The sequence below is a fragment of the Chelmon rostratus genome, chromosome 1 (genome assembly GCF_017976325.1).
Source record: "Chelmon rostratus isolate fCheRos1 chromosome 1, fCheRos1.pri, whole genome shotgun sequence".
Lineage (NCBI taxonomy): Eukaryota > Metazoa > Chordata > Actinopteri > Chaetodontiformes > Chaetodontidae > Chelmon > Chelmon rostratus.
The window spans coordinates 29,753,138-29,896,710 of record NC_055658.1 but is presented as its reverse complement, the minus strand read 5'-3'; the positions used below and the strand labels follow the sequence as shown (position 1 = coordinate 29,896,710).

General features: G+C 44.5%; 6 protein-coding genes across 11 annotated transcripts in view; 2 read left to right on the top strand and 4 right to left on the bottom strand.

Annotated features, from left to right (window-relative positions):
• Window positions 1-3,225, top strand: part of lysmd2 (LysM, putative peptidoglycan-binding, domain containing 2) — a 6,240-nt gene extending 3,015 nt beyond the window's left edge. Inside the window, exon 3 of the mRNA XM_041938999.1 lies at window positions 2,500-3,225. Coding sequence (XP_041794933.1) covers window positions 2,500-2,551 — 52 coding nt within the window. The 3' untranslated portion in view covers window positions 2,552-3,225. The remainder of the gene's footprint in view (window positions 1-2,499) is intronic.
• A 261-nt stretch (window positions 3,226-3,486) lies between these two features.
• On the bottom strand, window positions 3,487-16,185 carry scg3 (secretogranin III). 2 transcript variants are annotated; one of them, XM_041938778.1, is made up of 12 exons: window positions 15,784-16,185; window positions 14,941-14,993; window positions 14,728-14,770; window positions 14,342-14,569; window positions 13,069-13,211; window positions 12,632-12,790; window positions 12,311-12,545; window positions 11,829-11,945; window positions 9,209-9,292; window positions 8,385-8,495; window positions 6,639-6,728; window positions 3,487-4,325 (listed from the first exon to the last, which is right to left on the bottom strand). In XM_041938778.1, the coding sequence occupies exons 1-12, from the start codon at window positions 15,884-15,886 to the stop codon at window positions 4,207-4,209; spliced, it is 1,485 nt and encodes a 494-aa protein (XP_041794712.1). In that variant the 5' UTR covers window positions 15,887-16,185; the 3' UTR covers window positions 3,487-4,206. The 2 variants fall into 2 exon arrangements, with proteins under 2 accessions (XP_041794712.1, XP_041794721.1); XM_041938787.1 differs by having other exon boundaries at window positions 14,354-14,569.
• A 7,285-nt stretch (window positions 16,186-23,470) lies between these two features.
• On the bottom strand, window positions 23,471-41,404 carry tnfaip8l3 (tumor necrosis factor, alpha-induced protein 8-like 3). Its single transcript, XM_041938908.1, has 2 exons — window positions 41,047-41,404; window positions 23,471-24,588 (listed from the first exon to the last, which is right to left on the bottom strand). Exons 1-2 carry the CDS (start codon window positions 41,090-41,092, stop codon window positions 24,026-24,028), a joined length of 609 nt encoding a protein of 202 aa, XP_041794842.1. The 5' UTR covers window positions 41,093-41,404; the 3' UTR covers window positions 23,471-24,025.
• An 8,883-nt stretch (window positions 41,405-50,287) lies between these two features.
• LOC121608869 (aromatase) lies at window positions 50,288-53,544 on the bottom strand. The gene is made up of 10 exons (XM_041940280.1): window positions 53,492-53,544; window positions 53,096-53,292; window positions 52,856-53,006; window positions 52,605-52,759; window positions 52,342-52,506; window positions 52,110-52,224; window positions 51,908-52,019; window positions 51,553-51,715; window positions 51,046-51,287; window positions 50,288-50,545 (listed from the first exon to the last, which is right to left on the bottom strand). Exons 1-10 carry the CDS (start codon window positions 53,542-53,544, stop codon window positions 50,288-50,290), a joined length of 1,611 nt encoding a protein of 536 aa, XP_041796214.1.
• A 3,831-nt stretch (window positions 53,545-57,375) lies between these two features.
• On the top strand, window positions 57,376-61,259 carry gldn (gliomedin). Its single transcript, XM_041943544.1, has 10 exons — window positions 57,376-57,909; window positions 58,491-58,542; window positions 58,631-58,648; window positions 58,787-58,885; window positions 59,427-59,525; window positions 59,666-59,776; window positions 60,146-60,229; window positions 60,319-60,444; window positions 60,564-60,714; window positions 60,794-61,259. The coding sequence occupies exons 1-10, from the start codon at window positions 57,376-57,378 to the stop codon at window positions 61,257-61,259; spliced, it is 1,740 nt and encodes a 579-aa protein (XP_041799478.1).
• Window positions 61,260-61,843: 584 nt separating this feature from the next.
• On the bottom strand, window positions 61,844-103,035 carry dmxl2 (Dmx-like 2). Of its 5 annotated transcripts, XM_041943530.1 has the most exons (56): window positions 102,654-103,035; window positions 95,192-95,317; window positions 94,852-94,923; window positions 94,652-94,730; window positions 94,304-94,448; window positions 93,333-93,399; window positions 93,055-93,227; window positions 91,915-92,095; window positions 91,606-91,786; window positions 91,199-91,417; window positions 90,825-91,096; window positions 88,675-88,944; window positions 88,318-88,547; window positions 87,923-88,125; window positions 87,167-87,288; window positions 86,552-86,641; window positions 86,311-86,419; window positions 86,093-86,212; window positions 85,716-85,943; window positions 85,138-85,424; window positions 84,392-84,564; window positions 83,636-84,287; window positions 83,214-83,543; window positions 83,007-83,126; window positions 82,312-82,447; window positions 81,261-81,371; window positions 80,933-81,102; window positions 80,196-80,293; window positions 79,918-80,083; window positions 79,156-79,420; window positions 78,823-79,025; window positions 78,275-78,667; window positions 77,947-78,129; window positions 77,561-77,857; window positions 77,281-77,472; window positions 77,097-77,173; window positions 76,103-76,233; window positions 75,348-75,593; window positions 74,872-75,054; window positions 74,480-74,563; window positions 73,080-73,270; window positions 72,829-72,962; window positions 72,649-72,734; window positions 72,247-72,448; window positions 71,224-71,341; window positions 70,032-70,097; window positions 69,050-69,136; window positions 68,685-68,806; window positions 67,141-67,279; window positions 66,015-66,075; window positions 65,742-65,869; window positions 65,557-65,634; window positions 65,341-65,432; window positions 65,192-65,244; window positions 64,874-65,091; window positions 61,844-63,778 (listed from the first exon to the last, which is right to left on the bottom strand). In XM_041943530.1, the coding sequence occupies exons 1-56, from the start codon at window positions 102,738-102,740 to the stop codon at window positions 63,569-63,571; spliced, it is 9,456 nt and encodes a 3,151-aa protein (XP_041799464.1). In that variant the 5' UTR covers window positions 102,741-103,035; the 3' UTR covers window positions 61,844-63,568. The 5 variants fall into 5 exon arrangements, with proteins under 5 accessions (XP_041799464.1, XP_041799432.1, XP_041799440.1 ...); XM_041943498.1 differs by lacking the exon at window positions 74,872-75,054 and having other exon boundaries at window positions 87,923-88,128; window positions 102,654-103,034; XM_041943506.1 differs by lacking the exon at window positions 74,872-75,054 and having other exon boundaries at window positions 102,654-103,034.
• Window positions 103,036-143,573: the final 40,538 nt, after the last annotated feature.

Below are 143,573 nucleotides of genomic sequence, written 5' to 3'. Positions count from 1 at the left end.
GGTGGTCTGAAGCCACGCTGTAGAACTGTAGAACTCAGGATTTCCTGGAAGAAAAAGGAGGATTATCTACGTAGTAGTTCATAGCACATCATATCTCTATAATTCACTCCCAGAATAATAAAATGTAAGATGCTCAGCATTTTTCTACATCCCATAAATTTCATTTTTATTTGTTGTTGTATCTTTTTATATGAGAGCGATAAGAAATCCTCAAGGCGATTATCTTTATTAACGTCATGTGATCCACCCCTCATTAACTGGCCCATGTTTGAAATACTACATAAATACATTACAGGTGCTGTCTGTCAGTGCATCCAGACACTACTGTAGGAAGCGTTTCATTATTATAAAACCACTGATCTGCTATTAATTTTGTCATTGCCTGCCAGCGACTCCAGACCCCTGTTTTGTTTTCCAAAGGCACGAGGCTTGAGCAAATGTGCGAGACAAAGTTTTAAATGTCTCTTTAAAGGTTTATCTAGCAGCCGAGGCAAAGCCACATCAGAGGCCGGCCTGTGGAGCTGCAGTGTGTTTAGACAAACAGAGGCTTTCCACACGGTCCCGGAGCAAACACAGGCCGCACGCCTGTTTGAAATGAAACACACCGCAAACCCGCTAAAGATAAACCGAAGGGAAGAGCCGCCTGATTGATACGTTTTCTTTAGAAGACGCTGTCTCGTCATATATCTCATAGTTTGACGTCGGCATTAAGTAACTATGATGTCACTATATTGATTTACGTAATGAGGTTTTAGCAAGAAAATGTTCTGGCACATTATTCCTCAGTGTGCAGTCCTGTCAGCTGCATTCAAGTGTAAACACATCCTTCTTGTCACTTACATTTATTGGAATTGTTTATTTGCATAATACTTTTTTTTAAAGGTGAAATGTAGCATTTTCACATAAAAAAGTCTAGAAACAACCAGATCTACATTATATATTTTGTTTTTTAATATTTACGTTATCCCAAATATTTTCAACAATGTTCAAACACAGAGAGCTGTAATTTTATTCAAGGTAATGCTGTGTTTCTTTTGGTCGCCTGTCGATGGCGTCACATCCCCTTTACCCCCTCGAGTTGTTGTAACTTCCAAGGAAGCACAGGAAACACCAGATTTTTTTGTTTGTTTTGATGGAGAGCCCGCTAGCAGCAGAAATGACAGACTGTGTGTTCAAAACAGGAGTTGAAAAATGGTTAAAGAGGATAATTAAAAGAAAGAATGATTCAGATATTAGGTTTAAAAAAGAAAACCCAAAGGCTCCTGACATCTACTAACTGTTGTTAGGCCAAATTAGATGCAGGAAACAAGTTCATAGTAAAATAGAAGAAGTTTGACTTGCGGGTTTTTCCAAAAACGGCTAGCTGTCAGTTCAAGCTGCCATGCACATAATTTTGCACAACTTTAAGCCTTAATATAATTCAAGTGAGCAGTATAATAAAATTCAACCCCGTACACTCATGAACAGGGAAATTAGCTCTAGAGACTGGAACCTTTTTTTTTTTCTACCAGGCTGTAAACATGTTTATTTGTGGTGTTAAGTTGGTCATATATGGTGGTCTACGGGGATTGACTCACTTTTGGATCCAGCCTCGTGTGGCCATTTTAAGAACTGCAGTTTTTGGCACCTTTTCAGCCCTGGAGGTCGCTGCATCTCTGTCTCATTCAACGTCAGACTTCACAGATCCGAAATCGCCACCGAAATTCAGCTGGTTTGCTTAAAACTGGTTGTCAACGGCAGATGTGGGAAGTTTAGCGTCCGCCAGATCCCTGCAAGAAATAAGCGCGGAGTCCGTCGGAGCGATTCCCCCTTTCCTCTAGAAGGCCTCTAGAAGACCAAACAGCACGGAGCAGTCATTAGCCACTTCTTCATAGTTTGAGGGATTGATCCTGTCAGGCCTCAGGATGTTCTCCAGTCAAGAAGTGCCTGCATGAAAATCAATAGCTCTATGGCAGCATTCTTTTGGCATCCTACCTTTACTGTTCTCTCTCCTCTCCTCATTTTTTCTTGCAAAGTCATGGTGTAAAACTTCCCTTTCCGTCCACCATTGATTTTGATCCTTCCATATTTCTTCACCTAATGAATCGTAACCCTCGGCTACACTGTTTTCTCCACCGTGTGAAAAGTTTGGACATGTACAGCAGTTCTTCAGCAGTTACTTCTAAAGAGAGTGGCCAATTAACAGGACAGGTTGAACTTTAGGATAAAGATGAAGACGTTGGTGTGTTGTACTGAGGCCGTTCTCTGGCCGGACGAGCCCTCAGCTGTGACAGAGAACAATACGGCTGTTTGGTTAGCCTCATCCATTATTTACACGCCTAGACGCTGCGGTGACCAGTTAAGCAGATGGAGAAAGAGATGGAAGGACTTAAAGAAAGTATCTTTGTGTGTGTGTGTGTGTGTGTGTGTGTGTGTGTGTGTGTGTGTGTGTGTGTGTACGCGCACAATAATATTAAAATGTGTCTCCAAAATTAAAGGTGTTCTTTTTCTTACTCGCAGGAGCAGCGAGGAGGACTACACGGCCCCCACGACGTCATATCAGGAGATATAAAGAACCAGTCTGTTTACCTGAAGCACTCTCAGATGCACACACACACACACACACACACACAAACTACCACAACCTCGTTGCTTTTTTTCCTCGTTACCTTTTTTGCTTTTACCAAACCGCGTTGAACAAGTGTCATGTTTGCCTTTTATTTATTGATATGCAATTATGATGATGTATATGATTGTTACCGTTTTGTACAGTTTTACTGGGAGACTTTACGGCACAGGGGAGCATCTGATATAAATAGCATCCAAGCAACACACACACACACACACGCCATCCACTCGTCATATGCTTCTGACGCTGCTGTATAGAGCCCACCTGCTGCATATGTCCACACACACGCACACACACACACACACACAGCGCTACGCAGAAGGATTAGCCTGTTGGACTCGCTAACCGCTTCTGATGTACTAAATCCCCTCTTAGAATAGTATCATCGGGAAGTATATTCAGGCCTTCCTCATCAGTGTTTACCCCATATGAGCACACCACAAACAGAAGCAGTGGATGGACTCAGGCCTTTGAACACGTTCTATTTGCCTCATAGAAGCTTTTTTCTTTCGGAACAGAAGGGACTGCTCTATTTTTGAGGCGTGAATGCATTATTTATGTGTGTGCAGAACTGTCTTATTACAGCTGTTTTATTGTGATTTAAAATTATCTTTTTTGTCGGGGAGAGGTGGGGGGGGGCGATATGAGAATAAATATGTATTTAAACCAAACGCGAAGACCTCAAAGCGCTTTCATGACGATGCAGTTTCTTGTGTGCGTGGATGTCAGTTATTGCTGTTTTTTTTTTTTTTTTTTCAGTGCTGCTGCATCATCACAGTTAAAAGTACACAGATAAAGAAAAGGCAATGTTTTAATTGCTTTTAAACTTTAGGAAAAAATCACAAATATTTACATTTAAAAATACTTATCTTCTGTCTCTACAGAGATGGAAATGTTGAACTCACAGAGACATGCAGAGAGAATCCATAATACAGACACCGCCCCCTAGTGGGCCCCAGAAGAATTACAGCAGAATGGAACAGAGGAGTACAGAGGGCACTGACATGATACACAACAAATATATTTTTTGGTAGAATAAAAAGCAAGAATACATTACATATTACATATACACCGGAAAAAAAGAAATATAATAGGCTAAGACATGTTACACAGAATGAGTACAATTTGATATATGTGTATGTTGCAAAAAAATGTATTGGGGACAGTTGATGATGAAGCTACAGCATCATACTCTCATAACATTCATTTCCCACAGGAGTCAGGTAGGAGTAAATGCTAGCATTTAGTTGGACGTGAGTTGGTTACATAAAATACTTTATTTCTTTATGTCTCTCTCAACAACATTCTAGTGGTTATTACTCTGCGGCCTTGACGTGCAAATATAATTAGGTAGCTGTAAAGAGTAGTTTGACTGTTTTATCGATGTATTTTGTGTTATTAAGCCCCTTTTCTACATTTTGGGAATTTCTGAGAGGGTGAAAAAGTTCCCCTAAGCAGGTAGTTTTGAATACACAGTATATATTTTACCATGCCATGGGAAATAACTGTAAGCTGTCAGGGTTTTGTTGGAGATCTTAGTGTCAGATTCAGTCCTGCGTTTTAGGCCAGAGGTCGGTTGGAGGATGGGCGATGGCGCTTTACAGGCTGCTGTAGATCCTCTTGATGGTGTCGCCTTCGTCCTTGGCGATGATGCCCTTCTCAATGTAAGAGTCAACCTGCTGGTCCATGAAGTCCTTCAGCTTGGAGAGGTCATAATCTGGAGCGACACAAACAGAGGGAGATCATGAGGCTGTGGCCGTTGGCAGCATAGATCAGACATTAAACTCCTGAAGCACCGTCTTCTTAAGACGGCACACCCAAACAAGCCATAATCTGGTAGTTCATTATCGAGCAGGATTAAGGTCAAAGTTAGCATGTCTGGTTTTAAGAAGATGCATGAAATAAGAAGGCCGAAAGATCACAGAGTGAAACAGAACTGCAAAGTTCCAATTCTTAGAATGAAATGATTCCTAGTATTAAGTCAAATTTCAGTGTAATCAATTTCAGCAAACAAACCAGGTTTCCTCAAACACTAAAAGAGCTTGAAACACCTTAAAATATCTTTTTTTTAAGCACCACATGTGATCACCTTGCTCCAGACAGGTTGTCATCATTTAAGGCTGCACCATAAGGCCGCAGCAGGATGTGGCTATATTTAGAGATGAACACTAACTCTGTATTATCCATCATGGTAACAAATGAGTTTCGGGGAGCGAGCAAACAGCTGCCGCGCCATCTCTCCCCGCTCCAAGTGACTCTGAATAAAGGGGGGACAGGAGGATAGAGGACAGCCAAGAAGTCTCACAACAACTCCTGCGCCTTCCTAACGACATTTCTAACATAAGCAATTCATCGCACCGCTTTGAGATACAGTCGCTGTGCCGATGACAGACATGACGTGCGTGAGGGATTAACAGGATGTGATTAGAGACAGCGCCGCTCCCGCAATCTTGGCTGTGAGGAGCCAAGAGGAAGAACCAGGATGTTGCCTCTACGTCCATCTGCTCCTCTGGCTAATCACACACACGGCGTCCGCTGAGATTGTCCTAATGGGTGCTTCTGGCAGAGTAAACACAATAAATGGCCCGTCGCGCTCTCTGTTTCTATGACACTGCTTTTTGGTTGAAAAGGCTTTTGTTCTCCTGCAGCTGTACTTTCTCTGAGCAGAGAGGAAACATGTAGTGAGAATAAGGATGAGAGCATTTTAATGGGGCCGAATAAGGTGCGCTAGAAAACCGGGCCCTGATGGTGTCTCATTTTACCTGCTGAGAGGCCCACTGTTGGGAAAATTGGGTGATTTTTGGGGGCGCATTATGACTCTCAGTGTGCTCAGACTGGGCTCGAGCTTGAGATCTGTCTGTCTCCTCTGCCCAGATCACTGACCGGCAGGCGGAGAGGCCCCTGTTGTCCCTGACAACCGCCGCACACACTAGAATGCTAATGAAGTGTCCCATATAGAGCCAGGTCGGAGATGAGCACTGAACAAAACCTCCCTGCTGCTTCGGCCCCTCTGCTCCGGACTCTGCAGCGCTATAAGCTCAGCATCAGCCTTTTTTTTTTTTACTTTCTTTCTTCTGTGGTTAAGATGCGCTCGAGAATCTAGGTCAAACTTTGTTTTTATCTGTAACGTCTCTGTCTTTGAGCTGCTTTTCTGGCTCACCAGTGGCTGAATCACCTATTGATTGGCTCAGATTGGATCAGGCCATAAAAATAAATCTCACCGAGCTGGAACTTTTGTTTTTTTTCGCCTGAGATGTCCCGCTGAGATGATCTCCAGTGGACGGATGGCCGGAATAGCGAGAACTCATTAACATTTCATTCTCTGCTGTTTAATTAAGCACCACTGGGCATTGATTTTACACTGCGGAGAGCCCAACAGCAGGCTTCCCCTGTTAGACGAGTGCACTGTTGTGTGTGTGAGGCTACAACAGGTTTCACAGCTCTGCAGACTGGTGCATTTTCTGGGTCACATGCTGCGTCTTTATGATTGCTGACAGCCACAGTGTGGGTAAGGCAGCAAACAGAAATACACACTCACAAATGCTATAAATCTCAAGACGGGGGCAGACATCGATGACAAAGACGCGATGGTCTTTTTATGGCTTTTTTGTGTTGTTGTGATCGAAGTGCTAATTATGCACGAGGGCATTCGCGCGCGCGCGCGCGCACACACACACACACATCACAACTGTTGAGGGGCAGGTAGGAGGGAATAAATGAAAAGACCTTTGTCTCTGAACAAGGAAGCTGCATCACGAGTAATTAGGACAGACTCATCAAGAATTATGCATATTCATGAGATCTGGAGTGAAGCATCCATCCCGTGTATCCCACACTCATTTTAATTGCAAATCGAGGCTAACAAAAGAGGCTTCAAATTTTGTGTGCGTGGCCTCGGACCTGTCTGTGACCCACTACAGCGGAGTGAGTGGACGAGGCTCTCAAAACTCAGCAAAGATCAGTTCAGGGACACAGTGGGACACAGGAAATTTAGGTTTCTCTCAGCATTCTTCTAGTAAGAGAGTCTCACCGTCTTTGCCTTCGTCTTTGCCGTGTTTCTTCAGCCACTCAATGTTCTTCCTGATGGCCTCCAGATAAGTCTCCGACTTGCCGGGATGATCTGATAAGAGATGGAGGAAATGAAGAAAAGGAGGCATGAAAGTCTTCCTCTTTAATCTAATAGAAAGTACAAAATAATTGAATTTCCCCTCACTGATTCTGTAGTACATTAGCACTCAGAGGAGACTAGTTTCCACCGAAGAGTAAGTCAGCGCTATCTTCGACTCATCAATAATTCACACTCCATAATTTCCCTCAAGCCAGATTTCTGTTATATCTTTTAAATTTCAGTAGCAATGGGAACACGTTGGCAGCTAGGACTGTACTTTCATATTAAACTAGTGGCACAATGAGACACATTTGTTTCTGGTGGAGAAATGGTTGATACAGTATGTGCAATCTGTCTCCAAACAGGTTGGGATGCTGCGTAAAACGTACAGAAAAAACATAATATGATCATCTGCTGATCCTTTTTGACATGTACTCAACTGAAAACAGCACAAAGACAATACATTTAATGTCTGACCTCGTCATCTTCATGGGTTTTTGTAAGCATATGCTTATTCTGAATCTGATGAAGTTGGAACAGGAGCAACTAAAGACTGGGAAAGATGTGGAACGCTCCAAAAACACCTGTTTGGATCATTCCACAGGTAAACAGGTTGATTGGTAACAGGTGATAGTATCATGATTGGGTGTGAAAGAAGCATCCTGGAAAGGCTCAGCCGCTCACAAGCGAGGATGGAGCGAGGTTCAACAAGGATGTTACTACATGGGCTCAGGAAGATTTTGTTAAACTGTTGTCTGTAATTTCGTTTGACTGCGTTCTGTTTTTATTTCTGTTCTTCACAGCGTCCCAGCTGTTTTGGAATCGGGGACGTATATGATATCTACAGTTTTAGATTTTAATCGATTATTAACCACTAATCTGTATCAGACTGTTGCTGAACCACAGATTAAATTTGGATTGTGACACACGCCCCCATAATTTCTCCATAAATATTTCCTTATGCAACTCAGCGCAGCCTGTTAACATACAGATGCTAAAGAGTTCAGTTAATGTTACTCAGGATTTACTTCATCTCCTGATGAAACAAATGTCCTGGTTCTAATCCTGCTCTACATTTCATTTTGCTTTTCGTTTTTTATGCGTCTCTCTCTCTCTGTGTGCATGTGTGTGTGTGTGTGTGTGTGTGTGTGTGTGTGTGTGTGTGTGGATTAGGTCGACACAGTGCAGTGTACAGGGACGGAGAATACCGGCAGCTGTGACAAGCTTCTCTGTGAGTGTTATTGGACTGGCCTAGATCAGGGACAAGCAGGGACTTAGCTATGATTGGCCTGGACTGCACAGTGTTGCTCACTTCCTGTCAGTTCTGCCGAGGGGGGAAACAAAAGGTCTGAAAATATCTCGGCTGTTGCTCTCAAACTAGTTTTTCGCTGAGGTAGGGCGAGGAAGATGTTTTTACTTCATTGAACTGATGTGGTTGAAATTTTATTAGAGACACTGGACAGAAAACAAAACAAGAAAACCATAATGGAAAATGAATGAAATGAAAGAAAACAAACTAAATAATGGTTAGAAAAAATGAGCCGTGCAATTTACAAGGCACATTTTGAGGGTCAAATCAAATGAAACGACTTTAAAAAAGTATCGCTATCGCTAAACAAGCAGCTATTCATATGTCCTCTGGTCATCGGGACTGCGTAGTGGACTGACTGGTCTCAGTTGGTGGCTGCTCCTCCTTGGTCGAGTCTTTCAGGTTCTCGTACTCCTTCTGCATCTTGGCGGCCTCGGCTTTGGTGTTGTCGTCCTCGTCCAAGATTTTTCCTGCAGCAAAGAGCATTACAAACGATCGCTCAGCTGCTGGTCGGAAAACTGAAGATAGTAGTTTACACACTTACTCGCTTTCTGGTGGAGACTAATTAACACATTATATATGTTTTCTTTTATCTGTGCTGAAATCTGGTCTGGAGGGTTGCGGGCCAGGCTATTTCTTGGCCAGGAGTTTTTGTATGGTTTTAACAATCGTGAGTTATGTGTTTATTGCTGAGCTTTAGATGTGCTGGTATGTGGATCTTCTGACAAAGCCAGACTAGCTGTCTTCCTCCTGTTATTACGCTAAAATAAAGCTAACTGGCTGCTGTCTGAAGCAGATTGGAAAGTGGTACTGACCTGCTCATCAAACACTCTGCCAGAAAGCACATAAGCATATATCCCAAAATGCCAAACTGGTCCCTTAAATGTAAATTTAGCCTCTCAGAACCTATATTTACTTGCAATTTATTTATTTTTTGGTTTAGGTTTTGTCCAACATCTCTCTAGGTCATGACTTAAAAAGGTGTTTAACTTAGAAAATGTAAAAATATGAGTTTTTTGGTTAATTAAACGATTCCTAGAGGGACAAACATGACCAAACCATATATAATCTCCAAAATGAGCCTATTGCCTGAAATACTAATTGCATTTGACCTTGTGTAATTCAAGTATGTGAATTTATTGATGTTTGACATGTTTGGTGGGCAACTTGTGAGGCTCTTTACCATTGGGTCCGGTGAAGTCAGGAGGTCCGAGAGACTTGCCCAGCTTGTTCTTGGTCTGCATGGCTATCATAGCGTCCAGGTTCTCTGCAGTGGGTGAAACAGGACAAACATTTACTTTGGTTTGATCAGCATTGTGTCCTCAGTTCCCTCCACACACGATGAGTGGAAACCTCTTAGCCATTTGAAAATCCCACGCTGTTCCTGTGTGACTCAGATTGTGATTAGCATTAGAAAGGGGTTTAATCTAATTAATGAAAAGGAGGTTCGAGAGTATGACGATAGCGAAAAACAAAGTCTTGTTTTTTTCACGATCATTTTAAAGAAGTTATTAATGCTGTAGTCTCGCTATAGGAAAAAAATGATAAGTTACCCACACTTAAAAACAAACAGCCATGTATTTTGGCTGTTCATTAATCTGTCCTCAGGGTGTTTTACCACAAGTATTACAGTGGGCGACGCTTTCACAACAAGATTAGAGAATTTAAAAGATCCCAAATCAGCCTGGATTGACACAAACAGATCATATGGTTCACAGAGACTGAAGTTAAGTGACAACTGATCCTCTCTGGATTAACGAACGGGTAAACATTCTGTTCAAAAAATAGAGGAAGCAGATGTTCTGGAGACACGCACACACACCCCGGAGATCAGCTGAAATTTCATCCTCTGTATCACTTTACTTCTGCCGTTTAGCAAGAAGAAGCACATTTTAAATGTTTAATACGTGGTTTTTTAGCACACTATAGTGTACTTGTGCATAGCTGTAAGGACAGATGTGTACTATTCTACACCTGTTTGGCAGCAGTTTCTCAGATAACAACATATTTTATATCAAAACAAGTGTGTTTTACTTTATACATTGTGAGTGCCTCACAGGAGGAGTTACAGCTGTTTGTTTACAGAGGATACTGCTTGTTAATGCTAAATAAGGGGACTTAAAATACAGTTTTACCCAAGTTCCAAGTTACCAAGCTAATACATGTAATTAACACACACACACACATACATATATTGTGTTTTGGTCATTAGTGTTATGCATTGAACGCACCACTGTGCAAAGTGCCAAACTGTGATAAAATATGTGAAAACTGTGAAAATATGCGATATGCTAGAACATAAGTCCAGAACATAAGGGAGTGTTGCACGGTGACAGAATATCAAGATATGTGGATATGAGGGGGGCATTAACATGTTGCTAGGTGATGGTGGAATTCCTTCCTCTTATCTCCTGACAACCTATACTACATAAAGCCGAAGTGGTTTCCAAGGAAACTCACATCCTTTGTAACAGTATATGTCTGTTTTGTTCTGGTGCGTAACATCAGCAGCGGTCATCTGCTGCACTGTAAGAGACAACGATGGCCAGCTGCTGCTAGGGGTCGTCTGAAGGAGTATTGATTAATCCTTCTACAGCCCACAAAAGCCAGCCTTAGTTATAACACTTGATTGTAAACCTCTAATTAGCTCCAGATGATATTTCTAATATGCATTAAGATTGAAACAATTAGCTAATAAACTGTGGTCAGTGGACAGACAATTAACATGTAATTTATCAGCAAAAAACGCCAAACATTCTGCTGTGGCCATTTTTCACAATTCCAATGTTAAATGTCTGGAAAGTTAATGAGGAACATTGATTAACTGACACATTAATTGATAACGCAGGCCTAGATGAGACCTGATTTTAAAGCGCAGCTAAATGTGTGAAATCCCTTCTGTGGTTTGTGTCTGGTCCTGAGTGTCGCCTGAACCGGGAGTGAAGTGTTGGGATTGGGCTGGGGTTTCCTGAGGCTCTCACTCAGAGAGATGACAGCTGTCCCTTACAGGTGCCTGACCTTTCCGCTGAATACTGATGTGATGGCGAGCCTTAACAAACAGGGCTGGTTATATAGGGAGCCCCTGACACTAATCTGTCTGTGCAGGCTTCACACTCCACTGCACACACTGATAGGGAACGTTAGCTCGACTGAACACGCACAGAACGCCAGGAAAAGCACATATAACATGCAAAGACATAGAAACGAGTGTATGCTAGTCGACTAATGCAACAGACGGATTGAAATTGAAAAGCTTTCATCCTGTTGTTGCTGTTCAACATGGTCAAAATCAGCATTGCAGTATTATATATGTGTTTTATGATGCAATGTGGCAAATGTCTAGAAAATGACAGAAAATAAGACTGGTCTTGAAAGCCATCAGCTGTTTTCCACTGTATAATGCAGTGCATCAGCAAAACTCTGCACAAACAAATACCTCAACGAGCCTTTTTGTTCAAATTAATCGTAACAGTACATCTGAGCATGACACCACAGGAAGTAGATATACAATCATTTGCTAAATGCCAACGATCAGCATGCCACAAATGAAGCGAGGCCTTCAAGGACTGTGGCACCTCTTACATGATTCTACGCCCCACGTTCTGGCACTGAACGCACCAGACTGCAGACAAATAGTGCTTATCTTTATTTTACTTATTTGCTTATTTGCATGGTAAAATAAAAGCATTAAAAACACAAATGCCAAAGAAAGGGAGCAAATTGTGCAGGTGATATTTAGAAAACCCCAATACGCACTGTAAGCAAACAAGATGTCATACAACCCCCGATGGGTTATGTCTTACCCAGATATGACACCCCCTCCTCCGGCGTGATGGTGCCGTACTTCACCATCATCTTCACGAAGTCAATCAGCGTCTTCATGATGGTGATCAGGGTCTCTCTCTCCTGAGTGTCTTGTTCTGCAGCAGCAAACCAGAGGACAGATTCAAAACCAGCGTCTGGCATCCATGTTTCGTTAATGCTAATTGGTTGCCATGGCGTTAATGCTACCACATGGCGTTTGACTGTGGGGGTCATGATGATGGGATTATAAACAATTAGTTGTGTTTGCGTGTGTGTGTTTCATGCACACTTCCTGGATGGAGGATGTGTGGCGGAAAGAAAGGTGAACAAAATAAACGCAGGCTCATCCTTGTGAACAACATCGCCATGACAGGAACGGCTCTCTGCTCCTGTTCTGGATCTAAAGAACTTGTATCTTTGGATGCGGTGAGGTGGCGATCTAAAACGTCACCGCGACCCCGGCGTGCGTTTGAGTTTTTACCTGAGTCGAGGCTCCTGAGAAGGCGGTAGAAGTTCGGGAAGTACTGCAGGTCCTGGAGCCCGTCTTCTGGGCTCACCTCGTTGCCCTCCTCGGCATCTTTGTCCCAGGTGTTGTCAGCCGCGTCGCCCCCCTCTTCTTCCGCATCCCGGTCCACCTCGTCCTCAATCTCATCCTCATCTCCTCCCTCTTCCTCCTCGTCGTCATTGTAGCGCCGTCTGGGTGGCTCCCACGCGTCCTGGAAACACCAGTTTTTTGTCGTTATGGTTGCCATCCTTATCGCTACCGCTGCTCTCATTGCTATCACTTCTTTGCAGGTTTTACCGTGTTTGCATCTGAACCCTGGTCGTCCTGCTCGCCCCTGGTTTCTTGGTCGTTGCTCTCAACGTCCTCAATCTCATTGTTCTTGGCGTTTTTAGTGATGAGATCCTGGAGGGCTTCGGCCACCTGGTACTCCAGAGTATCTGCCTGACTGTCTGTGATCTGCGGAGAGACAAAGAGACAGACGGAGAACGATTGCGCGTGACAACAGGAACAGAACAACATGTGGCGACGATAAACCTCCCTGTATCACATGCACTGATCACTGTCACTGAGACACCCATCTCCGGGAGCAAACTGGACAGTACAACTACTTATTGAGCGTCAAAAACGCAATTCACACATCTCTGTGGCCCCTGGTGAGGAAGCAGGAACCGCCGAGAGAGAGGTCCTGTTGCGAGAATGTCATGCTACATGCTGGGTCCACGCTCACAACCTACCAGCCCCAGTTTGAGCAGTTTGGAGATGATCCTGTCGAACACGCCTCTGTCGTCCTCCTCGTAGATCTTGTTGGCGATCTTCTGGACGATGTCCTCGGCTGTCAGCGGAGTGCCGTCGACCTGGCGGAAGCTCTCCGGGTCATCTGAGAGGAGACGACACACACATGTTGTCATTTTTCAAAGCTTTCTGAACGTGCTTATTAGCTGCGTGCAGGTACGACACATGAAGCGGTGTTTCTGCTTTAATTCTTGATCCCTCCAGCTTCTGCAGAAGGTTTCAAGCTCTCTGTCTCTGTATTGCAGCATAAATAAAGCCTCTCTGTCATCAGGTGGGAAGAGAGTTGCCAGCAATATATCCTCTTCTCATGTTCAACACATCTATATCTGCAGTATTGAGTAAGAAAAGTGCAATTGTTCCAGCTTGACTCTTACATAACGGCCCCTGCTGCTTCCAAAGGTCCACGCACAATGAAAACAAGCAGCGCCAGAACACTTTTGCCTTTATTGGTGGGCTGAATCACCGGTGATGTGCTTTCACTCCCAAGCTCGGGGCTTATTTCTGTCTCACTCTAGGAAACAAGAAATGAAATCCAGCGCGCGCTTGCCAAATTTAGACGCAGCGTAACCCGACGAGCTGCTCGTCATTGCCGGGACGACCCTGGCGATCGATGAGGCGTAGCACTCGGCGCTTTGTGTCTGAGTCACCTCACCTCAGAGCCACTGCTTTATGCTGATAATTGGATATCAGGTTACATGCGTATGCAGTGAAATGTGTGCTGATGTGATGAAAACGATGGAGGCTAGAAATCTATGCCGATATCAGCAAATGACCGGGGAGACGTGTCTTTGAGCATGATTTCTTGAGCCGGATCAGTCAGAAATGTTTGATATTTCTCTTTATTATTATATGAGATGGCGATGAGGTGGTGACGGTTTGTGTTCATGAGAAAAATCCAGCCTCCTGTGAGCCTCCTGGCTTTCACAGCTGCAGTGTCTGACAGGACGAGGATAATCTTTCTCACTGGCGAGCACGTGTCTCTGACTCTTTCTATCTGTCTCTGCTTATCCCCATCACACGCACGTGTTTCCCCTGCCTCCTCTTCCTCAAAATGTCCGCCTGCTGGCCTGCCAGTGACGGACAGAAGCAGGCGGCGCGAGGCCTGCCTTTGGCGAAGGGGTCAAAGGTCACGCAAGAGGAAGGACTGCAGCACTGCACCCTGACAGACAGGAAAGGGATTGTGGGAGCAAGGTGCACGGTTGCAGGCGTGCGTACCCTGGTACTTGCCGTAGTCCATCCCGTTCTTGGTGGAGTCGTAGTCCTCGGCCAGACGCCGGCTCTTGGTCGAGTCTGATTCATCCGGAACGTACTGGTCCTCGCTCTTATGCGGCACCTCGGTGGCCTCCTTTGGTTTGTGGCCGTCGGCCAGGGACTTCAGCACGGTTAAGTCATCCAGGTCCTGCTGTGACTCGGTGTCCTTGGAGGCAGCGGGACGCCTGCTCTCTGAAAGACAGAACGAGCAAACCGGAGACACACTTGTGAGGGCGAGCTCCTCTCGCATTACTGCGTTTCCCAGTACGGATGAAGCCTGTTTTACTGGAAACGCTGCACCACGAACTCACTCAGAACGGAAATGAAACCTTTAATTGATTGGCTCTTACCAGCCGACTGCACCGCGGCCTTCACGCTGTCCGCCTCAGCAATCTGTGGAAATGATGAACAACAAACAAATAATTTCCACTCAGGACAAGAACTCTGATTAATAGCGTTTAGTGGGCTACTACTTATGCTGTTTGACAAGTGACCATAAAGGCTGTTTGGCCGGATATTGGATGGGAAAATGAGCTATGGAGCATGAAGAAAGAGGGGCGTACCTGCTCTTGTAGTGGTCTCTCTTCTGTCAGCTGTCTATTGTACACAGTTTTATCTGCAACAGAAGAAAATGCATTGAATTTCTGCTCTTCAAAGCCATCAGACCCAGATTTTGTTGGTTACACATGCACATTGCACACAGATAAACAGGCTTTTTTTTTAAAAAAAAAACAGAGTCTAACTTTGGTTTATGGAGGGATTGTTCTGCTTCCAGACTTACGGGCTCGCTTCTGCTCTCCCAGCTCACCACGGCAGAGGCAGGGCTTAATCGGATTATCAAACAAAAGATTAAACTGCGGCGAAAATAGACCACAAGCGGCCCTAACATGCGAGCAGGCGCCGTTAAAAACCCCACCAGGCAGCCGAGGAGCTGGAGCTCAACTTTAAAGTCACTGTTCTTTTGCAATATTTAGTTAGTCAGCAGGTCGACATCTGAATTCAAATCAGAGCTCCTGAAAGAGAATGAAAAGCACTTAAAAACCTACAGAAAGATGATAAATGGATAGATAATATTCCTTAAACGTGGATTGTAGGAGGTGAACAACGTGGGGGCCAAATTTAGTTTAAATCCCTGCAGATATTCTGACATTTTTAAATGTTTTTCAGGATGATCAATGATGAGTTAATCATAACCTTGTAGTATTTTCTATTTTTTAAATCCCACCTCAGCTGCCATGTGTGCTGATAGAGTTTTATGACCCTATTGCACTTTGTGGTGTGTTTTTTTTTTATTATTATTATTTTTCATCTCAGAAACAGTTTCCTCTCACGTTTCTACATTATTCCTGCACATATGCTTTACCACGACAGTAAATGTTGGAGGTTGGAGGCGACGCCGAACTCACCATCCGCCGAGGCTGGAGGTGTGGGGAAGGCAGAGATCTGGCTCACTACATTCAGGGCTAGGAGCTGGAAAAGGACGAAAAGGCCGACGGATTTTGACGCCATGCTGGAATACGGATCGCCCGGGAGGAAGGTGGATCCTGGCTGCCTCGTCCTCCCCCGGAAGAAGAGCGCTGAACGGGTGGACAGCTCCGCTCCTGCTCCGGCCGGTCGCTGGTGCTGAAACTGCCGCGGAGGATGCGCCCCGGACGCCCGCTCTGTCACACGCACGGGGCGGGGAGGGGCCGGCCAAATCTCCGCTGTGCGCCGGAGCTGTTGACGAGCCGCGGTGCTGAAACCAGGTCACCTCTCCGTAATTATAACCAGATAAGCTGGGAGGCTCTTCAAGCCCCGTGTGAGTTACAGCATCATCTGCCCAGGCACTAATAGAGCCCACTACAACAAGACCTGCCCTCTTTTTACAGAGGAGGAGGAGGAGGAGGAGAGGGGGGAGGAAGAGGAGGAGAACACTGCAAGAAGTGTCCATCTTGCCAAGACTTTTCAGCTGGTGTTTCAGCTGCTGCTAACATGCCAACTTTCCCACTGATGATCAGGGGAAAAAATAAGGCAACTATGTGCTTTCACACACTTTAAATGAAGCAAAAATGTTTCTCAGGAGAAGCTGATTTGCAGGCTGCAGGTGAAGAAAGCCACGTTTGTGTCACACCGTCGGCTTAATTCTTAACCCACGACGCTGCAAAGCGCCCAGGAGGCGCAGCAAAACGCTCTTTGCGCAGCGTTTGAGCAGAAAATCCGCCCATTCCGTGCGTCACACACCACCTGCGTCATGGTTGTAGATCTTCCAGCGGCCGGTCAATAGCAACCGTTATTAAAACGGCAAACAATCAGACACATCAACAAAGGGGGAGATATATTAGGCCGGTTTTATGGCCACTTTGCTTTCATAAGCTCGGAGCATTGATAATTAGACGCAGGCTCACGTCTCTTATGGATGATTCAGGGCTTGTTAGGCTCACTGTCCAGTGCTCCTAAGGTGGTTTCATTTCCCATGCTCTTTTATAAGACTTGCGCAAAAGGAGAGAGTGAAGAAGAATTACTTGCTTTTCCGGAAATGCTGCAGCTATGACAGTATGTCTTCAAACGTGTCACACATGAGGTGAAAATCATGACGAGAAACTCTGTGATCTACATTAAAAACACATTTCATGGCGTTTGTAGCTCCAGGCCACATGATTTGGATGATGCAGCGTGTTGCAGTTACTCCTCTGCCTTCTAAAAGCCTAATGTGTGAGAGATTAAAATGCACCCTGGTCAGCGGTTTGACATTTCCTCCCTCAGAGGAGTCATTTCACTTCACACCACACTTCTGTTTGTCATTACGAGAAGAGGTGAGGTGAGATGAAATCGCTCCTGTTCCTTCTGGCATCAGAGAAAAATGACTTTTACTGCTGTTTGCTGTCAGCTGGTCCCCACACGGCATGTAGGAGTGAACTTTTGTTTGCTTTCACCCTGTTTAGATTTGGTACCAGTGTTTGCTGGCTGTGAGCCATTAGTGATCTCAGTGTGTGTGTGTGTGTGTGTGTGTGTGTGTGTGTGCGCCCTCACAGTGCAGCTTGCTGTCATGGAACATTCAATATAAAGCAGTATGATGATACCATGTGATATGGTGCAGCCCTACAAGGGAAAGCACAGGTGTTAGCGGTTACCAGGAAACTGAAGCCATCAGTCATTTTATTATTTGCTCATATTGTTTCTCCTGTCCCATTTTTCTGACCATAAAAAAAAGGCTCATCACGCCTGCACAGGGTTCCAAACAGCTATGTGTAGGTTCGGACTGGGATGATAAGACCAGGTCTAAGCCAGTCTCCCCATGTTCACAACAGAGCACGGACACTGCAGCTGATGTGTGAAATATTTTTCTTTTTTATTGTCTGTAATGTGTCATTTTAGCTTTATAATGGGACGCCTGCTAATGCTCTGGTCGCTCTCTCACACACACACATTTTGCATTTTTATAAAATTTTTGCTAACATCCACTACATCTGTGCAAATATCCAGTGCAATATATATATATATATATATACATATACACACACACATATTTGCTGTATTCTTATTGTTATTTCTACTGGGTTATATATTCTCTACTGCACAATAGTACAAAACTCTGTATTTTTAGTATCCTCATCCTACCACGTGAAATTCCAAATTCTCCACTGAGAAGCTGAGCTGTCCCTCTAAAGACAACTTCATTTTTATACACTTTTTTGTATATAATGTACATTCACAGTATACAGGGTTGATTTTTATTCTTTTCTACATCTCCTCCTTTGTTCTTTATTCTTGGTATTACTGCTGTCTGTAGCAACATAATTTCCCTGGCGTGGGATCAATAAAGTCATATCTTATCTAACACACACACACACACACACACACATCTCCTGCTTTCCTCCATGTGTTGATGCCCTTTATTTGTTTTGAAGGATAGAATCAACTGAGAAAGGGTAGTTGTGGTATAACACTGTGCTCCTCGAACGCTCATGCTCGTGGTGCCTTGCTCCTGAACGCATCTGTACATCCTGTACAGCATTCGGCTGCTCGTTCCTTCAGGGCTTCTCTCCCTTTAACGCACTCGCTCTCAGTTCCAGCTCTCTTCTTTCTCCCGCTCTGTCCTGGGGAGGGTTTCAGCGAGTGAAGACCAGGAAACACAGCAAACAACATGCACAACACTTATCCAGCAGTGCGCACTACATCACCTCGGGTCTATTAATAACAGGATGCACAGCTTTGCCAGCTTAACAGCACTGGCAGGGTAGCTTTCAGTCTCATGAGGTGCTTTTGGGTGGACAAAATAACAGGGACACTTAAAGTTAATCATATAGGCCTGTACAACAACATGATGTGACCTCAAAAATGATTTTAGAGATAATCCACCTCATGCTCTGTGTCAACACCACAGGATTAAAGCTGTGTTTTTGTTTTGCACGGATGTTGAGCTGGATTGTGTAAACAGTGTAATACATTCGTTCTGCTGAAAGCAGTTATGCAATTATGCTCATCATGTGGACTACACTGTTTGGTTAAGGACATCTGTTTTCATCAAGCCATTTGTTCCACATATAGAGAAAACCCCTATTCTGACACTTCATGATAATAATGATATAGTCTCACATCATCACCTTCATCATCTTCTTAAAATATCATCCATACTTAAAAAAATGTACCATTTTACCATCACAGTGAAGCAGCTTCGGGATGGTGGAATTGATTCTGCCCCATCACTCTGCCCTGTTCAGTGCAGGATGGGATGTTCGCCACCTTCTGTGGGATGATTGTACTTCCTGTCCAATGCCTGCCTCAGCAGTCTAAGAGCAGGAGCGCTGCCAAGTTCAGGCCTATCCGACACTCAATCTAGTAAGAACACCAAAGGACACATCCGAGGAATGTCATTATCAAAGGTAGAGATGATTACCAAACAGATCAGTGGAGGGGGGACTCGGAGGGTGTGCAGCAGTGCTTCAAATGGATTGATTCAACTATATTTGCCACAAATCCCTCATATTTGATTTTTCTTGCTGATCTTTCGTGTGTCTGACTTGGCTCAGGCTGTCGCTGTGTGTTAGACACCACACTGCTGACATCTTGTGTTCAGGAGCTGTAATTACACTCTCACTCTTCTGCTGGTCGTTCCCTTGACAAAATGCCAACATGCAAAGCAAAAAACCCACTACTCTCTCCATGGAGACAAGACTTCATCCATCAGCTTCAACCCTTGGGAGAAATTGTATTCACAAGGACTTCCTGACCTCTAATGATAATAAAAAAAACGACGTGTAAACAACTTGTTTGGCTCTAATCGTACCCTTGCTTATTTGCAAACGCTGCAGCAGCTCACTGTCTTTTACACAAGTATTTGGGGTAACTGGACAGCCTCTGTCCCTGTATACTTCTATTATACATCTACACATCTATAATTTATTTTGTCACACACGGTTTCTTTCACTGGCCTTCCCACCAGAGCTGAAGAATCAAATTGTAAACTAAATGAAGATTTACTTCTGCATCAGCCTGAAATCAGACCATATCATCCTAGATATTGAATAACAATATTAATGGGAGACGTAACTGCTAAATTCTAGCAAATATTCAATCTTTTATCTTTGCTAAAATAAAAATGAGTAACTTCTGTCATGTCCGTCTGCAGGAGATTATTCCTAGATCAAGCCTGTAGTGCATATAGTGAATATACTGCCATCATGTGTTTACTGAATATACCACAGTTTGTGTTGAAATGAAGCTTTTTTTTCTCACCTTTCAATAAAACTACATACATACATACATATTTGATGTCTCGGTGATTACAAACTAGATCAGAATGATATAGTTCAAAATATCAATAGATTAGTGAATATCACTGCTCAGTGGATATTATAGTTATAAAGTTATAAACTTAACTGAACAGCATTTGGGAACCAGTAAGTAAAAACCATGTATAATAAATACAAACACTGGAATAAAGATTGACTTGCTGAATACTCCTTTGATAATACAGACCAAACAGGTGAAGAGTTAAGACAGGTAGTTAGCCGAAAGCTCACAGCTTCCACGGCCTCAGCTGTAAATCGCCGTGTCCACACTCTTTTTGTGCCGTTGCAGTAGCCGGAGTCGTTTTTCATGGCTTTGCGGTGGGTGAGCCACACCCTTCAGCTCTCAGTCATGAGCAGGATCTTTATGCCGTGATCGGTTTGCAGCCGTGTGCTTCCAATGTCGTGCCAACCGTTTGGGGAGGGAGGCCCTTTCTTGCTGGATGGGGTCAAATCTGTGCAAAGCTTGTGGTGTTGGAGATGTTGAACAATCATACGGTTAATGTCCACCATATTGTGCAGCTCTTTCTGGGGAAATGCACGAATGTCACAAACACAACCAGAGATATCTTCTTCTTTATTCCTCTTCCGTGTCAAGGCCTGGCGTCTACATTACCCACAATGCACTGCGGCCTGGAGCTGAGATGCGAGGGAGGTAAGCTCACTTTCCAGTTTTTTTTTCAAACTTCAGCCTTGACCGAGGCTGACTCAAGTGACATCGCTTGAGGCAATTTATCACAGCGTCGAGACGCACATATGCGATGTGTCAGATCATTGGGGTTTGTTCACCGATGAAAGCGTTGCATGTCTGGGAGGTTCATCATTAAAGTTTCTCAGCGTCTGTGACATGCACCTGACCTGACCTTGCCATCGTCTGTGCGTGTTTGTGGGGAGAGGTGGTGGGCCGCACTGTCGACGTGGTATTTATTTGTCCTTTCTGCTGTTTGTAAATGCCCTCTGACTCTCTTCTGGGAAAAAACAGAGGCTGTCTCTGGAGAACAAGGCCGAGATGGAAGGACATGAATTTTCCCTTTACATCGGACCCAAGGGCAAACTGTTTGTAGGGCTTCAAAGACCGGAGCGCTGACTCGAGGATTCATACCAGAGGAAATTGAGGGAGGGGGCTTTTGATATTTCATCTATTTACAGCCTTTTCAAACACTATGCAGAGGACACTTTATTTATTCAGTGTTTACCAAGAAACCCTGTGGTTGTTTGGGACAAACAGGCCTTTGTGTGGACACATTGATCCATTCTTTTATTCAGATGGCTATCTGTGGTCACCAGGCCTATGTAAATAGGTCCCATTTGAAGTGGTTTCTTTGTTCCATCTGAACAGCTGTTCTGACCGAGAAAGAAAACAGCCGTAACACAACGACATCCCTTTGATGAACCTTGATGTGAGCCACTTATTTCCAATTAGTTACACAGTTTTTTGTGACTGCAGCCTGTCAGCCGCACAGCCTCGGCCTCGGTGACGTATTTTATCTGTGTGAGGAGTCGCTTCACCACTAGAGGTCTGTGCTTTCCCCTTAAACACACAGCGAGGCTGGAGAAGCTGCGTGGAATCAGACCACAAATAGGGGAAACAGGCTCAAAAATGTGTAAGCAAGCAGAAATCCTAACCACCCTCTTGTTTGTTTGCATGCTAATTGGTTTAATGAAACTTAATTGTGGGGTGAAATGCCTGCTGCCTCATCCTGGTTTATAATTTCCTATTATCTGTTGTTTTTTTTTTCAGTTTGGCTAGCTGTGCTATTTTTAAATCTTACCACCTTCGGGCAGCTCCGATGAACGAGTCACTTACTCTGTGTTCCTCAAGGACATTTTCTAAAGGTCAAGTATCCTGCAGCGGGGATCAAACATGTGACCTCCCAGCAGAGTTATCAACAGTTGAGCTTCTCTCTCACCAGCTGCCACTAAGTGATGGTGCAGCTGACTCCTTCCTCATCCTCAGCTCTGGGAATTCATTAAGTCACAGGCTGTTTCAGTCCGCCAGATACGTGCATTTTTCCTTTTGTTTGTGTGTTGTGTGTGTGGTCTTGTTTGACAGCACGTCTGAAAACACTCGTATAAAGTCTGTGGCTCTGGAGGAACTTTGTCAAGTCTGAGAAAATGACCCCTAATGATGTCTTCAGGGCTATTTTTTGCATGGAGTGTGAAAGATGTGGGTTCGCAGCAGGCAGTTTGAGCTTAAAGAAAAGAGGCTAATGCTGGTTGCATTATGGGAACTGTAATATTCAAGAGCGAAACCCACACTTGGGAGGAAAAGTCAGCATATCTCGCCCCATGCTGCTTCAATTTTCACCATCCTTCGTTTACTCTATCTAGTCTATAGTCCTTAACTTTAGTGCATTGATAATGTGATGAACCACCGCTTTAAGATTAAGATAAGGTTTAAGTAAGTAAATTAGGGTTAAAGGAAAAGTTCAGCATTATTCACTGTCTTGCTGAGAGTTAGATGAGAAGCTTGATACCACATTGAAGGTACAGCCGGGAGCTCACAACAAGCCAGATACAGCGTGTTAATTAGAGAGCTTTAGAAGTGCTGGTAGTGGGATTTCCTGACCTTTGGATAAAGACCAGGCTAGCTGTTCACAGGTGTTTGAGTCTTTATGCTAAGCTACGCCTGCTGGCCGGTGGCTCTAGCTTTGAAGATACTATCCTGATCTAATATGATGATAGAAATGACTCCCTCACCAACGCTAATTCACTTGTGTTTGTAAATGTGTACGTGTTGTACCTCTCAATGTCTAATAACATTTAAATAGACTCAGAACTAGCTCAATGCATGTGCGTCTGCCTGACAGCAAGTACACGAATGCAAAAGGTCTGACGGGTGGGTGGTCGGAAACAGAGGCATAAAACTGGTCTTCTTCTCCGCCGGCTGCCAAAATAATTCAGCTGGAGTCACACCAAGCCGACAGTTTTCCTGGACCGGAGAACAGCGTAGACCAAAGGGCACCTAATGAACCAGAAATGACAAATCACCGACTTTCCTGCTCATTTCAAAATGTGCGTCGGCAAATTTATGCCTGGCGCGCATGTGGGTCAAATGGACGGGAAAGACCCGGCTCGACGCACCATTTGTGGCTTATTTTCCAGATCCGATCCATCCGTGCATTTTCTAACATGGCGGCTGCTTCCCCTTTAGTCTTTAGTCATTTTAATTTCAGTAAACGTTATCCTGAAAGTTGCTCGTTAGCAGGCATGCAAATCATCGCTTTCCTTCACGTGTTGCCTAAGAAGCGAGTCATGAGAGGAAATTATGATAATGAACAAATCCTCACACAGAGGCGTCGTCAGAAGAACTGCGAAATAATGTTTACAAGAAATCTTTAATAAAAGACAAGTGTTACACCCTTGTAGAGAAGATTGACACAGATACACAATGCACACACCATGTCATAGTTGGTCTTATATACAAACACATTATTCAAGCGAGTCCCATACAAACACATGTGCACACACCCGCACACACACACACACACACACAAACAGAGAGAGACACTGATTACGACCACTGATTATCTTCCATATCCAAATATACCTAATGTATGTTTTTTGGCCATTGGTACAGTACACTTTTGCACACAAAGGGGGTGACTTGGAACGCTATAATGCATACAACATGATACAGGCTGTCCCGGCGTGCGGCGATGATCCACTGAGCGGAAAGACAGTCTAAAAAATTCCCTCATTGAATCACGGCAGCAGGATGTTACAACTAGCTTCGTGGAAAAGGACGAGGAAGAAACAGGAAGACGAGAGCAGAAAGAGGGCGGAGCATGTGAGCGGTCAGGGGCGAGCGAGTGACGGGGAAATAGAAGGAGGCAGGAGAGAGAGAGGGGCGGAGGTGAAAGAGGTCAGGCGTGAGAGGTTAAAGCGTTCCTTCGTCCAGCAGTTTGTTGATGCCGTTGCAGATCTTCCTCAGGGAGAGTCTGTACTCCTCTGCGTCCCCGTACAGCTCGGCCAGGAACTCCCCGTGGGCGAAATGGTTGAAAACGTGATCGATGCGGGCGTGCGAGCGCGCGGTCAGGTGCTGCTCGACCAGGGTGTGAAGCAGGTCCCTGCACTCCAGCAGGAGCTCTGACAGGATATTCCTGTCGAAGGTGTACTCCACCTCGTAGAACGACACCGCCGTCATGGCCGCCTGGTTCATCTTCTTCTTGAAGCGCTCCACCGTGTCCAGCTCGTCGGGGCTGAACTGGTGGTTGCGGTACAAGATGCCGATCTTCAGGGCGATCTTGATGACGTCCTTGATGATCTTGTGGGCCTCCTTCTTGCTCTTGGTGAACTCCCGGCTCGTCTTGTAGAGCTCGTCCAGGATCTCGCTGCTGGTGTCGTCTGTCAGCATGTTGGCCACCACCATGGTCGCCATCTTGCTCAGGATCTTCTTCTGGGCCTGCAGGGCCAGGGAGCGAGAGTTAAAGCTCTCCTGTCCTGAGGAAACAAGAAACAAAGAGAAAGACTGCTGTTAGTCCGAGTCAGAAATATTCACTTTTAAATAACCTTTTTAATGAAGCAGTGGATGGAACAAAGAAAACAGTAGCATAATTATCCTGTCGATACCTTAAAGCAGTATTAATTGATTATTTTGGCCACTTGGGGGCAGTAAAACAAGCTGAAACCACAACACTGACATATTATCTTAGTATAAAGCTGAAAGCTGTCTATTCACACATCTGGCAGACATGGAACAACATTAGCTTTCATTTGAACTCATGTTTGTGTTCACCTGATGAATCCAAGTCCAACATTCATTCTCCTTTTAGCTCTGCTTTGGGTTTTTTTGGCTGTTTACCTGCCAAATGCTCGATTATGTTCACCAGCTAGTCGCTAGCTTTGTTAATGCTTGGCTGTTGGGCGCGTAGTGCAGAGTGTCCTATTGCACCCCAACAGATTTTGTCCATTTGTACAAGTGAATCCAAAACAAAACTGAATCCTGTTTTTACAAATTTGACTGAAAGCAATTGTGTAATTTTGGGACTTTTCAAAGGACATGAAGTAAATGAAGAGATCAGCAGACAGCGTGCTGCCTCTCCGAGAGAGACTGAGTGGATAAACTTAGCTATATTTCATTGAATACTGAAAATGGGACAAAGATGCAGCACTTTTACAGTACATCTGCGCGGATTATGATGATCTTTAACCACCACCCTTAAATTCCAGCACAGTATGTTTACATGTAACAGCTGACTTTCATCTCGACAGAGCGTTTGCAGCTCTGTTGACCCGCTGTATTAAAAACAGGGGTCCTTCCTTTCTCCAGCTGTCACTGACAGTGCTTTATCTTTCCATAAAGAAAAAAAAAAGTCTGATCTTAACTGTAGTTTTCTTACACAACAACAACAGTAAGATGTTACACAACCTACTGTTGTGTAACAAACCAATTGGTAGCAGTATTTAATGTGATCTTAGCAGATATGAAGGCACAGCACTGATCAGACCACTCTTGGATGATTCAGGGCTTTTTTTGGCACGGACAAAGGCTAAACGAACTTGCACAAACTAAAAGTTTAGTTGACAGAAAGCTGCACTTAGTTTAGATTTTTTTTCTAAAAGTTGCACAAGGAGCTCATACAGAGCGCGATCCGAACAAGTGGAAGCTGAGGAGCAGATAAAACGCGGCGCAGCCACATTCAAAGCAGGGCGGTGTCCTTCCTGCAGCACCAGCGGTGTGGTTGGCCGACTATGGGAGGAATGACTATCTGCCCTGGATAACATCAAACAGCTGTGCGCCGATAAGAGCCTCTCTGCACACTGTCTCTCCACGAGTCCAGCCTCCTCACAGTTCAACATCGTGTCGCAATTTTATCATAGAGGAGAACATCAAAGGCTGCCTGCGTCCTCGTACAGCAGCTTAACATGTGTCTGAGTGAATGTGAGGAGTGGGAGGATGGAAGGGGGTTTTATTTAGGTGCCACCCAGCTACAAATTACACACTAGATAACTCCAATTATGATAAAAGCTCAGGAAAGACGGCTCCGAAGCCTGGGCACACTGTCAGCCTCTTCCTCCGCCATGTCCAGAGAGAGAGAGAGAGAGAGAGGATGGGGGTGTTTATGCCCAGTCAGTCCAGCACAGAGCAGCAGATGAGCCCAGATTGAAAGAGGAAAACCTGCTCTCTCTTCATTTTAACTCGATTAAAACAGACAGCAGAATTCACACCATCGTTGCATCATCTGCCTACGCGTGTCTATATGTGTGTGTGTGTGTGTGTGTGTGTGTGTGTGTGTGTGTGTGTGTGTGTGTGTGGAGGATGACAATTTGGGAGAAAGTCCCATTCGTGGCATCTCATGCGAATGTGCTGAAGTGACATTTCATATGTGGGGCTGAAGCTAAATGACATTTCGTGGACGTATAATTAGCCCGCTATGACATTTTCCACCAATAAGGCAAATGTCTTTGTCTGCACATGAGACGGGATGAAGCGCTCCGCGGCTTCGTGAGAGCGGGAGCGAGACCTATGTTAGACAAAAGTGGAGTGGGTGGGTACAAAGACGTCAAGCCTGCAGAATGTATGTGCAGTCCATGTGAATACAACCCCAATTCCAAAAGAGTTTGGACGTTGTACAAAATATAAATAAAACTAAATGTGATAACAGGTGATAGTATCATGATTGGGTATGGAAGGGGCATCCTCTGGGACAAAAGAGCGAGAGTGTCATGCCTGCAGGCTGCTGTTTAGAGACTGCATTTAAAGATCCTGCATGCAAATATGTGGTCTGAGGTGATGAACGGATAACACGCATATAAGCTCTACAACATGCGGTAGTTTCCGTGATATTCCAATAGCGACACCAGGACACATAACTGCGGTTTTCATTAGGCAGATCTGTGCCTCTCATCAACAGGCTCTCTTTGTCACTGTTATTTCCTGTTTCTCTGAAGCAGCTCTTTGTTCCAGTGAGCCTCTGATATTCAGAAACCCAACTGGATAGATTTCTGAAACCCTGGCACACTGGTAAAGGTGACAGCTCGCTCCATAAAGACGGCCTTGTCAGACCAGTGGTCGTGCCGTCTATCTGGATTCGGATCCTGCCAGCGTGTGCGGCCGGTCGCTTCCTAAATGAATCCTCTCCTTTGCAATTAGATAACCCACATCTGCAACTGTCACCACAAAGATCAGTTAAACTCAGAACTGAAAGGAGTGCTGCGCAAAAGCAACTGATTTGATCTTCTCTTCTTTAGCGCAGAGCTAAAAGTAGACTAATTATTCTTCTGCCACCCCCCCAACACACAGCCTGGGGCCTGTTTCTGAGGACCAGCAGGTGGCTATCGACTCTCTCAAGTCTGTTTGCACATCCCTGAGTGACGAGGAATGTAAGCAAAAATGAAGGAGTGTGTGTGTGTGTGGGGGGGGGGGCGATTCTGTGAAGAATGGACATGAGGCTTCTAGAGGTGTGAGTCAGAGTGCTGGGGAAGGAGGTGGGTGATTCAGAGTCTGGCTGGAGATTTTTGCGCATACAGTAAGTGAGGGTAGAGGATTAGAAGGGTGCACATGGAGGCTCTGAGAAGTCCGAGCTCTCTCTTCCCTCTCTCTCTCTCTCTCTCTCTCTCTCACACACACACACACACACACACACACACACAGCCTGTCACCCAGAGGCTGAGATGAGTGACATGCATGAGCCAGAGTGTCAGGATGAGTTAGAGACGAGTCCAAGCTGCCAGAGGAGAGACGGCTAGAAAAACTGCCTTTCCCCTTTCTTATCTCTCTCCTGCTTTCACACTTCCTCTCCTGCCTGCTCGTTATCCCCCCCCCCCCGTCACCGTCGTGTGTGGAGCTTTCACAAAAGAAAGCGGGTTTTCTGCGCAGCGTGTGGGAATAAGTCACTGAGAGCAGACCACTTGGATGCAGGGCCAGTGTGAGCCGTCGGCCCATCAAAGCGGTTACATAAGAGTGTTTTGGGAGTTGGTGAAGTTTACTTTTAACATCAGGATTAGCAAGGTGCTCGCTGCTCTCCGGCCGCGGCTGTTGACCAGACAGTCCCTCTTTGTTCCGGCTGATGTTTTTAGAGCGCTGAGTCAACAGCTTCTGCTGCGCTGCATCAGAACATACATCCAGCGCGGAACAGGGAGAGCAGCCAAACCTGCCCTGCTAAAGGTGGCGCTCTGCAAAAAAAATGCCAAACTGGACGGATTTGTTTTCAGTTCAGCCAGAAACATTTATATCAGCGATGTGACCATTTAGAGCACATTTTTACCATCAGAAGTTTTGAGCAGAAACAAGGATTATGCCAGAAAACTAGTGTGACATTTGGCTTTGACAGTTTTTCAGAGTCAGAATCAGGTTTATCTTTAAGGAATTTGACTCTGGTATTAAGTTGATCTCAGTGCACACACGGTTTCATGAGCAATTTACAAACAAAGGAGAACGAAGCTGAAAAAGAAGCGTGCACCTTCCCATTATTACTTGGTGGTGTGTTGTGAGCGGTCTGCAGAGTGGGGATGAAAGATAAACCTGTTGCATGGTGCAATATCCACATGCAGATGCAGCTTCTTGTTTTTTTTTTTTTAAGTCTCTGAAATGTATTAATCCAGTGCTAGCAACACCATGTACTTGCAGGTGTGCCGTTGCAGCACCTTTGGGTGTTCCACAGTGGTAAATACTTTGCCAGGCAATGCAGAAGCGCAACGCGAGTCGGTTGTTTTTCCACTGTAATCTGAGGTCGCCTTCAGATGAGAAGATAAAGATAAAGAGAAGATAAAAATGCAGCAAGCAACGGGTTAGTATATCTTAGCACAAAGACAGGAAGCAGGAGGAAAAAACCTAGCCTAGGTCCGTCCAAAGATAACACAATCCGCCCACCAGCACCTCTAATTAACACGTTGTCATGACTGCTGCCTCAGTTGTTTTAATTTTCCATCTGGGCCTCCGTCCCTGCCTTCAGCCACTTCTCACTTCCCCCAGCATCTCCGAGGAACTTCCCACACCTGCCATTCTCCACCTGTCCACCAGATGCCCTCGGACTCTCCCACCAATCCTGGTCATCTGACTCCCACATGCACCCACTCACCTGGTCACATTTCTACATCAGTACTTCAGCAGACAAAGCAGGCAAATCACTCCAGCATCATCTAGAAGATTAATCTTAAAAATACAAACAGGCTTTCTGTGGAAGTTAAATGAGCTCTCACACCTTAGAGGATCTGTTATTTATGTACAGCACTAAGACTCCACACTATGTGACATGACTTGCTAATGTGGACATTTCCGCAGCGCGCTGAGCAGCTGGGCTGTGAGACGGCGTCCTGAGGCTTGTGTTGGTCTCGTTCCAGAGTAACCAGTGGAATGAGCCATTAGCGGGACCGGCAGCTAACGCCGACAAGGGCCGACTGGCCTTTGCCGAGTCAACGCTGGAGGCGCTTGTGGGCTTGTCAGCCGAAGCGCTGCAGGAAAAAAAACACATATTTGACTGAGGCGACTGTGTGTGTGTGTGTGTGTGTGTGAATCCACGTGGGTGTGTGTCTGTGTGCCGTTCAGTGGCTGCTGGGCTTCATGTCTCCACAGCAGAATAAACAACTCCAAGATAAATAGACTGCAGTCATCATCACAAAGTAGGAGAAAGACAGCCTGTTTACAGTGATGATCAAAGATGTTCATCTGTATTTAGCCACTAACCGGCCAAGGTAATTATTAAAAGTGGGAAGACAAGAAAGATAAGAAATATCATGTGGCTATTGGATTATATATTTTTTGTGCTCTTATTTATTTCTATGTTATTATCTGAAAATAAAGTTAACGAACTGAGTTTAATAAATAAAAGGATGCCAAAAAAATATCTAAAGCTACAAAATTTATATATTGTAGGCCTGTGAGTCGTTTCTGTCTGCAGCCACTAATTATGTGATGTTTTTGCTCTGAACCATTCAGAGCTTCTGCAGGGCTCAATACATTGACAGTATCAGGTATCTGAAGCACACACACACACACACACACACACACACACACACACACACACACACAGAGGAAACACAATGCTTGTCCGTGCTTCCCTGTTTGGGGTTGCTAATGACAACATGTTCATGTTTAGTACGGGACAAAACCAGGTCACACTCTCTGCACAGGTGCATGGGATGTTTTTTTTTTTGTTTTGGCCGGATAGGCACAGAAAAATAGGTTCACTGCACCTGCCCGGATGTGCCCACAAAACAGACACAGGTGTTCACGCACAATCATTCTCTTAGGGTTGCATAGGATGAAAGTGCGACCGCCAGAAAGCGACAAGAAGAAGAAAGAAAAGGAAAAAGAAAGGCATCTATTTACCATATTCTCGACTGCGTGGCACCTGTCGCTGTAACGTTATTAGTTCAAACAAAGAGACAGTAAAGGTTTCTGACAGGTAAATCTAGCTTAGAGATGCAGAAAAGGCAGGAGAGGTTAGGAGTGTTTGTGGTGACTGACAAACAAAAATTGAGTACTGCAAAGCTTCCTGACAGCCAAGTTATTGCCATCGCCAAACTTCCCTGCTGTACATTTACTTTCCATGCGCAACCTATTTTCCATTCACAGGCAGTAATGTGTTGTATAACTGAGTAGCCAGTGCAGGCCTCTCTGAAATGAGCGGTTGCCAGGCCATTCTTTGCACCCTGTAAATGCTAAAACGGCAATCATTTTCCAGACATTTTCCTTTTCAGATACTTTCTTTTATAAGGGAAACAGCAGCGCAGTGCTAATCCCTTTTTGCCTCACGTGTGCAGAAAAGATGGACCTCTGCAGTAGTTGCATTCACTGCCTCGCTGAGTATCAATACTAAAATGGGAAAATGCTCTTTGTGGAGCAGAAGTAAACAGCGGTGACAGCTTGACTTCCACTTCTTTTGCCTTGGCCTCTTCATCTGCTTTTGGTTTCCGCTGAGGAGTCGCTGCAGACTCTCTCTGGCTGCATTAACAGGGCTTGAGGAAAAACAATGGAGTGGGTCATTCAGCAACAGCAAAGGGGTTTTTAATAGCCTGCAGGGTTAGTGTCAAGCAAGCCTGAGAGGCCGGTGGACTGGAGTGGGGAGCAGAGGATGGTGAGTTGTGCCAGCTGGTACCAGAGGTCGAGTAGCGGAGCTGGAGGAGAGAAATATTAACGTCCTGCAAGGCTGCGAGGTCCGTGTTTGTCCGGTCACCGCTGCGATTTCACTTCCACACACACGCTAACAGACAAAGAGCTGCAGAATGATGGGGGCGCTGGGATAAACTGAGGCTCATTTGCCATGTCGTGTCTCTCCTCCACTTTGAACCTACGAAGGCTCCAAACCGCCATGTCTCTGACTCCCACTGCTCTAATCAGAAGATGACTCAAACACACCACCCCTGCTCACTCTCTGTCTTCTGTAGTGCATGTGTGTGTTTACATCTAGATGAAAGTAAGTGGGGATGATAAAGATTCAGAACGATATGGTTTCTACTGCGAGAAAGAGAGTGAGACGCAGCACGGCGTAGTGCATTAATGTGCATTATTCATGACTTGTAAAATCTGACTCTGAGCCTGTTTCCAAAGGGCACTCTGGTCAGTCACTGTGCCATTAACAGCTGCTCAGGATGTAGAGGGGCATCCAGACCTTTAGGGTTAATAAATAACTCCTTTTTAATACCTTAATGACTCTCATTTGCGTGAAGTGGGGTCACAGAGTTTAAAGTTCCTTCCCTTTTATAGATCTGGATCACGCAGTGTCTGGCTGAAACTGGAATGTGCAGGTTACAGCTTACTCATGCTTTACTGGAAGAACGTGTCGTAATAGCAGGAAATACAGAATTATCCTCCTCACTGATCCTTGAGGCTTATAAAAGGCACACTGCTGTGTAACCTTTATGGACAAGACAAATTATTTTTGTTGTTACTGTGGTAATGGTTTGTGCAGGTGGTACTCGTCTCTGCTTTAACCCAGATTTTATTTGCCCCAGATGGGAAAGGTGGATTGTGTGAGGCACTAATGAAACTGCATCCTCACAGAACAAACCCCATGAAGATAATGGAAATAAATAGTGCAAAACAGCTTGGAAAGAAGACAAATGGCCGTTAGCAAAATCACGTGCCTCATAAGTTTTGGCGTTAAAAATGCAATAAATGGTCAGATTGAGTCACTTATATCTGATCTTTTTGCTGGAGGACTGTGCGAATTTTACCCTGATAAGAGGATGACAAATGGCGAACGGCTGCAGCGGTTTTCCTCAAAACCTCGCCACAAGTGCAGTAATTCAACAGATTTATGCTTGACTTGATAAAACTGTGCAGATATGTTAGTATCAGCATGTATTTTAGCCGATAAGTGGGAAAGTATAGTACAGAAATGCCCAAGTTCATCTGTAAAGGGCCCCGCTCACATTGTTGAAAATCTTTAACAGGTTGGACGACATAGGTGTGGACATTAAAAAGAATTTGAGTACTAAGGAAGACAAAATGGAGTCTGTAATTGCCCTTTTGGGATAACTTTGCTCTGGATTATATGTAACCGCTCTGATTTTGAACCCTCGAACATTTTCATGCCTGCTGGACTTGTGAGTATATTGGTTTAAGTCAAAAAACGGTGGATTTGATTGGGTGGAAAAGTCCAAACTACTGCTAACAAGCTGTGGAAATGAACATAGAATGTGGGATATTTTCTGCATATTGCTCTGAATTCATGTTAATGGGCATAATGGATGAAAATCGTTTGCCAATAACAGCCTACTGATTTATGTTAATGCAGCCAGTGTATAATATAGCTGTACTGAAGAGGTCTGATATGCCAGACAGTGTTTGAACCTGAAGTGTGTTTATCCTGGTCCTGGTCTAAGTGCCTCTACTGTGACTTACAGTCCAGGGAAAAGCACTTAGGAGCCTCTCTGAGTCAGGAGGGACACAAGAAAAGCACAACCTTATTTAATGCTCCATCCTTCATCTATTTCTTTGTCTCCCTCTGTCTCTTGGTTTTAATGTCCACGTCCCTGTAGAGCTGAACCAGAGAGATGAGGCGGAATGAGGCGGTGGCGGGAGATGTCTGATTGATTAATGTGCCGCTGGCTTGACGGCCCGTCACAAGGAGCGAGGGGGGGGGGGGGGGGGGGGGGGGGAAGGGGACGGAGAGAGAGAGATATCAGCGACTTGACCTCCACCTTTAGCCCCGCCCTTGTCTTTCATTGCCGTCACTTCTCGTTATGAAGACCAGATAGGGTGAGAATGGGTATCCAGGATATGGAACTGGACTGCAGGGTCCTGTGAGATCCCTGCCCTTTGACCTCTCCTCTGCTGTAAAGCTCTAAAACGTCTTCGCCAGCTGTGGTCTGCCGTTGTTTAGCTCGTAAAGAGCCGGGCCACAGTTGGTTGGTCAGGCGGGCATGGGAACTGGCCGGAGGCTGTCTCCCTTCCTTGCCTCCCTCCTCTGGGAGCTTCTCTGGAAACCTACTCTGTCACGATTGTCCGACAAATCCTGTCAGGTTCGTGCCGGCTGAGGGCATCCGAATGAAAGGCAGATGTGCTTCTGTCCACCGATCATTCCTACAACACAACAAGAATTCAAACTATGGCCAGACTTTGCATTCGTAGCTCCAACGTTAGGAACCCTGTGAACCTGTATCTGCTCACAGGACGTGATGCATTTCACATTTTTGTCAACAATAAGCTCGGTTTGTTTGGAATACACGGAAGAGAAACTGGGTGGATAACCACCGTGACTGGACAAACAAAGACAAGAGCGCCAACAGTCAACCACCACCGAGCAAAAATGCAGGGAAATGTGAGCGAGCACGGGAAATTTGATCAATATGATCAGCGGGAAACAAATCCTGTAGATAAACCACCTCCATATATTAATTTGACTCATGAAACAGTGGCACTCTATTTATAGAAAGCTGGGTACAAATGTGTGTGTGTGTGTGGACTATAATGACAGACTGTGAGACTGAGGCCTAATAAAACACAGAGGAGGATGAAATATTGGGGCTTTCCTGACTTTATCTGGCCTGGAACTCGGACAGAAAGTTCCCTGAACTTTTTCCGTCTGAAATAAAGAAACTAAGCTGTTTACCAAGAGAGAAAGAGGGCAGGAGAAAGAGGGAGGGGGGTGTGGGCAGAGCTGGCAATATGTACATTTTCATTTCACACCACTCACTCATGATTAGAATAGAAGTGAGCGGGAGAAAGTAAGAAAAAATAAGAGGAAAGAGAATAATTTCGCTTCAAAAATGCTCTGAATTAGCAGGGACGAAAGAGTAAATATACAGTCACGGCCTTTCTGAATGTCTGCGGATGTGTCAGTCCGTTTCAAAGGAGCGTGGAGGAGTGATGGGAGGAAGGACGGAGGAGGTGGTGGCATTAAAGAAAGAGACGTGAAATCATGTGTCCATATTTTGATTGTCAGACGCAGGACCCACACGGCTCCGAACACCCTCGTTCCCGTTCACATCGTCCGCAGCTGCGTGCAGAACTGGCGTCTTCTTCTCTGACGCTCTTGTCTCTTTTTGTCCGGCTCTTCCCCTCCGCCCGTTTCTCGCCACATCTACGACGCCGAGCTGAGCACGAGGGGCTGAGGAAGTAAGCGCTTTCCGGCCCCCGCGGGAGCCGCTCCTCTCATAGACCTCGGCCAAGTCCCAGCATGCCGTGGCATCGTTCACAAAGAGGAACACACGTGCGCGCAAACACACACACACACACACACAAATACATGCATGCACAATCGTCAGGGCCTTGCCAGTTTTCCCCCATAACTTTGGCCCCCTGGTTTGTTTACTAGTTCACCCACTCTAACCGAGTTTACGTAAAAGTGAGGCACTGGGAAGCTTCGAATCACTAGATGCTTCGACTGCCATTGCCCTTATATAGAGCTGAAGCACGGCCCCCTGCCCCAGCTACCCCCTGGACCACAGGCATCCATAACTCAGTGGGCTTTCTCATAGAGGGTTGCTGTCGTGTAAAACTGAAACATGTTCCAGGTCCATAACGTGGGTATTTATGTACCGGACAATAAAATTTGAAGACATGCATGCTAATGGCTACTGGGATGCACAGTGACCTTTCTAATAACTTGCAGTGGAAGAAGCATTTAGATCTTTTACATAAGTAAAAGTAGAAATATAATACTGCAAAAAAAACAAACAAAAACAAAACAAACTTTGTTGCAAGTAAAAGTCCTGCATTCAACATTTTGCTCCACGGCAGAGTGTGCGGGATTTGTTCCATTGGGTTTGTGAACACAACATTCAAAGATGGCCGCTCCTCTTCAGCGCATGTGTGGTTTGTTAGTTAGTCCTGCTCATTCTGCCTTTAAAGTCTCACCAACAAAAAGTACTTCAAAAGTACTCATAATGCAGCAGAAAGACCTCTGTTATTATTATGATAACAAGTTGTCGAACTAATCTTAACCACCACACTTTATATTATATTAAACTAAAGCTGTCAGATAAATGTTGTGGGGTTAAAAAGTATTGTATTTCTCTCAGAAATGTATTGAAGTATAACAGCTTAAAAAAGGAAATGCTTCAGCAAAATGAGTACAGTTCTTCAGAAAAATGTACCTCATTACTTTACATCAGTATGCCATGCAGTTAAATCATTGTTAAGTGAATAAATTACAACTTAAATAACTTGTGGAACATTAGCTCTCCAGGCAGTGACTTCAGGACGTATAGCGTTTAGCATTTAGCATTAAACAGCCACAGCACTCCGGTGGCTAACGTCACAAGCTGTTGTTTTATTTTCAAATGGCGAGATGGACAGACTCTGCAGTGCAGTAGCAGATGAAGATGGAAGACAGATGAAATAAACCCTCAGTGAGGGAACACAGGCGGAGTTCCTTGTGCTCAGGGAGCAAAGGTCAGGGGGCGTGGTTTCAGCGCAGCGCTGCCTCGATTAAAAGGCTGCTCCAGCTTTGATTGGTGTGATAAAATTGGATAGACTTCGAGCTTTGGCCTTGAAGGCCCTCACTATGCATGACACGCTTTAGTGTGAAGCCAGAGTGCTGCTTCTCTCTTGGCTGCCAACCCACCACTAACTAATGACCAGGAAATAACTGTGGTTCACACACACACACACACACACACACACACACACACACACAGATACAACTTAACCCTCTCCGCTACCAACCCGAACCTAATCCTTCCGTGACTTGATTCAAACCCTTGCCTTTAAGGAAAACACAGCGTGGAAGTTTAGTTTCTCTCTGTTTCCATTATTGCCCATGAAATGTCTTAACCCACAAATGTAGCTGCCACATTTGCTACGTCTGTCTCCACCTCCCAGAGGCAGATAGTTTAAATAGCGTGCTAAAAGCAGCCTAATGTGACAGCTGTTGTGATATACTATGCCGAGCATATATCCCACATGCTCTGCTTTCTCCTAAAACAAAGCAATAATGCAATAATCGGCACAGTTAGTCAAACTGAGCCAGAGTTCAGTGTGAAAAGCTTTGTGTGCGACTGCCTCCCACTCTACCTCGTCTTCAAATGCCCTTTTGTTGCCGTAATAGGCAAGCGGGAGAGGAAAAGTCTCCATTAACTCGATACAATCTGCAAGCTGAAGTTATATTAGGAGAAGGTAGGCAAAACAAAGCCAGACTGCAGAGGCTTCCGGGAGCACGTCAGACTTCTCACTGGCACTAATGGTGAAAACGGTTGTGAAGTCAGATGTGAAACTGGACCTGAAAAGCCAAACGACCGTCCTCAAATGAAAGCTCCTGGATCCAGCTCCTGTGTGCAGGATTCACAGATCTAGATACCTGCACAGGCTCAATGCACCACTGACGCCAATCCAGCCTGCCGCCCTCCCTCAAACAGCTCGCTTCTCACTCCAGGCGCCACTGGTGACTGTTTGCTTTGCCTCGACTGGCCCTCCAGCGAAACCGCAGCCTTCTCCTCCTCCTGAGTGTGTGTCTATGAGGCCTTGTCAGAATGCCTCCGCGGTCTGAGTCCATGTTTCGCTAACGGCTCAGCCGCGGGGAAACGATTCTCCCCCCCAAATGTCCCGCAAACGCTATGAAATGCCACAGTATTATTGTGTCAGAGCGTGCATGTGCCTGCGAGGGGAAAAATGCACCCGCACACGCCGGCCAGAGACCTGGGAGCTTTAGGATTTGTCTTTCGCTGCCGCAAGAGGAAAAAACACTTTCTCCTGAGTCGTCTTTTCCACTTACAGTTTTTTTTTTACTCAGTTCATGTTACAGTTTTCCAGGACTGGCTCCTGGTGTGTGTGCGCAGAGGGCCGGGGTGCAGTGAGCGCTCTCCATCTGCGGGCCAGATTAAAGGAAGGAGGGGAAGAAGAAGAAGAAAAAAAAAATCAGGGATGCATGTGTTGCGAGACCAGGGGAATGAGCGAGGAGAGTGCGTGCGTTTCAGCGCATGCAGGGCTGGCCCACTCTGCCTGCCTCTCATGTGCAAAGCATGTGGCCAGCCTGCCAACATGGCAATCATGAGGCAGGAGCCGCTGGCCCGGCCCCATGCAGCGGCGATTTATTTTCCGCGATCTTTCAAGTGTTTGTGGAAGTGTGGATCGGTGGCGATTAGCTGGGGCAATAGAGCTGAAGAGCACTCGAGTGAATCACCTGGCCGCGGGTTAAAATTTTTTTCAGTTGTGTCATCAAACAGCATCTGCAGTTTTTTTGTTTGCAATGGAACCACAGCAGCGACCCCCATGCCCTTAATGAAGCTCACAGCTGTTATTACAACAGCTGAACAGCTCCTCTTTTCGACAAGTCCGCTTTGCATAGAAAGTCTGAAGTAAACACTGAAGCGGCTGGAAATAGCTCCGCAGATGGCACATTGGGCTATGGCGTTATAGTGAGTCGCATCGCCACGATGAATCAGCCGAAAGCGGCCCGTGGGCTGATTATTCAGACTAACATAACAAAAGAATTCAAAGCAGAGAGCAGGAGTATCTGGAATCAAACTCCCCGAAGAATCACAGCTTGGTGAGATGTCTGCTCTTGGTTGTGCACTCATCGTTGCGCGATGTGGACTCCAGCAGTCCTGCAGCAGCAGCACGACAGGTGTGTCTCGCCTTGACTCACAGTCAGGTGTGGTCGTCTCCACTAAACCGCGGGATGGAAGGACGGGGCTGCCGGATGAATCAGCCTGTGGGTTTTGGTATGGTCGGTGGCGTGCTCGTTGCATGACTGGGTGATTATGGGGAAAAAAATGCGAGCCTTTGTGCGAATGCGCGTGTGTGTTTTGTGTAAGGTCTACAGGGTGTTTCTTTCAGAGCGGTCACAGCTGAGCTCTGCGCATTACGGCTGGTCTTTGGGCTTTAACGCAACAAAAGGTACAAGGAACAGTGGCCCAGAGACAGAAAAGCATCATTGCTCTCTCTCTAGTGATTCTCTGACTCGCTCCACAGCCCACATCCCGACTGTCACATGACAACCTGTCATAGGAAACGTTAACTACACCTCACAGATCTCTCCCTGAAACAGCTCTTTGGGGTGAGATAACAAACAAACACAGGTTATGCGGTGTCACGCTGGATAATATCCCTCGCAGGTAAAAAGTGCACAGCAGAGAAGCCTTCACTGACACAGCAACACCCCCCCACACACACACATAATCAAGACTTCTTTCTAAACTGCACTTTCTGCTACAATCTAATCAGGGAGCAGAATAACTTCTCCGCTTCTCTTTTTTCCAAACGCACCTGGTGTTATTGCTTTTTCTGACTCAGATTAATGCCGTATGCACGACTTTTTAGGCTGAAATTTTATGATAATGAGTTTTAATGCATGCTGATGTTTTTAAATCACTCTTGCTGTCTACCCCCTTCTTGCTCCGAGAATGACATTAAAATGCAAAGCACACTAACTGACTGAACCAGAGCAGCTTTCCCTCGGGGTATTGATAAAGTTATCCATCTATCTATCTGTACTGTCTCTCTGTGGTCATTTAGCAACAACGTTCTCATGACTTAAACCACTCGAACCTCACAGGTTTCACTTGAATGCAGCGTAACCTGCGGCTGAATGGACCATGGTCAGGCACGTTCTCTGGCATTTGTCAGAAGTTGTTGTGGGAGATTAATATGAAATATGAGTGAAAAAAATAGGTAGAGGGAAATTTTTTGCAACTGTCATATCCAGGAATGTCCCAAACATTGCTAATTGCTGCTAAAAACGGTGCCCGAGGGTGACTTTAAAGCAGGGTAGAACTCTATAAGATGTCAGTCTCGCTCTCTAACGACAGCCACTAACAGCCCAAGGGCAAAGGAGGAGGCTGGAGGGTCAAAGCCACCTGAAACCAAACACCCCGATATTTACGCTGCTGGAGTTTTGTGCTGGAGTACGTATTAAAACACAGATCAATCACACGTCCCTCATCCACATACCCAGCAACAAGGGTCATGTTTGTGTGTGGCACCACTTCCAAAATACGCCTGTTTTCAAAATACTTAAACTCGGGTTGCTTTGGGACACTTGACCTTACAAAGCGAGTCATACCAGTTTTTTTTTTTTTCACTGACATTAGACTGAAGAGTAGAGACTGCATGAGTTTGAGGCTTGTGCTTTCTCTTGCCGGGGAAATGTCATTCTGCTTTTGCCCTCACACCACCCTGACTTTTCAACCTGTGTAGGGCCAGGTCAAAAAAAGACAAGCGTTCGCTCCTCTCCCACCGTACGACGCCGGAAGCTTCAGCAGATCAAACGCTTCTGTGATCTACCTCCGGCCCGGCCTCTGGAAAACATCTTCAGTCTTCACGTGAAAGTGAGATGGATCTACATGCTGACAGTCCTGGTTGATGTTTTAACCTTGAACTGTCTGCCTGAAATCAGCGGATGATGCAGACACGTCATCACCTGCTGGTAGAATTTCTCCTGTTTTTCATATTAAAGTTCCCCTCCCGTTGCAAATGGACCAAACAGACAGACAGACAATGGGCCAGATGGACAGACAGATGGTTAGAGTTCAGCACAGCATTACTAACATACAAAGCTCTACGCTGTCAAAAAAAACAGCCGCTCCATCATCAACATTATCACATCGTCACTAGCTGCAGCAACAACATGCCCTGATCAATTAATTATAAATGAATTATTTTACATGTTTAGCAAGTCTGCTGATAGTACCCAGGGTCAGTCCATGCACGTGCCTGATGGAAAATCATGTTGGTGTTTTGTAAGCATGAGTCTGAATCTTTATATATAAAAGCACATTCAGATGTTTCAGCTCTACAGGACATGTACTGCAGGTATTTGACTCTTCCGGTATGTTGCGCCGTGTCATAAAAACCTCCTGGATCTTTGAACTCAAACTTATCTCCAGAAGGCCGTTTCTTCTCCTGGCTTGTATTTTCCGCAGGATCACAGTTCAGTAAATCGCCCACATGCGTGGAATGTTGGAAAACAACCAGTAAGAGACACTAAACTTTCAGGAGTGTTTGCGCGAGCATCTGCGTGTTTAATGTTCCAGTCCAACTCTCGTCGGCGCGATAAATCTTTGCAATCCTGTGCTTTGACGCCACAAGGCCGAATTTATTTAGGAAACGGCCACAAGCAGCTTCCAGCAAACGTCCAGGATCTAAACGTTTCCGGGCTGCCTGAGTGTGAGATGCAGCACAGAGAGGAGGAGGACTTCGGGGAGGCCGTGCTCCCCCGTAGCTGGTTGATGTGTTGATGAACAAACTGGCTGCACGTGTCGGAGCTTGCCTGCTCCTGGTGGCGACTGAGCCGGCTTTTCATTCGCACAGCAAACAAGGCTCTGCCAGTCGCCAGCATCAGAGAGTGCATCCATCAGAGCTGACGGCAGCCCGCCTTTGATGAGAAATGAGCCACAGATGCCGGATAAAGTGGCGTTCAAAGTACCTGATAAGACTCTGGAAGATGGTGCTGAGCTCACTGACCCTCTGCATAAACGAGTCCACTATAATTTAGAATGCGTTTGCTTAAAGTCTAGTTAGGACGACATGTCAGAAGGCGATGCTGCACTTGCGGTGACGGTCTTGGTGCTTACCTGGGGAGAGGTCTCCGTCACTCTGCTCTCCGGAGTCTGAATCCATCTTCCCCTGCAGGACACTCGGAGGCTGCAGAAGCTCTCTGATTCCTCTTTCTTCTTGTTCCCGTTCCTCTCCAGGGAGTCTTCTGGTTTCTTCACCCAGAGGAAAAAAAAAAAAAATACAGTTTCTTGTGTTTTTTTTTTTCTCCTGGTGAGCTGAACTTCCTCTCCCAGCCTGGATCACTGTAGCTGTGAGAGGAATGCTACAGGGCTGATTTGCTGAGCTGTCCTCCTTCTCTCTCTCTCTCTTTTTTTATAGCTCTCTTTTCCTTTTGCTCCCTTCTCTTCTCCCGACTCCCTCAGTTTCCCTCTTCTCCCTCTCATCTACTTTCCCTGTTTCTGATGCTCCCTCCCCTCGCTCACTCTTGGTCCGTCCCCCTCTCTGTCTCTCCCTCCCTTGTCCCTGCCACCCGGTCCCTCCTCCTCCTCCACCTCCTCCTCCTCCTCCTCCTCTTCTCATTTGGTGCTGTCACACTCAGCCTCTTCACGCTCTCTCCACTCAAACTCTTTCTCTGCCTCTTTCTGTATGCTGTGAGTGGCGTCTCTTCCTCTCTCTCTCTCTTCCTCTCTCCCTCCCGCTCTCTGTTTCTGGGTAAGAGTGCTGCCTGTGTTTCAGCAGAGCGCTGGGAGAGACTCATTCATGGCAACTTGAAATTCATCTCCAGCAGTAAAAATCCCATGACCCCTTGTTACTGCTGTTATAAAATCACTCGCTTACTATCTGAGGTGGTCACATGAAGTCAGGCCAGGTTACTGATTTACAGCAATCACGGAATATATCTGAAATGCTCTGGCTCATTCAAATCAGAGAGAAGAAGAGTTTTTGAGTTCTGTTTTGAGTCCAAACCCTTGTACAGATTTGATTCTTTCTTGCAGAATTGGATTTGTTGCAGAGAATTGCTACCTGCTTTTGGTGATGATTTGATGTTCAAGGATGCTCCAGCTCGAGATATTTCAAAGCTGGTGGACAAACAGCAGCCTTTTCGAATGTGAAGAATCACGAAAGCCACAGCATCGCTTTCGCAGTCTCCTTTATATGTCTGGGTTTGATTTTCTTATCGCTCGGCTTATGAAAGCCAACTCTGAAATTCAGAATGTCAGCATGTCCTTGAGCGTCAGAACACCGCCTGCTTTAAAATGCATTACCATTCAATAAATATATAACTTGATGAATCATATGAGACTGTAAAGGAGAATTTGTCTGCATCTGGGCAGATTTAGGCTAATACAGAAAGGTCGGAGGCAAGTCCGGACATTTTATGTTATGTGTCATCTTTCCATTGTGAAGCATTCACAATAAACATGCAAAACTGGAATGTTCTTCAACGCTGTGAAGCTCACAGAGACTCTGCAGAGCGTTTTAGCATCTTTCCGCTCACTGTTTTGGCTTTACTGTTTTTGGTCTACTCTCATAGCTCTCATCAACTGGGTTTCCAGCAGCACGGAGGCAGCTGCTTTGAAAGAGAAAGCTCGGATAAAGCTAACGTGTGCTAACGGCATGCACTAACTGGCAGACAGACAAAGTTAATGAGTAGGTGAGGAACAAAGTAGAACATCCAGCAACAAAACAAGGCCAGATGTTTCCCTCTGGAGCTGGTGCGTGTCCGCAAGATGTACAAATAGCACAACTGTTTGCTAACACGTTTGCCACGGCAGCTGTATAAGGTGATTGTATGTCAGTATTGTGTTTATAGCTTGTTCCGCTGCCCCCAAGCAGCCAAAAAAAAAACAAAACTGCTTTGAAGACGGTGTAAAAAAGGCTTTTTGCAGTATTGGGTTAAATCGCTCCCTTGGATAACTGGAAAAGTACAGGGAATGTCTCAAGGTATTTCCAGCACAGCTGCATTAGATTTCTAGCAATCAGTGTCGGGTTTTGGCTCCAGAATCAAACAACAACAACAGATTCTTTGTTGACTCACCATTTTACACATTCAGCAATCATGCAGAGAGGAGTTTGTTGTTTTTTTGTGGAAGATATAACAGTTTCTCCACCCACTTAAAGCTGCAAGACGCTGTGCTTTGAGTAAAGGCTGTGACTTTCAGAAAGTGGCACTCTGGCTACAAAAAAAAAAGTCCTACTCTCTTTCCCACAGCTGAAAACAAGAAACACAAGGAATTCTGGGAAATACTGCAAGAAAGCAGTCACCAAATGAATAACACTTCATCACGAAATAGCTCCGAGACGTTGAACATCACGGGCCGGTGACATGTAAGATGTGGAAAACCTCTTGTGGTGGGTTTCTCTTCTACTCAGTCGCTTTTCGTCCGAACAGAAATCTCAGATTGAGAAGCGTGGGGGCAGGTGGGCGTGCAGTTGGTGGTCCGACGACAGTTGCAGGCGACACCATCTCCCAGGTGTGGAGCTGACTGTTGCTCAGCATGAACACTGGGCACCAGATGGCATCAGCCTGTCTGCCCACTGCCCAAGGCTGACTTATCTTTGACACTGTGTGCATTTGCGTGTGCGTGCGTGTGTCCTATCTTATGCAATGCTGTAGTGATGAAAAAAAAATATGCCTGTTATCACAAAAAGCTGAGCTACTGTGATCCGAGCACTTAAGCTGTGTATGTCTTTAACATCGTGTGTATATAATGCAGTGTATGTGTGTTTGTACAGACTGCACCAAACAGTGCTATTGCCGTGAGACCGAGGAGCATATAAGTGAGTCTGGTGTGCCTGGAAGAGTACTTGGACATTTTATTTTAATCAAAAGTTGTGAGAACACAAACACGAAATGGAAGCAGAATATTATTCTCCAGCACAGTTCAGTCCCTCTGGCCTCCGCGTAAGAGCTCTTGAGTTTTTGGCTAAGCCTCAGTAATTTTCTTTCTGACAGTAATCACCATCACCAGCATCTCCGTAAATGTGCCCTCTGGACTGCTGGGCCATTTAGTTTGTAAGTTCTTTTGCTTGTATAGCTACAAGCTACTGTCAAATCTACTGTGTCTCTGCGTGATACAGGACAAACCAGCCTACACTAATCCCAGATAATGACCACCGGTGAAAGAAGGATTCACATCCCTACCACAACGTGAAAATGCTGCGTTATGAGTGAAAGTCCTGCATTCAGAAGCAAACTTAAGTAAATAAGTATAGGAACATAAGTCTCATCAGCAAAATACTTCATTATCAAAAGTAGAAGTAGGCATTATGCACAGTCTTATGACATAGTCTATATTACAGTATTACCTTTACCGATTAATTCCTCGGTAAGCAGCATTTTCATGCTGAAGCAAGCCAAGGTGAGGCACATTTTAAGCACATTATATACTGTTGGGTAGCTGAATCCATCCATTCATTATATGTCCTTTGCAGCGTCACAAGGGGCAGGAGCCTGAGGGCGCTGGTGGTGGTGGTGGTGGTGGTGGTGCTGGGATCACCTGTCTGATACACACAAACAACAATTCAAACGTACAGCCACACCTACAGGCCATGAAGAGGGACCAGTTTACCAACCAGCAAGTCTTTGCACAGTGGGAGGTAGTGGTGGAAAGTAACTGAGTACACATACTCGAAGCTTGGAGGAACTGAGTATTTCCATGTAACGCTACTTCATACTTCTACTCCACTACATTTTGGAGGCTAATATTGTACTTGTTACTCCACTACATTGATGTGATACCTTCAGTTGTTAGTTACTTTGCAGATTAAAACTATTGATACAAAATAAAAAATAACTAATAAATGATGATATATCATTAAAGGTGAAGCTACGACCTTTACCAGCTGCAACATTAAAGTGCACAACAATGCATCACTAATTATAATCCAATATTATAATATTATAATCCTGAGCCATTCTGAATAATAATAATAATAATAATAATAATAATAATAATAAGCATAATAATCCTGGATTTGAGATGTCTGGAGCTGTAAATTACCCACTGAAGTTGCATATCGGCACCTTTAGAAATTCATTGCCGATTTGAAGCGTCAGTCATCTGCAAAGTCGGCTGCGATTGGCTCAAGAAGAGAAGGAGGCCCCTCTGTCCAACTCAGACTCTTATTGGCTTCTCTGGTTGCCAGGCCTCATATGGCAGATCGTGATTGGTCAACTGAAGTGTGTCTGTACATGTTTCAGGAAGTTGTAACGAAAAAATGACAGAAGGCAAGCGGAAGACGGGTACATCGCCTGCTAATTTGACAGGAGAAAATATCTTTCAGAAGATAATTATCATGTTTTTGACGAAATATTTTTACTGCAGTGGATCGTCTGGCCGAATGTTGCGTGAATTTTAAAAACGGTTGTTTCTCTTCTGTTGCCGTTGGCTCCTGTTGTTATTGTATCTTGAAGTGGTTTGCATCAGTCAATTCACGAGAATATTAACTTTCTAACGGTGTATGAGTATAAACGTGAACGACCCGTTTGTGCCAATAAACGGGAAGAAAAATAAACAATAATAAATTCTCTGACCGCCCGTTGTTGGGCTAGCTAGCTAGCTACTGACATTAGTCTAGTTGTGTCATCATCTCACTGCTCCAGCTGCAGATTCACAAACCATCTGATGGTTGATGGCTGATGATCATGACCCACTTCCTGTGGCTGCCGGCTGAGGTTGACTCCCCATGAAAAATGTCCTTACAGCCATAAACTGGCTAGGTAGCTGGCTAGCAACCTCGCTCACTGACTGGGACACGACTGAAAGACAACAACCCTGTGTGGGCTGGGTACTTGTCTGTGCAACACTACTACTGTAAGTAGTAATAGATGAGTAAGTAAGTAAACTCTGAACAGTGTCTTTGAAGCACAGTACTTACTGTCAGGTGAATGCTTTTCTAGTGGACATTTTGGAAATATTTTAAATTCCGTAACTTTCCAACTCAAACCCAAACAAAAAGAAAAAGCAGAATCGACGTGTACTATGTGGACTAGCTGCTGTACCTCAAACTGAAACCTCCACACTGGCAAGTTTTGAAAGTGGGCAGAAAAGGAATACTGAAAGAAGAAGAACAAGAAGAAAAAGAAGAAGAGCTTCCTGTAATGATGAGCGCCACCACCCTCCTCTGATGTTCAATGAGAAACAAATGAGCTGACTTTGCAAAGCGGGCCACATGAAAAGGCCACGAAGTGAGAGTTTCCCTGTGATCCAGTGCCTTTACTGGCAGAGAGCCTTCCAGTCTGGGCCTCTTCAGACAGACTGGCCTGATGAAAGAGACTCGCTCGTCTTTCAAGGCGAGTCTTTTTTTATTTATTTATTTTGCTGTTTTCTTGTGATCCCGAAAAGCTCCGAAACACGCAGTTCACATGAGCGCATGCTGCCGGCGAGGCTGGGAAACATTCAGATAAGCAAAAGGAGAACAGCGTCACTGCCAACTGTAGGAGGTAGACAATCACAATGTAGAGAGATGAGTGCATTTCCAGTTGACCCTTTATGGTAGATGTTTCCATGGCGACCAAGGCTCTCTTTTAATGAAGCAGTAATCCAGCAGGGGACTGAAACAGATAGACAACATGGCCACAGGCATTTGAGAATTTCAGCGCACCGCCGCGTGTGTGCGCGTGGTGTGTCTGTTTGCGAGCGGCGAGCAGCGTGCGATCAGTCGGATTGTCAATCAGGGCGAGAGGCAGGACAGTCTAAACTTTTTGCTGCGAGGCTCTTACGTCTGAGTTATTTTAAAAGCTGTCTGGCATCCTGCCTCTGTAAATCTGTCATGCAGCAATAGAAATAAATGGAACGAGACGGAAAATATACATCATGTGACTCGCAAAAACCACAAATGAAGAACCATGAGCTTTCCTAAGAGAAGGAGCAGACTGAATATTTCAAAGAAGTGCATCAGAGTCTGCAAGGCAAGCTGTTGTAATGCCTTACAGTAATGCCCCTCGCGGTCCACGTAAAAAGCAGATCTGCGTTGTGGATTTACAGCATGCATATCTTATTTGAGGTGCCCTTAAAATGGTAAAAAGTGTTTCAAAGCCTCAAAAGCTCTCCCTTTAGTAGACGCTGGCATAATAAAATTGCAATCACCGTGACAGACAGACGGGCGACCTTTCTGCCAAAAGCAGGCAAGGCTGACACAGTTTGAAACCACAAGTATTATTCAATTCCCCTTTGAGGATATTTCCTAAACTCACACACACACACACACACACACACACACCAGTAGTACACTTGAAGTGAAAGTTACCACAGATCTATTTAGCAGATGCCTGATCTCCCACAGCTTGGAGCCAGAGGAGTCACATTAGCTCAGTATGTCCTCTTTATACAGGAGCTCTGCACATTTTCTGCTCTAGACCGCTGAAAGCAACCGAGCTTTGACGGGCAAAAAATTCATTCCTCTGCAAAGACACACGAGAAGCTGTTAAGAAAGTATCGAATATTTCCCATGTTAGCGGCACGGCTCCGGGGATGTTGGTCTGCTGGTTAATCGGTCCATCACCACAAATGTAATTTGGGACAGACGTGGGTAAATTATAATAACTTTGGCAGTCTTTTCATCTGGAGCCATCATCAAGAAAAACTTTGAATTTTGTCCAGTACTTTTATGCCCAGATAGGCTTCCTGCACACCTAATGACATCATCAGTCTCCACTTTGCAATTAGTGTTAATTAGCAAATGTGAGCATGCTAACATGCTAAGCTAAGATAGTGAAGATGAATTCCTGCTGAAGATCAGCATGTTGGTACTGACATTTTGAGCATGTTAGCATTCTGACATTAGCATTTGTCTCAAAGTACTACTGTGCCTAAGTAAAGCCCGACGGAGCTGCTAGCGTAGCTGTACAGTGGTGGAAGCAATCACCGTTTGTTGAGTGTCAGGGTGAGATGGGGGGTGTCTAGCAGTTTGTGAACAGTATAGAAAATGCACAACAATGCAATTAAATCAAGGATGAACTTCTACACTAATTAATCATTGATGCATCTCTGTGTTGTCTGCTTTATGGTGCTGTTACAGTGACAGGCTCATGCTATTTAACTGAACTCTTGAAAGGCTGCGCTGAGGACGGCAGTTGTATATTCATAACTGACGATCAGCTGTATGCACAGGCTGCCAGTGTCCGCCTGTAGAAAAAGCATTACACTAATAGAAAATAGGATTTATTGGTGGTTTGGGTGTAAAGGCTTGGTGGTGCAGCGCACACTGCAGGGAAAGGCATGCCGTTGTTCCACTGGTGCATAAGCTGACGTGTAGATGTATTTTATTTTGTAGCCTGAAGGTGTTCTTTAATTTATTAGTTCTATCACATAACATTTATCACCATCAGGATCTCCATCTTCTACCCCACCCCACACAGTAGCGTTTACGCTTACTCTTACTCACTTTTTCACTTTTGTCTGAGTAGAAAGTAATTTTACTTTTACTTGAGTAAAATATTTCCATCCCTGGACAGATGGACTGACAGTTGGATGGATACCGATGGTGATTGGAAGAGACAGTATTAGGACCTTATGTGAGGAAGTGATAATTAAGGCATCTTTTCACCCTGAAGCTACCGCGCACTGTAAGCGCTAACAAATGTGACACATGTTGTCGTGTCATTTCAAAACTTAAACTGAAAACTGATACAGATAATAAGCTAAAACTTCTGTCGATCCCTGTGTGGCCTCATCACTGGCTGTTCAGCCTTTAGCCATCCTCTAGAGAGTAGTGATTCAATTTAACTTTATTAGCCAAAATAGACTGACAAACAAAGTGCCGCCTTAAGGATTTCTCAACAGGAGAGCAACAAGCAGCAAATGAGAGGAGCTTAGCAGCAACAGATTTGTTGGATATGCAGCTCGATATTTCCCAGTAGTCTTCTGTTTACATCCATTTTTGACGGCTTAATTCTCTCAGCACTGGCTTCAGGCTTCACAGAGAGGATGGAGATGATTGTGAGGATGATTATATCACAGGTTAATTTACAAGATTTACATCTAACAAAAGCGCAGTCAGAGCTTCGACAGTGTACGTGAGACGGTCTTCATGCTGATGGAGGGCAGGGATGAGACTGAGGTTAATGAGAATGTAGTGATTCCCACGACACCTACGAGCAACGGCCTGCGACACACACAAAAACACGCACACAATGCTATTTACATGCACGTATATGCAAATAACACGTAAAAACAACATTTTATTGAGGAATAAACATGAATATGACCGAGCTTGAGTCTCAAGCCAGACTCCCAGAACACACACACACACACACACACACTTACAGATCACACATACATACAGTAAGTAAGCTTGTTGCTGAGGTGGTGAAACGCTCTGTTTTGCGTGTTTTCCTGACAGACTCTCCTTGTCACTATAGTCTCCCAGGTGGTCGTGCGTCACTGAGATTGAAACTCTCATTTTAGATGTTTCCCTCTCTTGCATCGCTGACAGCTGACACCTCTGGAGGAACTGCGCCGCTACAGCTGAAAACCTCACCTACACGCATATTTTCCCTTTCCTCATTCACCCCATCTCATCTTCTTCTTTCAAACACACACTCAAACAAACATGTATGCACGTAGAGCTCCTGCGGCCTCTCAGATTCATCCTCTGTGTTTAGAGAGTGGAGCTAACACAAACTGGAACATCTGTCAGTGAGCAGTGTTGCCACGTTTGCCCAGAGGCAGAGCAATTGAACTCAATGAACAATGTGTTTGGCTGTACTGAAGCTCACATCATTGTGTTCTGTGCTGCACTGCCCTCTGCTGACCAATATATGCAAATACAAAACGATAAGAAAAGGAGAGCGATATATTTATTCCACTCTCACAGTCTAATATGCATAAATCTGCGGCTTTTCTAAGTTGGAATTGCACAGTTGTAGAGTTTTCCAGTAATTAAAATACTTTTTATTCATATTAGCACCACAAAACACAGCTAAAACTGCAGCACATGTTTGTTTTAAAATCAGGATGGGAGTAAAATAATTCATTTATAAAACGAAATTGAAGGATTTTAACACTAAGGGTCAGTTCCTATGTTGGGAAATACTGCAAATATTTACTAGTCTGAATAATTGTGATTCGATTCGGGAAAAAAAAGACAATGATGCACAATGTGAGCACAATAATTTACATTTACTTCAGCGTTAGCACGTCTAAACTTACATTTCACACAATTCATAACAGTCAAAGTACAAATAGATTTTAATACAGTTTAAACAGTTTGCTTTGTACACTTAAAATATTATAAATGAAGTACTGGGAGTCATATAGTATTTGTATATGTTCTGTATAGGTGTATAGGTAGAAATGAAGAAACCAGAGGGTCTCAGAGTGTTTGCCAGCTACCTCTCTGTCTGGGTAAGAATCTCATGCTGAGATATTCGGCCTCCTGCTGATGCTCTACGGGCTGCTGGGAGAGGTTGTTGGTCTGTGGGAGGCAGTCCAGGGTCAAGCCCTTATGGGGGCAAACAGAGTACTGTGAGAGCAACGTTACCAGGATGGATTTCATCATCACCATGGCGATGTGCTTCCCAACGCAGGCGCGAGGCCCTGAACCGAACGGCTGGAAGTAACGGCGAGGAGCCTGAGGGAGGACAGAGGGGAGGGGCAGAGGACAGATGGGAGAGGTGGTTAACGCCCCTGAAAATGCTTATCTACGACGTGAATATTCATGACTTAAAGAAAAAAAAGCTTTATATTTTATTTATTATGAATTTGTCACTCAAAACCCAAATTATCGGCTTCATGAGGGCTGTGCTGCCGTGGTTCGACCACATTTGATTGACAGTGGCATTGTAAGCAAACACACCAACTCATCAGATTCTCAGATTAAAATGTTGCTAAATCCCGATTGGTGGACAGAAAAACATGACATCACCGGTCTCAGCTGAGCCCCGCCCACTACAAACCAGTGAGACAGGCATGGAAAAGAAATGCTGAGCTGTCTCATGTTAGATATCCAAAGTTGTTCTGAATTTGGCAGAAAATTGTGCGTTCGTGTATTCAGCTTCTCACAGTAAGAAGCTGCATAAGAAAACAGGCTTTCAGGTGCTTTAAGTCGACCTCAGAGCTGCAAATACTTGCATTTTTTTCGAAGTTTTCCAGGCTGAACTCATTGGGTTTGAGGAAAAACTCTGTCCGGTGCATGTGGCCGGTGTTCAGGATGATGTTTGTGCCCTTCGGTACCCTGTAGCCATCTATGACGTCATCAGACAGGGCTCTACGCATGGTGAAGTCCACCACAGGGTGGAAGCGCAGGCATTCGTTGATGAAGCTCTCCAGCACCTGCAGCTTCTGAAGGTCCCCGTTCTGAAGCTGTCTCTCACCTACGGCGAGACAGAGCAAAAAACTGAGCACTATAACTGCTGTGAGGGCTGGATTTAATGCAGGACTGTTACATTAGACTGCATTAGTTTTAGCTTGGTGTGCTGTACCTGACAAACACGCCTTACATGCACAGTATTTTGCCTTTTATATCTTAGTACACGAGGTGAAACAGACGAGCAATATGACAGCTTCCACAATGTTCACATCGAGCTTCTAATCTGTATTTAATCAGGCTCGGTGTCTTAAAGTCTTCCAGCTACTTGCCTACAACCGTGTCTATCTCCTGCAGCAGCTGCAGCTCCACATCTGGATTCTGCTTGAGGAGCAGCAGCATGAAGAAGAGGCTGATGGACAGAGTGTCTGGTGCTGCGATCACCATCTCCAGCACACACTGCCTCACGTTCTCTGCAGTCAGCTCGCCGTGGTTCTGCACACACACACACACACACACACACACACACACACACACACACACACACACACACACACACACACACACACACCTTTACAGGAATTCTGACATTTGGGTCGGAGGAAGTGCTGAAAGGGCTTGAAGGATGGAAACAAGGACAAAAGACTTTGAAGGACTCTGCGTTAGCGATTCATTTCTTAGACCAACCTGTGCGAATATGAGCTCTGCAGTGAAGTTGATGCTGTCCAGTTTGTCTGCCTGCTCCATATCTCTCCTCTTCTGTTCCACAAGGGCCTCTATGGCATCCTGCAACTCCTGGCTGTGAGATGACAGATATATAACGCTCCACGGTAATGTTTGACGACGCCCGGTTACATGAACGATAACATAAGATGACATAGTGACTCACGCTGCTGCCTTGTGCCTCTGGTAAATCCAGCCAAACTTGAAGTAAATGTCTGGTTTGATCAGCACAGTCTGCCATGTGTCAAAATACCTCTGAATCTTCAGCAGCAGCTCTTTCTCTGGACACAGGGTGCATTAAGAAGACAGCATGGCAGTAAGATAAATTCACTGCATCTTAACTCACCCAGGCTACATGTGTTTGATCCGCTTCTCCAAATTTAAGCATGCCTACTTACCATTCACAGGCACACCCAGGAAGAGCCTGTTGGAGATGTCGACCACGGTGCAGCGCAGCACGCTGAGCACGTCCACCTGACCCAAACTGTCCAGATTGTCTAGGTGAGTCTGTGTGGAGGAGCGGCAGACCTCCACTGTCTGCTGCAAGCCCGGACCGGTCAGGGCTGAAAATCGATTGAGCTTAGTCAAATATTCTGCACCTGAGATCACCGAATAACCGGATAAGTCAGCAAGTCTGCTCGCTAAAAGGCGAAGATGTTACCTCTGGTGAAATAGGTGCGTATCTTTTTCCACAGAGCTACATTGTTGTTGAATATGATGCCTCTTTCATTCATGCCGATGCAGCTGAGCCCCTGCCTGCTCCCAAAACGGGACGTGTAATGTCCGTTCTTCAGTACATGGTGCACCGCTGATGCCCTAATGGGAAACCCCCCCCCCCCTACAGATTATCATTTCACACTTGGATTGACTGTTTGGTAGCTTTATTCATCAGCATTAACAGAGATGATCAACCTGCTGAGTATGAGGGTCTCCTCTCCATTGATCCAGACTCTGACAATGTCTCCATACTTCTTGTTGTAGTAGTTGCTGGCTGTGCCGATACCAGTCCAGATGAACCTCAGATATGACAGAAGTGGCCCCAAACCCAGACAGAAAGAAGGACCTGTTGTGGTGAATGACAGTAAATGTATTTCAGTGCAAGTTCGCAAGGCTGAAATAGTAACAGAAAAGAAAAACCTGAGCTGAACCTACCTGGTACAGCTGTCTTGTCCGTGTGGCTCCAGGCGACCAGCAGCACGCAGACCAGCAGGATTAGAGCTCTGGTGGCCACAGAGATGTCCAGTGACCCCCCCGCGGTGGCATTCTGAGACACGGAGACCAGGTCAGCCACTACGGCGTCCAAGCCCACAGGAGTCATCGCCCGTTCACAAGCAGAGATGAGATCCACAAGAAGGCAGATTTAAAACGACCCTCACGCGCTGAAAGCTGCCTCCGCTATCAGCTTTCCCTTTATATGTGAGCCGAGCTGGTCGGGAGCCAGGTCAGGGTAACACAAAAGCCACAACAGAGGAGGGAAATGATTAACAATACACTTCTAACCTTGAGGGTTTGGATTTGCTGCTGTGCCCTTGAGCGTACAGGACTCACTTGAGCCGGTACAGGTTGCAGTGCAATCCAGTGCTGGAGCGCCCTTCTAGCATGGCTTGTATTTGACACTTTGGTGGTGAGGAGCCAAGTTTCGCTCCTCCTTTGAACATCAAAAGCACCTGATTAGAAATCCGACAGAAGGGCACTCGGCCTGTGAGAATAAGGGGAAATCTGCGTTATTGTTGTTGTTATTATTCCAGCTTTATCTGTCGGACAGACAAGGAAATGTTGGCACAGAAGGAGAGAGGCCTGCACGCTGTCAGGCTCCAGATAAATAACCGATTTCTCCTCTCGAGACAGGCAACGAGACGATCTGTGAGAATCTGAATAACTTTTTATTATTATTATGTTCCATATTTGAAAATGTTAACATTTTTTCCTCTCCATGCATACAGAGGATGAATATAGAGGTATTATTAAAGCTGTGTATGATGGGCACTGGGGTGATGGAGAGGTGGATTATTCTTAATAAATATTAAGTTTATTGATTAAGTATTGAAAAAAGCATTTTTTAAAAAAGCATACTGTGTTTCAGACATGTAATATTTGATTATGTTGTTAATATATTTCATTTTATTCTTATTCTTGTTCTGTTTTCTTACATATATATATATGTGAGTGTGTCTATATTTATATTTATTTATGACATGTTGAAACTAAATCTTTTCTATTCTATTAAAATTCACTTGCGTTTGAAGCATATTTGAGCAGATTATTTGGAATTTACAGTATTTGCGGTGTAGATTCAGTAACCGCAAGTTAGTGAACTATATACGCTGAATATTACGGGATGGCTATGATCATGAAACAAACCCTGCAGCAGCTCACTCACTCGCTCTGTAGCTAACTGCTCGAGCCAGGAAGTCATGTCATCTGAATTTTTGGGGGGTGAGTTGGAGGACGTTTGTCATAATGGGGGTTTTTTAAGGCGGATGCCACATTTTATTTGTATGCACGACCTTTAAATTTGACTATTCTCAGGCCAAGTAGAGTGAAGAAATACATTTTTGCATAAAAACAATATGGACTGTGCTCTGACGCTCGATTTTCCTCATCAGAACTGAACGTGGACTGAAACTGAAGCAGTTTTACTGGATAGAACAGATGAATGAAATATTAAGATTAATAAGAATAGAGCACTTTTTTCAGGTCCCTGCCAAGACTGGAGCACTTTGAAAGTCCTGTTGATGACACCAACATGCATTTATCATTTTTTGGTTGTTATTGGCTTCATCAGACCTGATTGTTATTGTACAGACTTGCCTTTGTCAACACAGTGGTATGTAAAAAGACATTTAACAATAGATTTTGTTTTTATCTTATGTATATATGTATATATAGGATTCTGCACACTCACATACAGCCTCATATTTACTCTTTGTTAAATGTTGTTGCCAGCCCTTTATTACATGTTGCTCTTTATGAACTATGAGCTGTGTGAACTATGTTTTTCTTAACTTTTTCTTAGTTTGAATTTAAAGTGGATTTATTTTATTCTATTTTTTAAAATCTTTTTTTAATGTAGTAATTTGTGACAAGGCCAGTGCTGTTTGGCTTTATCTCTGCCATCGTCCCATTTGCTCAGTCTGTATAAAGGATTCTGTGAATTCACTCGCCGCCCACGTGCGAGTTGAAGAATGTGAATCGCTCAAACGGCCGACTGTGCGCTGAGGCCCTGCCTTGATAGCGATGCCCCGTGTGATGGCTTGCACCCAGATTGGACTGCATGATTAAGCAGAGACAGCCCCCCTCCTCCCGTAAACAGAAGTTAATGTAACCTCGTCTCTGGGCTCCGTTGTTGTGGTCAACTACATCTTTGTCTCCGCCGCATGTGTGAGGAGCTGCTGATGGAAGGCCGAGGAAAAGAAGCTAAATGTCAGAACATGCATGATGTCTGAACGCAGTTCATTAACTTTTCATTTTTTACGTTACCATGCTTCAAGGGGGAGGTTTCACATGTATTCTGACAGCAAAACAGTTAACATATCATAGAGATGAGAGTTGGCAGAGATGTGATAACAGCTAGAACGTGAACTCAGTCCCCAACAAACGCTCTCACAAGATGCTTACGCAATAAATGTCTCTTGTTTAATATTCATAATAAAATCAGACTTTACTAACATGCTTCTCATTGCATTTAAATTGAGGCTGTTCAAATTATCTATTGACTTCCTTTGATTTCATTTAGTGTGCTGCTTTGCTGTTTTTTTTTAGCCAGTTCTGTTATTCTTGATGACTTTGCTGAATTGTGCCATTCAGATAATAACACACATTTTAAGCTTGTGAAACTTAGATAACAGCGTGAAGAAGACTCCAAGTCTCTTGGAAGCAGAAGAGAGGAGGCGCTGGGAGGACAGAGTTTTTTTTGGAAGACGAGTCAGGTCGTCTGGCTGTCCTTGGCCTGGAGCGGCGTGATGGACATGGAGCTTGCAGCTCTGTGGTAAGAAGATACAAGCCTCAGAGATAAGGCTGCTTTCCCAGCAGCTGCACCTCAGGAGGGAGGAAACAGAACCGGGGAGTCCAGGGGTGAAGGAGATTTTGTGGGCATGTGGACATATTTACGCCACATGGCTCACGTTAATGGAGCCAGAGCAGAGGGACGGAGAGACAACAAAGGAACGACCTCAGCGCTCTTTGGATTGTATGAACGTGCGCACGTGCACATCTGCTGCAAATCAAGCTGTCCAGCGACCAGCTGTCAGTGACCTACAGCCTCAGGCGGGAGTCCACACAACAGAGCTCAGGACCTGAATCCAACTGTAATGTTGCATGTTTACTTCCTCTCTCTCTACCTCTTCCTGTGTGTGTGTGTGTGTGTGTATGTATATGTATATACACACACAGTAGCTATATGGGGCGTGACATGGCTGTAGAGCAGGTACAGTAGGTCAGTTACATGAATCACCAGAGAAGCCAATTAAGTGACAAACATGCTGTATTGTTTTTAAACTACCAAGTGGGCCAGCTACACCTACACCTAAGTGGAAAGATGTGAGCGCCACACGCGCCTGGAGCTGCTGAACTGTCTTTTTTCTGGTGAAATGTCACTTTTCTGGTCCAAATCAAAGCAACGGAAATGGGTCGTCGTCGCAGTCGGTGGGTGGAAGCTGTGAGGGCGAGAGGGAGGACCAGCGCCCCGGGGGGGACAAACGAAGGGAGGATGCAGGAGTTGGGTAAGAGAGGCCGCGAACCAGTGGAAGTGATGCTAATGCGTTCTGACGTCATGTATTTTCTTTAAATTCAAGACCGGCTCTGATGTGACGATAATAATAATGTGAACACGTATGTAAACATCAGCGACCAGTCAGTCAGTTTGTCAGTTTGTCTGGTGTAATGCATGCGTTCATTTAGTGTGTTTATGAATGCTTTCATGCATCATGTTTTCGTGTGTGTGTGTGTGTGTGAGTGATGTCAGTCTGCCCACGGCGCTGCAGTAGAATGGGTTGTGCTGAATATAAATCAGGTGACTGAACAGGCAGGGGGTTTCTTCCCAGACAAGCCCAGAAGATTGTGTAATGCCCACTCCTACATTACTGGTTTGCACACACACACACACACACACACACACACACACATACATTAACACAGCCCCTTCTCCGCTGGTATTTACCAGTCTGCCTTCAGATAGACCACCCGGGTGGAGCACAGGCGCTGCAGTTGACTGGACTCTGTTTGGTGCTTTCAAATAATCTGAACAGGACCTTGACTTTCAGCTGAGGACTTCCTTCCTGTTGGATTAGTTCGGTTTTAGCTGGTTTGATTTGATCTTTGGTGGCAGCATCTTGGGCGACAAGGTCGTAAAACTTTAACCTTCTCTTTGATCCGTCTGTCTGACTTTTGTCCTTTTATATTCACTGGTGTGCTGGAATTGTACTCCACTGTGAATGCTGAGGTTGGCGGGTGACCCTCAGAAAACAGGAGGTGAAGTGGTAACCATGTGGATCCCGACCCCCAGCATGACTCTCCCTCAGCGGATGGTGCTGTATGGGACGTGCGCCGTGGCGTTGATGAACTCCGTGGGCCTCCTGGTGCTCTTGGTCCAGCAGAATCAGCAACGTTCCTGGCTGGAGCAGACAGAGGCAAGGCTGACGGAGGTGGAGCAGAGCTCGGTGGTGGAGTTTCTCCAGGAGGTGCCGAGAGGGGCGGCGGGGATGCAGGCGGAACTTCCTCAGTACCAGTACCAATACCAGTACTCCAGGAATAAGAGAAGCGAGGAGCTGGAGAAGGAGCTGCAGAGGGAGCTTCACCAGGAGGAGGGACAGGTGGTCCATCAGCAGGAGGTGAGCCAGGAGGTGGGAGAGGAGGCGGAGAAGAAGACGCAGCACGAGCCGAAGCACAAGCACCGGCACAGCCAGAGTTACCACAAGGCCCACGTGCAGGATGACATGATGATGATGATGACCTACTCCATGGTCCCGGTGAGATGAGATCCCCGCTGCTGGATTATATATGACAGAGAAGTAATTCTGCACTCAGTCTGTAGCATCTTGTATTATTTTCCCGTTGCTGACGGACTATAAGGGGGTCGTGAGGGGAATTGACTCGTTCCAAATTTGTTCGGTGAAGCTGTATGCACCAGCAGCACAACACAAACTGAAACAACAGGGGCTTTAGGGTAACAGCTAATCTCGAGGCCCTGTAGTACATTTTTAGAAACCTGCACTGTGCTTTAAATATCCAGTCTGTGCTACTTTATACTTTCATTTCAGAGCAAAACATTGTTTCTTCATATTTTACTTCACAACATTTGTCTGTGAGCCTGCTTCTTTCTTTGCAGAACAAAATTCTGCATCCAAAACTCGATCAGTTTGTGAAATATGATGCAGCGTTAGAGCTTAAACTGCCTTAAAAGTAGCATTTAAAGCGGGCAAATCAGCTTGACTACAAGACTACAAGAATAAAATGCTTCTTAAGTGTTCATTTTAATCTGCCCCTGTTGCCAAAATGCAAAGCTTCACAGTGTTTTAATCACATTTTGATATTTTCTCTTTCCCTTCAGATCAAATTATTGATCGACATCTGCAGCAGCACCAAGGGAGTCTGCATCGCCGGTATGTCTCACTCATATCCTGTGAACCAGCCGCTCAAGTCCAAATCATGTCTTTCTGTTCTCTAACATCCTCAAACCTTCTGTTGCAGGACCCCCGGGACCGCCTGGTAAGTGAACTCTTAATCCTGGATCCAAATTTTAAAACGTAGCCACACTGTATGTCTCCTTTGTGGCTTAGTGACCCGTATCCTCGCTAAATGTGTTTTCCACTCTGCCCGCGGTGAAGATTTTTTGTGTCGCTGTAGGTTTGCCTGGTGCGGACGGTGCGCCCGGCCACAATGGGACTGATGGCACCGCGGGGCTGAATGGACTGCCCGGGGCTGATGGGAAAAGAGGAAAGAAAGGTAAGGAAATAGTGAGGCTCTATTCTGTTTTTTTTACTCCCCATCCATCTTTGTGAACACCTCAGGCAATGCTGGCCATTTCGCTGTAGAATACTGGCACAGTGTGACCGTCAAAGTGTAACCTGGGGTTGAAAATACCAAAATACGAAGCACACGCAGTCACTTAAAGTCATGCACCCACACAAAGACACAAAGACACAAAGTCAAAACATCCCAGCGCAGTGTCCTGATCCATCCATGTATCATAATGGCCGCAGTGGATTCTGCTTGGAATTCATACATGGCTGAAGAGGTTGAAACAGCGGCCTTTCTCTCACATTGTCACATAATATTATTCATCGCTGCGGTTTTGGGCTTCAGCTAAATTGACCGGAAATATTCTCCCACTTCACTCCGCTCTCCTCCACAGTGGATGGCTGGATGATTCAGCCGAGCCGGTCAATGGAATAATTCATGGTTTTTAACAATGGGGCGAAGTGTGTTGAGTTCATGAATAAAGTCTCGGAGCTACTTTGCACGATGTCGCCCACAGGGCCGCCAGGTGACAAAGGAGACGCGGGTGAAAAAGGAGAGCGAGGAGAGCCCGGTCCGCCGGGAGAGAAGGGGCAACCATCCAATGATGTCATCATCGAGGGCAAGCAGAGCTTTACACTCTTCACATTAAAATGACGTCAAGAATGCCCACATACAGGACATCATATCTGATTAGAACAAATATATTTTATGTTAGTTTTTTTTTTTTAATTCAGAGTTTTTAGATGTGGTCCTCTCTTCTTTGTTCAGGTCCTCCTGGTCCTCCTGGTCCTCCAGGACCTCCTGGGCCTCCTGGGCCTCAGGGGCCTCCCAGAACAAGGCACCACAGAGCCAACCTTCAGGCTGCACAGACCCTGGGTAAGAGGCCTTTTTTTTTGCCCTACATCAAACTCTGCATTTGATCTTGAAAGTTCATGCTCTCAACTACAAGATCTATATTGGAGCTGTTCTGGAGCTTTTGATAATATGACATGATCTTCCTCAGCAGGTGGAGTTTGGCCCATTGTTAACGAACTGTAGATGTTCAAAGTTTCATTTTTCTGAGCACATGAACAACTTCTCATGCAAGACCCTGTCCAGAAAGCTACGTTATAAAAATACCGAAACTTGAACATCTGCTGAGGGAAGTTGTGTTATGTGATCGAAAGCTCCAGAACAGCTGCTTAGTGGACCTTGTGGTGAGACTGTTTTGTCGAGTGAATAACTTAAGATGAAACTGTTTAACAGGGCTGTTGCACGCGATTCCAAACGATGAGACCTCATCAGCAAAGGAGGCGGCGAAGCTCCACGAGAAGCCTGCTAAGAAGAACGGTGTGTTTTCAGAGTGTCTGCATGCACAGGATGTGCTGTGTGGGTGAGATCGAAGCATCTGAGCTTGTTGTTGTCTTGTTTCCCCTCAGAGTGCATCATTAAGTCTCTGATCAACCCCAGGAATGTGACAAAGATGGAGTCCACGTTTGGCACGTGGATGAAAGACACCGCTCGGCTGAACGACGAGCGAATATGGGTGGCAGAACACTTTTCCGGTAGGTTGTTGCAGAGGACGCTCAGCACAGGCACTGAGAGATCCTCACAAGGATCTCTAAGAAGCTCTGCGATATTTTTCCAGCAGCTGGCGGTGAACGTTTTGCTCTTTCTCCTCCAGGTCGGGTGGTGAAGGAGTACAAAAGCATCGCCTCCTTCCAGAACAGCAGCAGCAACGTTGTGGACGTCAGAAAGTTCTACCAAGGCTGCGGCCACGCTGTTCACAACGGTTCCTTCTATTACCACATCGCCGGCACCTCCAGCATCGCCAGGTGAGCAGACGAGACAGTGAGATGCGGGGTCGGACGCTTTGCTCCGCCGGTTAACAGCTTGCTGCTCGTTTGTTCGCAGGTTCGACTTTCAAACCGAGAAGCTTCGCACTCTCACCGTGGACAACGCTCTGCACCACAATCTCGCCTACCTGCTCCACAACTCCAAGACCTACTTCAAACTGGCGGCAGACGAGAACGGCTTGTGGCTGATCTTTGCCTCCAGCGTGGATGAGAGCATCACGGTGGCCCAGCTGGACCAGAAGACCTTCTCCGTCACGTCCTACATAAACACCACCTATCCCCGCACCAAGGCCGGCAACGCCTTCATCGCCTGCGGCGTCCTGTACGTCACCGACACCAAGGACACCAGAGTCACCTTCGCTTTCGACCTGCTGAAGGGAAAGCCGGTCAACGTGACCTTTGACCTGAGGTCTCCGGGCGGAGTGCTGGCAATGCTCGCCTACAGCCCGAAGGACAGACACCTGTATGTGTGGGACCAGGGCTACGTCAGGCTCTACGTGGTCCACTTCATCTCTGACGAGTGAGAAACACACCGTCTGATCATGACAGACAACATGCGGACATGACTGTTCCACAGTGAGAGCAAAACGCCTGCTGATTACCAAATATTCACCCCATCTTTGGTCACATTCAGGTTTTTAAGAGAGATGTACGGACGGTTTCAGCGCTCCTGTCAGATGAAGGTGTAATCAGTCAGAAAATCACTGTTTCACTGAAGGAAATCAGGTTTTGGTCAATAATTATTGTGATATTCTCAAGAATAAACTGCTGTTTTCATATCATATTCTCAATATACAGAACATGTGAGATTTTACTAACAGTGTGAAAACTTTTTAGCATTTTGTATCCGATAATTTATACAAATTGAACTTATAACTCAACTTTTGTGGCTGTTCATGTTGTAAGTTGTTACATTATTTAGTGTATTTGCATGACAGTTATCTTTTATGTGTTTTGACATAGATGTACATGTTATCCCCCCCGATATTCTGTACATATAGACAGTCCACCTGCCTTTGCAATGAATAATAATAATAATGTCCCAGCTCACTTATTCCTTTTTACCGAAAGACAAACCAAAACAAATAACAGCGCCAATTCCACCTGATGAAATAAAAAGAATTTATTCACTTTACAAAGGTAAAACTCTGACCATGACCTGTTCTCTCACACACCTCCAGGCTCAAGTGCCCTAGTAAGCGTCTACCCATGATATTGGCTTCTTTTTGCATTATTACATGCACACGCACATACACACCAGACACCAGTAGGACCATCGGTAAAACACTTAAGATACATACAGTACACATAGTGGGCAGAAAGAGGGAGAGAAACACAAATCTCTTTAATAAATACCATACATACACTTAACAAAAGTTACAACTAATCCAGCTGGTATGATACAAACCAAAAATAAAGAAATGTTTTCATGTTTGTACAAGCTGTAGTGGTATTTCATATATATATATATATATTTATATCATTTATATATTAAAACTATTTCAAACGTTTTACTACTAGGCCAAATAAAGCCAGACATTCATTTGTATATAACAGTTTCTTCCTCAATAACCTATTTATTTTAAATAAACTTTTAGTGTCTCCAGAATTTGAGTGCAAATATCTATTCCTTATGGATGAAACGGTAAAAACAACTAGCGAGGAAACACACACTTACATACAGTAGACTGTGCTGCACATCTCCCAGTCAGATACAGTAAAACCCCTTACATTCCTAAAATAAAAGGCAATAAGTTAAATAGTTTGACAAAGGAATGGTCAACCAAACAAACACAAACATATAAATAATTTAAATAATAAAATTAAAAAATAGAGACAAATTTAAGAATATTTTGTGCAAAACCAGAAGTGGACCTTTGTGTTTCTTCTCTGGGTGGGTGGGCGTTCAGGTTGGGACCAGACAGATGGAAACATTGAAATCACAGTCACAGGAATAAAACACATCATCTTCCAAACAGGAATGTTCTAGCAGTGATTCTGCCGCACAAACAGGCATTTGAGGGCAGGCGGGCGGGCGGGCAGGCGTACAGATGGCAGACACAGCAGAGTAAACGCCCACTCCAGGACCAAACCGGGCCGGGTCGAGCCCAAACCGGGAGAGGCCGGAGTGAGTGACGGGCAGCCAGTGACGTGGGGAGTGGGGGAGGGGGTGTGTGGGAGGGGGGGTGTCACTATAAGAGCAATGCACCATCAACTCTTCCGTAAGGGCTGAGAAAAGCCGGGCAAAAAGGCAGAGGGGGCAAAACCATTGAAACAAAATGCAGATTCCAACAACTCGATTCACACTGGAAACCACTGACTTAATAACAAACCACAGTGCTGGTTACAGTAGATGCTAAGAGATTTCAGCTGTGGGCACAAAATGACGACAGTTACACACTTTTAAAATTTTTGCTTGAGCACTTTTACAGAGCACTATCAATAGACCTGTGATTGCACCGCGTAACGAGAACAGGACATGCATAGCTTCCCTATGGACACACTCTAAGAGTAGAGATTCTTCAATAAAAGGACAATAAATCTAGCTTTAAAATCAAGTATGATACCTTTTTCTTGTAACTTTGCTTTCAGCCTTTGGGAAAAAACAAAAAGGAAATATTTGCAGCTCCGTTTCTCATTCTGGATACGACTTACACCGAGTGTAAACCCATGAACACTGCACACGCTGAAAGAGGCCAAAAGCACGGCGGTCTTTCGGCGAACTCTTCCCCATCAATTACACTATTAATGCCTAGCGAGTGTTACATAAGCCTTTTGCGTTTTTTTCTTTCTGTCGCTTTCCTCTTTGGACCCTCGGAAGTGGAAGTAGGCGTTACAGGACGTCGACCAAGCTGCTGGGGATGTTGTAGCGGTCAGGGAGGACCCTCATCTTCAGGGTGCCGTCTGCTCCGCAGGTGAAGATCCGGTTGCCGGGCCGCGTCTCCACCTGCATGACGCCGGCGCCGATGTTGCGGAAGATGGACTGCTTGGCGTGCTCGGTGCTGAAGGAGTGCATGAGCCCGTGGCCGGCTAACTTCCACACCTGGAGACAGAGAGAGCAGAGGGAGAGGGGGCGGGACAGGAGTTCAGTTCCTTTTCTTCCTTTTCCACGCCAACTCACTGCTCTTTATTAAATCTATTACGCACAGCCTGCTGCTGCCATTGTCAAGTGCCAAATTCAGACACTTCCTCGAAGTGGTGTAAAAATGATTTTGTGCAAAACTAGTCTGTTTCTGTCCTTTATCGAACAGCATGACATTTCTAATAACCGGTAATCAATCGCCATAACCAGCATGTAATCATGAGCAGAACTCTAAGGTGCCACAGGGAAGGCTAAACCTCACAAACCTGTCTTGGTGTTTCAGTGGAAAATGTGTCTCGGATGTCAGAACGACGTTTGTTTCTGGTGCAGAGTCACAACGCTGCCACTTCACTGATTTTATAGAGCAAACTAAATACTTGCAGCGAATGCACAGAGATCAATGGAATAAAACTTAAAATGTAAAGAAGCCATTTAAATTAAACACTCTCCAACCAATAACTGCATTGAAATCTGAATCAGAAATAACATTCAAAAATGACATTTTTAATCAGTCTGCAGTGATTTATAAAGTCGTCCAGTATCTGTTGGCAGCAGCTTTTGGATGCTATATGCTATATGCAGCTATATGGATATGAAAGCCTCCTCCTGCAGGTCGTTAAATCTCTGCAGACATCTGAAGGCAGCGGGACGGATGTGCTGATAAATCTGCGGCCTTTGATTTAGGCATGGCGGTCCACTGTGCTTTACCTTCATTAAATCACGTGCGACACCGGGCTGCAAAATAACCTTATATACCTCTGCACACATCATACAGGTCAGCTGTAACAGTATAGTATTCTGCTGTTTATGCAGGAGATGCAACGTGCATCATGGCCTTCTTTCCAACTTTCCTTTCAAAGTTCAACTCTATCCAGACAATTTGCATGTACCGTTTTTGTCTGCATCAAACATCATCAGCAATAAATGTCAGAACTGGATATTTGACTTGATTTTATGAAGTACGTCTCCATTAATCCTCTGTGCACAATCCAAGTGTGACGGTAAGAGTGAATGTGCTTTGGCAGGTCGGTGAGCGGCTGACGGGGCATGCGTCACCTTCATGTTGCCCTCTGCGGAGCCAGTGACGAAGAAGTCCTCGAAGGCATCCAGCGCGAGAGCCTTGATGGCTGAGTCGTGAGCCTGGAAAGTGTGCAGCAGCTGCCTCTGGCGGATGTCGAACACGCACACGAAGCCCTTTCTGCCTCCAGTGATCAGCAGCTGCTGTTTAGGAGCATACTGCAGCACAGTGGCCCCGTTCTCATGGCAGGGGAACGCTGAAGGGGTGGGCGGGAAGAAATGCGGAATTGGATCACAAAACATCTTGATATACGGGGGAAAACATTAAAGTTGGCTGGTTGGGAGGCAGCTTCTTACCGTGGACCATGGTATTGCTAGGTGAAATCAGAGTATCCCACAGGCAGACATTTCTGTGGGGAAAACAGGCCGAGGATAATATTAGTCGATACCGAAAGAGAAGGGTTGGTTACGGTTTAATGGTGGCGTTCCTCAGTGCAGATGCCGACCTGTTATCGTTGGACTGTCCGGCCGTGGCGATGAGGCTGGAGGACGTGATGAAGGCAAAATCACCGCAGGTCTTGGTGTGGCACTGCCAACTCTGTCAGCCGGAAAACAAGCAGGACACATTCATTTTAACGTCATGTGATTTGTTTCTTTTTTTTTGGACTGAAGGTGTGTATGTGTGCGATTAAAGAGGTGAGGCAGGTGGGTGGTGACCTCACCAGGTAGGGTTTGGGGTTGGAGGATGTCTGGTTGACCTGCCAGAGACTGAGGAAGCCCTCTCCGTCAGCAACTCCACACTACAGGAAGAGTAGAGGCGAATGAGAACAATCACACCAAAGAGACCAAACACAGACGCTGCAGAGTGTGTGTGTGTGTGTGTGTGTGTGTGTGTGTGTGTGTGTACCTTATTGCCCTGGGAGTTAAAATAGAGGCGGGTGACTCTAGCGTTGCCTGCTTGCCTGAAGCAGATGAGCTGCTGAGGTCTGTTCCATTCAAACATTCTCACACTACCGTCCTGAGCCCCCGTCATGTCTGACGCACGCACACACGTACACACACACGCACGCACACACACACACCCAGGAACAGAGGAACAGGGGAAAGGAGATGAGGAGAAATTAACCAAAAGACGATTAAATTTAAAATGCTACGAGCAGGCTTCAGTGTGTTCACGTACAATACTGATAGATGGGATGTGACGTCATTCTCTTCACGTTATTTAGATTCCTCTTCATGATCTGAAAAAAATCAATAAAAACATCGATTTATCAATACAAAGCGTGACGTCCAGAAGACTAAAGTTAATTATAGCTTTTAGGTTAAAAAAAAAACTTGTGTGGGAAACAATGGGGCTTACCACACATGACTGATAAATGCAAACTGATGACGCTGTTAAATTGACAAGCAATTAGTCAATTTAACAGTTTGTCTTGTTTTAGCATATTTCAGTGTGAGCAAGCTAACTTGAATTTTCTTCTTTTGCTTTTTCTATCTCATTAATATTTCTGTCATGATTTATCAATCTTAGTCTCTAATTTGTTGTTGCACTTTCACTCATTTCTCAGGAGTGTTGGACAATGTCTCGTTCTGGTGGTTCTTTACTGCTGAATAATACATGTTATAGCCTCAAAGACCAGTAATAAACCTCTGAAATGTCCTGTTTGCTGTGTATACTGTCGGCGTTTTATGCTCCACGTCAGCAGATGAGTATCATTCCAGGCATTAAATGGCTGGATGTGAACTAACCAGACCCCGGTGCACACTTGAGAAAGCCCCTCCTGCGTGACTCCCTCTGTCCTGTCTTTTTATCAACACGGCTGGGACACGTCGAACCCTGCCTGCGTGTTTAAGCGTGACGCAAATCTGCATCTGGAGTCGCCGGCTGTGAGAGCTGCTGCTATCTGTGTTTATATGCGTCCATCTCTGCGTCGCGAACACACCCCCTCTTTGTATCAGCCTCCATAGACTCAACTGTTTAGTCGGCGCGGCTCAGTTTGGCTCGACGCTGATAAGAATAAAAATACAAACTTCTCCTGAAAGTGTGCAGGGGCCACAGACTGCAGAGTTAAATCCAGGTAGTCATTCGCCTTCACTAACTTCACTAAAGATTACTGCAGCATCTATTGTGGAGCACAGACTGTTATGAAATAAGACTGCAGAGAGATATCACATATTCTTTGTCTATAGGCTCCAAAACAGAGCTTAGTTTCCCCCTACTGACTATAACTGAGAAGTGCACACCCATCACTGCCTGGTTTGACTGCACGTGTGCTCAGCTGTGTTTGTAATGTGTAGCCTCGTACCACACTGGCCCCCATGCTGGTTTGCCCGCTGCCGAGCCAGGGCATGGATGCGGAGACCGGCATCTGTGGTGGCGCAAAGGGGACGGAGCTAGCCTGGGCAATGTTGGTATGAGAAGAACGATGGTCTATGTCATCAGAGCTGTGAAACAGAACACAACCATTAACCCGTCAGTGAGATGTTTAAAACACGGATGATGAAGAAAGACTCAGTCGAATATTCACATACAAAATGTTTAAGTCAGCTGGTTTCTTACAGGGTTTCTGCAGGGTTCACAAAGTTCAATTTAAGAGCTTTACAGATAACACCACATAGAATGCAGCTTAATACCATCGTATCTGCCAAAGTATGATGGAAGACCAGTAGGGCCGATATGGCCTAGAATTAATTATTATCATATCACATCTTTCATTACTTCCCAGCAGTATATAATAATAATTGATATAATTATTTAAAATAATGCGACCTGGATGCAGAAAAGCAACAGAAAATGCACAGATGGATTAACCAATTAACAATAAATCCATTCACGTTTCTGCTAAATGACACGATGAGCTCCCGAGCTACAGCACAGTTGTGAGAGTGCTAACTAAGTCTGACGGTGCAGACTGAAACTCCACAGAAAGACTGAACAGCCTCCTGCACGCACAACCCACTGCTGCAACAATCTCACTTTTATAGGTGCGTAATGTCTCTTGACAGCCCGCAAATGGATATAAAAACCTTTTATAACTAACACTGGTGCCTCTGGCAGGCCTGCAGCGAGCCCTGTACTGAGAGAAGCCTGGAAGATGAGGAAAACAAGCCCTTTATCAGGATAAAGCATTGGCACCATTTCTTCAGTGCACAATTCATTTGATTTTTCTTGCATAAACATATTACATGAAATTATAAAGAGGTGTATATGTTTGGGATATACCTATATGATGAGCATGGATGTCCTGTTTAAGTTTTATGGCCCCAAACCCAATCAGAGTCTTTTAATATTGGTTATCTGCCGATACTGATTCTGACCCGACAGTAATATTTACCTAAAGGTTGATCAAATGTGTATCTGACACACTGAAATAACATATGAAGGTCAGTGCTGGCTAAAAACAAAAAGCAGCTGGCCAAATGTTTTGTCCACTAACAGCTCTGTTACCATCGGAGTTCAGCAAATGCATGTATTTCATCAGGTGTCAGAACAGAGTGAATCACCAGTGCGACCAAATAATTTCACACCCTCACACACACATTTTTACTCTCAAAAAGAGCACAATGCTCACACTGTACAGCCCAGCTGTCATGAAGCAGAGCAATCCTGCGACACTAGCAGGCTGCGGTGTAGTGCAGTGAAGACAGTATCAGATCCTGATTGGCTTCACTGTTGTAGATACTGATCCATTCAAATATGCCTTGATTGGCCCAAGACATCCCCAGTTATGACTGGTGTTTTCCTTTTGGTTTTGTCTGTGTGAAACAGGAACACGGTATATTCTTGATGATGGTGTGTGTGCAGCAGCAGAGAGGATGTGAGAAGCGTACGATCTGCCCTGAAGCTCACCTGCGGGACTCCTTATCAAAGTCGTCCCCTATCCAGGTGTAGGGCTGGACAGCCACCAGGCTCGACACGTCCACCTCCTGGACGTCATGAGTGGAGGCCAACACTATCTCATTGGAGTTAGCCTGGACATGGAGGGGAGCGCGGGGGAGTGGGACGAAGAGGGAAGAAAAGACAACATTAAAGGAGGACTTGGCAACAGTTTGCGCTAATTTCCTGGAGAGGAACTGATACGTATTTGTAAATTCAGAGGAGGATTCTTGGAAAGGATTATGTAATTACACTTTACTTTGAACCAAGCTCTTTCCAAGAAACGTCCTTGAAATGATTATGAATGATGGACTCAGGCACACACGTGCGTAGCTTACCTTATTGATGGCAAACGCCATGATTATATCAGACTCCTTATGAATGATTTTAGCTTTTCCTCCTGGGTAGCCAAGATCTGCCTCCACCTGGAAAAGCAAAGAAAACACGATACATCAAGGCTCAATATTGTAATAACATTACAGCTAAAGTAGGGGGGCTCCGGGGCCACTGACTGAAAATTTGAAAAATGTATGTTTAGAAGCCTATTTTTCATAGATTCTGTTTATGTTAAGTTAATTTCCTGCTATGACGAGTAGGACGGAAAAATATACACTTCCGAAACACTTGCTTTGAGCCATGAAGTGGCTCCAAAAAATACTCCCACTGCACGTGAATGTAGCACGAAGTAGGCCACATTCAAAGAGGGAGAGGAGTAATCGTAGCAGAATGTCACATGAAGAAGGACACAACTAAATACTGGACGGTTGATTTGGGATTCCCCGGTGACCACACCCTGCACGATTAGCAAGCTTCACACAGCCCTGACAGTGAGCATGCAAGTTAGTAGGTCTACTGTATGTGCCAACTCTCTTAAGGGGAGCTTTTTCTTTTTGCTTTTGGGTCCAGCAAAATCAGTCCAGCTAGAGAGGAGAGAGGAGTGAGAAACACAGGGAGACGTGTTACTGGAAGGGTTCGGATGTGAGGTTATGTGAGTGGATGTCACAGGTGTCCCGGTGAGAGGGAAAGATTAGACGTTAGATCTAAGCCTTAGAGCCTTGAGTAAATTTTGTGACAGAAAAACTGCCAGAGCAGTCACTGTGAGGCCAAGCTGGTGCGGAGACATCAGGAGCTTCACCCAGTTCGGTGCAACTGTTAAACATAACATGCAAACCTAAACCATGTGCAACCGGCGCACGATAATTATCTTAAAAGTTTGACGCACTTGCTCCTTCAAGCTTGGCTTTGCAGGGACTCTCGCAGGCAGACAGACAGACGGACAGACAGAGCCACGGCCTGGGCTGGTACAGTAAATGATACTACCTTATAGGGACTGCTAGCTCCTGCTATGCAGTTTGGGCTTATACGGTCCATATGGTTCTCTACAGACTACACAACACACACAGAGGCAATATAGACACAGAACACACCAACACGGCACAACACAAAACACATGCACAAACACAGAAAAATAAATTATGGAATGAAAAGAAAATGTAAAAGGTTGACAGGAACTTCGATGTACACTTGGTGATAAAATGCAAATGACTCCGCAGTTCACCTCATTGGCACAGAGCTGCAGTCATGTAGCAGAATGAATGGAGGCAGAACTATGGACTCAGGGACTTTAGTCTAATTTTGCACTGGCAGCTACAGAAGCAGCCTGTCATGAACGTGATAACGATGAGTTCTAGAAATCACAGAAGGCAGTGAACTGTCCTGTACTTTGATTAAAGACTAAGGAGTCAAAGCAATGATAATGACAATAACAAATAAGTATGAACAAAAGAGATAAATGCTTAATGAGCACTTCTGTGTGTATTAGAAGGAAGTGACCCCCAACAGGCTTGTAAATTTAGATGAAAACAGTCATTCATTCAGGGCAAGTGATCAAAGTTTAACGACCTCCGATAAAAACCTCAATAAATCATCCGAGCTTCGGCAACGACTGCATGGATAACGTGGAGATTCTATTTTACATTTTTAGGGGTAACCTAATGCAGACATGCTGTACAAAAAGAACTGAAGTTAACTTGAATGAAGTACTGAACTGGCCCATATACAAACATAATTGACAAAAATAAGAATAACACAAAAGATTTTCTCTGACTGCATGACATTGTTTCACGAGTACTGCGTATCTCATCAATCGCCGTCATTATGGCCGTCATGTAAAGTAGCTATTATGACAAACTTTGAGCCCCTTTTTACAACAGAGTCAAATCCTCTCTTCACCTGCTGATCCTTACAAAGTTTCATGACAGAAGCTTTTGTTTTATACGTGACTTTTAAACCTCTAGCTGTGACAAACACAATTTTGAAAATGTAATTTCCAAGAGAATACACTCTTATATTTGGGCCAATGCAGTAAATGAGTGAGGGGAAGTGAACAAACAATAAAATGTAAAGGAATTAACACGACTTAAATTAAACAATGATGGGTTTAATCATCAAAGCTAATGAACACTGAAGAGAAAACAAGCAGATTTTTTTTTTTTTAATGTGGACCACTGACCTCACTCTGCTTCCTTTTCTTAGTAAAGATGTAACGGATCAAAGTCTCCTGAAGAACTTCCTGTTTGACCAGGAAATGCCAAAGGCGTCGGGCTGGAAAGGACTGGTGGTTCTTTGTCCTGAAAGGACAAACATGGAGACAAATAAGTGGGTGCAACCACTAAAGGGGTCTTCTGTCATGGATTGTTTTCAGAATAATGGAATTCGATATGATCGGATGCTGCACGCACGACTGAAATTTGCAACACATTTGTTCTGTGTTGTTTGTAAAGTATATGAGCATCATTAATATAGAATGATATCAATAGTGTAGTTTTCATTCTTCCGTGTTATCCCAACTACTTAAACCACTTAGTGTCCTTAAATAACTCGTGATAACATGTCAGCAAACGTGGGGAGTGAAACCACTTGTGCTGGAGTGAGCAGAGCTTGCAGTCTAATATACAGGATGTAAATAAAGTGTCAGTACAATTACACCTGACCAGTGTCTGCTGGCTGTTTATTTTTTGTTCTGACTGGTGTATTGAGTATTGAGTATTTATAAAATTTGTTATTAAATTAACTCAACTAATTTTACTTTATGGCAGAGCTTATATATGCAATTCATTTGCCACTGACGTGACGGGTGACATATCTTAAGGGGAGTGCTCTTTATGAGTTGATGCCTGCATGTTTTCTGTGATCTGTGGACGTATCCAACATCATTTTTGAGGTATTATTTCATATGTAGTGTATTTTATTGGTCTTGCTCTTGGGTGCATCATTTATGATTGATCTTTTTAAAAGTTGTCAACTGCATCTAGGCGGCTCCTGAGCAACAGCAATGTCCTTTTGGAAGATGAGCTAGTTGCACTTTTTATCCATCCAGAAACAAAATTCACTCCTTGCTGAAACTGCAGTCATTAAGTATTACTCTATTACAAATTTAGAAAGTAAACTAAATTGCAGATGTTGTATGAACGCTTTGAAATATCCAGCCTTAGTGTGAGAGCATGGATCCCTTTTTCTATGATTTAATACTCACTTGAAGGGTGTGTTGTCTGGCTCCAGCATGGCCTTGTGTCGGAGGATGGCGGGGCCCCCTCCCGCGCTGAGGTCAGTGGGGTAAGTGTTGATGTAGTTGGGAGGCGGGCCGTCAAACTTGTTCATTCGCTCCAGCAGAAGCTGCTCCCAGTTCTCTAAAGTCTTTAACACAGCGTTGCTGAGAGGGGAGGTAACTGGTAGATCTGTGACACAAACACATTAACATGTAGGTGTAGAGTATACGTACACTGTACACAGGCAGCAGCAACACTGATGAGTAGCTTATGTATATTTATGTAAATTTTCAAATTACCGTATAATATTTCAGTGTATCTTCATAGAGAATAAATCTTACTGTACAGAGATTTGAGGAGCTGCTCAGGATTGATGATAGGGTGTGTACCTGTGAAGTCCAGGCCGGTGAGAGGGAGGAAGTTCTTGACGTTGTGATGAGCCAGTTTCACCATGACCAGGCGGATCAGAGCCCAGCTACACATCGCACAGGCAGACATGCGGAGATCTTAAAATCTGAAGCATCGACTCCAAATTACGTTGGAGAAAAGCAAAAGAGGGCGAGCCCTACCTGTAGGAGTTGGGGTCAGAGTGCTCAGTTATCTGCGTATCAGAGAGGAAGGCGTCGTCATCATCTTCGTCATCCTCTGCACCGCTTTCGTCTGAGTCACACAGGGCATTGCTGTCTGATAGCGGCAGGAAGGGCTGAGAGGGAGGGAGTAATGATGGAAGAGAAAGAGCAGATGAAACAGACAGATTATGGCGACTATGAATCATCGATCTCATTAGCCGATTCCACATATGTAGAATTTGACGCCTTACTTTGGCCACAAAGTAGTCCCACATGCTCAGCTCTGGGGGGATGAACTTCTCCCTGTATGCGGGTCTCTCTGTAGGCACAGGAGGCGGGGTGGCTGGCGTCTCCTTTACAGGGCGTCCAGGAACGAGCATTCTCATGTTGAACCGACGTCTGTATCGATCCACATCCTCCGCTGGGGGCTGAGGGGGAGCCACTGGGGGGGAGGAGAAGAACGAAGAGATGGTATCTTACAAACACAATGAACTCTGATAAGGTCAGCTCGCAGCAGACTGCAGTATGCTGCAGTTTTGAACAAATGATAAGGATGAGCTGAGACGCAACACCCTTTTAAAGCCAAAAGAAGGTCAAGAAATACACCAGGGGGGAGTGAACTGCACCCACACTCTACACAGAGCAGTCTCCACATATATATTTCCTACAGCATAACTTTCAGTCCTATGGCTTTGATGAGTCATAGCACACGAAAGACACACTTGGGAAAGAGAGAAACAAATGCACAAATACAAACGTTTAGGGTGGGGGCACAGGGCAAGACACACTAGGCTGTGCACAAACCTGCACCATTATCCTGGGTGACTATCTCTGGCATTGCACCAGACGAAACAAGACCAGAGCAGACAGTTCAGTTAGACACACAGACACCACACAGATCATTAAATAACTGGCTCAGTAAAGACCTGACGTAGTGCGAACGAAATACACACAAAAAAAACACATCAAACAACAATGGTGAACTTGTTGTTAGCCACAGCGCTTGAGTGAGGCAGACACGATGAGATCGCCGACTGTAACGTGTTTATTTTGTTTAAAAATGAGTGTTAATTAGAAGATGAGGGGGAGGCATCAATGTGTAACGTTTGAATACGGTCGTGTGTTTGTGACATGCGTGTTGAGTTTGCAGCGGTGCTCGAAAAAGGGTTTTAGCATTTGGCAAAGTGATTATTATCAACATCTGGCATTTAGGATCCCCCTTAAGCAGCTCTTCAAAAGGCTCTCGGCTTCGCTGAGAGCTATCTCAGACTCTACAGCGATAAAGAGTCTAAATGCCAGCCCGTATCTTCCTCCCCCACAAACACAAAGTGAGCACAGATTACTTTGGCCTAATGAAAACGAATGAACGGTGTCAGGTTCAGTCAACACAATCAGACTTGTACAGCACAGCTACTCAGGAAATGGCTTAACTTCTACAAATCTAAAAATCTGACAAACAGCTGAATCAAGTCACACAGGAGCTACAATCAGTCTATGATGTAAGTATTACCTCTGCTACACACAAGCAAAATCTGGTCCATTCACATTCTTTTTCAATATTTAATGCTACAAACAGGACATAATAGAACCAGTCATGCAGTTCCAGCTCTACATTAGCATTTCACTTGCGTAATAGCCTCTCGAGGTGTACCTGGTTTAGTCTCGGATTCAGATTTAGTCTGAGAGGGCTGCTCAGCCTTGGCCTCTGAACACTCCTTGCTAGGCCCAGCTGTTGCTTCAGTGGCACAACAGGAATGACACAATGAGATGAGTACAGAGGACGTTACAACATGTACATGCAATGCAGTACGAGCGCACACACACACTCACACGGCACACACAGCCGTTGGCTTATCATAACACTGGACACAGACTAAGCCTTCGCAGCACTAGTGAGCTTTGTTGTTTTTAATGGGCATTCAGTCGTAGCTGCGCGGGGGAGAGAGGGATAAGTCAAGCATCTGCGACAATGCAAACCTGTACAGTTCCCATGCACTGCAATCCTGCAAACCAGCACTGCAATCCACCAGCCCAGTTACTCACAGCTGGCCTGAGTTGCTGGTGCCACAGTGCCCAACCCCTCTCCCCTTGAAACGGGAGGAGGGGGTCGTTTGGGGCGCTGGGTTTCAGCGGGGGTGGGAGTGGGGTTTGGGGTGAGGCTGCTCTGCTCAGGTCTTCCCGCCTCCTGAGACTCCTCTGGCCTGGCTGCCTCAAAATCAGCTGGCACTGAGACACAGGGCAGAGGGCACACTCACTCACACAAGACAGGACACAGCGGCGGCAGCAGCATCTCAGGAGCATCATCAGGACAGGGCGAGGTGCGTGTTTACGTAACTATGGGGACAGGCCTGAGGGATGGAAGCGCTGCCTCAGATCAGAGATAAGTCAGGATGTCAAAGAGTCAACAGATGGAGCAGAAGAGGACAATGGCGAGAAAAGACGAAGACGAAGGACAACAACGACAACAATGATGATGGGAAAAAAGGTATTAGCAATTTACTACAAAATACTAAGTCTACCTGGTGGGGCCTCGGGCCTCTTTGGCTTAATAATGACTTTGGCCCCTCCTCCGAAGACGGCGGCCCACACGCGGTTGTTGAGGGGATGCGCTGCCAGACGGAAGAGTTCATTGCTGCTGTGTGTGCCCAGGCCGTGTATGAGCAGCGCGAGATAAACAGCCACGACCGCTTCACACAGCAGCACGTTGAGCCTCGGCTGGTCCTCCTCCCTGGCAGACGTCAACAGAGAAATCAGGGACGACACACCTGCAGAGAGAGGACACACGTGGCATTTGTGTAAGATATTAACTTGCGATTTCCGAAAAAAAAAAAAAAAGCTTCCACAGCAGAACAAAACATTATCTCTGCACAAGGCAGAACACATTCATGAAACATTCGCATGATGGCGTGATCAGTCTCTGTCTTTCCGTTTCCTTCCCAGAGGCCATGAAGCTCCGATTATAGAACACCATCTGCCTCTCTGCATAAACACAGACGGCCCGCTTTGCTCTGCTCTTCCTCTCCCTCTGCTTTTCATATTCGCTCTCAATCATGTCTCTGATGCTCACACATATGCCATTTTCCCTTTCTATGCATTCTGCGAGGATTCTGGAAGATCATCATAACTTAGCTTCAGTCTCATTAAAACTATCTTTGAGAGTACTATGACAAAACTGTTAATGAAGAGCCAGCCCCCTGATAAAAAAAAGAGTACAGAGTCTAACTCAATCTAACCCCACAAATGCCCGTGGTTGGAAAAGCAGGGGCTTTGTTACCTGGCCACTGCGCAGGAGCAGAGTTGGGAGTTATATGTTCTTCAATGCTTTCTGTGCGGAGACGTTTCCTCTCACTGAGCAACAGGCCCTGGTACACCATCCCTGTAAACTGGTTGGCCTCCGTCTGGCTGCTGAAAGTCAAAAGCAGAAAGGTAACCTGATAGTCACAACCACACAAAACAAATAAATGTATGCTCATTGGCTTTCTTTCCTGAGTGACAACTACTTTAAAGGATGACTTTTGTTTTTTACAACCTGGACCTTATTTGTAGCATTACATATGACCATTTACTCACCCAGACAACTTTGAGGTCATTTGGAGTCGTTTTGAAGAAATTAGCTCCAGAGGAGCGGCGCGTATATCCGTATAATGCGAGTAATCGGGGCATCCATGCGCAGCCTCTATATAACGCATAATCTGCGGCGAAACTCGTTCATATTCCAATATTTTGTTATGATATGCTGGCGCTATTCCCCTCTGAGCCCTTGGTGGCATGTTATCAACATCCGTCTACGAATACACAATAACGAACCATAGCTGTGCCAAACTACAGCTAAACTAGCCAACAGAGTCAGCCGCGTTGTGGCTGGCTGCTCGCAGCGCGCGGCATTCGGAAATGACATCATCCACGTCAGAGGTAGTTGCCTAGAGATGCCGGATGTTGATAATATGCGTTATATAGAGGCTGTGCATGGATGCCCCGAGTACTCGCATTATACGGATATACGCGCCGCTCCTCTGGAGCTAATTTCTTCAAAACGACGCCAAATGCCACCAAAGTTGTCTGGGTGAGTAAATGGTCGTATTTAATGCTAGAAATAAGGTCCAGGTTGTAAAAAACGAAAGTTATCCTTTAAATTACAATGATGTTGTCTTGCAGGAAAGAAACAAGAAGAGACACCAAAAAAAAAAAGCATTTATGATGCTGTACAAGCCATTTTTGTTTACAGGATGGCAAACAAGCAGAGGCTGTCAGACCTGTGGCAACTTTACCTGTAGCTGTGGCTGTCACACAGCGCTTGATAGATGCAAGCAGACAGAGAGGCTGCTAGCGTGTGCAGAGTATTCACCTGAGAGTGAAAGACAGACATGTTTCACTTATTCAGCATCAAAGTGAACAACTGCAGATGACTGCGACGAAGTCTGCAAGAGGTTGGATTCTTATTTGAGCTCTGACCCGATCATCCATGAAGTCAGGATGCGGCGAGGTCTCCATGAGGGTGATGGTGTGGAGGATGTCGTGAATGTGGTTGCTGAGGTGGAGAACTGGATTAGCTATGACCGTCTTGGTGGGGGCAATGCAAGCAGACAGCAGAGGCAGTGTAGTGGGCAGAGGCAGAGGAGACTGCAGCTGCTTAACTGTGAGTTCCTACAGAGTGAGACAAGAAGATGTAGATTTTGCTTTTTGCAGCGGAAGTGCATAACATAAATGTGTGCATGGGAGCGTGAGTGTGTACCTGCTGGCTCTCCTGCAGAAGGAACAGAAGCTCCATGCGAACAGAGGTAACTCCTCCGCCCTTGGCTCCGTGAAGGCTACAGTAGGACAGGAACACCCTCAGCAGGGCCTGGTTCTTCCTCAGCCACGCCTTGCGCCTCTCGGAGTGCTGCTGCTTGGCCTGAAGACGGCGTCGCTCCATCTGGTGGCGCTCGTAGGCTCCGGCCTCTGTGTTCTCCAGGGCCTCGTCTGATATGTCCACCGATGCTGTGCGCTCTCCCCAACGCTCCACCTCCGAATCCTCCTCCTTCCCCTCCACCTTTAAATTGAATTCACGGTGCATAACCACAGTCAACCAGGAAGAAAGAATATAAAGCAACATCTACACCAAACATCATCAAAGTGTACCTTGTAGTTACAGATTGTATGCATGGCTGCGATCTCTTTCTCCAGCCAACTGTAGAGCTGAAAGCGGAGCTTCCCTCCATCCACCTCAAAGCCTGTGGCCAGCGTACGCAGCTCCGTCATCAGGATCTTCAGACAGGCACGGAACTTCAGCTGCTCTGCTATCACGTCCACCTCTGACTCACCCTGAAATATATGAGATTGAGCTAAAGGAAAGGCCCTGCACTTTGCAGAATCGCTGACCTTGTGGGAGAATTCAATTCTACCAGGGGTCTCAAGCATTCCTGTATTTGTAATTGTTCTCATGGATTATAATTCATATCATTCCTACCTGTGAGTTCTCCCTCTGCAGTTTGGTGCCGCCGCTCTCTGAGCCTCCGTCTGCTTTCTCAGCCTCTGTTTTCTTCATGGTCAGGCCGTCATCATCATCCTCATCTTCGTCATCATCCTTATCATCTCCCCAGTCCAGCTTCAGCCCGTCGTCCTCCACCTTCACCAAGGGCTGGCTCCAATCCAACGCACCCACACTGTCATTTCCTCCCCAGGCATAGGCAGGGGCTGCTGGGGCGGCCCAGTCCACACCTCCCTGGGTGCCGTTCTCCAGGGGCTGACTCGAGTTTAAGTTAGCCTTGGATGAAGCTTTGCTGAGGGGTGAGGAGCCAGATTTCTTGGTAACTTTAGGAATCTTGGAGAGCACTTCCAGAGCCAGAACTGGGCAGCCCACCTAAGGAAGATGTTTATACAATTAAATCTATGTCTTAACACTAACATTTTATCACACTGTATAAATAACTGTAACGGGAGAGAGGTAGATAAACGGCCCCACCTGCATCAGAAGGATCTGATTGGAGTGAGTGACTATATCATGGAAGAGCTCACCTTGAAGTGTGCATTGGCTGTGGTGAAGAAGAGTTTGCGCTCTATGAGGTTGATCTCGTCTGCGCTGCTCTTCTCAGCAGTGAGGCCCACAGTCGCTGCGGTGCCCTCTGGATTTGCAAAGTGGCGACGGATGATCAAAGGGTGTGTCCTCAGGTAGTTGTAGAAACTAAACACCACCGGGTTGCAAGATTTCACCATCACATCTAACACAGAGGGATGGCAGGAAGAAAAGGGCCTTTACGTATAGCACACAATGCACATAATGAGCAGAGCAAACAGGATTTAGTGGATCTTGCTGTGCAACACTGACTGAAATGTCTGCAACCAACTGACCAGGGTTCTCGTCATCCTCTTTGGGGATTCGCTCCAACAGTGTGTCCAGGGCCCGGGTGTAATCCTTCATGATCCAGTAGGCTATGCTGCGGAGGAAAGGGTCAGGATGCAGCCTGGAACAGTGGTAGCCACTTCCATCCCTGTTACAGCCCAGGACCTTTTCATGAAGGAGGCCTTGGCAGGTGGATGAGTTCTCAAAGTCAGCCTCATACAGCCTTGCTACTATCATGGCTAACTGGAGATCCTCCATCTTCTCCATCAATACCTACACAACACAGAACAGCAGACTGGGTTAAAACTGCAGCTTAAGTAAGAAATGTAAGTAAGTTAATGTTGAAGTGCAAAATTATAAAGAATTTTGAGTTAGTAATTTCCACTGCATGCAATAAATGCAGCTGAAGCACATAAAGCTCATGTTTCCATTTTCTTTTTCGGCTATCTGTATATTTTGACTGTGTGATATAAAAGCCCAGGCCAAGGAAAACTATGCAGGCTTTTTATGCATCTTATCAGTGTAATTTAGACTCCTCTTACGTGTTTTAAAGGCTGCAGAAATCCCAGCTTTCTCAGCAACAGATATCTGCACATTAGTGATGTATTGATTTAAGTCTCAGACACACCTTCGCACTCTATTGTATCCACAAAACAAGGCTATGCCAAGTTTCCACTGTGAGGGAAATGGAAAAGCAGACTCAATACTTGCAAGCATTGGCTGTGTATCTTGTGTGCTGCTCAGTGTAAAAGTGTGTGTGTCGTTCACACCTCTATGGCGTCTTTGAGTGATCCAGCCAGGAGGAAGAAGGCAGCGGACTGTTCAAAGCGCTGCTTTCCCAGCAGGGAGAATGCATTTTTCAGAGCCGCCTTCCGCCAGCGGTCTTCACTGAAGTTGTTCTTGAAGAACTGAGTCATCTTCTCGTCATGCTGAGACCTGAGAGAAGGAAACCACACAGCTCAGTGTCCCACAAAGGTTATGTGAGAAACTTTGATGAAATTAAATAGTAACTCAATTCAAAACAATGTGTCCAGAGACAACGTCCTACCTGAAGAGTCCCCACAGGACAGCTTTCTTTTTCATCGCCAAGTAGAACAGAGCAGCATCTAAAGGGTCGTTGTGTCTCTGGAACGCAGCTTTACCTAACTGATTATACACAAGTGTTACAGTTACTTACTTAACTACATCAAAATCAAAGATCAAAATACTGCACATCGTCACACAGGCCAGTACAAATGTTCTAAAAACTATTTGCCTTGATCTGCATTGCTCTTTAAGATAATCCTGGCTTCTTATCATTATAACTGTAGACGTCCTGCAGGAAATACATTTCAGCTGGTTAGCACAAAGGAGAATGCATGTTTCCGGAAACAATAAAAGTCAGAATGCCTTCGAATTTTGCAGTCAGAAAAGTGAAGTTTGATGGCTGAACCACGGGTGCACAACGGACCTGAATGCTCTGTTTTTAAATGTTGAACAGCTTCAGCTGTGGCATTTCTAGAAAGCAGCTAATGCAACATAACTGGAACCTCTCTTACATCGTATCAGGGAGTGCTCTAAGCTTCATAAAGCTTTTATTATTTAATCAAATTGTCCAGTGGAGGAGTCGATATTTCCCTTTTTAGTTATGTTTCCATTTACTGTCCTGTGTTAGACACTGTCAATCAATTAGCAAAATACAGGAAACTAAATCATACAGTCATCATTATTTTTAAATAAAGAAATAAGAGCTTTTAAAAAAATCCTGTGAATAATGTATCTATTAGTCTGAATTTGTCCTGGTACCTTCTCCACCATTTTCCGCAGAGTGTTGATGTTGCGTATCCACCAGCCCACTCCAACAGCTCTGAGCTCAGACCATTGTGGATCTCCTCTCTGCATGGCCGGGATCATGTTCAGCAGCTCTTCTTCCGCCTCCGAGTGGAAGGCCCATGCAAAGTGGCATGTTGATAGGCCTGTCAGAGGGACAGGGGGAGAGCAAGATGTTTAAAGCTCATTTCCAAGACTAAATGCACGAGAAATCTTCATTTTATAACCACTAAACAACAATATAGTGATGTCATTGTCATACAGGACGTTTATATATGTGTGCCACAGCGGCAGTGTGTTTTACCCTGGTGGAGGAGCTGCATGCGGTAGAGGGGGGGCAGAGAGGTGAGCAGGCAGGTATGAAGACGCATGGCCAGCAGGTACCTCAGTCCACACTCATCAAGAGCCTCAGCACCTACAAAAACACAACACCAGGGAGCCGTCAGCAGTGTCACTGATATTTCATGACCCCTCTGTGAAAATGCACCCAGAGAGCAAAAACCCTTTAAAAGTCCAGTATCACTTGAGTTCATGCGATGCTGTCTGAATCTCTTGTCCATGAACCTTCTTACCCTTTCTGTGCTTACTTAGCCCTGGAACAACCTGCTAATGTCTTCCTTTCAAAAGACTAAATAAATAGGATGGAAAATTGGAGAAAAAAGACAGAGATAATGGGAAAAAGTGCAGTGTCTGCTTATATACAGTGAATGAAGAACAGTACAAGCACTGTTGTTTATGTTGATAAAGATTTGATGGCTGGAGATTTAACAATATTCAGGAACACACAATCAAGAAAAATTATGCTTAGCTTTTACGTCTATAACCTTTACTCAACTTTAATAAAATACTATCTCTTAACAAGGGTAACAGTTAATGGACTGCGAGACAATGGGCAAATTCCAACACAAGCCTGTTCTACAGGTATATGTGCATCATGTATCTTACATTAAGAGTACATAATATAAAATAAGGCAATACTTTATTCATCCACAAAGGAAAAATACTCGTGTCCCTTGTCCTCCCACCTGACAGAGTGTAGGGACAGAGATAGAATAAAGACCCTGGAGCTGGTCGGTGGTCAACGACACTTCAATGGGCACATGGAAGAACTTCAATCAAGGTAATAACTATGAGCTTTGACTGCCACAGCTCACATAGATGTCAGTGCTGATTTAAGGCTGTGTTAGAGTGTGTTTACTGTGTATTTTAATGTGGTGATGGCTTATGTTCAAGGGAAAGACTCTTTAACCCAAATAAGCCTTGGTGCAATATGATATATTTACTCTGCTATATATCTACTTTACATATCATATATGATATGATCGTAACTTACACACACAAATACATTTACTAACCTGTGTACTGCTGATCAGTGGAGCTGGCGACCTCAGCACTGGTGGTTGCAACCGTATCAGCCAAGGCCACCAAGAACATCTGCTCTAGTCTGGTCAGTCCCGGCAGGCTGGAGTGCATGAGGTGACTGGACAATACCTGGACAAACAAAGGAAGAAAATGATGGAGGGGAGCAGTGAAAAACTCATAACAGACTGAAAGGAACGCAATGCTAATGCTGTACTGATGCACTGATGGAATTTACAATGTGAGCATTTACTGTAAACTTTGTTAAATATTACCAAGCCTTAATATTCTCATTACTTTGAATTAGCAAAGATTATACAATAGGAAACAAATACTCATTAAGAAAACATTATTCTGATATAACTGGAGTATTATGTGCAGATCAGTCTTTTATTATCATGTTATTATGGTGATTACTCCTCCCCTTTACTACCCTGAAGAAACTAAACCACAAGATTACTGCATTATTGGCATTTTTTGTTAACAAGACATTACATGGCTATTATTGTACTTCTCGTATCACACATCACTAACTTGTTATTATCAAGCTATTAAATCTTTATTTACCACTTAATTCTAATACAACTGAGGAATGAAAACAATATTTATTTTTGGGGTTTTATCATAAAAAGCCTACATTAACAGTGCAATTCCCTTTTTTTTTTTAATGGGAACACCTTCTAAAATATACCTGAGCATGCTCTGGTCCAAAGTAGGTAGGTCCATACTGAGAGAGGTTGATAACTCGAGACTTCTTCTCTGGTTTGTCGGTGGCAAAGTTCACAAAGTCATCTGTGGTGACTGTTGGCACCTGTTTACACAGGAGGAACGCAGTTAAAAGTATCAGTGGACGACACCTTCAACAATTCTCTGTCAAAGCTCTCTTAACTCTACCTACCTGGAAGAGGTCAGAATACTGGTCCTCTGTGGACTTCTGGGCTCCCTCGCCGTCTGCCACCTTAGTTCCCTTAGCAGCCTCTTCCGCTCCCTTGTACGAGGTGTCTAAGTCGGCCAACATGAGGGAATAAAGAGGCAAGGGAGGGATGGAGTTGATCTCCGTGTAGTCTCTGCCCCCATCGCGGCCAGCCACAATGGTGTCCTTTGCCGTGCTGCCAGTCACACTGATGGTCCGAGACAGATGTCTCCTGGCGCCGCCCTCACCTGCCTCCACGTCCCTCACCACAGCGACTTCCCCGGCAATACACTTCACCAGGTGAGCGAGGATGGCCTGAAATATAGAAGAGCAGCAGGTTATACAGGGAATAAAACAATGCAGATTAGATGAGCTAGATCACCACATATCCCTGGAAAGAGACCCACCTTGGCACGGCGAACCTTGCCCAGGTCCATTAGTTCCAGCAGCTGTGTGGGATGGTACTGGGGTAGAGTAGGGGACAGCGAATGAGCGGCCTCAAACAGTCCCCCTTCCTGAAGTCCTGCTGGGGCACGAAGGGCCTCGTCCACCGCGGCACTCCCTTCAAACACGCTCTTAGACCTGGCTCTCCCTTCGAAGACCGAGGAGGAACCTGCAGTTTGACCTCCAGCAATGTCTGCGGATGATAGATTGCCCTCCTCCCCCTCACCGGGTTTCTTGTCCTGATGCCACTGGGCGTACACATGCATTTCACAGTCCATGCCCACCACCAGGATACCGTCCCTCACCCAGGACAGAGAGACTGGCAGAGACGGTGTGCCGTCCACTGAGGACAGGAGGTCCACGGACCGAAGCAGGATCCAGCGGGAGCGGATCCCCTGTTTGATACTGCCCCCTAGCGGAAGGGTGATGACAGCCACCCCCTCCTTGCTGCTAGTCTGCTCATTGACCATGCCAGAGATACGGCCATACATGAGAATGTTGGACCCAACTCCCACGGTGAGGATGTGAGATCCATCCTCCTTTGACAGCCAGTCCAGGTGAACGTAGTGCTTAATGTTGGGGGAGCTATGGTCTCTGCTCATGTACAGGTCAGACCTGGCATGTAGAAAATTATTATCTTTACTATAACACCCATTAACTGGTATACATACAGCGTCTGCCAGAATATGATAGAAACACACAAGCGATGCTCTCCTGACCTGCTGTACACGAAGAGGTTGGAGTCCACGCTGACTCTTGGATCCAGGGTTGTCGAAGGTCTGGTGAAGTCGTCCAGGTGGAGAGTTTGCTCTAAAACCCACTCTGAGCCACCGGTAGACTCACACTCATAGATGGACACGTGCATGGAGAAGTCCTCTCCGGAGCCCTGCAGCTGAAGACAAGACAAGTGCTTTCTTAAAGTGACTGATTTCTGTCACATCTGAAGATAGACACTGTGTGTCGGTCCATCAGGCATACGGTAAACACAAGACAAAGGGATGTAGGCCTCAATCCTGAGCTAGACAGACATATATGCCAGAATACCGCTCATAGACCTCAACTTGGTTTCTGTTCAGTGACATCCAGCTGCACGTAATTCAGACACAGAGCAGCTGCAGGACGCTCAGACAGTCAGGTTTTATTACTTCCTTTCCACTAATGGCTACTGATTGTTAGCACAGATTTTGAACGCGCTGCAATGCATAATGTGCTTATCTAATCGAGTTCCTCCCTTGCCATTCTCCGCTTTACATAAATACGTATTCATATGCTGATATACGGAATTGTTATGTATTTCTGGAGGATCCAGCCTATATAGCCAAATGATGTTTACTCACTGCATTTACATTTTTATTGCAATTTTCCACCTCAAGGTGATTGCCACAGCAAAATGAATTCCCACACTGCTATAGGTTTTTAGTGAATACTGAAAACACCACTACAGAGCCGAATTCCAATTTCCTACCTGTCCTTGTCTGGGCTTTTTAAAGGCCACGGCCAGCCTGCCGATGTATGAGCAGGACACAGCGACGGGCCGTCCTGACACACACACGGCACTGTTGTTGTCTTCCTCCTCGTTCATCAGGGCCCAGGGCTCCCAGCGGTACACCCGGTTGTCCTGGTCGTCTTCGCTATACCCGTCATCACACTCCACAGCACAGTGCCAGAACCGCACGCGAGAGTCAGAGCAGGTCGTAACAATCAGATATGGAGCCAGGCACACAGGGTAGATGGAGGAGGAACTCAGGTGGCCTAGCAGAGAGAGGAGGCAATCCTTACTTGCATTAACCTGCTTTCTTGGTTTCTTGCTTTCTAAATAGCATGTGGCTAACTGCCTGACCTCACTTAAAGATGGAAACCAAAGAAATAGAAGCGCCTTTCATATTTCTTATTTTATTTTTAAACCAATGGTGCCCAAACATAAATGTCAACCTTTTTCAGGACTATGCCCACAACACAACCTTGGAAAAAAAACCTGCTTTTGCACATTCCTTTTAATTTGGCAACAACAAGATGGTGTGAGTCAGATGTGTGACAACAAACCTGCAGAGGGGGTGGCCCTGGTAACCTCCACCCCGTGGGGCAGGTCGAGCCGCTTGCTGTACACCAGCTTGGAGCTGAGGATGAGTTTGCTTGCTGATTGTAAGTTGGCTGTAGAGGCAGACCTGGGCAGGGGTCTGATAGGAGAGGTCTCCGGAGATGAGTCGGCATTCACAACTTGATTGGGAACCATAAGCTGGCTTTGGAAGCTGTAATCTGGGCTCGGCTCATCTGGATAGAGACACAGGAATATTATAGCTGGCCTACACCTCGGTAGAGAAAGTCTGATGTAGATAAAAATGTAGGCTTATCATCTAAAATTCATGCTTTCATTTCCAGTTATGCCAATAACTGCTCAGCTGGGAGGGCCACACACTTACCAACACAGGCCTGCACAGACTTGAGGTGCAGGTGCCACATCTGCAGGACAGAGTTCCTGTTGAGATCCTTTTCTATCACCACCAGGAAGAATTTCTCAGAGAATGGGGCAGGTTGGTAATCTGGGTATAGTGAAATTACATTATTGTCTTCTTCTAGTGAAAATCAGGTTTTTATGAAACGCACCTGTACAGAGTTTTAATTCAACAGTGTGCTATACCTTCACCAGGTGGAAAGGCCGGCGTGTATGCATCTGTTTCTTTCTGGGGCTTGTAGCCTAGAATGAAGTCCTCTTGGAAGACATGAAGCAGCTGGGTGTTGGCGCCACACTGGGTGCACATGGAAATAGCATCAAACAGGTTACTATGTCTACTGATCGCAAGGTTTCAGGATTTCAAGCCCTGCATTTCTGTCCAACACTGACCTGAGGTGGGTGTGAAAAACACAGAGCAGATGCTAACCTGGTTCGTAATGACGTCCAACTCAATGATACATCCAGGTCTGGCAGTGGACTGCTGGCTGACGATGTTGAACACCTCGCCCACCAGTTTCTAAACAGGGACACGCACATGAAAAATGGTAAATTATCCATTTCGAGTATTGCATTTGAAACCGCTCCTGTGGTGATAATGTTGCATGCTATGATACAGTGTGCAGGGTAATACAGGCTTGTGGTTGATATGAAGCAAGAAATAGAAAAATCAGCTTTAAGAAAATGGCCACATTTCCAATAAAGGTAAGGTCGACATGTTATGGTGTTTTGTGTTTTGATAAAGGGAAATTATTAAAAAGCTCACAGATGATGAAAAGCTGGCTAACAAGAGTTTAATATCTGTGAACGATGTAGTTATATCAGATTTGTGATGTTTCACGACTGATGGTTGCCCACAAGCCTGGTCTGGACTCGATTCCTGGTCCTTTGTGGTAAAAGGTTTAAAGACCCACAATGTGACACATGAGGACCTCCATACATGAAATTCACTGAACAGATACTCTTAACAGAGTTCATCACATCCCAATAAGCAGCAACATTATTTTTTTCCTGTGCAGTGTCAAGTGTGTGTGTGTCCACTCACAGATGTTTCAGGATCTGACAGCTCATCCAGTAGTTTTCTGGCATCCACCACGGCTTGATAAAGACGCAGGTTTTTACCATCTGATGCCACGAAGCAGGCACTGGCACTGTTACAGTAAGTTCCTGAGGGACAGAACACAGAGTTTGTAGGAATGTCCTGCAGTGCCAAAGAATGTATTCATTACCATTTTGGCTACAACACATATTGATCCAAAGAAATTCATTAAATATTTGGCAGTTTTAAATTATTAATTAATAGTAATCCCACAATTTAGAAAGATTTACTTTAAAAGATTAATTTCTTCCTCAGGCAGCAGAGAGAAACTAGATCCAGGGTGGATATTAATTGGAAAATTATAATTATATATAATATATATACTGTCTTTCAAAGCACAGCCATGAAAATATATTTATATCATGGCAGGCAACAATGAGGCATGGAGGAACTTTTTAGTGCTAATCTGCATGCAAAACAGCACCACATTTGAGGTATGCACTTTCATGGCCTAAATGCCATTACATACTGTGCATACATTTAGCACAGTTTTGTTTTGACATACAGCGATCCAAAAATAATTTTGCTCTATGAGAAAAAGCAGAAGCTCACACGCTTCAGCAACAGTGAAGCTTCCCCTTCTACATTCAAGCTCTGGTTAAGTTCTTGGTAAGTATTTTCTCAGAGCCACAATGTTTCGGCACTGTCATTCATCACTGAGGTTAAAATTTCCACCTGATTAAAAATGCATGGTGTGTTTACCGAGCACAGAGCTGGGTACTAGTGTAGGTAGCCAAGCAACATTGCTGAAGGCAGACGTGTGCAGAGAGTTGATGCGGGCCAGTTCAGAGACCCCTCCGGTGCAGGACAGGGGCCCGATGTGGTCCACCCTCCACAAGATCAGCTCACTATAGATGGCGTTGGGGTCATGGAAAGTCCTTGTAGCTGCATTACGAAGCTGCTTCCTGCTGATGGAAAAGCAACGCATCACTAGAACTCATTCATGCAGAGGACAACAAGCCCATCGCTTACAGAATGAAAGTGTGTTACAATAAGCAGCATCTATGGCATTCCAACCACGTGCTCTCTGCTTATTCTTTCTTCTTAACTTTCTTATTTACACCCTTTTCTTCCTCTGCTTTCCCTCTGTTCTATACCTGGGAAGTCCCTTTGGTAGTGGAAAGGTAGGAGGCTGCTCTCCTTCCAGACTGCCAGGGGCGGAGGGAGGGGTGAGCAGAGCATTATGGTGAGAGGAGGTCAGCAGCAGGGGCAGCACGGTGTGGCAGGCTTGGTCATTCAGATGGAAGCGGTGGCCGCAGTACCGGAAATTGTGAGATACAGTCAACACGTTGGAGAAGGCGGAACGCTCAGCAAATGTCACTGCCCACTGCGGACAGAGGGAACCAAAAAATGAAGTGAGGGCTAAGTTTTTAGTCAACAATCGTCATTCAAAAACACGGAAGAAAAAAATGATGCATCCCAAACTCTCAAACTTGTCCCCAACAATCGTTTACCTGATTGAGAGATCCATCAACATGCTTGGAAACCATCATGACAGCAGGACTGATGCCGAGGCGAGGGTTGGGAGAGGGGGCCAGGGCGGGCGAGCCCAGGCCGGCTGAGGCCGAAGCAGAGCGGGAGACACGTTGGACCGCCCTACCCGGCTCCCCTGCCCCAGCGCTCTCGCCCTCAGTCAAAGTGCAGGCGTACATCAGGATGTTTTTACTCAGCGAGTTGGCATCACCTGTAGGAAATGCCACTGGAATACGGGAGGAGAAGGACACCTGGTGGGAGATTTTGGGGGGGTAAGAATCATTAGGAACACAGGCTCACATTCTCTACAGTCTTTTAGCCTTATTAAGACCTACTAAGCAATTCATACCAATTTGTCTAGTTCATCAGTAGCAACAAAGTTAACAATATGCTGTTTGGCTTTCTAGTGCATGCTGACATCTGAACCAGAAACATACACAGCTTATTGCATATTACACACATACACCATCACTTTCTACAGTGCACAGTATATGGACCTTATATGTGTACAGTGATCCCTCGCTATAACGCGGTTTACTTTTCATGGTTTCGCTACTTCACGGATTTGCATCGTGCATTGTGTTCTGCATTCTGATTGGCTAAAAAGTCACTCCGCTTCTTCTCTACCTGTGCGTCAATAACGTTGCAGTTTAATATGTACACGTACGTAAAACAGCTTGCCAAATTTACATTACGTACGTGCAAAGTTTAGCCTATCACTATGTTCTTCTCCCGAACAAACACACCTGCACCGCGGGCTTCAAAAGAAGAAAACACTGCAGAGCGGAGTCAGGATGCAGCGGCTCAGTCTGAAGAGCAGTGAAATACACCTGAGTCACTATTGGTCCGACTGTACTTTGTATTTTTTCATAATCATTTTTAATTTTCTCCCGTTTAATCCAATTACTCGGGTCGCGGTGGGCGGTGCTAATCTCTGCAATTTGAAGCCTTCTGTTCACATTGATGATTAAAATTATTATTTGACAGTACAGTACAGAAGTTATTTGTTAAAAAAAAACGTTTCTAAAGTACTTTTATTTGTGAAACAAATGCTTGAGCCTGTAAAATGGTTTGTTCTTTCTTTTCAATGTATAATAGAGTATTTAATTGTATAATAATTGTAAAAAAAAAAATAAAGGTTTCTACTTCACGAATTTTGCCTATCACGGGTTCTTTTTGGAACGTAACCCCCGCGAAAAACAAGGGTATACTGTATACAGCATTATAAAGCTCTTATTAGACAAGGCCAAAGTGTGTGTTCTCTCATTATGATCTGATAATAACATACACCATAGCTATATGTCTGCATGCAGCACTATATCACAGCAATGCAAGTAAAGTGATCGCAATAAGTAAAGACATTAAGGAACCCAGGTGTAGAGATGTCCAGAGCAGACCTCATCTGGTCTACCCTTCCTTTACGTACGAGCATCTTGCTGCATACAGAAGTGAAAATTAGAGCGTGTGAATGTGAAAAATTAGTTGGCCGCACCAGTGAGCGACTCTGAGTTCAGTCTCACGGATTCAGTAAACTAACAAATCTGTGATTTCTCATTTCTAACGGATGCCTTTACGGGTTAAACGTTGCTAGCTGTGTTTGCTTTGCATTTGTAATTTCAGGAGCTGCACTCTCCCACTTAAACTTGTATTTATATCAGACCAATAATTAAAAATTAGAAAATTAATAGTCTCTGCAGATTTGGGGCCTAAAAACATCCCTCCTCATTTGTATGCAAGAATAAGACTATTGAAAACTTTCAAGTAAGGTGTGAAGATTCATCAAGTTGAATGTAAATAATACACATTACATTGCATTTCCAAATATGAAATAAACAGTTCTCAGGAAAGACAAGATTAGATCAATTTTCAGAAAATAGTTTTATGAACGATAACCACATGCAGGTAGGAGCACAGTGTATCTCTCCCAGAGGAGAGAAAAGGGATATTAGGAGTCTTACATAAGGCTGGGGGAGTGCTGAGTCACCTTACATTTTAGACAAAGTAAGTACAGCTACACTGCTGCCACTGTGTGTGTACAAGTGAGTGACCGGTGAGCGAGCAAGTGATTCACTATCGAGTTTAAAGCAGAAGAGCTACTAATTTGAAAAAATGTTCCTGACTCTCTGCTCACCTGAACCTGCCTGAAGATGCCCTGGTTGAATTCGTCCAAGTACTTCACATGCCAAACCAGGAAAGATCCATCGGCAGGGTGGATGGTGAACAGCATGTCTGGGCTCTTGTTCCACTCTGTGGTCAGGGTCTCCATCTTCCTCTCCAGCAGCATGGAGGGCAGAGGCATGCTGGAGCTGGATCCCGGGGAGGATGCCTTGGTGCTTCCCTGCTCGCCCGGTTCGCCCTCTTCACCGTGCTCTGACGAGGCTTTGTCAGACATCTCGTCCAGGTCTGGAAAGCCACAAAACAATGTGCTTTTACAATATGACTGTGACGTTGCTTTTAAGCTATTGTGTTTTAAGGAACGCGTGCTGGCCTGGTTGAGGGTCATACCAAAGTCAAATTTCATAGGGGATCCTTCGGGGTCCAGGGGGTCCTCAGTAGTCTGCTCCAGCTGCTGTTCAGAGAACTTACGGAGCTGCAGCATGAAGAGCTCCATGGAGGAAGTGAAGCTGAGGTCCTTATTGTTGAGCCAGTGCACCACGAAGCCTCCGCCACCAGTGCCATCGTCTGGGTTGAACACTGCAGAATCAGCCAGCGTTGACGGGATATCTGACAGAGGAAGAGGAAGGTAGGAGGAGGAGGACAATTATGGATGAATATAATGAGAAAAAGGGTCAATAAAGAATTAATCAAGCTTTCACGGCTGCACTGACTCATTTATTCCTGTCATAGAAGCCATTTCTGTTATCAGAAATACATAAACAAGCCTGAGCCAGTTGCAGCGAAGGACAACCTACCTGTGTTGGGGTTAATACTGGCTGAGATATGGAAGTGACACAGCGCGTTAGCATGATGAGCGATGTGGCGGTGAGTGTGTGTGTCCTGTGTGCTAAGCTGAGAGGGCAGCAGCTCACTGTGCGCCACCAGAGCGGAGGACCGTCGCCGGCCCCGACGCAGATGCTTCAGGTGGTGGATTGACTAATCAAATAAAGCACGGGAACAAGACACAGAACAGGTTTGGATAATTCCTGAATCAGAAATAGCACATATTTTATATTCCCTCATGAATTATTTCTGGTCAGAGCTGACTGAGTTAATAAGTGTACCTCTAAAGCATGCTGGATCTTGTCCTTATTGCCTGCCAAGCCTGGCAGGCTGGAGCTGAAGGACTGTGTGTTCTCAGAGATCTGTCCTCCAAGCAGGCTGTCTTCTGGTAGCAGCGTCTCCGACCACAACCTACACACACCATCCTCGCAGGATGTCAGTAACACATTGCACACCGAACCCCTAGAACACAACAGCAGAAAGCAACTGTCTTACATAATCAATAATTACTTTGTTCTTCCTCAATTTGTCCAATATTTTTAATAAATTAAATAAACACATTACAGTTTATTATGGAATCAATAATAAATATAACTGGTAGCAGTATGTGGCAAATGAACATACAATGGTGTGATTTACTCTACACCGTCTCTACTGTCATTTAACTATTTTCTAAAAAGCCAAATGCATCTTACAACTCTTACTACAGACACATTGAGTTATACTGTAAAAAGGAATAAATAAAGTGGGAGTGCAAGTGGGTGGAATAAAATTTCACATGTCCAGATTCTCACTGCATGAGAGCAAACAACCAGAGTGCTCCTTATCCAAAGATCCAGTGAAACACTACAGATTCACAAAAAAAACCCTGTTTAAATGGACCTGTTAGATGCTCTGAATACAAACTGAGAGTATGTCTAACTAACACTGCACCCCTCCCTGTGCTCAGCCTGTGATCTTTCGCTTGAAGAGAAAGGAAAGGCAGAAGTGAGATGTAAGAACAGACTGCATTCAATTGATGAAATTACTAAATCGCTCAGTGAAAAAGCCATACAGAGAACTGACTGCTTCCACCACCAATTCAACTGTCTAAAATGTGAGTGTAAGTGAAGCTTTTTTTTCATCGCTGCATTTGAGAAAGTACGGCACACTAGATATTTGAAGACTGGGGATCAGGGTTTTTTTATTTTACTAATGCAACTGGAAACCTTTCATATGTACCCAACACATTCAGGAATGTATAACAGACAAGATAAAAATCATGCAGTCAATATCAGCACTGAACAGAGATTAAAAAAAAAAAAAACAATCCTGTTCTTTAACACATGACTCAAAAGAGGCAAAATCTCTTTCTTGAGCCGAAAAATGAGCACCTTGGAGCATGTGCTGTGTTTCTGGCCGCTGTGCCTGTGCTTTCTTACTTGGGCATGAACTTGCTGGTCTTCCTCCAGGACATGCCAGTGACCGAGCGAGGATGAGCCAGGTAAACAAAGGAGAAGTGAACGGGAGGAGGCTTTTTATCGGAGATGTCCTGCACCACCACTGCAGAGCGCCAGCCCGTGGTGGGATACCACACCTTTAGTAAACAGTCATCCTGTGTATGCAAACACATGCATCGCCACGAACATCACCACACGCCCGATTACAAAAACTTCCCAACAATTTGTTGTTTTGTAACGTGTTTGCGTGAATCACGTACCTTCCCCACTGTTGCAATGTACTCCCCATCAGGAGACCACTTGGCAACGTGAACGGATGCAGCAGTCCTGAGAGAAAGCACGAACACTGATATCAGCTATATTCACTTCTCCACAGGAAACTCTCTACGGAAAATACACACAAGTGCTTCTGCTGTCATCTGTCATTGTGTACTTGCTGTGGTTAATTTGCACATGAGTTATTGCTGGTAATTTCAGAGCTCGCACTTCCCCTGTTCTACAGTAGCTGCTATCCTGAATGTGCACGTGTGTCATCAGATGACAATTACTCAGATGGTATCATATGTCTGTCTGTTTACACAGCTCAACGCACAGGCCACAGACTCAAAAGAGCGGCTTACAGCAGTGCATACAAACCTGCTCAGATGAGCTTGGATAATCAGTAACTGCCTGTAAGTTTTTATTGGCAAAATGTTGGAATTTCACAAAGTTCAAGGGGAAAGATTACAGTTGCTATGTTGTCTGCACAGCGCAGGTACTAACTCTTACTGCATGAGTGACAGAAAAGAAAGCTAAACGCATCAGCTGACAGGAAAAAAACAAACCCGCTTCGACTTTCTATCACAAAATTGACCGTAAACTTTGGTGTTTTCAAAGATGAGCAAAGCAGTCTTTCACTTACAGTTATCAGTGACACTTGGCTAAAGAAAGCTTTTACTGACAAGACAGCAAAACAAGAGCTCAGAGAGGAAGAATGAAGAAAATTTAAACACAGACTAATCAATTAACTGGTTAGCTAGCTGTCAAGTCATTTACATATTTGCTTGACCAATAATCGGTAAGGGGCAGTTTACATCAAAAGCAACTGCGTAATGATACTTGGATAAGACCAATTATCTTTGGGTTGTGACTCTGCTGCTGGCCTTTTGTACATAACCTTGAAGCAGCAATGTTTTCTTTCCATGCCAATCATGTTGCATGCTTTTACAGTATGCACTGAAGCAAAACGTACTTGCACTGCCAGACACAGTTCCAGTCATTGAGGACGGGGTGGGGCTTGTCCTCGGTCATCTGCCCATCCTCCTCCTCTATCAGGGCATCTGTCAGCGGTGGAGCCCACAGCTGGAGCCGCTCAGTTGCTGCTAGGATACGGTTCCCTGAGGACACAAAAGCACTATGTTACACACCTCTCGTCCCACGTTGGCAACTACAGCGCACAGAGCCACATGCACGCTGTGACTCTTACATAATGCACATGTTGTTCTAGACAAACCGCAGGGGGCTGTAATCGGAGCTGTGCGTAGTGTGGATTAATTCTGTCAGACAGTGAATCAGTTAAACACAGAAAGCATCGGCGTACCTTGTGGGTCCCAGGCCAGGTTGTAGGTGATGGCATCGAGGAAGAACTGTCCTGTCTTTTGCCACTGATAGTTAAGCTGCTGTTAGTGATAGGAGAGCGACACACACCATGCAATGTTATTGGCACACAAGTGTGATTAAACTCACTGGGTACTGATTGAAACCAGTATTTATTTCTAAAATGCTGACATTTGTGCTCACCTTGTGGCGTTTGTTTGGGTTGGTAGAAAGAGGTTCAAAGATGCAGACTGTGTTTCCGTAGGATGCAGCAATCTAAAAATAAAGAGCTGTGTTCATCATCACAACATTACTCACCCCATCAGTGCTCCTGCACAGCCATTCCCACAGGAGAGGGGTAGGTGGGGAGTGGTGCATGAGAGCGAGATGGCAAGGAGAGGAAAGCATGGGCAGTACAAGACAGCAGCAAACACGGGGCTAAATGTACTTCTTTATGCTCGGCGTAATTGACAATGTCTTCTGGCTACGTGGAAAAATAAAAACTGCATGTGGGAGTGTGTCTGAGGGTGCAGCCAACACTTACCCTGCCAAGCTGGTGGGAGCACTCCACGCAGCCCACCTGTATGTTTCCATTCTGAGCTCCCGGGATAATCTGCACACACTCAAAGTCACTCGCCAAGATCACTACATCACAACCTGAGCCGTAGGCCTGAAAAAGAGACGGGAACAGGAAGAGGACGCAAATCAGATCGAGCCACAATAAACAAATAAGACTTCAACACTTGGGATGAAAGATATGCAAAAAAAAAAAAAAAGAAAAGAAGCCACATTTCAATTATTTTGACAGATACTGCAAGTGCCATAGGAATCCTGATGTTAGCAAAAAAATTTAGTTTTGCATTTCATTTTCACTGAAAAAAAAAAAAGACAATAGGGCCCTATGAAATTCCACAATGCAGAAAAAACAGACAGAATCGCAGATTTTGATCATAAAAATAAAAAAAACTGTAAAATAAATTGCGGAATAAATGTCCAAAATGTGGATGCAATTTGTACAGTGCACCAAAGCCTTGCAAACAGAAAAAAAAAAACACTATGACATTGTGTTCTGGTGACACACAAACACAAACCAGAGAGCGTGATTTGTAGGCTGGGGCATCTCTGCAGCACTACAATGCTTCATTTAGAACGGCACGTTATGGCACATTTTACCTTCCATCACAAAACTGTAGCCATTGCCTGAGAGTTGGATACTGCACTTGTCCATACTATGATTTTGGTATTATTCCAATTATTCTGAACGGTTCAGGCTTACAAAGAGCTGGAACTTTACGTTGTAAATTTAAGTGCAAAATACATTAATGCTTTAAATGTGTCTGGAAGACACTCAGTCACATTTACTATTTAACTTAATGTCTCATATAGTCTACATACAACTTAATAAATGTTACATAAATACAACAGCATTCAATGACACTAATATGAATATTGCATAAGCAGGGTGAGATATTGGAAGGGGACGGCAGCTACCTTAAACCACCATAACACTGGCAGGTTGTCGTGGTAAAATGAGCACAGAAACCTCCTAACAACTAACATACGATGCTGTTTTACAGATCTACTACACAAAAAAATGACACCTACTCATGTGCAATAAGCAGAAATTTACAGCACATGCTAAACGCTAGGCTTAGCGGGCAGAAGTGTGTTAATATTTGGATTACGAGCAGCAAGGTAAACTGATACAATGGCGGCTGCTGGTGGTTGGGGGCCATGTGTAGAACGGCAGCAGTGGCAGCAGCACCTGGGAGACAGGCAAGCTGGCCTCGAAGCAACAGTACAGCCAGGGTGACGGCTTGTGTGTTTCATTATTCAGGAGAACAAGAGGAGAGGCTGGGAACCACTGGGTCACACAAGAGGACAGCGTTACAGCCCGCGGTATAATATGACGTGACAGCCGGGGACGGAGTTATACTGAAGATTGTCATACGATTGCACTTTACATACTCTTACATAAAATGTGAGACACAGGTAGACAGAGGAGTAAGGGTGGCGCAGTGTGTGCTTTACTATTACTGCGGCATTTGCTCCTGCACATTACAGCTGGAATTAAAAGCGGTCACCGTCACGCACTGTCTAGGACTGCTCTGCACCTCTCTCTCTCTATTTCACACACACTCACACTCTCTCTCACACACACACATACACACAAGAAAAAGTGTGGGTCCGTTTTACTCTCTTTGACAGCAAGGTAATTTGGACTTGGTGGGACCTTGAGGCAGGCTGGTAGGCATAACTCTGCCTTACACAGGATGACCCATCATCACTGCTTTATTCTTTTGGTTTGGGCTTAGTGTGTGTCATGTATTTCTTTCATCATCCACAAATCCACATGCACACAATGCGCAGAACATCAAGCATAATACTGATAAATGGCATCGTGGTTAACACTGACACAAGTCATATAAAGTAATATAAGAGATTTGAGAGATTTTGAGCTAATTTATAGATCAGTTTTTACATTTATCTGGTGTTTTAATAGATAATTAGATGTTCAACACTTAACAACAACAATCAACAAGAAAACTTCCCATCTCAACAATGTACACAAAAACAGTGCACTTTAGTCTGTAATAAGCACTAGATTTCAAACAATCTGTCTGCATGACTGCATTCAGCTGCTGAGGGGCAACGATATTGGCGACAGACAAAAAAATAAAATGAAGACACGAAGGTCTGCCCATTCTAATCAATTTAATGTTTAGCTAGCTGTCACGATACTTATTTGATTCAGCAACAGACCGCACTGAGGAGCCGCTGATTCTGTCTGTGCTGCACTGAAGTATCTGTAGCTTATAAATCTGCTGACTTAATGAGTGCAACCCTGAAGCAGCAAGGTTTCCTCCCTGTCAGTCATGAAAGCTGCTTACATCAAGACTGTTGCTGCCTTTGGATAAATATTACCTCTGTAACACATTGACACACTGACAAAGCAGTTCCAGTTATGGTGAGCAGACAAACAATTGCAATGCAATGGTATTGCTTTGTAGAAGGTGAACTAACACTTATTCAACTATTGTCTGGGGCAGTCATGTGACTTTTTGCTGAATTGCTTTTTACATTGAACTTTGTTGGGAGCAGTCTATGATTTTAATATAATTGAGGGTCATTCTCATTTTTATAACATCCTTCAGGCGCCATACTCAGTGGCGACCCCAGAAATTTTTCATAGGAGTGGCACACACCCCGGGGGGGGGGTGGGGGGGTGGGGGGGGGTGGGGGGTCACTGGTTATTGGCCAGCACCTGAGAAGCTTATTATGCATATGCAACAATATATGTGGCAGCGCCCCCTGCCCATACTAAATTATTGAACACATGTTTCCCACTAACCTCTGTGATGACTACAACTGCTTCTCTTTACTGAGGTGTCTGACGTCACATGGTAGTGATGAAGATGATGCTGCTACTAGAGGGTTTTCCACATTTGGGTCAGTCAGTATTGAACCGAGTCTTTGCAAGAGGACCAATTTTACTTAGTCCCGTGCTAGCAGCTCCACTGCAACAACAAGGCTCTCCTTCACAAATTCTCCTTCTTAATGAGGTTTTAGCCTCTTAGCTATTAGCACGCTCACCACAAAACCTGCCTGCGTAACACTGTGTCTGCCAGAATGTGGTCCTGTGAAAACTGCTTGTCTCCAAACTCTGCCAAAGAAAGTTAATGTTATGCAAGTGTATTGTCCTTGCAGCTCATCCAGTTTATTTAATGTCTCTTGAGAGTGTCCTTTTCATTTTATTCACTTTATATTACTGATGAGCGCTACAGAGATGGATCGACATCTTGCTAGTTAAGAGCATCTTAAATGCTACTTGAACAATGGCAAACACGATGAGGCAGGGATTTAGCTGCTTTTCAGGATAAAGGTATTGCAAAAGAAAGTGAGAGAGTGAATGCAGTTACAGTGTGTGCAGTGATAATGAAAACAGATAACAGGAAGGGAGTGAGAGATCACTTCTGCTAATGCCACTCACTCCCCAGGCCTAACGCAATCATGCAAAAATGCGCCACAGCCACAGCTGCTACCATGTGGACCATTTTCACGTTTGTGCTAGCTAGCCGGCTTCAAGCTGCAGTCAAAACCGCAAATATTTAAAAAACAAGAATTGATCAATTCTGGCCTGTAGTAACCTGGTCCCTCGGTCGACCTGTATTATCCCTGGCAAAGCCTGTAGCACAGACCTGTACTTTGATCCCTTTGTCTATAGCCATATCATATGGGCCTTGTTGTTCATGTTATTCACTGCAGCATGGCTACAGCAAGTCCAGCTTGAATTCGTCTCAACTCTGTCTGTTGGCCATAACATAACCAACTTCATCCGTGTATCCGGCTGGACTGGCTGCAATTGCAGCATCTTAATGGATCTCAAAACACAGGCAAGGGTGGTAATATCCTGTTTGTCTGTCTATCTATAATCAGCATCAAAACACGGCTAATTTCTATGAAATTTTGTAGGCAATTACGCCACGGGGTAAGGAACAGTTCATGGCTTGATCTGGAGTGACTAACTCCACCATGTCATCCTTAATAAAGCACATTACCTTTTGTCTTATAATTCTTAATCTGTTGCACACAGAAGCATTTTTTCTTTGGTCTAATTCTTTGGTTTAAGACATGCTGCACCCATTTTGGCTGATTTTCTGTTATTTTGAATTCTGGTACATAATTGAGGAACTTGGAAAAGATTAGTCATTCATGTTTTGGTGTGCCATGTCATGGCTCCGTAAATGATGGCTAACATCTTGTGTGAATGACCCATTTCACATGTACTGCCATACCATCATACCTGAATATACTTTGCAATTTCAACCAAATGTAGAAGGCAATATCTACTTGTAGCAATCCAGCAAAATTTAAGATATTCCACCAATTGGTGTTGCTACAGTGACACGTCAAATTTAAAGGGACATGGGTCACGAGTCTGAAACACTTGTAATTTTACAAAATCCATACTTGCACAATACACAGAACCTTGAATATTCCCAGACAGGATTTAATTAATCTCAAAAAATTGGCATCACTCTTATATTATGTGATGACATCTGTATTCTGACGCAGATCAAGATCCTGATGCCGAGTAAATACTTTCCATTATTTATTAAGAGAACAACATTTAAAGCAATATGCAGCCTGGGTGGGTTTTGCACCCTCCCTCTCTCTGTGCTTTGTAGTGTATTCTATTTTTAGCGGCTCGCACATCTGCCACTCTGCATATCAAACCCAAACGTCTGTTTGTATGTGCACTTACAACCACAGGTAAAAACAGACAGAAATAGTTTTCCTAACCACCATTTAACCGTCAATCTTCCCAATCATCATTATACAACCTCTCAAGAGGACACTATCATCTAGTCTTCAGTGTTTCACTTTCACAATATAACAGAGACAGATGACACTAAACAGCTGAAACAATGGTGAACGATTGTTTTGTCATTTCTGTCATTCAACTGATTACAGACTTGAACCATTATGAACAAACAAAAACTGGAAATAGCAATTCATGTAATGGTAACTATTGTATTACTGACAATCACCTAACATTATGTTTCCACGGTGAAAAAGAACACAATTTTCTCTTGGTCTTGAAAAGATCTCTTCCTGGTTATTGCCATCTAGTTCCTTCACATTCCTACTCACACTTCAAACTATTCTGACAGTGGCTCTCAACACAAAACTACACCCACCATCCATGGGCCCACAGAACTTGGAACAACAGGACATCTGTGCTTTACTCTCAATCATTCAAACTCTTTTTTTTATTTCTGACAATGCGCCAGTGCACAAAGTTGAGCATGCAACATTTAGAAGGCATGCTGCAGCAAGAAACAAACAGCACGGAGAAGGAATGACTCCATGTCCAATGAAGTGCTGGCCTCATGCTTGCTCACTTGAGCTGGTGCACTGGCTGCTGCAGGTTAGGTGTGTGTGTTTGTGTGTGTGTGTGTCAGGGTCTGGCCTAGGAGGCCTAAGGGTCAGGGTGAGTGTAACTGCATCGGACATGATGTCTAGTGTTCTTCAAATATCCTCTCAGACACAGAAAGAAAACACCAGGCATAGAAACTGGGGCCCTGTGGCGACGTGCCAGGCTTTAGCCTCACGACCAGCTCTGTCCTATGCTGTTGAGCCGATATGACCCTAGGTACAGAGCCCGCCTGTTTACATTCAAACATCCTTGATCTGGGGTCAGCGTAAAGGGAAAGGGGGACAAGTCCTATTCATAGTTTTCACAGAAATGAAAAGGACGATGAATTAGTGCACTATATTGTAAAGGACGGAGGGAGGGTGGAAAAGGTGTCAGTCAAAAAAATCTAAGACAACAAAAAACAAAGCACCACCTCACTAAGAGGAAGGAGGAACAGACCAAGCCCAGATTTGGCCGCCATTAGACAGGCACACTGTGTTCTCAACATGAGGGGATGGTGGCGTGCAACGTAGCTACTCAAGAATTTACTCTGAGGCTGTATTGACAGAATTTAACTAATGCAGTCATGTTGCTTTTGGTGTGAACTGTGGTCAAAAAAGACTATGTGAATTTGGTCCTGGTGCAAAGGCAGCTACATCCGCTGTAGTCATCTTGAACGAATCTTAAACTAAAAGACCCTCAATTCTGATTTTCATCATGTTATGACAAAGCAGTATCATACTTTCTCCACTTTCAAGGGGTTTTCCATATAGGGTGTTAGGACAGATCATCCAGCTGTCAATAAAATCATCATCATTCATCCTCAGCTCTCGATGTAAGAGTCAACTCAGGATGCTTGTTTTACCATCTACTACGTTTCACTCTCATCTTAAACTTCATCTGATCCATTTTAAGCAAAGGAGCCACAGGATCTGTTTGGGTTATGAACTATACGTCATATTTCCTGCTCTTTTGCACATCACATCATCACAAAAGGGGCTGTTCTCTTGTATTGTGTATGTTCTTACCATGTCTCGCTGCACTAAATGGAATATTGACTGGGCTACTCGGTCATGTCAACTTGAGGCACAAAGACACCTCAGACAGACAAAGAACAAGCATAATCCAAAGAGGTCAATAAATAGCAGACATGGGATGTGGTAGGTAGTAACTGATCAGCAGGTGAGCTAATACATATAGTCTAAATGACTGGTGCCAAGCCCCCCCCCCCCCCCCCCCCCCCCCCCCCCCCCCCATGTGAGCTGGAAAGGGGGCCAACAGACATCAATGAAGCAGACGCGGTTTCTCTTGTGCTAAACTCAAAAAGAGGACAGATGGCACCACGTTTTTGAATGTTATTTTCGACACCAACACGCTGCCATTCAGCCCTCTAGCTCATGTATCCATATATGGCTCTCTACGTCACGACTGGCGCAGCTGATGCTGGGATGACAGCGAGCTAATGATCCGTGAGGAGGATTTAACGCCGAATGGTAGCAAGCTTAGCTAGTTCTGCCGCCACGCAAAAACACAGCTTTAACATCCTGTGGCGGTGCGCAATTTCGCCAAGCCCCGTGCGCAGTCACCTGTAGTGTGTTCATTGCAAACATTTGGCCAGAGCGTGTAGCGTTGCAAATATTTGCCAATAATCTTATGGCTGCGCAAAAGGGATTCCCTTGCAGTATCCTAACGTAACGAGATGCAGCTAAAGGTCATTTGAGTGGCTAGCGTCTTGTAGCTATAAATAATAACGTCACGGTATAACGTTACTCATAAGGAATAGATGCAGACGTTTCCATTGTGTATCCGCTTGTGGACGTTAGCTTGTCAATGTCTGACTGACTGTCACGGCAAATGAGAGAGGGGCTTGCGATAAGGGTGCTCCGAGTAGTCTCGACTCACTGTTTGTGAACCCCTCGGTGCGGCAGAGTGGCTAGCACCCTGCCCGGCTAGCCGGGGCTTTAGCTCGCGAGCCAGCCCGTTTCCAGCCAATAGAGCGCTAGCTAGCTAACTACCCAGCTAGCTACTCAGTCGCTAGCTTCAATAGGTGTCATCTTAAGCAAATAATATCAAAATAAAAGCTCACCGTGAACGGAATGTCAACCACGCTTCCCACCGAATAGCAGCAATCTCCAGGGTTTACAGCTCCCGTCAGCACCTGATGCAGATGCATTTTCCTTATATTTCAGCAGCTGATGGGTTTTTTTTAATTATTAATAACGAGTCCACCCTTTCGGTTTCTCCGTCTAGCGACGGCTGGGAATTCCATCAGTAACGCTAACGTTGTCCTCGGCCCGGCAGCGTCGTCTTCCTCCACAAACGGCAGGTTTGCGGGGAATTTGTGTTCGACCCGTATCAATGTAATCTCACCTGGCCCTGTCATCTATTTAAACATGTAAGACTGGCCGCCCGTCGCCTCTCGCCGTCAACACCATCCCTGCGATTAATCGTGAGAGCCGAGGCGGTGGGATCTCTGCAGCGAACCTGACATGCGCGTTCACGACATTGTCAAGGCACGACTGAATGATCATAGATAAGTGAGACCTAGACAGGGACACACCCACTCTTGAATTTCACGCAGTGCTTCTTCGGCATTATTCCTGAATATAAAAGCCTGCTGTGCTTCCCACCGCGTCTAGTCTTTAAATGACTCAAGCGCTTCATTTAATGATGGATCTTTCTTCTTTCTGGGAGAGAGCGCAGCCGCTCTAGCATTGCTTTTCTATGTTTGGTTTCCAGCATGTGGAGCTAGCAGCCCTCTGTCGATGATTTGAGTTCATTGATCATAACTGTAGGCTCTGTAGTGAAACCAAAACTGATTGAAGTGTAGTAATACTGAAAGATGGGCAATAACTTAGAGAAGGAGAGAAAACTGCGGACATAAAACTGCGTTAAAATGCAGCAGATAGCAGCCATACTCTCAGAGAGACTTTATGGAGCTGTAGTGTTTTCCTATGTGGGACTGCTTTAGTTTAGTTGAAATTGGCAGTCTCCTTCTCTTCAAGTCCAATAAGGTCACTGAAACTATTTCATGAGTCTTATGAAACTGTCCTGCAATAACTCCATTAGCGAGAAAAATTAGAAAAAAGAATCTGTTTCCAACCTACCTGAAGTTGGGATTGTTGAATTTAAATAATTTACTCACTCATATTATTTTAAAATTTCAAGTTATGTACAACTGAAACAATTAGTTGTTTATTGAATTAGTCCACTGACAGAAAGTGGATAGTCTTCTAACTTGTAATAATCAAATAATCAGATAAGTTTTCAGGCAAAATGTCAAACATTTAATGATTCCAGCTTCTCAAATGTAAGGATTTGATGCTTTTCTTTGTCTCATATGATCGTAAATTAAATAATTTGAGGTCTGGATTTTTTATTCAGACAAAACAAGCAATTTGAAGGTGTTACCCTCTAATCTGGGAAATTATGCTGGGCATTTCTCACTATTTCTTGGTGTCTCATAGACCAAATGATCGAGACAATAACCAGTAGAATAATGGCTATTGGAAATAATCATGAGTTGCAGCCCTAATGTCATGTACAACAGCTGCTGTCACAACTACAACATAAGATATGAAATGCTGTGACAATGACGTCCATTACTGTTTGACATTTTACAGAGAACAGAGAGTGAGGGAGGTTCACTGTGGCTGTGACTGTCCCTCAGCTCCTTATCTACTCTCATTCATCTCACTGATGAGATTTAATGGAGCAAATCACCATTATACTGTTTATCCCCTTTCTTTTCTGTGTACCCTCTTGCGGATCCATTGTCAGACTCTCTCCTTCATTGTCTGATGAGAGGGCTGAAAGAGACCCACGGTGGTGATACTCACAACCAACCATCATGGCATTGGCCTAGTTAGTTAAGCCGCACTGACATCGTCAGGCAGGGCCTGCCTGCCAGCCGCCATGACATGCAGGACAACAGAACAGAAAATTGTGAGGCAGTAGCCCTGAGAGAATGTGACACATACGCATAAGCAGTGTCAACAACAATGGAGGGGGACACTCTTCCTGTAGCATGTGTAACACTTTGTTTGTCCATTTAGCATTTGGGTGACTTGAACTTCAAGCGTCAGATGTTACAGCTGGTCTGTAATCACAGACAGAGCACGATAATGGAAAGGGAAGTAATATCTGTGCTGATTGAAGGGGGGGATTTTAAAAGTAAATATAGAAATGCTCAAGATCTCGCAAGTTTTTTTTCTAATAATGAGTAATTGCTGTCACAGGATAACTTAAAGACCAGTGTAAAGTTTACACAGTACGCCCAGCCCTCTGTAAGTCTTTATAAATCAGGAACAAAATCCCTGCATGACTATGTAGCATTATGTAATCCAGATAACCATCCAGAAAATTGAAAGTCAGTGAAATCTTGCTTGAAATCTGCGTCTTTCAGCACCTGAAGGGCTGACTGCTGTGATTGCACACCTTTACCTTGAAGCACCTCACTCTGAAAAAGCAATCTAGCTAATACATCTCAAACTCAAATCTCAAAACCCAGACAAAAATAGTGGATGCATCGGCCTATTTCAAGCATGCCAGTCTGTATTGATTATTATTTATGGTGGGCATCCACTTTAGATTATTAAGAAGCAGGGGATTCATCTCTTAAGTCACAGAAATATTGTGCAATTGGCACAGCATGCTGAGGTCATTGCAGAGAGAGCCAAAAAAAAGATGTATATGAGGATATCCCATTCCTGCAGTAGAGCTGACCTCAGTATTTAGATCAGGAAAAGAGGCTCATGCAAGTGTGTGTGTGTGAGACAGAGATGGTGGGCACTGTGAGTAGCAGCTACTGTATGTATGGATATTGCAGTAGGGTTGGAAGAAGGTCGATGTAGTGTTTGTAGTCCCTGCAGTGCCATCGGGAGACACAGTCTTGATCTACAGAGAACAGAATTAAATGCATTATAGATTTTCTCATTTCATGGATGGCTGCTAGCTGGAGGGAGCTCCGGTCTGGGCCGGAGGTACAACACATTCTGCTCCCCAGGACAAAAAACTGGATTGGAGCTTCTTCACAATCTTAAATAATTAATATATATATATAACATAACAATATTTACAGAGTGGGCGCCTTAGTTTTCTGTCAAAGTGGCTCATAAATAGTGGGATAAGCAACAGCTTGAGCACAATGGTGCCTTCACAGTAAATGTGGTGAAATGAATCTGGCATTTGATTAAAACTATGAATAAGTTTGAACGTTTGAAGAGTCTTTTTTTTTTATTTCATCTCATTTTACAACCAAGAGAATCAGTATTCATGCTGCTCTGTGTGTTTTGGCAATTTGTGGCTGCTGGCACAGGCATTTTGCCTTGTCACTGTTTCAAAAGAAACGGGCCTTCACCAGCAGGAAGCACAGAATAACTTTAATAATTATTCAGCGCTTGTCTGAAAATGTGAGTAAAAATGAGCTATGTTGGAAATGATGAGATAAACACATCGTGATGTTTGCAAATAATGCTAATGGGGCCCAGGAGAGCAACGCAGAATATCTATTACAGTATCTTAATTGTTTTTTTTTTTCTTAAATGTCAGAGTAATATAGAGTATGGGGGAAAGGATTCAAGATAGAATCGCTGTTAAATCACACTATTAGTTAGAATAAAAATCTCAAAATATTTAAAATATCAGATTAACTATGTATAATGAAACAATTCTTAACTCTTACAGCTTTCTTAACACATTTAGAAATCAAAGCACGACCAGTACACTTTGACTGCACGTAAAAATGATGCATGTGCAAAATGCACGCCAGACACTTGACCTTTACACATTACGCACAATAATTTCCCTCGTCGTTCTGTTGTATCCTTATCTTTCGCTTCGAAAGGAGATGAAATGTGTCACGCTAATGGCAGGAAAGCGATGCTGCATTCCGAAGAACGAGGCTCTTGAGCAGGATTGGGCACGCTTCTCGTCCATCCACTTGTGAGGAAGCAGGCTTATAACAGGGCCACTCAAGTGTTCATCCATCCACCCTATTCATGAACAGATGTGTTGCCTCCGGTCTCAAACCATGCTGCATGCAGCCTCACTGTCTCGAGCTTTATCTTCCTCCCGCTATCATCCCACAAAGCCGATTGTGTTCAACTGTAACAACTGATACTAATGATGATACCACGCCTGATGAATTGACTGCACGAATAAATAAAACACGTTAATAATTAAAGAAGGCACGATCCATGATATAAATGTACACAGAAGGCACCAACAAACATTTGAAACACATGAAAGCGGCTGTTACCGAGAAAACTGAGTGAGTGATGTGTTATTTTACATCTCATATTGGTTATTAAAGTATTATGATGGTGGTAGAGGTTTACTTAAAGCAATAAAATCTGAAAATTTGGAGTGAAACAATAAGCAGTTGAATAATTTTTAATAATTTCTTTCAATCTTTGAGTCAAGCTACTGAATTTCCCATAATAAAAGTGCACAGGAGAGTAAAAAGTTTCATAACAGCGTCAATAAAACTTCTGAACAGTTTTATTGAGGTGCAGAGATTGCTCTTAAACTGTGTCTTTTTTTTTTTTTTTTTTTTTTTTTAAATGCTTATTATGACAGTTTACCACCAGTTTGTGTAATGCAGAATGAAAGCTGCACTCAGGGGCAAGGTCTACTCTTGATGAGGTGGAACGCTTTCTGGCCATTTTTTAACTTTTGAGCTGTGCGTGTTCTCCTATTGGTAGTGGTAAAACATGATAAATTGCCCTCTACAGTATCCCAGTGTGCAGGAGAGTGTGATATTATGGAGAAAACGTTATTGTGTGCACTGCCAGCAGTGCAAATGTGATGAAGTTCCTTCAAGGGTGCCCTTCCAGTGGAGAAAACATGAGGAGGTTCCTTGCAGGGCGTCCATCAGTGGAGAAAACAGGATGCAGTGCAAAATACAATTTTATTTTTATTTTATGTTATTATTTTACCCCCGCCCCTCAGACAGCCTGAGTCAGCCACTGCTCTCAAACTGCACAGTATGATAGTCTGTTGCTGTAATAACTAAAAATCACTGTAATACTCTCAGCCTTGCCTTCTTTTCTGGACTACCATGACGCCGTGTCTATCAACACTTAGATGCGGCTCGTACTGCAGACTGCTGCTGTGGGGAAATTTAACTCCGGCATGTTATATGTCACACATTACAAAAGTGTTTGTCACCCTTCATCCCACAGAGAACAGAACTGGATTTAAACGTTGTGTTGTTCAAATCCAAAGAAGCTGTGGGGGCCTGCATGAAGCTCAGAGTAAGAAAAGTCACATTTCTCCAGGTGCATCCAAAGCATCCTGTTTGTGCATGTTACGACTAAAGGAAGCCATGACCGGCAGCCCTGTTTGTGATTGTGGTCTCCAATCCTTGGCGTCATCTGTAATTACAATTTAAAAACATCCAGGTCGGGGGCACCTCAGTTTAACCTGAAATACCCGAAAAAATGAAAATTGAAAAGAGGTTATTCTGTTCAGTCTCAGTATTCGGTAACAATAAAACGTATAATAACAACTTACTAGATGGTAGCCAGGGCATCTGAATGGATGGATCCTAATGACTTTTCTTTCCCAGAGGAAAAATTACAACCGCTCATGATTTGTGGTTCTCATAACAGGTTTATTTGTTCTTTTATCTGGCAGCATTTCCTGGCAGCGTAATTGCCTCACCTCAGTAATTCCTTCCACATTACAGTATTTGATTTAGCTGTGGATTTTTCTTAACCTCATACACCTGCTTTACTAGCATACAGCACGTCTCATCCGTTCTCACTTTCTTTCCTCTGCTCCTCCTCCTCCATCTCCGTCTCACACACTCTGCAATCCCGCTCAGAGATTTCTGCGTCTGCAGAGATACTGAAGATTAATGACAGCTATTCCAGAGCATCGTCTCTGTCTTTGACACCGCCTCGTCTCTCCCTGCGCTCTCTCCACGCTGTTGACGCTTTCCCCTCCTCTTCCTGCTCGGAGGAAGGTCAGCCTCTTTTACTGTGGTTTAACTAGTCCATCTGTCTCTCCTGTTTTCCTGTCCAGCCAGCCTTGGGCTAACTGATGAATCTCTAACACCTGCAGTTGTTTCAGGGATCATGCATTGCCACTGCAGATGAGTGTGTGTGAATTATTTCCCTTCCTATGCAGTGGTTCAGAAACTATTGAGGGCTGTTCAATAATACAGTTTAATCGTGTGTGTGGGCGGGGTCACTAGCAGAAATGCATTTGCAATGTTAAGTTTCCTCTGCCCCCTATTGTGCTGTAACATGATTGCCTGTTTTTTCGTCTCCACATCACTGAGCTTTATTGTGTTTCTCTTTCTCATTCTCATTGGACCACATGCTCTTCTCTTTTGGCAGGTGCTGTGCTCACAGTGTTTGTGCATGCGTCTGTTTTCCAAGTACCTGATGCGAGTGATGAACTGTGGTGTGCGCATGATTTGTCAGACACAAATATGAGTTCGTCTATGCTCGGTACAGTACATGACAGAGGAGCAGATGGAGGGCGGGAGCAGATTTCTGACGTGTCTCTGAAGTGTGAAGAGAAGATCAAGGGCTCTGCATGCAAACACACACGCACACACACACACAAGCAGACCACACCAAATCTTATAATCCCAGCTGAGTTGCAACAGGTTACTGAATCAGTGTGACAGAGAGCGATGAGCTCCTGAGAGAAAGAGAAGATGTTAGAAAGCGCATAACAAATGTATGGTCATTTTGTTTATATTATACACTGGCTTTATATACATGCATGCACCTCAGAAGACTTCACTTTATCATTTAGCATAATTTGTTTTTCTATATTTTCTAACATTTTGCAGAGAAAAGGATGCACACATCTGTTATTCATATACTGTATGCATAATGGGGCTTCAGCAGTTTCTTACTGTGTTGTCCTATCACGTACTCTTTAATGGAGACTGCTAGCCGTATTACTGTATCACTATTGTGGTTTGAGTAAAAACCCCTGCTTAGGTTGTATTTTACAGTGTTTTAAGAGTGGGCATCTATATACTGTGGTAACACAGTGCCTGTGAGATCACTCATTGATATTTGGGCTGAGTTTGCACAGCAGGGTGAAAAGCTGAGTCCCCTTAAAGCCACGGTAGAAAAGGTTGCCTACCTGTCATGCTCTGACACAGGAGCTGCTGCCATTGAAGTAGGATTATGCTCACATGTTGCTCTGTGTGCTCTAAAGTTCATGAAAATAGTCACGAAATAGCCTCTAATGGAACAATGTTTTGAAATAGCAAGAAGAGCAACGTTAGGAAAACACTACTGCCACCATAGCATCTTTAAAACAGATGACTGGCAGTGGTTTGATTGTGTTTCAGTACCTTGAAGGCGAGGGAGCGCTTCTGTGGTCAACCACTAGAGGCCAACAGAGGGCTCATCACTTAAGTTTATCATGAGAAGTGAGCGTCAGTCAGTCATCACACATAAACAGGGATTATCTTCACTCTCTTCCTTCTTTATCATATGTACTATAAAGCGTATCTTCTTTTTTTCTGGCAGTCAGTGAAATGTCTCACATGGTGCACCTTGTTATAGACACTGTGAATCTGAGTAGGGACCTTTGTCCAGAGCCAATCCCCTCTTCTCTTCTCTTTATATTTCCTGTCACTCTCCCCTGACAACAATCTAACAAAGGCCATATGTAATAGAATAATCTTTAAAACATGTTTTAGCAACTAATATGGCTCTTTTGTTTGATTTCACAGCATCATTAGGATGCACGCCACACTACTATTAATCGGATTTCAAACGGTCATACAACTGGAAATGCAAGTTGAAAGTGGCTGTTTTGCCTCCTGTAGTACCTGTAGATGACCCTGCATGTTGGAAGGTTTCCAGCATTTAATGCTTACTGAATCTGTTCCATAAAATCATGATTTGCTGCCATTTCTTAATTTTCGGTAGTAGGTATTTGGTCCAGGCTTTAAAACTTATGTCAGAGCTCCCCATCGATCATTCAAATCAATCTGAAAATGGTTTTAAATATCTTCCTTCCCTGGCAGTATGTTTTACTGTTTAATCAGGTTCAGACTTTTTGTTTATGACAGAGAGGTTTAGGTTTGGTGATGTGAACCCACCAAGTGAACTGATTTCCTCGAATCACAGCGGACAACAGTGGCGACTTTGCAGCCCCTTTTAAGAAATGTAGGACAGTTTTCCATTTTAGGTGCACATGTCAAATGTAGACAAAGACATGTGATACACTGCATTTCAAAACACAGGGTTTTTAGCAGGGTTGCAACATGTCTTACATCATCTATATTTTTGTAATTTTTGGTGACTCAGTTTTTGTCTTTTTAGTCTTGTCAAGCAGGAACATTTATTCTGAGCCTGCACGAATCTAAACATGATGAATGTCTTGGATATCTGGTATATAATCACACCACCTGAAAATGAAGGGTGCTCCTTCAGTAATGAATTCGTTTAAAGATAATGAGACTCTGCCACAGATATCACATTTCCAACACAAATGAATTGTAATGTGACATATTAGCCAGAAGAGGGCGCTGTTGACTGATGACATATCAAAGGGACTGTTTCAGCTCTGATAATGAGCAAGTAAATAACATGCAAACATAGCTGGTGGGGGGCTGCTCTGTGTGGTTTTGGTGGATGATTAAACTGCACAAAGGGAGTGAGTTATATCCTTATCTTAGGCTCTGAGCTCTGGCAATAGTTCATACCAGGAGTAGTAGAGTAGTATTTGTAGTAGATGAAATATGGGTGTGTGTCCATTTGTGTTCCTGTTCTCGTTTGTAAAATTTATTCCTGCTGACGTGTCAAATTTGTGCATAAACCGCTCAGCTGTCTGTTTGTATGCAAGTGAGTTTATTGTGTGTGTGTGTGTGAGTCCCTGTGCATCTGCTTGTGTGTATTTTCTCGAATGCATACATGCAGTATCCATTTACAGGTGTGTCTGGCATAGGCAGACGGGTGAACCGCAGGAATGTAGTAGCCTATAGAGCAGGAGGAAATTATCATACCACACGGTGCCACTGCTGCTCCCCCACCCCCGTCTTGCATACAGCTCTGTTGGCTCAGCAGCCTACAGTGGGATTATCAGGATTATGTCATGACACAGACCAGCGTGGTTAATAAAACTGAAAATACAGCACATTGTAAGATTAGGAAACAAAGAACAAAGAAAAGTGTTTGCTCTTTGGCTTAAAATCCAGGATCAAGAAAGGTAGCCGACACAGCTACATGTTTCTTTATTCTATAAAGAAAAAGAAATTTCAGTCTGACTATTTTTGTCAGAGTTGGCTCAGACATAATTAGCACCTAGAGTAATGCCAAACATCCAGCCCCAGGGGGAGGGAAAATGGCTCAGATTCTTCCTTTCAATACCTGCTTCATAGTTACACAATAGTCCACACTGTGTGAACAACATTATTTAATGGAAACTACTTCAGAGTTAGGAATTATAATTCACGTTTGAAAAGGTGTATTTGCGAAAGGAGATTAGATATGAGAGAAAAGGGCTGCAATAATAAATGGTGTTTTGAATAGCACCTGATTTAAAAGCAGACTGTTGTAAATGGTTCCTTCTCTGTGTGTCTTTGTACTCTGGCTGATCATTAATCTGAACCATCAGGACTGATAAAATGTTTCCAGAGAGAGAATCAGCTAAAAGATCAGTCTTAGACTGACAGGTGTATGTGGGTAAGACAGAGAAAGAGTGAGTGCGCAAAGCCATTGCACTTTAAAAGACCTTGAGCTTGACGATGGTCATACTGCAGCCCTTGTAAATTTTAAAGGAAGCTCATAATAGACTTCTTATCTGAGCTGAGGAGACAATGAAGCCTGTGAAGAGAAGGGACCACATAAAGGTCTACGAGGTGGAGAAATGGCGGAGACTGCTCCATACCTGTTCAAACAAGCGTCATTAGGCATTGGCAGGGAGAAGAGATTCAGTCCCAGGTGCAGATACTGAGATAAAGACATCAATTTGATTTCTAACGTGCACTCATTCCCTTTTGTTTTCCAAACCTCTAATTAATTCTGTTCAAAATTGTCATCTTAGCCAATTAACAGTTTGGCTGAGTTACAAGGTACAAATGTCTTGCTTGCTAGTGGGCTATTACACAAAAAGCCTAATGAGCAAACATCTTTTCCAGCATTTTAAAGCTTATTCTGAAGAGGGCTTCATTTAAGTTTAAATGTTGTCATACGCAGAAAAAAAAGATGGTATCAACATTGTGATTTCATCTCTATCTTTTTACTGGTATGTGCCAAAGCAAACGAAACAATGAAGACATTGATCACATTATGATGAAGAAAAGAAAACAGGATGGAAACTAGGCTAAAGGCTAACAGTACTAAATGTCACTGTCATCTCTAGTTTAAAAAAAAAACAGCTCAGCGTCATCCTTCATTATCGCCTTATTCATGTTGCATGACACTTTGTGATTGGTGGGACTTGTAAGTTGAAAAACACCAGGCTCAGTCAGATAATTTCCCCTGACAGGGTGATATGAAATGAGGGCGCTCAGCAAGCGCAGCGTCGCACATCCTGCCGTTCAGCTGACTCAGATATGTCACATTCACATGTTGAGGAACAGTTCGTCGTCTGCCAGCTCTGCATTTCCCCGAACTTCTCAAACTTTTCATTTCAAAGTGCTGTGGGATGCTTTGGGTGGAAAAAGAGGCTTGATGGAAGCACTGGCTATTTCTAAATGAGTGTCTTTATGTGGCTGTTTTAAATAGACAATTACATTAATAATGTTCCACTCTGGGTTAACCTCTCCTACTACAATCATTGTAATCTGAGTGTCTCTCTTTACGATCAATAGGGGGCAGTAGAGACCAAGAAAAAAGCTCGGGAGCAACTAACTGGAAGTGCAATTTTTGGGTCGACTAGTAACTCTCACACCTGAGATTTCTCTAATATTAATTTTTGTCATCAGGAATAGAGAGATAACAACAGCATTCAGTGTTTGTAGAAATATAAACTTCGGTCACATGGAGATCAACACATAAAAAAATATGGTTTTGTAAATCACTGACCGTAAACATAAAGGCAGGCTGTGAGGGAGCAGGCTGGCAGCCCATTCAGCTTTGTTGTTATGTCCTCCTCGTGTGTATCGAATGACACAGTTATGATGGGCTGTAATGGCCTCTGCCAGTGATATATGAGGAAGGGATTCGGCTGCCCCAGACGATTCTCCACTTGGCCAAGTATCCCCCCTCGCCTCTAAATGGCTGCTGTCATAGACGTTCTTGAGTGTGTATCTGTGTGTGTGTACACATGACAGGCTGCGAGTCTCTTCATGTGTGTTTGACTTGATTCCAGATGGGGGTGTTAATAAGAGCAAGCACTGCCCTCTCGGAGACTGGCAGACGCTTTGTTTCTGTGATTAGACCTTGCTGTTATGTGATTCCTTCCATAATCACCTCATAAAGCCCTCCCGCCCTCACCAGTCACCCTCCCTCTGGCTCTCCCTCCTCCTCTTCGCACACCACAGCAACTGCTTGCCCCCCCCCCCTTCCCCTGGTCTCTTGTACCATGCATGCAATGTTGTGCATCCTCTCCAACTCCTGTCCCCAGTATGGCTGCACCTGGCCAATAAGAATGAGCAATGAGTGAGGGGAAACTGTGGAGCGTGTAGTGGCTCAGGGCACACGGTAGCCATTATGGGGCTAAAGCACTGCCAGCGTGCTTGATGAGGGGGAACAACGGAGCCTCGCCCTGGGACACTCCATTAAACTCCCCCTCTTTGTCTTTCTGTCTCTAGCTTATGCGGACACACACACACACACAATTCCATATAGGCCTATGGTGTGCTCTTGTACATGACCAAAAGTCATGTCTTTTATCTCCTTTTATAGGATAATCCACCACCTGGATGACGGTGTTACAGTAGCAGCACCAGTTTCTTCCCTGGAGCATTGCCCCATCCTTATTGCTCTTCCCTCACCGCCCTTCGCCTTCTCGTGAGCACCTCAAAAGAAGCAACATGAGGTGCTCACATCATCTATGCAACAGGGGAAGAAACAGCTATTGAAGTATTTAGCTACTTGAGGTTATTGCGGATCAAATCAAACAAGAGTGACAAGGATGCATTTCAAAGGCTGAGCCGAGCACAAAGAAACATTTAAAGGCTTCTTGGAGCGTACGGCTGTCCGCTATCGTCGTAAACCTCAGACAAAATAGGCAAAATAGAAATCAATTGAGCTTCTGAGAACAGCTTGGAGGATCACCTTTCATAGTTGTGGATATTGATCATGAATGATGCTTGTTTGCAAACAGTAGCCGGGGTTGCTTAATGCGGCTCCCTCATTACACTGACAACATCATTTTTTTCAGCGGCGACTTCGACGTATTTCTCGTAATTTGTCTAAATGAGAAATGGGCCATGAAATACATGTCCTAGCTATTCAAGCCACGTTCCTTGCCACTAAAATGTGGGGTTGAACATCTCTCCATCTCTCCGTGTGTTGTTATTCGTCTGGAGTAATTAGCATGCTAATGGGTTAATAAAAGTCTTCTGGTCCTACGTTGCCTTTGGAGTTGAAATATGACAAAGCACTTTTTAATGAGGATGTGCTAGTGTTATTGCTTTTTATTGGACTCATCTTTCATTGTAAAACTTTTATTGAAAAACTTTTGCAGGGGATTTCTATATCTCTTTTCTGAGTGGAATAATTGAGTTCGACCAAAGAGTAATCATAGATTTAAATTATACTTCGAGGGAAAAGCAGAGCAGAGATAGAGAGGCAGCATCTTTGGCACAGGTTCTCAGGGTTGGGGTTTAGCTGTGCTGCGGTGTGGTATATCATTTATTTTTAAAACCCTTTCCGTTTTGCGCCATGAGACCTTAAGCTTCATTAACTGATCTTTTGTGGTTAAAATTATCAATCCTGTAACGGATGGGGCTAGGAGGACTGTGACTGGCCTTTGGTTTCTCATTTTGCTGTAGCAATGTGGAAATGATCTCCAAGGTGAGTCAGTAAACCACAACATCACTGCTGGATGTGGTTACAGGTGCAAAAGAGCAGACTGCTGACCACACCCAACCACACCCGTCAGCGAAGCCACTGGCAAGGTTGGTAAATTTACTTGCACTTGGCCATTTTTTGAAGGTTGCTGCAAACAAATGGGGGCAACATACCAACAAAGTAGGATCCCACTATACTCTTTCCTGTGGCTGTCTATGACTGGAGCTACCAGCTGCATGGGCTAGTTAGCTCAGTTAGCTACATGGGCTACTTAGCTCAGTTAGCCATGCAGCTAGCAGCCCTGTTAGCTGACTGCAGTCTGCCCTGACCAAGAGTTTGGAGCATCAGAACCAGGTGCACCAGCCTCCCAGTCAGCACAGCCGGATCAGGACCCAACACAGCCCCCAGGACTGAAGGAAGTCACTCTGGGGACGGGGAAAGTGCTCGATGAAAGCTTGAGGTATAGTGACAGCCCACATTTCCCATCATGCTGTGCTGGATTGAGTAGTTTCTTAAGTTTGCTGTGTTATATTCACAATAGTTCTTATAATGTGTGTGTTCATAATGTTTTGTATTTTTTTGTGCTGATTTTCTTAACCATTAGTGAGGTGGCTGGTACATTTTCTGGGACAACTTTCTAGACAACTGATAGATGAAATATAGCAGGTTGGAAAACAGCTAATCAAAATGCATTATATTACCTTGTCCATGGTTTATCCTCAATGAGATGATTGATGACCAGGTGAGACAATTTGCAGCAGCTTCTACCAGGACTGTGATACAGGAAATGATGATCTGATAACAGACCTTGCCAAAACAGCTGCAAACCAGGTGAGCAGCAAGAGAAATGTCAATCATCATCTGCATAGAAGTGGTGTCTAGAACTGAAGTATTTCCATGCCTACCTTGGAGAACCAAACCGGAGTTGGTGAGTTTTGCAACACTAGAAAGACAACACAGATTTGGTGAGTTTTATTTTGTGGCTGTGAAGTGTCAATGAAGAGTTTACGTTAACTTGGCAATTAAGCTCGTCTTAGTTGAGTAAAGAGAGAGAAAGTTGAATTCAGAAGGCATGAGGGGTTGTTTTTGTTGTTTTTTGGTTTTTGTGTAAGTATGTGTATTTCCTTTCTTGACATTTTGTGAGTGAAAATGTAGCAAACCCACATACATCTCCCAGCTGAAACCACAGCGGGCTATACCATTGGTCTGTTGCCTCTTGAGGTACAAGGTGGTAGTGCAAGACCGGATGGGTGGGGGCTAGCAGGTTAGCATGCTAACTTCAGTAGATATCGCCGCAACACTAACATACTAAGGCTGTGGCTCTATCTTGCGCATTGTACTTTAACATTTGCATTGCAACAGAATGGGTAAAAAAAAAAGGTTGCAACTTCCTTTATTAATCACTGATTCGATGCACCACCCATTGTGCATGTCAGGTAACTGAAATCAAACCCACACCTACAGCAGACTGTGAAGGACTTTGTAATAAAAGAGTCTCAGAGTGATATTAGGAGAGGTGAGTACAACAACCAACTCCACGATAGTTGTAACTCTGTCACTCAGAAACAGCTTCATATTACAGATAATCATTTGATTCAACATAAACTTGAAAAACATCTAACTAACCTTTATTTTTTTGCCATCCAAATGCTAAGCAAGCTACTGCTTCTTGGTTATTTGAGCAGCACCGGCCACTAAAAACGTTTCTGTCTGAGGGGAGATGTGGGCCCCCGCTGGCCAAGTACATTACAGATGAGGTAGAAGTAGGACCCAAGCAGCTGCCAGCTCCCATGAGGAATCACCTGCACGCACTGTAAACAAAGTCTGTGCCCTATTTCTCATCTGCAGAGGACCCGAGGACATGAAAATAGAATATCTGATCAATTTGCCTCTAATTCGTCGGCTCTCACAGTGGCACGAGAAGACATGCAACCAAAGCTGAAAATGGAGATTAAAGATTTATTTCGCATCCCATTATGCTGCGTTCATGTGCATAAAGTGAGCGCAGAACACCCTGAATTTACCAGAGTGGCACGAAAGAGAGTGTTGCCTTTGACATCCATGTATTGTGTGAGGTTGTTTTTAACTGGCAGAAGTATTGTAACTGACAAATCCAACCTTCAGGTTTATACGTGAGGTTTTAAATAGTGAAGTTTACACTGTATCGTTACAGTTTACGTAAAAATCTGGGAATACGTCTGGCACTAAAAATGCATTCATAACTCAAAGATCACACCAAGCTATATCGGCGTCTGCAGTCAACATAAAGCATTGCACACAGGGATTTTATGTTTGCTTTCATCAATCATGTCATACACGCGATGTATTTTCCATATTTTGTGCCTACTTGTGTACCGGCTTTGAAGTAAAAACATGGCATTGTGATGTTACAGTACAGGGTAAGAGAGGTTCCAGTGAGGAGGGAAAAAAAAAAAGAGATTATGATGAAGATTATGATCTCCTCTACCCGTCAGCGTGGAGAGGCATCTAAAATGCAAATTGCACCGACGATTCAAATGCATCTCTGTAAACCGCAAAACGGATGAGACTTGAAAGCAGAATTCTCAATTCAATATGCTGGACGGCTCGCATTTATCCTGAGGTGACATCCTCAATATGATACTCATACATCTGTGATCCTAACAGCATCTGGCATGCAGCGATGACTTTTCATGAAAACCAGCGAGGTCTGCGTGGGGTAGGGCAACATATCCGGAACAAAAAGAGCCAACCAGGCAGAAAAACATGCTTTCTTTTTGCTGTTAATCATCGTCATTGGAGGGGCTTATTGATTTGATGCTGGAGCAGTGTTTGTGTGCATAAGCTCACATACTCCTGTGCTTACACACTGGGACTGTGCGCTAATTGCGTGTGATAAGGAGATCCGCTTGGGTTCTGGGAGAGCTGGGAGAACGCAGAGGACATCAGAGGACATCAGTGTGTTCTCGCAGGCCTTATCGCCACGCTATGATTCATTCTAAGCGAACGGCGCAGTAACGAAATTGCCACCATCTACCAACAACGACCATTTCTCTCATCATAAATTGCAAAAAAAAAGCAAGCCGCAACTACTTTAAGTTACTATGTGTGAACTGGATTGTACAAAACATGACAAATATATGTGCCAAAACAGGCCAAAAGCTAAATGTTCTTCCTTTGACACTTGCCGAACTTCGTATAAAATGATTACGCCCCGGAGAGAGCACATGATGCAATATCTGACCACAGCTCGGCAACGAAGCCACAGGAAGGAGCAGAGGTAGTATCTCAGCTCCCCCTCCCTCTCCCACACTCTCACTGACAGTCCTTTCTATTCACATCTAAATAATTCTCTATCATGAGTCCACCTGAGTGAGGATGGGTTGCTTTGGGAGCGCCCAGCTTGACTCAGAGCTTCTCCACTCATGGAATATTAACTCCGGCTAAGAGCCGCAGAAGCGTTGATCCTGACCACAGCTTTGAGGGTTCGGCATTCAAAGCGGCCTCGTCGGAAAGCATGGCATGACGGGCGTGTTAGCAAGGGTCCACATAAAAGGACGCAGGGGGATTTGCATCGTAAAGCACCAGTAGTAGCTCCCTTCCAAATAAAGGGGAGTGAATCTGTGTTTGGCATATCAAACTGACAGCTCGAGGGGAGACAGGCAAATGTGTGTGTGTGTGTGTGTGTGTGTGTGTGTGTGCTGAGGAGAGGCTAAGAGGACAGAAAGGTGAGAGAGGTGCCCCCTTAGCATCTGCCGGCTCAACATCCTCAGGTCTCCAATGAGAGCGCCCCGCCAGCCACGGAGCTCCCCTCACACCGCTGCTAAAGACGTAACAAATATGGTGGAATGGCTGCTTTCTGTATTGTTTCTGCCTTCGACGGAGCATCTGCGGGAGAAAGACGGGAAAGAGACTCATTGTTGAAGCTGCAGACGGATCGTGCCGTACCCAGTGATGTAAGACAGGACAAACTGTTTGGATATGAGGATTGCCTGGCTAATTGGGATCGTGTAACATGACAGCCTGGAGGGCCTGTCATGCCACTTCAGGATGTCCTCTCTTTCTTTGTTCCTTTTTAAAAGCCCCGTGTGACCTGAGTTTCCCTCCGCTTGTGAAGCTAGCTCACGTTATTTGGCATTCATATTGTCTGAACTGTAGATTCCCATGACTAAATACTAAAAGAGTGGACAGTACAAATGGGAGAACATGTGTGATGATGAAGAGGTGTGCAAAACACAAAAGGAAAGGGAAGCCTTTTTCGGCGCCTTATTCTAATTCTAATAAATGCTGCCCTTTTGGCAAAAAAGACAGTAATTTATCATCATTTGCAGTGTTTGAGCTGTTTCCACAGATGTTTGCCTCTGTCAGAAGTAATCGAAACCATCAATTACATTTTGTTTGCTGCAGTGCTCCATTTCAGCTTGTGAATTATACATGAAATTTGGTGTTTAGATTCAATATTAAGCACATTAGGCCCCCAGGTTTTATGAATTCTCTTGAAAATACCTTTAAAATTATTTTATTTGACTTTTTTTTCTCCACTCATGAGTGGTGAGTTAAACTTGCAGGACCACAGTGACCACAAGGGCTACATTCCTCAGGTGGTATAAAAGTCACGGCATGGCATGTTCTTTGTCTATGTGCCTCATTATCCGTTCTGTGTTGTTGTTTATCTCTTTGATCGTATTGCCCTTAATGTGCTTTTCACCATAACGTATTTGTGTATGTGCAGAATTTCTGGCTGTAGACTGGATTTCTTTATTTTGTCAACACGTCCTCATATCTAAATGACCGAAGAGGCTGATTGCTAACGAGTCCCAAAATGACAAGCTGGTTGTCGCACCGGACCTTCGTCTTCACGTCTTGAAACAGTTTGCTGTAGGTTTAGGCACCAAAACTACTTGGTTGGGTTTAGGAAAGGTTTATGGTTGAAGGTAAGTATGTTCGGCCCATCTGTCCACCCGCCTTCCTCCTTTGCTCCCGTCATAATTGCTTCACCACTAGAGGTCGCCACCTAGCAATATAGGTGAATATGGGCTGTAATAACTTACTTGCAAAGCCGATCCGTACAGCTATATTCTCTAGTAAAGATGGGCTCTTTTATATTGGTGCCTTCACTCTTGCGTAGTACGTATTATAGTACTTAACATGTATTTTTCTGCTCTCAGATGTGTTTTGTCACTGGGGGGCCACAGTAGCTTCACAGACAGGAACCTGCTCCAGTTGCGGGCAATGGCAATGACAGACTCAGATAGTCTTGTAACTGCAGGTGCTGTAATGCTGCAAACATAAAATGGAAAAATAAATTCAGTATTAACACATTAATAATTGAACAATGAAACTGTTACTCCTGACTTCATTTGATTTAATGGACATAAAAGAACTGGATTAAGGCACATTTCTCGTTTAATGGCCTAATTGAAACAATTTGTCGTCATCTACTGCAGCTAATTGTCATGGCGACTGAAAAAACTGTCTAATCCTGACTGGGTTGTGCATCAACTTGTCAGCCTTAGATGAGCATTTTGTAGTCGATTAATTTACTGGTTATTTTTTGTGAGCTTCCTGAAATAAGACAGCAACTTTGCAGCTGAAGAAGAACAAGCGGTTCAGTTCTGTAAGAGCATCAGTAGCATGAGTGTTCATTGTTTATTGTGTGTGTGTGTGTGTGTGTGTGTGTCAGACACAAAGTCCTACACGTTCTTATGTATTCTCACTCTGTGCTCTAGTTCCTTTTTGTCTTTTATCTGATCACAGCCACTCTCACCAGTGTGAACTCATGTACGAGTGTTTTGGTACATTCACACACATGCACAAGCACGCTCACAAACACACACACACACACACACACACACACACACACACACACACACACACACACCTTGCAAGAGGCCAAATGTGGTCAAAAGTGTTTTATTGTGTTTTTCTCTCTAACCTAAACCATCTGGTAATTGTAAAGACTACTGCAGGCACCAGAGCAGAGTGGCTTGTAGAGAATTTACAACCTTGTGCATTAGACATGGTTAAATAGACCAGGGTTAGATGTGAGCTGCAGCCTGCTGGATAAATGATGACTGCAGACTATTCTTAGACGGGTTAGGAAACAGTCATTTTTGTGGCAGTTTTTGCAGCTGCAGAAACAGAGAGTGGGTCGGGGTCACAGGGCCCCAATTTCACCCTTTTAGTCAAACTCTAGGAATCAGAACCAAACTTAGACGGAAAACGTTATGTAAAGGGAGGCGTCCGAAGAGTCAGAGGTGAAATAGTTTGGAGACTCTTAATAGAATCTGCAGATGTTGTCCAGACATTTTAATACAGCTATTTCCTGAGGTTATAATTTGCTCTACTTGTGTAGCCTGTTCCTTTACCACAGCCATTGCTATTACATTTTTGAACCTTATCTATAACAGCATTAACACACTGGAAAATTAACTCTCCGTGTCAGATCTGAATGCACACTATGGCTGAAATAATCTACCACTTAATTTTTGATTATTATTATCAGCAGTATTAGCAGTGTTTTTGTTGTTATTACAGTATGATATTGGGTGTCATAGTATACATTTGATCTCATAAATAACTTCACTCTGAAAAGATTAGCCTCCATGAATGTACTGTACACATAGAATTCATTCTTTTAGATTTAAAACATGTTTTGAGTAAAAAAAAACCCCTGAAAGATCAAAATCAACAACATGAAACATATAATCTAAGCCACGAAAGACTTGAGATCCCTGTTAACTGTGATTTGTGTCATATTGTGCCATCTTGCACACGGAAACACACACTAGCTGGACTAGCTGAAATCTTTTGACAACTAAACCTGAGTTGAAATGAACTATTAGTGCTGTGTGCTTTTAAGAGGTTGATTAAATCGAACTGAACTCAACTTAAAATCTCAGGTGAATATTTCAAAAAGCAACATTTCTGCTTACAAATATTTCAAGAACATTATGTCAAATTCATCCAATTTTCTGCTAAATTAAACCATAAACTGGAGGAGGTCAATCCTTAATCTCTCCAGGTCAACGCTCGTATCATTGATAGCCATTTATCTGAAGGGTCAAGGTGTGTCAAGCAGCAGTTTATTGTGACGAAAAAGGTTTTGGTTAAAATAAATGATCTGCTCAGTGACAAAACACAGACTAAAACTGTCTGCCTTCACCTCTCTCATCACCTCAATTATTTTCCCTACTAACCTCCTGACTGTGTAGGTTCCCAACACACACACACACACACACACGCACGTGCACACACACACTCCAATTAGTTCCTTCGACACATTTTCGGTTGCTCCTTGACCCCTTTCCCTCCTCGCTAATGAAACGGCGCAACCCAGCAGAAGTATAAAATCTGATGTAATCACAAGTTAGAGAGCAACACAGCGCCGAGTGTGAGGAGCTTTACAGAGACAGAATTTTAATCAGCAAAAAACTAAAACGAGGCTGAGAGAATACAGAATGAAATATCTACAGGACCTCATTTCATTTCTCATGACGCGGTGGACACACTTCGGAGGAGATAAGCTTCTCGAGTTATTTTATCTTGTATTCACACTTAGCAAACTTATTATTGCAAAATATTTAAATGTAAAATATCACACTGTGTTTGCAGTTTTGGACAGATTTAAGAACTTTCTCTTATTTCATCACAGCTAGACCTAGAAAAAAAAAAAAAAGCTTTGCATCTGCAAACCTAGAAAATGTTTTTTTCTTCCAGTGGGTTTCATTTGTTTTCTTTCTGTTTTGCACGATGCAGGTAATGAGACAGCGACTTGTTTCCCGACAGCGTCACAGTTAGGCTTTTCTGTTTTGTTCAGATGGTTTTATTCTGTCATTTCAGACTTTAACACTCACCTGGCTCTTCTCTCTGATGCCCAGATCATCCTCAGTTCTGCTGAGGTTTACTCCCAGCTGTGTGCTGACAGGCCAGCCACACCAGCGAACGGCTAAAAGGTGTTTTCCCTCCGTGTGCGCTGTGTGAGGAGGTGAGGAGGAAAGCTGCAAATTACACTCCTTCATTCTTTGCCTCTGTCTCTGCGCAGGTGCCCAAGTGGAAAATAGGAGTTACGTATCTTTCTGAAATATTCAAGAACTGTATAGCCATGCACACTGCTGGGGTCAGCCTTCTGAGCACACAGATGTGTTAAGGGAGGTTTCTACATTTCTCCCCGTCTTTCCCGCTGCAATGTTTTGTTAGCATGTTTACACTGTGGAACATATTTACATTGCTTAACATGTCCGCGAAGGTAAAGCAGGTAAAGCATGATCGGTAGAACGCTAATAAGGCCTTCATTTTCTATCATAAGTAACAGATGTCATGGAGTAAGTAGCAAACTCAATTATTCATCAGCCAGAATGTCAGAGAAAATGGGGCTGACGAGGCAGAGGTTTAATTTTAGCTCACTATAATTTTCAGTGTCAATGGGAGGTTTCCAAACCTCATTAGGAAACACCATCATGACTCACTGTGGAAAGAAAGAGCCACAGATACAGAGAGAGAGAGAAATATGAAGTGTTGCCATCCTACAATTTCACGGTGGTACCTGCTGCTGCATTGAACGATCAATGAGAGTGGAGTAAAATGTTATTTTGACAGCTTTCCTTAACAATGTGCTCCTGAGAGGGGAGCAATCACACTTTGATGGTCATCGAGGTCTAACTTCAGGCAATGACACATTGTGAGCTGCAGCTCTGAAGCACAAAGCAATAATTAGCTAATAAAGTTCATTTAGTTGACAGTTACTACTTATTTCAACTAAAGCTAACTGTCCAACTCAGGCTGATTGTTCAATTAAGTTCAATAGTTCAACGACTGGCAACTCTGAAAAATTGGGACGCCTATTGCTAGCAACAGTGACAGGATATCATGGTGCTCTGCAGGGGCGTAGCATGAAAATCTCAGCTCTATGTTGACTCAGTCGCCCCCCTTTGACTACTAAAAGCCCTGCACACCCACACTGCACCCATACATGTGATTTCATTTGTATTGGCCGATTAGATCCCCTCTCAGGAGTATGGCTGTGTTTGATTGACATCTTCCTCCCCCTGTTAGCTTTGTTGCAACAGCTATGATGGGACGAATGACACGTTTGGTACATGGAGGCAACCACGCTGAACACCAGGCTGGACTCATTTAATCAGCTGATTGCAGCCACACGGCCCTTTATGGAACAGCTTGGACATGCCTGGTTTCAGCTCAGTGCAATTATGTGACTATGTTTTTAGCCCCACCCATTTGGACTAAACCATGTGCACCTTTTGGAGGGGTACCATTTAAAACACTATTATTGATATACTGTTTTTTTTAGCCAACAATAACAATTCACTTATGACTCCAATCATGTAAAATGCAGATAGAAACAAACTTAATTCAAACTGCTTGAGGGCTCTCCTCATGTTGGTGTTTAGCTCAGTGTCGTCGGTGAGATTAATTAGAATGGAGCACTCTGGGATCTGTGAGGTTTATTCCCCCTCAATTTGGACAAAGTCCTCAGGACAGCTCTGGGCTGTGCAGCAATCTTAACATACTGACCGCTGTATGAACATATTGTTTTTGCATCATTCATGCCTGTTGGCAGTCAGCCAGTCCTACCAGAGAATGATGCATTATGGGCCTAGACAGCGATATCCATTGGTATAAATGGGGCACCATCTTGGAACACCCTATCCAAATCTCATATTACATCCATTACTTGGACAGCAGTTGAACATAGATAGTTGGCTACTTCCTGGAGGATATTAAATTATGAAGTCACTGTCTTACTGTTGCCATTGGCTGGTGCCGCATCACACCATTATAGCTGGGAGAAAGTTGAAGACTGCCAGCTTGGGTTTCTAGTGATGCATCTTCCAGATCCAACCTTGTGTTGTGTGCGCATGCAATGTTGGTGCACATCCAAGAATAATTAATTCTACCCTCCAAGGCAAGAGAATGTGTTTACTGTACAGAGGATCTCTGTGAAAATGGGAAGTGTTTGAAAAATGCCTCGCAGACAACAAGTCCTCACACCGAAATGTTTATTAGCGACTTCCAAAATGACCCATGTGACTGATCCAAAAAAGACTCATATGAGCATGATTTTAGACATGCTAGCGACATGGTTCTAGAAATGGCAAGGTCAGTCTGTCAGTTGGTGAACCACTTTAGCCCAGACTGGAAGCAACTACAGGATGGATCGTCATGTATTTTTCTGAAGACATTAAAGGTCCATAGAGGATGAATCCTAACAACTTCGGCGATCCGCTGACTTTGCCTGCAGCACCACCATGAGGTTGGCATTTGTGGTTTTGAGTGGACCGTCTCATCAACCGTTGGATGGATTGCCATTTGATTTGACACTGACATTCATGTCCCCCACAGGATTCGCTGTAATTTGTTGATCCTCTGACTTTCCCTGTAGTGCCATCATTTGGTCAAAAGTGTCATTTGTCCAATGCTCCTACTTAGCAACAGCATGTTAGCATTGTTGTTGTGATCATGTTAGCGCGTCAACCTATAGTTAATTCTAGGCAATGAAAAACTACGCAGGTAAGGTTATGGAAAAGTCACTCTTCGTGACGCCAATAATCCACCCAGACCTCCACCCTCAGACTTGTTGTGCTGGTACATAGTGTACTACCAGAAGTGTACCGTACACTTCTCAGGAAAATGTGAACTAAGGTCACCTCAAGCTATTGAACAAACGACCAGTGCTGTTGCTTTTCCTCACAGCTATAGCTGTACCTGTCATGTCGTTTCACCACGAAACAGAGAGGAATGCGATGAGAGGAGCGGGGCTTTGCTTACCGAACGGTTCCCATGAGGCTGACACCATGGCCATGGTGACTCATTGGAGACTGTGCGTGATCCGCAGCTCTTGAGCTCTTTGCTCTGCTCAAAAGGAAAGAAACAAATGCATTTCATATTTCCAGTGGTGCGCACCACCATGCCCACATCCATTGTGCCCACACATGTGTGAAATTAAAGCTATCACGACCTTACATCTGACTGACAATGCTATTTCTCTTGATAAAACATTTCGGCTGCAGAAGTATCAGCGAGGACACATTTTCCTGCTTTGATAGCCCGCAAGTCACAAGGGTAATAGCAACAAGATGCATCTACATGTACTGTGGGTGGTGTCAACAGATAGAAGAGGAGTGTGTGTGTGTGTGTGAGAGAGAGAGTGAGTGCGTGTGTCCGCACGTATACACAAACTCGCCTATGTGTGTATGTGTATCCATATTCATTAGACGTGTGGAGGAGAATCCAATAACGATCGTGTCAGTTGAGATTAAAGAGATTGACCTTTGGTGACTTCAAGTTGAGCAGTGGTGTGTGTGCGTGTGCGTGTGTGTGTGTGGGTGCGTGGGTGGGGTTGTGGAGGTTTGACGGTGCAGTGGAGGAGAAAAGAAGGAGGAAGGAGGCTTCATCATGGATCAGTTTTTTTTGTAAAGAAATGTAACATCACTGAGTTAGCTTCTTTCAGGCAGATAGTCTTGTACATGTACAACACGTTTACATCGATTCTGTAATTTATTTATCTAACTTTCCATGTGTCCGTGCCTCCTAAAATACAAACTTTGGAAATTCCCATTGCGTCGTTGATTTTGAAGCCTTTCCTGCCTGCTCCACCAACACAGCTGGCGATGGCGAAAGTGAGTCTATTCTGGGAACAGTTAATGGAGTTTGAGCCTGGATCACGCACAGAGAATATCGGGATGGCGTTTCTCTTCTGTCAGAGGCACTCTGGCACTCAGGTAATCAAGGAGTCTGTATGTTTGTCGGAGTCAGTTAAGAGGGTGGAACAGGGCGGTCATTACTTCGTGGGTGAGAGGGGACAAAGGGAGGGAGAGTAGGAAAGACACAAATGGGAGCCTTGTTTCCGTGCTGGGTGATTTTAGCGAGTAGCTGTGCTGTAAATACTCCTGTGAGGAGATCCACACACACAGAGGCAACCTGAGAGCGCTATAAGATCCGTCTGCTTAGGAGATGATTTGCGCCTGTTTCACTGCGTTGGCCTTTGCGTGGCTTTTGTTGCCACACATGCACACAATATCTTGTGCTTGTGACTCCTGCATGCACCGAGCTTGAGCTGCCTCTCCTGTGACCTTTACCTGCTCTGAGTAAAAGTGACCGGCGAGAATCAACGCCCCCCCCTCTCGTCAGACGCGCACATCCAGAGAAACCTGCACTCACGCTCACCTCCGCGACCATCACGCTGACGTCGCGGGGACATGAGGTCTGCGCTTGTCCCCCTGGCGTTCCTCCAGCAGCCGGTGTGTCCTCTGTCAGACGGCCTGACATTCGGCGCAGCAGCAGCTCATCGATCCACATGCAACAGCAGAGAGAGAGAGAGAGAGAGAGACCATGCGAGAGACGTGGGGGTTGTTGAGGAGGTGGTGGAGGAGGGAGAAGATTTGCTGCAGGGCCGATGGAATGATAGCTCGCTGGAGCAATAGATAGCATCAGAGAGTTGATGGAGAGCTATCAGGAAGAGAGCGGGGGCGAAGAGTTGCTGGAAAGCTCACTGACTGATAGACTGGTGAAAGTGGGATAGCCTGCCACTGGGCTGACAGGAACTCTGTCAGCTCTGAACAAAGTGCTCTGCTGGTTTGGTCAGAGATACTGGGCACTCTGAAATGGCTTCTTTTTTTAAAAAAAACCTCTGTGATGCCCTTTGTCTGTGTGCAGGCATGCCAGGCATCTAAATCTCTGAGGCGCTGTGTAGTTTATGCCGGGTTAGACTTCACGCTTAAAGGTATCCTGCAGAGTTTCCTTGTAAACAAACGCAGGCATGTTTACAGCAAGTGTGTCTAAGCGAAATGAACTGTGTGCACCCTTCAGGCGTGAACGTGTTGAATGCTTTCCTCTCCTCATAAAACAATTTTAAAGCTTTGCCAAAAATGACTCAAGGTCCTCTTATAGCTGTTTTTTTTTTTACCCCACTCTTCCTCAATGGATGAAGTATGCTCAGTTGTCATGGCGATAGCTTAGTTGTCATCACATGAGCTAAGTATTGTGTGGTGTCTGCTCTGAAAGATGATCTTATCTCATCAGATGTTAGCAAATCTGTTTTTTTAAATGTTTTTGCTGGTGCATTTCTAGTTTTTTTTGCATCTTATTGCCACAAACTGCCAATCCAGGCTTATGCTGCTTTGCTTTGACCGCTGCTTTACCTTGCCCAGTCAATAGCCCTCCTCACCCTTTCACCTACTTTCATGTTTAATGGCTTGCGTGCACAAAACCTTCGCAGTTGGCAGGAGTGCGCGCTGTGAAACCCGCACTCTCGTGCACATGCACGTGTGTCCTCAATGCACACGCTAGTAGAGGACAAAACAGCCTGCTCATGAAAACATAATACGTGGGGGCACCGGAGGTCAAAACCTCCACAGGGTAGCTTTAAGTACACAAGATGGCAATGTAGGGCAAAATATAAATTGTATTTTGTGCCGAACCAAACATTTTGACACTGATGAAAAACATAGAACATAAACGATGGTACTTTAATAGAACATATCTCATCTCATAGCCTGTCTCTCTGTGTGTGTATGCATGTGTGTGTGCACGCATGAATTTGCCTGAAGCTGGCTTTTCAGTCATGGCTGGGGCTTGTTGTGGTGAATACGTGTGCGTGCAGGCAGCAGTGAAATGCAGCAGCGACAACAGTGGTGGAAAACAATCAGAAGCAAAACAACAGGGAGCATCCGATGAACCTGAATTTCAGTGGAAATCGCTTATCTATCAATCACTCGGTGTGTGATATGCAGGTCCTTACAGGCAGTTGCACCTTGAGCGGGGAAACCATAATAAAGTTATGCCAAATGGATTCACATCTTAGAAATAGAAACCTGGGTCATGTTGCTAAACTTCATTTGAATTAGGTGCCGTCCTTACAGCTTATACTGGATATCTTTGTTACTCTCTCTTTCTGACTGTTACACACACACCCTCTAATCCAGCCATGTCCAAACTATTCCATAAAGGGCCGTGTGGCTGCAGGTTTTCGTTCCAACCAAGGAGGAGCACACCAGGCTGGAATCAATTAATCAGATGATCTCAGTCTTCAGCTGATAACTAAGGGATCCCTTGATGTTGATTGGTTGGCCTGGTGTGCTCCTCCTTGGTTGGAACGAAAACCTGCAGCCACACGGCCCTTTATGGAATAGTTTGGACATGCCTGCTCTAATCCATCACCACACTCACATCTCCTGTGCTCTCTCTTTCCAGCATTAGGGCTGTTTTGCTTTATTTTACTGTATTTCCCTTGATGTTTTCGAGCTCACTGTTGTTACAGTGCTTTTCATCATGCTGGCTTCACTTATAATTTAGATTGTGTTATCCACGCGGTCGTGTCTTCGCTTTGTCGCCTTGGTCTTTTTTATTGTTGTTTTGTCTGTTTGTTGTTTGTGGCGAGATGTTTTTAGACGCCCTTCGGGTGTTTGTCTCCCACGCACTTATTATTTATTACATGTCTCCCCTCAATGGTTTTTACCACCGTGATTCAGCACCGTTTTTCCTGCTCCTGTCATTTCTCACTGTTCAAATATGCTAAACTGCACCCATGCTTGGAGATGAGCTCTTTTTTTTATTTTTACACCATCTTCTGTTTTTCAAAATAAATGAATGTGAGAAAATGTGTTTAACTCTAAACCTACAGGACAATAAATGTTTCGAGTGTACTGCCACGGTTGGTAATTTAGAAATGTTTTTCCTCTTTGAAATCTTGCCTGTTCATCAGACTGCCTGTTTGATCTGGAGCAAAAACTATGTTCTTGTCATCCTTTTTTGGTTCGCTCCCAGACAGAGTGCTGCTAATGACTGCTGCTGGTTCCGTTCACAATCATCCAGGATGATTACGACTGTGACCTTTTGCAGAGCCAGATAATTCAGAGCTTAGTGATTTTTATCCCTCTCTAAATTCTGACAGAGAGAGAGAGGTGGGAGAGAGAGAGATTGGGGCTTATCAAAAAGGAAGAGGGAGCACATCAGAGAAACATGGCGCAGAAGAGAGGATGAGGAGAGAAATGAAGAGGAAGAAGGCGTGGAGGCCCAGACGAAGGGGGGAGGATCACACTGTGCTACTCACCCTGGAGGCACTGACATTATCTCGGAGAGACAGGCATCGGGGAGAGGGGAGGCGATGAAAGCAGAGGGCGGAGGAGAAGAGGGGAATAAAGAGGAGCGAAATGTAGCTTCTGACGTTCTTCAAAAACACCTGACATTTACCTGGTTTTCTTGTGTTCGGGCGAGACAATTGGAGTCCAGTAAAGGCCACCGGTCCTCTCGCTCTGCTGCAGGAATGTCGCCTGTCTGCTGGGTTCGCTCCTTTTTCAACAGGGTTGAAAAAGCCTTAACGATATACCGAGCCGATCAATCAATGAGCAGGGAGAGCATGTGTTATTAGTCAGGCCCGGAGGAAACAATTTACTCTGCCATACAACTTTTGTGTGGTTGAGATTAGGGGGGGAGCAGGAGGGTGTTTCATGAATGATGCTAAGAAGTGAGACGTATCGATGAAGGTCTTCATTCAGTGTGATGTGGTACTCCATCTGAGACCGGTTTCATTAAACTGACTCCTCCTGGCAAGGCCTAATGAAGTTGAGGCGGTTCTGTCATGAAGCATGTGCATTCGCAAAATGAAATGCACAATTCAAATAATGAGTGGCAGCAAACATTCAGAAACACTGCGAGGGATAAAAGCTCAGGTTTTTTTTTTTTTATTATTATTTTTGGCCATGCAAGCAGCATGCCTCTATTGCTAGCAGTATCATATAATGTCTTGGCAACTAGTGGATGGCCTGTCATGAAATTTACTTGTGATCCTCTGATTTTTATGGCACTAGCAGGTTAAAGTTTTCCCAAATGATGTATTATAATGATTTGACGATTCCCCGACTTTTCCCTCGGTGCACAATTAGGCTCACATTTGCAGTTTTGAGTGACATGTCTCAATTTTTATTGGATGGATTTGGTGCATTCATGTCCCCCTCAGGAGTTGAAATGTAATGACTTGGGTGATCCCTTTGCCTCTGATCTAGCGCCATCGTCAGGTCAAAATATGTCCATTTCTTTTGTTTATGACTAAATGCCTGCAAATGTTAGCATGCTAGCATGCTAAACTACGAAGTTGAACATGGCAAAAAGTATACCCACTTAGGATTAGCATCTTTAATGTGAGCACGTTAGCATGTTGACATGAGCATTTAGCTCAAAGCAACACTGTGCCTAAGTACAGCCTCTCAAAGCTGCTAGCATGGCTATAGCCTCTTGGTCTTGTTTCACTGCACTTTAAGGTTTTTTAATAGTAACAGAGCAATAAAAAGTATTTTATACCACAAAGAGAAGGCGAAATTGTGTGTGGTCCTCTTCAGTGTGTTTCATGAAGCTGAAATATGAACATACCGAAGTACATTAAGGCTTAGCGCCTAAGCCTGACTCTTGAAATACCCCCAGATCATTATCATGTTTCCAGCCAATGAAGTTCTCAAGCCTTTGCTCATCCAGCTGCGCATGGGGAAAACCTGTTGGCTTTGCAGTAATTTTTCCTGTCCATTATACTAAATAGCATCATTACAAACGAAATGCGGGCAGGAAAGTTAGTGCAAGTTATGTGAAGGTACATCATTAATTGCATGGTTAAGTTGAGAGACAGCCACCCGCTGACCTCCAAATCGTTGGAAATACAGCTCAAATTCAAATAACCCATTATTATAAACAGCCGCAGTCCATCCCCCAATTAACCAACCGTCCAGGTCTGCTACATCAGCACTATGGATGGATCTGTGGAGGAAAGCAGCTTTACCTCGACTTGCTGGGGCAAACATCATTTCATCATGATTAAAGCTCAATGGTTTGAGACCTTGTCAGATGCCACACAATTAGCCTTTATGGCAAACTGCCAAAACCGGCAGCGTCTGCGTGTGGTCACATGTACAACTGTGCATTAATGCGTGTCTCCCATAAGGAGAGTCTGCACTCTGCAGATAAATGGTGATTATCAATCTCAGCTGTCACCGAGAGGAGCAAAACGTGGAAGAGAGGGCAAATGGTGGAAAGGAACCAAGAAATACTGCAGCTACTGTACATATCATTCTATCAGGACATAAGGGTGTCATACTCCAAGGTTACTTAGGTCACAAAACTGCAAGATGGTCAAACAAATTAAGGCGAATACATTCATAGTCTGATTCTTTCTGTGGTGTGCACTCAGCTGAAATGGATGCTGCTCTACATTTGTCGTTGTCATTCAGTAACACACACACACACACACACATATACTGCAAAGTAGTGAACAGGTACATCACTGAAGGACTGAGGACCAGCTGTTCTAAGCAGAACCCTATCATTAATTGCCCAAGACTTGAAGAATTGCAGTTAATTTCCCTTGTACCGGTGACATCTTGATAAAGAGACATACGGGAAGAGTAAATCTACATTAACCACATGGGGGAAGTTGTCATGCTCGGAACAAGCATTTGCGTTTGTCGGACAAAAAAGAGAAAGTGATAAATATGGAGATACATTATGGATGCAGAATAATGTGGTGAAGAGCTCAGGTGAAAGCTTGTGCACCGTTAACAAAAGGGGGTACGCAGGAGGAAGCCAAAGAAATATTGTGAAAAAGTAAAGGCCGGCTGAATTGATGATAGTGCCGAGAAAGTCACGGCCATCGAGTGGTCTGTGAACGTAGCGTGTTTGTGGCCCTGAATCAAATTTCTCTTCAACCTTCAGCAGTCTGTCTGAATTTATTCTTGAATTACTGTCAGATTTATTTGTGTGGTCAATTGCACAACAAGTCTTTGTACATTTGATGATTCCTGTCTTATCAATGCAGAGTGGCCACTGCTCACTGTTGCATGTTCTCCACGTAGGAGGACAATACCTGTGATATTACTGAGATGACATTACAAGCACAGTCTGTTGAGTTCAGTCTTTTATATTTACTATTATTCATGGTGGAGTATGGAGGACGAGTTGAGGCGTCTCACAGCCTGAGGAGAGAAGCTGCTCTGTGGTCTTCTGGTAAGGCAACAGATACTTCTGTATTGCTTGGCAGTCAGGAGACTGGACAGGCTGTCCGTAAACTTTACACAGTGTTCTCTGTTCTCTCCATGCCGGGGATCGCAGTGATCGGTGTGCAGCGTGAGCAGTAGAGGGCTGGGCACACAGCCCCGGGGGGACCGCCAATCCCATCTGTCTGGGATCCGTTTGTAAGGAAGTCCAATATCCAGCTGCAGGATGTGGTTCAAAGTTTACCATCAGGAAATCGACAAGCAAGATTCTGATGCAGATGTTGTTATTTTCACGATGTGTGAAGACTCAGTGGAGGGCAGTGGCGATGGCATCCTCTGTGGATCTGTTAGCTCTGAATGCAAACTTGTGAGGGTCCAGGCTGGATGGGATATTGTCTTTGATGTGCTAGAGGACCAGTTTTTCAAAGCACTTCATCAGAATGGGCAGTAGTCATTTAGACTAGACACTGCAGACTTTTTTTGTCCAGGGACCAGGATGGCTGCCTTGAAGCAGGTGGGTACACTCTTGTCACTCTCTGTGAAAGTCATATGCTAAAGATGCTAGTAATGACATCAACTAGCATGTTTTTAGTACACAGCCAGGGATGTTATCATGTTATCTCAGAGGGATTCTTCTCACATCCGCTGTGGATACTGGCAGTGGCAGGTCCTCTGGAGGCGGCCAGACTTAACAGCTGACTCTTTGTTGAGGAGATCAAAGTGAACATGAAATGTGTTTGGCTCATCTGGCTACGAGGCCTCGCACATGATGGAGGCACTCCTGCTTCTGCGGCCTGTGATGTTCTGCATCTGCGGTCACATGTCTTTGGGTGTCGCTGGTGTTGAGGTCCCTCTTGCCTCATCGATGCCAGCTTTCAGTCTCCGGCGGTGTTCATGCTTCCTTGTTGCCTGACCGAATGTCAGCTTTTTCTTGCCTCTGAATAAATCCCCTGCCTCTTCATTCATCTAGGCTTTCCGGCTGGGGAATGATTTTATTGTCTTTGTGATCACCACGTCATCAACACATTTGCTGACGGATTACCCTGTTGGTATATATTGCTCAAGATTGATGTGGTTCTCCTGGGGTGGCAGCATGGGAGCAAGAAGGCAGGAGAAGCAGGGAAATGTAATGAAGTTTGAAGGAGCTACTGGCTGTTGCATTTGCATTCCCCACCCTGGCTGGTAGTTATATGTCCACATTCTGTTCACTTTGGTCTTTTCTAAAGTCCCTGGTGCCTTCAAACACAATTGGGAATCCCTGCTTGGTTGCACTATATTGACAGGACGTAAACACAACACCACAGAGATTCATATATTAAAGGAAAACATTGACAGTGTTTAAATTTAAATGTGCACTAAACACATGTGATCAGTTCATAGTGGCAATCACGGGGCATTGCAACATCAATAGCGCTGCTCTGCTTTGATGCAGCTCTCTTGCACCAATCTCTTGCGCGGTCCCTCCCGTCCCCCAGAGTCACTGAGGCCTGTATTTGACACAAACAACAAAATTATAAAGAAGATGAGAGAGTTACTTAATTGGAGCATATAGTCAACAGCAATATCTTAGGAGAATTAGATATATTAGGGGCAAAATAACAAAACTTTCTCTTGTTTGGCTCGAAAGTAAAATCCCTCATGAAATGCTTGCTAATAGCTGTGTAATCTTATTGGGGGGCGCATCTTCTTCATCTTTTCATTCTACTAAATGCATGTTGATGTGCAGTGTTTCAAGGTATGTTTTCAGGTAGTTTTGCATATAAATGCTTGACATTTGGTCACATCCTACATGAAGTCAAGCTGCTGAACATTGGAACTGAAATGACTGAGAGAATGTAGATAATATCTGGTCAGTTACTAAGCTTTCTATACCCAAGGAGTCATTTCAACAAAAAAGAAAAAGTAGTGGTGAAAAGGATATGATGTCATTCAGAGCTTTTGGCTTATTTTTAACCCCATCGGGATGAACTGTGTGTGTGTGTGAGAGAGCACACTTTTGTGCGTCTCATGTGTATGTGCATAAACATGACCTTAATAGCAGATTCATAGTGTTCTGGTGAGGCATGTTTCAGAAGAGAAGCCAGAGGAGAGCGGAGTCAAATATCTGTGTTGACCTGCATATGTGTGGGATCAGTCTGTGGTCTCTGAGCGCTGGCCCTCCGCCAAGCGTAGCAGCCCACACACTGAAATCCTATGAACGCTGCGGGTCCCCGTGTGGATATCGCCATTTCAATAATGCATGGATTATACAGTCAAAATCAATCGCTATTGACCTGTCAGGTGCAGCAAAGGGAGGTCAGGGCAGAAAGAAATGATGTAATTCAACTTTGAAAACTACACTGAAGGAAGGACAACAAAGTTTTAGTTTGTGATTTTTCTGAGTGAAAAAACCCACCACTGCCCTGAATCCCTGCACCCCCTTAACTCCCCTCCCTTCATCTTTCAGAAGTGGACGGAATATTAAACGGTCAGCTGGCCCACATTACAAAAAAACATATTTTCTTACCCCTAGCGGTACTGTATCTAGCCTTGCAGATAATTTCGATTCCACTCGCCCCGGTTTTGAAAGATCTGCCTCTGAGATTTATTCTCCCTCAGAATACAACACTGGTGAATGAAATTTTGCGTGTGGCACTCACAGCATTGAAAAATTACATTTGAGAACTCAAGAGCAATGTCTCATCCCAGAATAAAATGTCTCGCCTTTGAGGTCATCTACAAAACGCGCTGCGAGATCACCCAGAGAGGCTCGGAGATGGGGGAGAGGCACAAACAAAATTTCATGCAGTGTCGGACAAATCTCGCACATCTTAAAGCTCGCAGGGCGAATAGGATCAAAACTCTCTGGCTGCAAGTAGAGGTAATAAGAAAATATGTTTTCTTTGCAATTTGGGTGAAGCGACCCTTTAAATCGACACAGAGTCTGGCCTTTCCTTGAAGAGTGAAGCAGCAACACAAATAAAACCCACAAAAACATCGTTCTGCTTCCAAAATAGAGCCCTGAACGTACGCTGCCGTGACAGTTTAGCAAACAACATACGGAATATTTTGATGCTAAATTAAGGAAAAACTGACAGCAGCATCATACCAGAGAGTTCTGGGAAGACGCCGGCTAAATCACCATGCTAAAAGAAGAGCAGCCCTATGTATGTGTATGTGTTCATATGTGTGCAACACTGTTTTACACACTCATGTCATGTGGATAGGTGTGATGGTGAATACGCTCACAGATGGGAAGTATTTGGGAATTTGCTTGGTTTTTTTGTGCATCACAGAGCAACCTTATAGCTTGTGTTGGTGTGTGTGTGTGTGTGTGTGTGTGTGAGTGTGAGTGAGAAAATGGAGAGGTTAGCGCGATTGACACCACTGGTATGGCTTTGTCTTGGATCCAATGACATGTGGCTCATTAACCTCTGACATATGATTGGTTAAAGATGGCTGCCTGCTGGTTCGTTGCAGCCAGTCCTCCCCCCAATCAGAAGCTGTTACCCTGCTTTCCAGCAGCGATCTAGTTGTCATGGTGAGATTTCACCACTTTCTGCTCTGATTCCAAACCTTCCCCATTACTGATAATTTGGACTATTAGTCAGGGAGTGCCATCTGGGCACTTTAATTATCCTCTTCTGTTTCCCAGCTTCTCTTTGCCATTCCATATACTTTCCTCGACCTCCTTTCTCTCATGTGACATAGCTTGAGGCAGAGGAGCGGATCTGAGGAGGGATAAAAGTAAAGGAGCGCTGAAGATGAGCGACGGAGAGGCATATTAAAAGTGATACAGAGCGGCTGAAGAAATCAGATTTGAGGAATTACAAATGAGAAGATGAAACTGATCTTTTTTTACCCTTTACTTTGCCTGCTCTGTTTGCTTATAGCTTCTCAGGTGATATGCAGGGCAGACGCACTTCAAACCATTAGGTAAAGTGATCCTTTCATTTAATTTTAGTAAGTGTTTGTTTCAGTTTCAGAGAATAAAACTGTCTTTTCCTATTTTTTCAAACAGTCATCTCTTATTAATTGTCTTGCATAAAGTCAGTAATGTTTAATATATCACACAGGCACACACACACACTTACTCAAACCATAACCATAACCAATATTTGCCTAATCCTGACCTTTACCCAAGCCTTTGCTCTAAAATTTAATGTTTTATGTATTGGGGCTTGTGTTTTGTCTCCATAAGGAAGATGTGACTGTGTAAACAGAATTATGTCCCCATAACATGAGTCATATGCATGCACACACACACACACATGCACACTTACCCAAAACACAAACCCAATTAGTGTGTATCTGTCCCCCTCTCTCAAAATGGCTTGCAGACAGCTGACTGAATTATCATTACAGAGCGAACCATTCATCATATGTTAATTATGAAACGAATAATAAGCGGTAATGATTTCAACAAACATTTTGAAGGTAATGTTGTGTGCCAGACTGCCCGCCTATAATCATTTGCACATTGCTTTCGATGCATACAGTACAGTACAGACAGTCTTCATAGAGCACTTTTGTCTTAGCTCACTCATAGGAGACATTTCTCTGATTCTTTTGTTGAAGAAATTCAGCATTTTTTTTATTGATTTACCGTTTATACCCTTTGAATGCAGGATACATGCAATGTTCCAGATGTTCCGCTCAATTACCAGTATGCCCAGTATCCAGTCTATAACAATGCTTAAGTACACTACATGTTTAATTGTACTTAAATTAGACTTAGAAGCACAACAGGCAGTGATCCATTTTCATAATGATGGTAAAATTAAGTCAAAATTTGGTAATACATTAATACATTCTGAAGTATAAGTATAGTGTGTGGCTTAAACCAGTACAAAGGGATTTTTTTTGTGCAGCAGAATAAGCTGTAAACACAAGATAAGCCTTTTTCAGAGCAGGTATTTTGACTTGCTATTGCAGGAAAATCACAGGTTTTACTAACATTAACAATGGCTCGTTTCTATTCAAGTGTCCCAGTGAGCCTTGACAGTGAGCCTGCACGCACAACACACCAGAGCCCTACAACTGACGCAGCTAAATGGAATTCAGCCATCGTCCGTTTTAGCGTTCATGCCTGTAATTCTCTCACTGTGACATCTGAAAACGTCTTCCATGAAAAAGCCCATTGACCCATCATGGTCTTACAAAGTTGACATAGGGAAAGTGTCGCCTGGTCGACAAGTTTTAGCACAGCTTTACTTCCTGTGCTGGGCTTCAGAGGAGGGGCCGTCGGCACCAAGTCACGAAGCTTGCTTGCACAGTTTTTATAGATGCTGAGACACGAACACTTACACTGATTCAAAATCAAGGTAACAAGCGCGGGTGTAGCGGGGGTGTCCGCTGTCCTGACGGCTGAGACAACAAGCTGCTTGCCCTTTCTCCCCGTGCCCAATTGTCTGCTTTACAACTAAATGGATTGGGGAGAGAGGAACGCTGGCGGATCAATGTGCTGTCGAGGAGAAGGAGTGGGGAGTGAAAGTGATAATGGTGAGAAGCGCACGACACACACACACACACACACACACACACACACACACACACACACACAGTCATTCTCTCAGACCACAGTCTCAGCATGCCTCACTGCAAGTCTTGCTGTTCTTTTCAATCACACACATGCACATTGACATCTTGTCATACCTACACACATGCACACACACACACGTGCACACACACACACACACAGAAAGGATTTAAGTCTTGATTTGAGCTCTTCTGTCAGTCTCTCTGTACTGATTTTTATTCCAGTTTTATGCTGCCAAGAAGAAAACAACAGTTTTTCTTCCATCTCTTTCACTCTCTCAGACAAACAGCTGCCTGTCAGACACACACACACACGCGTGCGCACACACACACACACACACACACACGCACACACACACACACACAGCCGTCAGAATACACTGATGAATTCCCCTGGTTGAATTATTGCATCTGCCAATCAAATTCCCCATTATTCGTGTGAGTTTTGCATCTCGTCACAAGAGGATTTGTTTTGTGTGGGTGGACGAGACAATAATGTCGCCATTTCTTCTCTTTATTCTTTGTTTGTGTTCCTGATTTACCATATCCTCGACCCTTCCTCCCTATGCACCTTTCACCCTCTTCCTCTGTACATCTAAGTAATGTGCTTCTTTCTTCGGCTCGTAACCCTGCAGGCAGTGACTATGACAAGGGAATATTTACCTGTCGGCCCAGCTTGAGTGGGTCATGTACGTTTATGAAATCTGTTGTGCCCGAGTGTCTCTCCTCCCAAGTCACACTGTCATCACATCGCACCTCTCAGTACTTCTGCTTTTCTGCATGGTGACACTGGTGACAGCCCCACAAGACCCTCCATGTCAGAGCTGTTTCTATCTCTGCAGATCGGCACGTCATTGGGCCCTCTTTTTATTTTCAAAGGAGCTGGCCGTAACATTTTCAACTTGCCCTTGGATCCTGAAAGCGTGACTGACAGTCACACACTCCTGCTTGATTTTTTTTTTTTTTTTTCATCTCTCACACACATGCCCTCGGCGGCTCTGCTGTATTATTCAGGCAAAGAAGTGAGGCGAAGGGACTATAGAGCAGGTAAAGAAGACAGGAAGTGCAGCAGCGAGTGAAAAGACAGTTCTGAGAGCAACGTCGTCCACTGATCCACAAAGCAGGACAACACGCGGAAACAGAGGATTGTCATCGGCAAATAAAAGTGTGTGTGTGTGTGTGTGTGAGGCTGCTCCTCTGGGTTGACAGCTTCAGAGCATCTCTGTGTACCTACAGGGCTCATTTACTCCCTCTGCTGGGCTTATTTTCACACAGTGTGACTATATGGCTCTTCTCTTCCTTGGGGGGGTTGGCTGCATCTGTTTATTTACACTCAAATGGATAGGGGAGTGGACTGGCTGAGCAGCTGATACTGGGGGCTTGATCAGAGGCTGTTTTTTTTTTTTTTTTTTTTTTTTTTTTAGGATAACTATCCCTAAGGATTTGAGGCCAGGGGCTATTTCTACTGCACTGAGAACCCTGGTAAGCTCCCGGGGGCTAAAATTGAAGGGTGAACGGGATTGGAGAGATGGAGGAGGAGAGTTAAGACAACAGAGGTTTGGATGAGGTAAAGAGAGCGAAAAAGCTGTCTGGCTGACTCGTGTGGGGATGGGGTGAGGTGGCAGCGGCAGGGGGGGTGTGGCTCAGAGGAGCTGTGTTTGTTGGGGTGCACGGTTTATTAAAGTGGGGGTTGTGAGCTAAGAGTGGCTGTGCAGACCAGCAGATAGAGCCATATCGCAGGCTTCCAGCTTAAAGAGGTATTTTTCAATCACTGCCACCGGCTGCATCGCCCTGCCAGAACGCACAGCTGTTGGCATGTAGGTGTGTGGGAGATTGTGTGTGTGTGTGTGTACATGCGTTTTTTGTGTCAGCGCGACTGTCTGTGTTCTTTGGCAGCGCGCGTATGCGGATCTGGCAGAAACGTGTGGCTAACCGTGCTGTTTTTGAGATTAAAAGCGTCTCTTGAGCGGGGGTCATTCAAACAAACCTGCTGGTCTGAGGGCAGCGTTAAGAGACCGATTCTGTTTGTTTCCCGCAGTTCCATGGCTATACAGTATCCGCGGCAGAAATGTAATCAGGGTTATGTGTGTCCTCTGGGGCTCTTAGTGAGGGATGTTGTCATTCTGTACAGAGCAGAAAGAGCTGCTTTTGCCCGAGATGGCCTGATCATTTACATTGACACTGATGACGCCGTTAGCCAGCTGCCAGGAGGCCTGTCAGACATGCTTCACACGGCAGAGCTGCAGACGGCGAGTCTCCGGCTCTAAAACCGAGCTCCTCCTTCCTTTTTTGCTGTGTCTGTCTTTAATGTTTATTCAATGATTTAAAGGTCAGGATTCAATAAAAGTAGCTCAGGATTGCCATAAGAAAGGCATGGCATTATTAGCTGCGCTGGGAGATTTAAGTACTCAAATCAAAGTAGATGTGTCATTTACAAAATGCCAGAAGAAATTGGAGATGCGCGTCACTGCTGGAGGCATCCCTAAATAAATGTTAAATCAGGAAGGGACAATTTATCTATTTACCTCTTATTGACAAACGCAATCTCGGGTAATTGTTTTCATTAGAAGGGACAATAAAATGACAAACGTTCTCGCAGTGACAATCGCTTTCTCTTATGAAACACTGCTGAAGAACTCTGCGACTTTGTACGTCGGACATCCTATCTTTCTTATTATTTTGTTTCTAACATGGGGGTTGCAATGCAAATTTCACTGACATGTCATGCTCAATGACAATAAAGAAATCTTGAATCTCCTAAAAGATGTCGAACCTGCACACTCGAGTCCGATTCAAACAGTGGAAACACATGAAAGCATCTGTTTCCAGCTTAAATGACAACTTTCTTTAAGGCTGATCGTCTATTATATGTCAGCTTGCATCACAGAGAGCAAACATGCAGACATGCGTACAAAACTGCTTCAAACTTTAAACCCTTTCAGAGTACAGGCATGCACACACACACACACACACACACACACACACACACAGTATTTCAGGGGTAATGCAGTACCGCAGATATGGGCCACGCTGCCTCCCCTCAGTTACTATGTCTGAGCACATTATAGGTCGTAGAATAACAAAGCAACCCAGCACCTGACGGGCAGTGAGATGACTGGCTGGTACGTGTGTGTGAGTGTGTGTGTGTGTGTGTCGGTTAAAGATGAGAGGAGAGACGTTCTTTCCGGCAGTTTCCGAAACACACTGGGAAGCTCATCTTGATTAGATTCTTTTGATATAAGGTGATCATTTCTTAGAAGTGGTGGAGCAGCCAGCTGGCTGAAGGCAGGAGGGTTCGGCTCAGACTTTGTCTTGCACACTTTTCCTTATTAAATCTGCTACAGAGGTTCAACGAGGCGGGCGGGTCGGTGAATTTGTGAAAAAGTAAAGCTGCCAGTTGTGGCATTTGATTTGATTAGTGATGGGTGTAGGATGGTACATACAGACTCCTCAGCCACTAGCCCCATGTATACCTGCAACCTGCAACTGATCGATGACATGGTCGTTCCTTCTGTGTCTCAGTATGAATGTGAGCGTCTTGGGCCGCATGTTTTTGGTTAACCTCCTGCAATGAAGGCTTGATACTCATGTCTCCTCCCACCACAACTCATAAGCTCCCCTGTCTGGCACGGCCATCATCATCTGAGCGGTTCTTCAGCTGAAGTGAGTTCACTGTCATATTTACAGTTTGACGGCCTTTTGTGCAAAACCTGCTTTTTGTTTAGTTCACCGGAGCCTTGAGCGAGTGCCTGAACGCACAATGTGGGGACGACTGAATGACTTGAGATCTCAAATGGTGAGCCAGAAGTCAGACAAACGTACAGTTCAAGTCGACATCTATAATAGATGACACTTTTATTTTTTATTTTTAGCTTATAAAAAGAGGAAGAGACAGAGAGCAGTCAGCGCATTCCTTCAGGCTTCTGGCTCCCGCGGCATCTCTCTTAAACAAAGAAGTGATAGCATAATTACCAGCTGTGGGTATCTGCAGTGAACAAGACTGACAATGAGTAAAATGTAGGGAATGCTCATACCACATATAATTATCACAATAATTATTCCTGGGGTCACTGCAAATGTGCAGTTCATATGCAATTATGGGTCACACTGTACATGCTTTAACGAGCAGAACTTACTTTATGTGTGCAATTTTTTAAAACTTTGCTAAGTGGAAAGTGGAAAATAATGCTTAAACATTTTAAAGGAAGAAGTCTTTTCACTTCATTGTACATGTTGCATTTTTCAGCTTGCACACTGTAGATGTTAACGTTATTTGTGGTGTGTATGACTCATGTAAAGTTCATCATTTTGAAAAACCTATCCACATCAGATGACAGTCAGATGAGTAGATTGATACCACGCAGGTCTGTACAGTAAATATGAAGCTACCACCTGCTCCTGGCTAGCTTAGCTTAGCATTAAGACTGGAAATAGGGCAAAAAAACCAACCTGGCTCTGTCCAAAGCATAGGCACAGGAAGTAGCAGAAACGACAATTAGCTGATATGTGCGAAGTTACTAGAAACTATGAGTAACAGAGCACAGACATGTGAGCGGCATCAATCCTCAGTCA

Coding starts and splice junctions, on each gene's coding strand:
- scg3 (XM_041938778.1), bottom strand. CDS start 15,886: ATGGCGTCAAAATCCGTCGGCCTTTTCGTCCTTTTCCAGCTCCTAGCC. Junction 12,546..12,631: donor AGGGTTCAGATGCAAACACG/GTAAAACCTGCA, acceptor TGGTGTTTCCAG/GACGCGTGGGAGCCACCCAG. Junction 4,326..6,638: donor CAAAGACGAAGGCAAAGACG/GTGAGACTCTCT, acceptor GTGTCGCTCCAG/ATTATGACCTCTCCAAGCTG.
- dmxl2 (XM_041943530.1), bottom strand. CDS start 102,740: ATGCATCTGCATCAGGTGCTGACGGGAGCTGTAAACCCTGGAGATTGC. Junction 83,127..83,213: donor AGTATTCTGACCTCTTCCAG/GTAGGTAGAGTT, acceptor CTGTGTAAACAG/GTGCCAACAGTCACCACAGA. Junction 77,473..77,560: donor TTCTGCAGGAGAGCCAGCAG/GTACACACTCAC, acceptor CTCACTCTGTAG/GAACTCACAGTTAAGCAGCT.
- tnfaip8l3 (XM_041938908.1), bottom strand. CDS start 41,092: ATGGATTCAGACTCCGGAGAGCAGAGTGACGGAGACCTCTCCCCAG. Junction 24,589..41,046: donor TGACGGAGACCTCTCCCCAG/GTAAGCACCAAG, acceptor TTGTTTCCTCAG/GACAGGAGAGCTTTAACTCT.
- gldn (XM_041943544.1), top strand. CDS start 57,376: ATGCTGAGGTTGGCGGGTGACCCTCAGAAAACAGGAGGTGAAGTGGTA. Junction 58,886..59,426: donor TGGGAAAAGAGGAAAGAAAG/GTAAGGAAATAG, acceptor CAGGGCCGCCAG/GTGACAAAGGAGACGCGGGT. Junction 60,715..60,793: donor GGCACCTCCAGCATCGCCAG/GTGAGCAGACGA, acceptor GTTTGTTCGCAG/GTTCGACTTTCAAACCGAGA.
- LOC121608869 (XM_041940280.1), bottom strand. CDS start 53,544: ATGCTAGAAGGGCGCTCCAGCACTGGATTGCACTGCAACCTGTACCGG. Junction 52,020..52,109: donor CAGAGGCACAAGGCAGCAGC/GTGAGTCACTAT, acceptor GTCATCTCACAG/CCAGGAGTTGCAGGATGCCA. Junction 50,546..51,045: donor TGGAAAACTTCGAAAAAAAT/GCAAGTATTTGC, acceptor GTCCTCCCTCAG/GCTCCTCGCCGTTACTTCCA.